General features: G+C 39.3%; 2 protein-coding genes across 2 annotated transcripts; one reads left to right on the forward strand and one right to left on the reverse strand.

The window, feature by feature from the left end:
- Positions 1-23746: 23746 nt before the first annotated feature.
- LOC150079364 (major facilitator superfamily domain-containing protein 12-like) lies at positions 23747-114329 on the forward strand. Its single transcript, XM_090383041.1, has 10 exons — positions 23747-23837; positions 97894-98177; positions 100185-100308; positions 100467-100649; positions 102873-102965; positions 104838-104930; positions 105095-105274; positions 112307-112395; positions 113945-114078; positions 114223-114329. Exons 1-10 carry the CDS (start codon positions 23817-23819, stop codon positions 114327-114329), a joined length of 1308 nt encoding a protein of 435 aa, XP_090239167.1. The 5' UTR covers positions 23747-23816.
- On the reverse strand, positions 26418-52896 carry LOC150079365 (uncharacterized). The gene is made up of 3 exons (XM_090384005.1): positions 52830-52896; positions 27240-27533; positions 26418-26791 (listed from the first exon to the last, which is right to left on the reverse strand). The coding sequence occupies exons 1-3, from the start codon at positions 52894-52896 to the stop codon at positions 26418-26420; spliced, it is 735 nt and encodes a 244-aa protein (XP_090240131.1).
- Positions 114330-119209: the final 4880 nt, after the last annotated feature.

Consider the following 119209-nt stretch of genomic DNA (forward strand, 5'->3'; position numbering starts at 1 on the left):
CCAGAATTCTTTATCTTTATTCTATAGGGTTAAAAGCGTTCTAGGACACAAGAACCGTTTTAATTTTAGTTCATTATGGACGGTTATTTTATTTTTATCGAGAATTTAAAACAAAATTCATTATTTTCGTTTTGAAATAAAATTCGGTACCCCTGACAGTGTGCGAGGGTGCCTTCGCCTTGTAAAATAAGAGTTTCGTAATAACAAATCAATCTGGAGTAACATTCAGTGCACGTGATGAAAACCTTCGAAACTGATTTTTTTACAAAAAAATTTCCAATCTGGTTAGTGGCGCCATCTATCGATCTTTTAAAGAACAATGATTAGTAGTACATGTATAGTATAAAATATCTAAATGCTTTTTATCTTTTTTTTATTTCTATGTAGCAACATGGAGCAACAGTGAAAGGAAATTTTAAATTAAAATTTAACAATCATTGAAGATTAAATTGGGAAAAATATTATTTTAATGATGAATTTACAATGATTATTTTATAATAATTAATTATAAAATTATCGCGACTAATAAAATCCTCATTCTTAGGAGATAATAGCACATAAAACAAATTCAACTAAGAAATATTTCTCTTCTAAATGTCCTTTTTTCATCATAAGTCAGGGATATTTTTATATCGATCTTGGAATATGTTTTAATTTTCTTCACCAGATGGCAGTAAGTGTGTTAATGAGTTCTTGTCCATTTAAATACTGTATATTGTATCTATTAATGAAGCTATATTTTTAAAATTTAAAGTCATATAATAGTAATATTAAGCAGTACAACGTTATTTATACAGTATAGGGTGAATACTGATCGTGTTCACTAGTAAAATCCAATGTTACGTAAATGCCAAGCTACGTTTTTAGCGAAATAGCATGTGCTGCCATCTAATGGAATTATAGAAATATAAATTTTCTGTTTTTTTTTTTTTTTTAATCTCTGCCATCTCTGTATTACAGTGTAAATAACTACACATCAATTAAAAAAAATAACTTGTTAGTATTAGCACGTGCACAATTTCTAAAAAGCCTGGTGGAAATATTTGCTGAAATAAAATGCTGAACACTTAAGCAAGTTATGTTGAAAAAAATAAATAAATAAAAATAAATCAAACTGTTACTTCGTTTTCTTTTGAATATGAATATAAAACTAAAAAAATATTTAGAATTAAACATCCTTAATAATTGATTAGAATAAGTTATTTGGTGCTTTTCAGTAATTAAAAAAAAATTATGAAGTACATTATGAATATTTCAAAATTTGCTTAAGGAAAATATTGACTAATAGATGGCGCCACAACTACAAGGAACAAAACTCGGATTTAGAAATAAAAGTTTTAGCCTTTGCAATAGATTTACGCAGAGGGATTGTTTCAAAATATTAGCACAGATATTGAGATAAATAAAATAAATATATTAAATACAACAAAGGAAATAAATAAACAGATAATAATAATTGGAGTGAAATTTATTTAGGGCCGCCGTAGCCTAGTGGTCAGGCGCGCGGGTGCATAAGTAGACGTGCCTTGAGTGACCAGGGTTCAAGCCCGTTACTGCTGAATACGGTGCTGTTTCTTGTATTCTGTCTATCTTGTGAACTCCTCTGACCGTTTGTTCGTCCCGGAGTATAAACAGAAAATTTATTTATTTATTTGGACTGTTGCATTGTATGTTTGTCTTTGGGTTGAAATTTATTCAAGGAGATTGTTTGATTTGTTTCTGAAAAATAACAACACCTCTTTTAGGAGAGGTACTGTTTATTTGTATGGTATAACACCGGTATCGCTTTCTTTAATGTGAAAGAAACCAAAGCGCGCTCGAACACATACGCCGTGCCCATACTTTAGTAACACTGATATCCTCGTTGGTAGCGCCAGGGCCGTGCCGAGCCATTTTAGCACCCGAGGCAAGAATGAAACATTGCGCCTTACTCTTAATGATGGCAACGTTGGCAATTATTTAATCTTTCTTTTGGCGCCCCTTTCAGCTTTTAACCTGAGGCAAGAGCCTCGTTCGCCTCGGCTTTGGGTAGCGCAGTTGGTAGAATCGCTGTCCACCCCACACCGGGTGGTAAAGAGCTGAATTCGAGTCGCGTTGATGACGTGAGGAATTCTTATGGACCTTTTTAACAACGTGGCTGAGTTAATTGGTTTCAGACGAGGATAGCATTGTGTTTTTCTCCCGGAAACTCGGGGTTTTTCGTCCAGCAAACAGAAAATGGACCACAGAACACAGGCAATACACAGGAAGCAATATGGCTTTAGTCGCTGATGCTCCTGAAACCATACTACAACAACAATAATAATAACATTGATTCGTAAACTAATCCTTTTCGCCGATACATTAAAGGCTCATAACATTTCATCTGCCAATATCTTGACAATTGGAGTCACAAAACTGCAATCCAAACCTTGGCTACAAGATTTGTGGCTGCAGTTTTGACAGTTGTTCTGCAATTGTAGGAATACAACTGAAGGAGCAATTTGTTAGTAGTGTTTCAAAGGATTCTGAATTATGTATGTTGAGTAATGTCGCTCAAGATTAAGTGGCAGAGGCTGTTGTATATTACAGTGTCAAGTGCAAAAGCAACTAAGGCTGTAAGGCATTAGCGTGTATTCTATCGTTTTTTTTTTTTTTTTGTTTGATGGACGAAAAACCGCAGATTCCTGAAGTTAAAACCATGCAGACTTCGCTTGAGATCGACTAATTCATCGAAAATTTCCCATAAATATTGCTGGCGTCAATGATGGGATTCGAACTCATGCCTCATGCGTCCTCCAACCGTTGTTTGGAGGACGGTTATTACAAAGGGTACTAGGAAAGTTTTGCAATACAGCTTTGTTTATTTATTTTTTTCAAAGTAATTTCCTCTACATTCAATACACCTCTCCATCCTCCGAAACCAATCTTTAAACCAGTTCTGCCAAGTTTCACTAGGGAGTAAAGCACACTCGTTGTCCCAAGCCCGTAGAAGGTCCTCATCACTGGAAAACCGCCTCCCTTTTAGCTTCATTTTCACATGCGGGAACAGTGCAAAGTCGCAGGGAGCAAGGTCTGGACTGTAGGGAGGGTGCTCGAGAAGTTTCAGTCCTGTCGTGGTCAAATATTCGGTGCAGGCTTTGGCGCAGTGAGCTGGAGCATTATCGTGATGGAGGTACCAGGTGTCCATTCTTGACTTTGGCCGCAGGTTCTTCATAGATCCAATGACTTTAGGCAGGCATTGTTCAGTATACCACTTAGCTGTGACTGTCTTCTGCGTGTCCAAAACGACACGTTCCACAATTCCACTCGATTTGAAAAATACAGCTATCATTTTCTTCTTTACAGATCGGGATTTTCTGACAATTACGGGTGTGTCGTCATGATCAAAGACCCAAACTTTGTTTTGAGCCTTGGTCGGCAGATCGTAATAGTACAGCCAAGTCTCGTCACCTGTCACGATGTTGTTCACATACCGAGATTGTCCCTTATCAAACTTTTTTAACATCTCCCGGCACCAAGTCACACGTCGTGTCATCTGCTCTTCAGTCAGTTGATGCGGCACCCAGAGAGAACAAAGTTTCTTCACGTGCAAATGATCTTGCAGAATCGAACGAATTGCTGGTGCATTTAGGCCCAAAGTATCCTCTATCTGTTGGTAAGTCACTCGCCTGTTTTCGTCAAGCATTTTCCTCACAGCAGTAACGTTTTCCTCCGTAACTGACGTTCGTGGCCTTCCCGGCCTCTCAGAATCCTCCAGAGTGAAATTTCCCCTTTGGAATTCTCTATACCACCTGAATATCGTTGTACGATGTGGACAATCATCATCTAGTGCAAGAGTCATTTCTTCTAAGCACTGGTCTATGGTTAAACCACGCACGAAATTATACCGCAAAACTGTCCTTATCTCATTTCGTGACCACGATGCCATCGCAAGCACTTTACACTCTCACTACTAATGAATAACTGAGCCCATCGACTTGGCGTGGCGGCTACTATGCACGTATGAACATGTCTCAACATGCAGCAACAAGCAGCTTCCTGTGATTCATTGTTGCGTCACATTGCAAAACTTTCCTAGTACCCTTTGTATATCCACTGTGCTACATTCGAGGGTATACTTCAGTGTATAATATAATAGTTAACTACATAACAATGGTAAAATAAACAAATTGAGATAAGTTGATTTGATTCGATCAGGAGAAAAGAAAACGTTAATTTTTTTTTTTTACACTCGTTACTTTAATGTTGTTCTGAAACGAATATTATTAACCTTTCTAACAGTAGCTCTCCTAAAAGCATTAAAGACCGATCCAGCCCAACCGCTTTGTTATAATTCTTACTATAATCAGAGGATCCAAAGGCGCTGAGGGTTATTTTATTATACAAATATGTATATTGGGCAGAACTGTGTTTATCTCATAAGCAGTTGAGGTTCACAAAATGTTTATTGCCCAACAAAGTTATTTATACAAGCTGTGAGTGACCACTTCATTAGGTACATGGCCCTTTCCATAAAATTTCTATTAGTAAGAGCATCACGTATTAGTGCTATGCGATACAAAGCAGGTTGGCAGAGACGTCGAAATGCTGTGTGCGCACAATTCAGTGCGAGAATGGACAGCACGAAAGATTTAATTTGACTTTGAAAGTGGCATAGCAAACGTGCCGGTATGAGTATCTTGGAAACTGCACCCGTGTTAGGGTTTCATGTCTTGTTATGTCCGCTCTTTGATATGAGAGGACATCGGAGGCTGACAGGACTTGTGCAGGACAACAGAAAGGATAAAATCAGTCCAATAGGAACCCATTTACAACAGCGGTGACTAAAGATGCATTTCAGAATGCACCCTTAGACGCTAATGCGCCATACAATTCTAAAACAACCAATCGGAATGCACAATTCCTCATATCTTGTCATTAATTGGGTATCACAGCTGGCAAGCGAACTTTCTGTCACTCCACTCTGTCAGCAAAAACAAGAAAGTACGGTCATATTGAGATCACAAACACTAACTCCCGATTGGAAAACCTTTGCCTGGTCTGACGAATGTTTCCGCTGTTTCACTCTGACGGGAAAACCAAAATATTAAATTAAATTTTTTGTTTATACTTCGGCACGACAACCAAGTCAGTTGAGTTTACAATAAATCGTCAATACAAATATTTATCGTATTTAGTAGTCACGGGTTTGAACCCCGGTCCACTCAAGGATCGCGTGCTATTCACTCTCGCTCCTGACCACTCGGCCAAATGTGAAAACAATATGTTTATTGACCATCTTGCCAGGTGTCAACAATGCAGGCTTGTGGTGGCATTGTAATAGCTTGGGGCGTTTTCGTGGTGCGCGTTGGGCTTTTTCATACCAGTGGAGAAATACTGGGATGTCACAAGTCATCTGGAAATTGTTTACGACTGGTTGGTGGCTTCATCACTGCAATGTATCCATCTGCGAATGGCCTTTTGCGAATGAGATTTTGTCACTGCCTTACACAGCCGGTGGCGTTTTGGCGATTAATTTTATAATTGTGTCTTGACTAATATTATTCTAATCTGCAAGATTTCCCATAAATTTAGTGAAGATGGACAGATTTGACGGTTAAACACATGCAAACAGAATGTGCCTACGTGCGGGCACCGTGCTCGTTAAGGACATATATTTAATGAATGTCCTCACAAGGAAGAACTACCCGTCTGCTCCAATTGCAAACGAAAAAATAAGGACCATAAGCTTTCTATTCGCGATACTTCTTGCCCAGAATACTTACGAGCTTTAGAAACTGTACGCACACGAACCATTCACTCCGAAATGTAAGAATCACAAAGTGATACGTTACCAGCACCACTTCTTTTGGTATCTAAAGTAGGTATACTACAGTTAAATGCTCATCGGGCAAGATCGGTTGCCGATGAGGTTCGCCGTTTAGTAGATGAATCGCCTTTTGATCTTATTTGCCTATAGGAGCCATTTCATTCCAGTGGTAAAGTTATGGGATACCCCATGACCTCAAGAATTATTCAACCCAATCATGAGGAACCGAAGTCTGCAATATATATCCTTGATATAGTCAGTTTCCAGTCTTTGTACACAATTTGCAACGTGCGTTAATGTTACTACAACAACACTTCCATTTTATATTATTTCCCTATATTGCCCGCCATCTACAGATATTGCTCCTCATCTTCATTACTTAGACTCGGCACTTCACGCTATTAACCCAGAGCCTCTGTTAGTTTTAATGGATGCAAATTCTAAATCTTCTCTTTGGCACCGCAAATCCACTGATACCAGAGGACACCTTTTAGAGGACCTAATTTTATCTCATCAACTGAATGTCATTAATCTTCCAGGCCAGCCTTATACCTTTTCCAACTCCTTAGGGCAATCAAATATAGACATTACATTAGTAAGTAATAACCTACTCTCTTTTATTCATAACTGGGAGGTAAGCACTGATCTGACTACATCTGATCAATAGGGTCATCTCTTTCCTATTAGAAAAAGCAGCTAAAGTTTCGAGGCAACCTCAAAGGGACCTTGTGAGATATTCGTTTCGTAATATTCGTTGGAGCAACTTTGAAAATTCAATAAAATCCAGGACTTTCCTTCAGATGATACTAAAGCTATTTCTGACTATAATCCTGAAGAATTAGCACTTCTCATTCAAAAGACAGTTCGGAAAGCCACTTCCAGATCAACGAGAAAGAAGTTCTTGACCACCAAAACCACTCCATGGTGGTCACAGGAACTCACAATACTAAGACGTAAAGTTAATCGAGCTAGAAAACCTTTCAAAAAGCTCGAAGAAACAACAATATCTTACAATCAGAACTCTCAAGACTACACCAAGAATTTAAAAATACTAAGAAACTGTATGTCAAAACCATTAAAAAATAATAAGTTGGAATCCCGGCAAAATTTGGTAAAAACTGCTGGTAATGAGGATCGATGGGGTTTGATCTACAAAATCTGCAGAAACAAAATAAATCCAGGAGATATCCTTAATAGTGTTATAACAAATACTGAAGACTCTTTAAACTGAACCAATACTGTCAATAAAATTCTAGATGGCTCTTCCCGCAGGGCGATCCAACCCTTGACTCCCCTGTGCAGGCTGAAATCAGAAATTTAAATGAATCGTATTTCACCCCCACTTCAACGTTTCCTTTCTCATTGGATGAATTAAAATATGCAGTTAATTCAATAAAAAGGACAAATATCCTAGACTAGATCTACTGGAATGTATTTTTCTTAAACGCTTCAATGAGCTACGACCAAATCACATGCTTTGCCTCTTTAACAAATGCTTAGAATTTAGTACTTTTGCTGTTATCTGGAAGTCAGCTTTATTGAAAATTTTACCAAAACTAGGAGAACCTCAGCACGACCCAAAATCTTACAGGCCAATTGCCTTGCTTTCCCACTTAGGAAAACTACTTGGACGGTTTAATCGGTCTTAGAATTAATTCACTGCTTGCGGAGGCCAACTTAAATTCATCCCTTCGATATGGCTTTACACCAGGCCGGGGCTGTGAAGATGAACTGTTTCAAATGAAAAAGCTCATAGATGAATCCACATTTAAATATACTCTAATTTTATTTATAGTCTTCGAAGGTGCTTTCGATACACTATGGTGGGGGAGTGTCCTTCGTTGTCTGAGTCGCAAATTGCCCTCAGTTATTATACCTTCTCATAAAGGGCTATTTCAGTAATCGCTCTGTCTTAATACAAACAAAACACCAGTCTATATCCAGACATATTACTCGCGGCTGCCCCCAAGGATCTATTCTTGGCCCCCTTGTGTGGAACTTAGTCCTAAATGATTGGTGTCTCCTCAGTGATGACCTGACTAATATAAATACAATAGCTTACGCCGATGACTTATCCATTCTTGTCCACTGAAATTCCAGAAGGGATCTAGAAACTTCTGATAATAATATTCTCTCCAGACTATTCGCCTGGGCCACTCAAAACAAGCTCACCGTTTCAGTGACAAAAACAAAAATGATGATCTTTAAGGGAAGACTAAATTATGGTAGGCCTCCAGTAATAAAATATCAAGGAAATTCACTTCCTCTAGTGTCCACCTTGGTGTTCTCCTAGATGACCGTCTGGCCTTCTCATCACACTTACAGCATCTCTCTAAAAAGATTAAGAACTTTACATTAATGGTCTTCAGAATTTCTAGGAAAGAATGGGGACTAAAAAACAATACTCTCCGTGTCTTGTATCGTACCGTCTTTATCCCAGTTCTATCATATGCCTCCTGTATTTGGTTTCAAAGTGCCACCCTTCTTACTGTAATATCTCAAATGGATACTATACAACGGTCTTTTCTCTTGGCGCTGCTTCGAACATGCCGTACAGTCTCCACACCGGCCCTACAAGCCATTGCAGGCACTTTGCCCGCTGACCTGCATGTTATTTATTAAGGTCTCCGCTATTATATTAGGAAAGGAATACCTATTACCCTCCTTAATATTACTGTCGATCCAACTGCTGACCCAAAGAAAGCAAAAGAGAAATGCTGAAATCTTCTAACCAACTGTTGGCAATCCAGGTGGTCCTTTGTCTACTAAAGGTATTGTAACCAAGTGGTTTATACCTGACCTCTCATTTACCTCTTCCAACACTGTACAGAAATGGTTCTTCCCCAGTCTCTGCACATCATACTTAATAACAGGTCATGGATCATTGAATGCGAAGCTCTTACAGTTTAATCTGACCACTACAGATTCTTGCTTATGCGGTGGTATTGAGGACTGGCAACACGTAATTTTTTTCTTCTTATTTTATTTTATTTATTTCTTTTTTTTTTTTTTTATCTGCTGGTACGACCGGGCTCCCCAGAGGTACGGGTTGGGCTCCCCAGCGGTACGGGATTTGCTGGCATCCACTGGAACTTATTTTTCCTACAGTGGATGCGGGATTCTTAGCTTGTCACTTTCGTTTGACAGTACGCGTATTTTTGGGACCCGCCTCCTCGTGGCATGGACGGGTACTAGGGAGCAGCCATCCTGGTGATCGCTGCTCCCTAATAGCTAAGTGGCCAGATACAACAGAACAAGACACACTTCGCAGACATAGTAAAGTGAAGTGTAAAGTGTAAAGTGTGTTCGTGTCAAACGGCACCAGGGGTTTCCCCCATCTCCGCGTGGTTTTCTTTGTAGGTGTAACAGATCACTGTTAAGGCCAGAGATTTAAAAGTGTATGGGATTTGGAAGTATTGTGTTGTGTATCGTTGTTCCTCTGGCCATTTAGCCGCTAGACCCCTGCTGGGGCCCAACGTTGCCCACACTCAGCCCCGTGGAGGCAGACCAGGTACACCCAGCATAATTATTTACTCTGGCAGGCCCTGCCACCTAATTTCCTGAGATTTCAGTGGCTAGGGCCTATAAAAAAAAAAAAAAAAAAAAAAAAAAAAGTAATAATAAATAAAATAAAATAAATAAAATAATAATAATAACGCGATTTTAAGGGGTGGTTCGCTAATGAGGTTAAGTTTTGGAATTGATGCACGATTTGGCTGTTATAATTTGGAAGTTTAATTTTTTTTTGTCGTGTGGGGCGTACACTGTGATGTATAGAGAGAGAGAGAGTGGGGAGAAAGACTGAAGACTGGAGGGGAAAGACAGAAGTATGAGGCCAATAGGGTAGACGACCCCAGATATCAGTGTGGCATGCCCATGCCGCACCAGGAGAAGTAAACGGGGAAGACGGGGGAGGGGACGGTCCTGGCCCCTCCCACCGCCAGGATATGGAGAGAAAGTGGGCCAGACTAGGTGTCCAACCCAGATCGCCAAAAGGCGAGGCAACAGCGTAGCTGCGGTCACAGTCATGGTTTTTGGATGTTCAGTTCAGTGTCACTTCAGGTAGGTCACAGTCTTGGTTCAGTCTCACTTGTCTCGTGTTCATCTTATGGGATCAGGAAGAGGAGTGATGACTCTGGTCAGTTTGTAGTACTGCTTTGATGTCAATTCAGGTAGTCATATTCGTTGAGAGCATCAGTCCTGGCCATTTGCACCAGGTCATGAATGGAGAGTTATCTTTGTTGGTAATTTCTTCTGATCGGTTGTAATCATGCGGTATGTTCATGCTGTAGTCTCCTCCTTGGTTAGTTTCAATGGAGTTCTTCTATTCAGATGTTTCCATATTGTTGCGGATAGCGATTTCTGTTCTCCTTCTGTTAAAGATGTCCTGGGCGTAGCGGCTAAACGCGGTGTACTCGTCTTCCGAATCCAGGAGGTGATGCTCATTGTCTTTTGGTACAAATTTTATACTGGTGATGAGTACTGATCTTTGTTCCTCATAGCATTCACATTTGTGCATGATATGTTGCCACGTCTCCATATTGCCACAGGTGCAAGTTGGGTCCTCGGTCAGTCCGAATGCATTCAGTTTTGCGTTAAAGGGCCCATGGCCCGTCAGGAGGAAGGTGGTGTTCAGTCCTGGGTAGAACCATTTGGGGGCTTTTGGATAGGTCTTGTCTACGTAGGGTATAAATTTCCGTGTGACTTCACCCTTGGTCGTCTCTTGCCATCTCCTCTGCCAAGTTTCTTTCAGGTGTTCCATGATTTTCTGTTTTTCCATTCGATGGTTGTTTGTAGGGTCCAGTGTAAAAGTGTCAAACGTGGTCGGTGTTCCCTTTGCCAGGTAGTACATCAACCCACATCTCGCCACCTCCAGGTCCAGAGGGAGAGTTCCCGCCAGGACCTGCAGCGCACAGGTACTCACCGTGTTACATGCCCTGGTGATGGTGAGGAGTATTTTTCGCTGTATTGTATCGAGGATTCTTTTATTTACTGCAGTTCTTGCTTTGACGTACCATATTGGGGCTCCATAAGTAATTGCTGGGACGAAAATTGCTTTATAGTAGAGGGATAATGTTCTTTTGTTTAGTCCCCAGTCTCTGCGTGTTACTCTGACTACTAGTGCTGCGTATTTTCTCAGCTTCTCCTTCAGATATAAGAGGTGTTGTTTAAAGGACAGGTTGGAATCTAGGATAATGCCTAGGTATTTCATCTGTTTTGCCAGTTTGATTGTGCTTCCCCTTACTTTTATCTGGGGCGGCCGTCTGATGTCGAGTGTTCCTCTCAGTAGAATTGAGTTCGTTTTGGTCGGGGAAATCTCCAGTGTATGCAGGTTTGCCCAGTCCTGGAGCACTTGCAGTGCATGGTTTGCACGGGCTTCTAACTGTGATCTAGAGCTCGCTGCCACCGTTAGGACGAGATCATCCGCGAAAGCTTGTGCGTTGACATCACCCAAGTCGAGTGCCAGGAATTCATCAAAAACAATGTTCCACAGGAGCGGCCCCAGGACAGATCCCTGCGGGCAGCCCCTGCGGACCGATCTTGTCAGGCTCCGGAACGGTGCCATTACCCTGATTTTTCTATCTGAGAGGTAGGATCTAATGCAATTATATAAATTCATGGGGATTTTTGCCTTGCGGAGTCTGCCCAGGACGCTCGGCCACCAGAGGGTGTCAAACGCCCCGGCGAAGTCGACCGCAATTACCAGGAAGTACTTTTCATTACATTGTGCTGCGCTTTCTAGGAGGTTCCGAATTGCTTCAATCGTGGAGAGTCCGGGTTTGAACCCATATTGTCTGGGTGACTCTAGGTTAGCTTCTTTGTAGTGGCTGAGTAGTCTTCGATGTAGTATTCTCTCCAGGAGTTTACTTAGTGTTGATAGCAGCGCTATGGGACGGTAAGAGTTTGGTTGTTCAGGTGGTTTAGTTGGGTTTTTCAGGATGAGCTTGAGATGTGCTGTTTTCCAGCTAGTTGGGAAATGGCCCACTCTGAGGCAGCAGTTGAAGAGGTGCAGCAGGGGTTCCGGTATGTGCTCCACCGCCCTCTTAACGAGTTCTGGGTCCAAGAGGTCAGGGCCAGGGCATTTCTTGTTGCGCATTTGTGTTGCAGCTTCCTGTAGCTCATCCATGGTAATTGGGGGCTCCATTTGTTGGGTGTTATACTTCGCAGACATAGCACCATACTTGTATCTGGCCATTTCATAGAGTTCTGTACTCATCACAGTGTACCATGGCAGAGTTGAACTAACGTTTAGGTGCCGCCGTACATAAGACACAACAAAGAAAAAGAAAGAAAAGGTCTAGTTGATCGTCTGCGTGGGTATCCCGTCGATGACGCGAGGAACTTTAGTGGGCTTTTTTTCACTCCATGGCTGAGTTAGTCGGTCTCAGACAAGGTTTTTTTTCCCAGAAACTGGGGTTTTTCGTCCAGTAAACAGACAAATCGACCAGAGACTACACACAATTAACAGACATAAGACACAGCACCGCAGATGAATTTAATTATTCGGGTGGCTTAAATATGATAGTTTGGTCTAGTTGATCTCCATAAAAGCTTTATTGGGTTTATCAATCAATCTGTCAGGTGACTTGGGTTGCCACACCATAATTTGCAATACCTGCTCCTGTCGTTTAGTTGCTAGAAACTCTTCACAGCTTCGAGCTGTGGGTCGCGTAATTGTCTCGTTGTAATATAAACTTTCTTCCACAAATTATTATGTCCAAGAATATTTTTATAGCATTCTTTTCTTAAAATTCCTCCAATTCTGACGATGTCACCCACTTGAGAAAAACAGAAGCAACTCTAAATGATGACGGTACCACCACCGGCACCAAACAATGTGTTACGATTTTTTTCTTCAGTTCATCATCTCACATAAACTCTACGATTGGATCCAAAAATTTCAAATTTGGATTCATCTGTCCACTGTACGTTTTTCCACTCTTCCATTGTCCAATTTTGATAGCTCATAGCCCAAGCCAGCCATTTCTTTCGATTTTCCGGTCTTAATAAGGGTCAGGACTGCAACACGACCAAAGAAGTCCTCGTTGTTTAAGACGAAGTTTTTCAGCGGGTGTGGACACGAGAGTTTCTCTGTTCCTATTGAACTCAGCTGTGATTTCAGGCAGTAGGTCATGGATTGCGTTTAGAAATCATTAGTTCTTAAGTACAAGACACACAGTTGTAATGGCACTTCTGTTTTCAAACATTCGGTTCCTTGTTTATCACGAAACACCAAACTTACACAGGACACTCTTTCTGGATGATGGGTGTTCGATTTTATAAGTTACTCTTCCTCCTCAATTTATATTATTGCAAAACATTCTATACTTATCTACAATCTTTTCTCCACTTTTATTTCCCATTCTATCATATTTTAACATTCATTAAAATTCTCTTAAATCAATACAATTAAAGCACCAGCCACTAGGTGGCTAAGAAGTTGCCGTTTATTTACGCACAGGCAATCGATCTAAGCCTCTAAAAGGGAAGGGGGCAAGTCTCAGCATACCAACGGAGGTGTAGAGTAGGCTGTTGCCCTTGCACACAAGTCACTGATTTCTCAGTTGCGTTACCATGGTTACTGGAGCGTCGATGGAGAGTCATCACTTATCCTGCAGGATTTTGGCACGGTAGGTGCGATTTTGTTAATTCTTCCAGGTGAGATGAAGTTGGGGAGAAAGCGTGGTTTCAAGTGGTGGTGGGTTAAGCAAAAATTGAAATAATTTCTTTTGTTTTAGCAAAATTCGATTAGCATTGTCAAGTTGTGGCGTCTTACGTACATGTTGTAGCGAACGCGACAAAGAAAAGTTGAAGGAGATTAGCTTTGTCTGAGAGGAAAGGGTGAAGAATGAAGTTTCTCTCTCTATTTAGACAAGTCTGGCAAGATGTTATCGTTGGAACATGCTCACTTTGTCATAATCGTTGCGTGTGTCTTTTAGTTTAACGCAGTAAGCACGTAACTGCACAAAACAAAACAAAAAAAAATAATAATAAATGAATAAATAAAATAAAGCGTGCGTACAAGGTACGCACGAAAGATGTTTTGTGTGAAGACATCTTTGGCTTCGAAGAGTGTTTAGCGAACTCCATTATGACGTCACAATCATATTTCCTGCAGTTACTAGCCAGAATCTATGATTGTGATATCTATTGCTGGAAGTATGATTGCAACAATACACGGTAGGTGCGATGAGTTGTTCCGGCTTTATGAGGTGGGAGTAGTCTGATTATACATAGTCAGAATTACTGTTTTGTTTGAAAACTATTTATTTTTGGAAACTAATATTTATTAATATCAATAAGGATCAGTAGAAAAGAATAGCGTACTGGTTTATTGTTCTGTATGTGTTTTTTTTTTTTTTTTTGGATAATCTAGCAGTTGATTAGTTTTCACTGCAAAGTAATTAGTTTGTGTTTACTGTTTGAAAATAACAAGAACTAACATATTGTTAGCTGTTTAGCTGGATAATTGAATTTAATAAGAATTATGGAAGGATCAAGTGGAACAGTTAGGAAGCATACAGTGGGATCTGATACAGGGGAAGACGGTTCCCCCCTACTGCCACCTAAAATGCCACAGTCGCGGGAAGAGTTTATAAAATATGGGGAGTTTGTATACTCTCGAGGACGTAGTCAGGATCAGTTTAGAGCTTATGGGAATACAGACATTCAGTTAGCGCATGAAGAGGAAGTTAGTGAACAAGTAGCTGTGAATAATACTGAGGTGCAACTTATACCAAGTCAGGATGTTGAAACTATGACAGATGAGCTATACAATGTACAAGATGTATCGTCAAGGTGTGAGGAGATCTCTAAAATGAGGAAAGATATTAGGAGCTTCCTCTTGGCAGACGTTAATAAGGTTACAAAGAAGGCAGGCGACATAATTATGGACAAGTGGGCTAAGTTAGAAACAGCGGCTACGGCTGTATTAATAGAAAATGAAAAACTTAGAGCTTTAAATGCTGAGATTAGTAAACGGGCGAATTTATTAGAACATTTAATTCAAACATTTTCGTCTGAGCCTTATAGTAAGACTGAGGCCCAAAAAGAAGTAGTGAGTGAAGAGGAGGGTGTAATAGGTAGTCAAGATCACGCGCAAGTGCGGGGGGTGGAAGTAAAGCGTACTTATGCGGAGATAGCGAGTGGTACTCGTCCTAAGGAAGGAATACCCAGGTCTGGGGAAAATCTTATGATTCTTCGAGCTTCTGATAGTAGTGAGCTCAAATCGAGTTCTGAAGTGAAAACTGCTGTGGCAAATGCTTTAAAAAATGAATTTAAGTCAGTGAAAGTCCGAGCTCTGCGGTTGGTGCGAAATAAAGGTGTGTTATTAGAAACAGCTATAAAGACGGATTTGGTGAATATAGCTGCATCGGATTCTTTGGCGTCTGTTGGAATAACAACGGGTGTTCCCAAAAAGGGCAACCCATCAGTGATTATATATGATATTCCTAAGGAGTTAAGTCAGGAAGATATCATTGAAGAATTATACTGTAAGAATCTGGAAGAACGCGGGATCACGTTCGAGGAAGTTAAGAAAGACATAAGTTTTAGGTTTACGACCAAGTCTAGAAGTACAGCTTTTGTACACTGGGTTATTACTCTCTCCCCAAGGTTATATAAGCTTATATCCACATTGGATCGTTTATACTTGGCAGTAAGTGCGCATAGGCATCGCCCCTTTACTATAGTTTCTAGATGCTTTTTATGTCTTGGATATGGACACGTTACGAAATATTGTACTCACAGCTCCCCTACTTGTGGTCATTGTGCAAAAGGGGGGCATGTATACGCTGAATGCCCAAACAAAGATCAGGAGCCAAGCTGTGCTAACTGCAAGCGCCGTAAGCGGGATTTTTGCCATTCAGTAAGGGACGTTAGATGCCCAGAATATCAAAGAGCACTGGAAATGGTACGAACTCGGACTGCTAATGAATAGTTGTAATGAACGAAGAGAAAGGGGGTTGGAAGAAGATCCTGAGTTAGCTGAAGTTTTTTATTCTACAGGAATTAAAATAATGCAGATTAATGGACAACGATCGAGATTGGTAGCGGACGAGATTAGGAAGATTAGTGAGGATTTTCAAATTGATTTGGTGACAATACAGGAACCTTATTGGGCTAGAGTTCCAGGTGAACAAACATCTAGAATAGTTGGTTATCCCTTAACGTCACGAATAATACAACCGGTGCAGGAAGAGCCTAAAACTGGAATTGTGGTCAATAATAGAGATCTAGACGTAGTGGTTGTTCATAGGTTATGCAACCAGTTCGCTACATGTGTTATGGTGGCCTCGGCAAATGTGCAATTCTATTTTATATCTCTGTATTGTGCTCCTTCAATGGACTTTAATAATTGCGTGGATTATTTAGAGTATGTGTTGCTCATTTTAAGACCTAAACAAGTGATTATTTCGACAGACGCTAACGCAAAGTCTCCGTTGTGGTATAGTGCAACATCTGACATGAGAGGTTTATTGCTGGAAGAGTTTTTATCGAGCCATAATTTATTTGTAATGAACAAGTCAAATGAACTGTCTACTTTCTGTGGACCAATGGGTGAATCTAATATTGATTTAACTATAACAACTTCTGGTATTAGACATTGTATCTGTAACTGGAAGGTAATGCCTGATTGGACATCAAGTGATCATCGAGCCATATTGTTTTATGTGAAGAATGTGCCGGATTTAACTGGTACTCAAGATCGGATACCGCACATTGTACGGTTTTCATTGAAATCGTTTGATTGGTCAATGTATGAAGCTTCTGTTCTTCGGGACTTTTCCTTGGATAAACAACAACAGATAGTTCGTGAATCTGCAATATATTTAGCTAATACTATAGAGGATTCAATAGTAAGAGCGGCATATAAGTCAGGTAGAAAGAAGGTAATAAAACTAAAATCCTGCCCATGGTGGACAAACGAACTGACTGTCTTACGACGGGCTGTATATCGAGCTAGGAGACAGTACCAGCGGCATCGGAACTGGGGTCATTCTGAGGTAGTTAGATTGCATGAAAATTACGTATTTCTTAAGAATAATTACAAGAGAACCATGGCAACTCGGAAGAGAGAAACCTGGCGACTGTTTGTGAAAGAATCGGGGAGAAATGATCCCTGGGGTTTGCTATATAAGTTGTCAAGAGATAAACTGAGAAGTTTGGAGGTATTTAATACAATTCAAGAGGATTCTACTGAGACTATTGGCTGGGAGGATTCAGTAGATGCAATATTAACTAGGCTGTTCCCGGTTGACGATCCCATCTTAGACTCACAGTGCCAATCCGAACTGCGCAGAAAAAATCAGTATTATGTAGCTAGAGGTAATACCATGGCGTTTACAATAGATGAACTGGCAGGGGTGTTAAAGAAACTTAATTTTGCAAAATATCCAGGAATAGATTTGATTGAGAATGCATTTATAGTGAGGTTTTTTAAGTTGATACCTAACATGTTACTTTTGTTATATAATAAGTGCTTAGAGGAAGGACTGTTTCCATTGAAATGGAAGATTGCTTTATTGAGGCTAATTAGGAAGCCTGGGAAACCTTTAATTGAGCCTAAGTCCTACCGTCCAATTGCTTTGTTGGCTAATCTGGGGAAAGTGTTAGAGAGGTTAATGGCAATACGTTTACAAGAATTGTTAGAACGCCATGACATGATTACACCTAATCAGTATGGTTTTACACCGGGGAAATCGTGCGAGGATGCTCTTCTGGACTTTCATACATACATTTCAAACTCTGATTCAAAATATGAACTCGCTATATATATAGATTTTGAAGGTGCGTTCGACTCAGTATGGTGGGAGGCAGCTCTTTCTCAACTGTGTCGTGCTGAGTGTTCTAAGCAGTTATACAGTCTGTTCAGGAGTTATTTTTCTGAGAGATATGTGACTGTAAGGTCTAAACATTTTCTCCTTCAAAGACAAATCACGCGAGGTTGCCCGCAGGGCTCTGTATTAGGTCCTTCCATTTGGAATTTGGTGCTACAGAACTGGCTGGTTCGACCACAAGTAAATTGTCACGTGATAGCTTTTGCTGATGATGTCACATTAATTGTGGCAGGTCGATCACGACACGATTTGGAGCAAAATGCAAACCGTGTAATAAATGATATTAATACCTGGGCACAAGGATTTAAGCTAACCATTAGCCCCCAAAAGACCAAAATGATGCTTTTTAAAACAAAACTTGATTTGGGACGACCGCCGCAAATAAAATTAAATGGGAGACAGCTGACTATGGTTTCTGAAACTAAATACTTGGGGCTCATTATTGATCACAAGTTGTCTTATTATGCGCATATAACACATCTACATAGCAAGATCAGGAAATTTGCCGGTTATATTATAAGAGTATCAAGAGGAGATTGGGGTGTGTCCAATAAAACTTTATTTCTCTATTATAAGGTGGTGTTTCTGCCTATGGTTACGTATGCAGCGGGAGTTTGGTCTCACAGAGTGGCTCTTGTTAGATTTCAGGCTAAATTAAACTCACTACAAAGAACAATGCTTCTCAGTATATTAAGGGTATGTAGAACTGTAGCTACGACTGCACTTCAAGTGATGGCTGGGGCAGTCCCCTTGGATTTGTTCGTGGCTTATCGAGGGCTGTGCTATGGCATTAAGAAGAAAATATCTACTAGACTTGTTGGCATAGAAGTTGACATAAATTCTGACATTAAGAGGGAGAAGAGAAGATGTTTAAACGAGATTGTTAACTTGTGGCAAACAAGATGGGACACTGTATCTTCTGGTCGAGTGACAAAGAAATTTATTCCTGATGTTACCTTTTTAAGTGACAGAACAGTTCGAAGCTGGTTTACACCAAGTTTACAAACATCATTTTTAATAACAGGTCACGGCTCGATGAAAGCGAAATTATTTCAGTTGGGACTTTCGGATACAGATCTCTGTTTTTGTGGTGAGGTTGAAAGTTGGCACCATATATTATATGTGTGTACAATTTATGATAATGTCAGGGAAATAATCAGGGAAATCATTGCTGAAAATGAGTTAGGTCGGGAAGAGGTGTTCTTATCTAATAGGAGTGTATTTCAATTATTCCAGGATTTTGCAAAGGGAGCCTTTGAACTGAGGAAACGCCTGTTAAACACTTGAACCAAAATAGTGTGTTGAAAACATTACCGAAGTGTGTCCAGAATGCCCAAGAGACTAATGGTGATGATGAGGATTTTTTTTTTTTTTTCGTTTTATATTATTATTATTATTATTATTTATTTATTTATTTATTTAATTTTTTTTTATTATTATTATTATTTATTTAATTTTTTTTTATTTTATTTATTTATTTTTTTATTTTATTTTATTTTATTTTTTTTTATTTTATTTTTTTATTTATTTATTATTATTTTTTTTATTTATTTTTTTATTATTATTTTTTATTTATTTTTTATTTATTTATTTTTTTTATTATTATTTATTTTATTTATTTATTTTTTATTTATTTATTTTTTTTATTATTATTTTATTTATTTATTTTCTATTTATTTATGTATATATATATATATATATATATTTTTTTTTTAAGCTCTGGATTGGGCCCCCAGAGTTTTTTTTTTTTTTTTTTTAAGTGTTGTTGTCTCATAACCTGAGACCTTATGCGTCCCATCTACTGGAACTGGCCCACCTTCCCGTGGTGTGGACGAGTATCTAGAAGCAGCCTTCCTGGTGATAGCTGCTTCTGGGTAGCCAAGAGGTCAGCATAACACAACAACATAACATGCATTAAATTACACGAACATTGCACTATATTACACGCTGGCCTGTTTTGCAGAGTCTGTTCAACGTACAAAGAAACGAGGTGGATTTGAACGGACGTTCTAGGAGCCACCCTACCTATACACACACATGTCCACATGCAACAATACAAATATTTGACCATAACCTTTGCATTGTTGCAAATATGTAACGGAAGGTACTTCCGTTACATTGTTAGGTGCCGCTATAGATGTTTTCGAGTCAAAAATAAATAAAAGTAAGCCTACGTACTTGGACAATGTAATTAACTGTCCGATTTGTAAAATATAGTCCCGTTTTTAAGAACGTTAACATATGCGCATGTTGCATTCACCACGCCCCCCTAGCATGTAACATGGACGGATTTCCATGAAATTTATATTTGGACCTTTTAGAAAGATTTGTTGAGCATTCCAAATATCATTAAAATCGAACTAATAGAAATGCTACAATCAAGCCGCCGTAGCCGAGTGGTCAAGCACGCGGGTGCATAAGTACGTGTGTCTTGAGTGAGTGGGGTTCAAGCCCGTGACTGCTGAATACGGTGCTGTTTCTTATACAGTATTCTGTCTATCTTGTGAACTCCTCTGACCGTTTTGTCGTCCCGGAGTATAAACAGAGAATTTATTTCTTTTATTATTTCTTTGTCTGTCCGTCTGTATGTAATAACTGTTACCGGTGGATGGATTTTAAGGAAATCTTATATTTTGTTTATATTTTGCTCTTTAAGAAAGATTTGTCGACCCTTCCTATGTTTCAATGGAATTCCAGCAATTATTTTTATTTAATTTTTGTTGACATGCGCAGACGCAAAATTTTCTACGTACACTCATAAATAGTGCTTTTTTGCTGTAAAACGTTGGCTAACGCGCCTGAAATGCTGTGCAAAAGCATCGATAATATTAATGCGCAAATTACTATTAGCAATGGCTACATGGTGCAAGGAAGCCTTTTATGCTGCACCAGCCAAAAAAAAAAAAAAAAAAAAATTAATAAATAAAATAAAACAAAAAAATAATATATATATATTTTTTTTTCATTCAGGTATTTAATAATCAAGACTAAGTGTTGATTATTAAATACCTGAGTGGTTAAACATGTTTCTATTATACTGTACTTAAGAAATTTTAACAAAACTTCTTGGTAGGGTAGTATATGTACTCGTACGAGAACTCGACATATATGAAAAAAATAATAATAATAAATCCGAATTTGTTTTGGTTTGATATTAATGGTATTCGAGATGGCTTGACAAATATTTCCAAAGGACCCACATATAAAATATCGTGAAAACCTGTCCACCACTAGGAGTTCGGTTATTACATGCGGACGGACCAGCAGATAGACTTCGGAGTGACTAGAAGTTTCGTTTTTCTAGGATTGCCTCGATTTCGGACGAAATGTACAGGTGTCTCCAAAACGTTTTGGGGAAACCTGTAAAGTATTTCAAGTACAACTATTTTCTAAAATTATCGATAAAAATAGAGCATCGAATATTTCATTTTCTAACCATTTAAAATTGCTGAGTGTATGTGTATTTATAAGGAAGAAAATTAAAAGGGAGAAAATATAGTCTTAAAGGCGAAAATAAATATACAGTGCCCATGAAAAAATATCCCTTCTCTTTTTTATTAATAAATGTAGAGGAAACAGTATTTGTGATGTGCTTTATGCCAAGGGATATTAAAGTCAGGGCAATTCCTAATCTTTATATGGATCGTGTCTAGATATGTGAGTTGAGTCTCGCTGAAGATAAGCAGAAGAATCCTTTTTTCGAAATATAAAACGGGACTGAGTTTTAGAAGGATTGAAATTAACTAAGTTATCTTTGCCCCACTGGAGATCAGCCTTTAAGGAATTGGTATTTCGATATTCGAGAAGATGAAATTGTTTGCCATGGGCAAGGTTTCTCAAACTGGAAAGTGGAATGCAATTTGCTGTAATCAGCAAAGCTATGGAAAGAATTTCTAGTCAGTGGAAGAAGGTCATTAATATACAAGAGGAAAAGAGTGGGGGGGAAAGAACTGAACAATGGGGAACAGCAGCATTAGTGGAGAAGTCAGAAGACAGACAGCCCTCTACCATCACCTGCAGTGAGCGGTCTAAGAATAAACTGGATACCCAATTACATTACAAAAAGCAGTTGGAAAACCATAAAATGGAAGCTTATTTAAAACTCCTTTGTGTCAAACACGATCAAAAGCCATTGAAATGTCAAGAGCAACATTTTGAATTTCTCCAAGTTTTTTTACCGTCGAATCTGTGCAGAGATATCATAAACCAAGATATAACCAATGAATCGACATTGGTAGGATTCATATTGTTGACCATTGGTCAAATGGAAGGTCTCGAGATAGTTTTTAAGAGTTAGCGGTTGGTGGATTTCTCCGTTACTCTGAAAAGAGTAGAGGTAAATGCAATGGGACAATAATCGATGGAGGGACTTGTCACCCTTTTTAGGAACTGACTGAATATTAATAAATTTCGGAGGAAAAGGGAAAAACATCAGCGCAATAAGAAAGCTTAAAAAGGCGACACAGTACAGGAGCAAGCTCGCGAACACAGGTTTTGAGAACAAGTGGAGAAATACCACTAGGCCCTGTAGGCTTTCTTGGCATCTATAAATATACCGGGTGTCCCAAAAAAGGTGTAACCAATTTTAAATGTTTGTAACAAATGTAATTTTAATGATAGAAAAACAAAACCTGCGCCAAATGTGAGAAAACAGTTGAAGTTTTTACTTCAATAATCCGTCCTTTTCTTTTGCAGATTGTGACTGTTGTTCTGAAGTTTAAGAGGTAACAAATGGATCCCGTGATCAAAGCACAGATAGTGGAGTGGTTTATTGAAACCCGGTCTGAAACGCAGGTTCAGCGTAATTTCAGGAGTAAATACGGGATAAACCACCAACCCTGCCAAATGGAGTTATTTTCCAACAGGATGGAGCGCCGCCACATTGGACTTGAGTGTGAGGAGGTCTCTTGATGACAAGTTTCCTGGCCGTTGGATTGGGCATGATGGTCCCATTGCGTGGCCACCACGTACACCAGATTTATTCCCTTGTGATTTCTTCTTATGGGGATTCATCAAAGACACAGTCTACAAGACTCCTGTTGCAGACATCGCAGGATTGCAAATGCAATTACCATGATTAAGCTTGACATCCTTGAAGAAACATGTGATAAGTGGTGCAGATGTTGAATGTCAGTAAAAACTTCAACTGTTTTTCTCACATTTAGTGCAGGTTTTGTGTTTCTACCATTAAAATTCATTTGTTACAAACATTTAAAATTGGTTACACCTTTTTGGGACACCCTGTATTTGAATCGGTGACGCACAGAGGCATTCTTCGAGAATGAAAAGCTGGATCGTCAACAAACTTTCAGGTGTTTTATTGTTCCCTGGAAAGGTTTTAGTACCAATTCATTATTCTCCCACTTCCCCGGTTTTTCCCTTTTGTTAATTTACTGCCATAAATTAGAACACCTGCTCTGATTGTTTTCAATATGTCAAGATTGTTTTGGCTGTCACGTATTGAATAACGAATGCCTTAGGCACTACGTGTGTGTTTAAGAAAAAAAAAAAAAGAAAAGTAGTCCATCAGGTTTTTCTAAAAAATATCTGGACGTTCTTTTGCAGATTATTGAAGATAAATTCTGGCGAAGTATTTGGATTTCCAGTGGCAAAACGACCTTTGCCTTGCCAATATAATCATTCGAATCATTGAAAACAATACATCTTGCTGGACCACACGTACCCCCCAGACAATGACTGGTGCTGTATGTGAAATATGTGATGGTGTTTAGGATGTGGATCTGCTGGAAAAGGTACAACAACGAGGTGAGTTAGCATTTCTATAGAGAGAGACTTCAGTTTGGGTTGAGAAATCTGATATCGGCGTGGTGACTTGCTTTGAGTTATTTAAAGCTTTGAAAACTCCAGTAACATAAGTCCGGATGTATTTGGCTAACTATGCGAGTTTAATTAAGAATTACTGTATTAAGAAATAACAAAAATGTCGTATTAACCTTCTGTAGAGAAGCTTGGATTTTCATTACTCATGTTCGTCAGTGTATACGGTCTTATTATTTAAAATTATATGTTTTTAACAACAAAATTAACCCTCATTATTTTTTTAACTGTGGTGATTAACACAATATTTTTTAAACATGCTGTATATTCCATTTACAGAACCTCAAGTTGTTTCTGCAGTCTGATGTCCCTTTGTTTCTTCGAACGCAGGATTGAAGCCCAATGACATGACGGTGGTGCCTCTGCAGGTATTCCAACCATAAAACTCGTTTTCTCTTGATATAACTTTATTTCTTAACTATTATTATTAATAATTTTTTAAATGTTCATCGGGTATTTTTAATATTAAATTCGATACATAGTACAAAAGATGAAATTATGCAAATTTTATATCAGTTCTTGGAAATTAAATAGGTTTTGACCGTATTTAATATGAAAAAATTTTGTACCAATTATTCAAAGATTGAAAACCGTTGTAGTAGTAGAGTTTTAGGAGCATCAGTGACTAAGGACATACTGCGCCGTGTATATTGTCTATAAATTGCGTGTATTTTGTAGTCGGTTTTCTGTTTTGTTATATTTAAAACACGAATTTCCGGGAAGAAAAGCCAATCTACCTGAAACCGACTAACTGGGCCATAATATGAAAAAGGCCCATAAAAATTTCGCATGTCATCGGCAGAAATCGAACTCGGGTTTTCTCCATCCGGTGTGGGGAGGACGGTGATTCTACCAACTGTGCTACCCAAGGGCTTAAAAACAGTAATCTAATCATAGCATTTCATACTAGCAAGATCTCGCGCTCTTCAAAGCTATACCTTAGGACAGAAACGCTCCAAGTATAGCAGTTTAATATGAGATTCAGATACTCTGTCTTTTGAATGTTTCACATACGGAGTACGTGAAACATTCTAAATATTGGACACTCCATAAATGTATTTCCATTGCTTTGTAGAACGTTTCGGACATAAAAAAAATGTAACGCAACATCTGGTCTATTATACATGTGCAGATCAATTGTTTAATATCTCAAAGCCAACATGGAGACTTTGGTCCTTCTTAGTTATGTTGATGGTTGATCCTGTGATACTGAACAAAGGTTATCCCATTAAATTCTATCTGGAGTGTGTATTCATGATTTAAGCACTCAAAGCATTTTTTCTTTAATTTGATGCAACAGCAATCAGTATTTATGCTTCAGTGATATAAATGATTTATGAACTCGTGAATCAAAAAAGGACTTAAAGCAGTATTCTTGATATATGTAATTATGAATATTTTCACGCGTTATTCAGAGGAAAAATAATAAAAAAAGGCAGTATGGAGCAACGAAATCAAGAGACATGAAATCACACAAAATATTTAATATTCATTTACAATGGGCGTGCTATTTTGGTTTTTGTACAATCATTAAATAAATGTAAACAATGAATTGACTTAAACACAATAACAACATACACAATATTCCCACAGGATATTGACGTCAAAACCCGTGGAGGAAATAAATAGTGGTTTTTAATATACAACTCTCTACCATTGTTCAGCTCAAGTCTTACCATGTGTAAAGAATATAACAGAGTACAGGATAAAAGGACTGCAAACTAGGAAGCACTTCATCTTAATTGTTACGCACTTATGTTTAAGAAAGACAGCTGTCTTCTTAACAGCTCTAAACTGGGCTATGAATTAAGGATGTGCTGATATCATTGGCATTTTAGGATAGCAGAGAGAGAAGAGCTCACGTTCTTTAAGTACTTCAACACAAAAGCCTTCGTGTACATCAGCGAATCAACTTCTTGGTCCATGGCGAACAATGCACAGATGTCTGAAACATTTAAGTACTGCACTGACTAACTCTGGTGCCAGGTGTTTGTACTAACCTAAAAAAAGGAACTTTTTTGAAGAGCAACTCTTCTATTGATTTTAACTCAATACCATCTACGTGGAAGACCATCTGAATTTAGAGCATTTCAATGAAAATGTGCATTATACAGTAGTTCCACTAAAAAAATAAGATTTTGACATTGTACGAAGATTGCTTGCTCATTTTTTCTTTTGGTTTCCCAATCTGTAAATTCCTGAGATGATAAATCAATGTCCGACAATGGAATGTTTCAGCAATACCTATTCTGATCATTTAGCATATCTGTCTCTGCAATTTGTTTAAAGCTATGACGTTTCTTACGATTTGAACCTAAGAGATACATACATACAATGGATGTGTTCTCAAAGAACCAGTGTCAGGATCCTCACTAAATGATCCCAAGCATCCAGGAAGACATATATTAAATTGATACGTACGTAGGACGGAGATATGTCTGCATATGTACATCATTGATAAATAAATACAAGGGTGGATCTGAACAAGAGTCACATCTCCAACTTTACACTTCAAAACTAATCCTGCTCTGGAACAACGTTTATAAGAGTTCCTATATAAAAACAGATATGGCGAAGGGATTACGAAATTTATATGTCCAGTTTAATAACAGTTTCATAATATTATGAATAAACTTTTAACAACTTTAGATTTTCTGGAAGACGGACTGAGACGATTGACCTGCAAATCGCAACAACAAAATTAGCCACAGATGAAACTGCAAGGGCATTAGTAATTCACTTTCAAAGGAGAGGGGGGGCTTCATAAACCAATTATTTCTATCTATGCACTTCGTGGTATTTATGACAATGTTTGTTTTTATCTTTGTTCAACGCTGCTTAATGTACACTTCTGAAAGACGATATCTCACTTTGTAGAATCAATCGGCCCCGTACGAAAGGACCCGGATGATTTTTCCACCCCAAAGAAAAAGGCCGTGTCCACACGATCACGTTTGGATATTTAACTTATTAACAAATTTGCCATTCTTTGGACTAGGTAAGGGACGTGGCAGGTCTGGATTTTCTCTAACGATCTGACGATGACCTTTTAGGTACCCATTACGTTCAATGGTGGAGTAGTCTGCGTCGTACAGGCGACTCTGCCTTCGCAGTACAAACATGGCCACAATTCCGATAATGATCAAGCTGCAAATTCCAATTACTAGAACTGCAATGTACACTGGACTGATGATGTGGAATTTATTGCTTGGACTGCTACTGTTGGAAAGACCAGAATCGAAGACATTAAACTGCCGTCCGTTGACATCTGTGGCTCCTGAAGGATCGTTAACCCCTGGTGTTGCCGAAGTTAGTACTTCACCTGTAGAAAAAGTAATTAAGATAATTTTACTAAACAAGAAAATATTTTAAAATAAAAGATTTAAACTACATTAAAAATGAAATAGTTCTTTACAATATTTAGAAGTTTACATAATGTGAGGGCTTTCAAAATAAGGCACATCCTGAAAGACCCATTCCCCCTTTTTTTTTTGGCGATATGAAGGTCTGTTTCAGTGTCGAATCCGAGTGGGTTTTTCGATGATAAAAACGATCAATAACTTGCTCAAAGAGCCGTCATTGGGATCCACCCTTGGAGATTTGATCTCCAGGGGTGGATCCCAATGACGAATCTTAACTGTAATGTGCCAGCATCAATAAACCACAACAGAACTTCCTTCCCAATTAAAAGAAATAAATAATTAAGTAGTATAATTAAACAATATTAATTTTATAATGATCAATCACATGCAGCCAATAGGATCTCTTACCTTCACTCCCCACGGCTTTCCCTGATGATCGCCAAGTAGGGGTGGTTGGCATAACATCTTGGTTACACATATTGCTGTTACAACACATTAAAACTGGCCAATTTCCATCCAGAATAGCTGGCCTCCGGTTTTCACACAACAGAGGAGTTTTGCTTGTAATACACCCTCGCACCAAAGGATTGGAGCCATCTTTTCTGTCCAGATACTGAGTATAGCACATACTAGTGGTGTTGCATTGAGTTGTCTTTTGTTCTTGACACAAGGTCGTAGTGCAATAACACGTAATGCCATTTTCTGTAATAAAAGGAAAAAAAACAAACTATTATTAGATAGGAGTCTCAAGTCGCACGTGATGATAATTACAGTCATTACACTATTATAATTATACTAAATAACAAATATCGCGAACACAGCCCATAGGGTGACATTACTCCCTTAACTCAACGGATGTACAAGAACTCTTTCCATTATTTTAACTGAAAATTCTAGTTTTTTTTGTGAAGAACCATTAATATATAAGAAGAGGTTGAAATATATATTTTAATGCGACGAATTAAACATTTGGGAAGGTCACCGAAAAATGAAGATGTCTTCATTACAGCACACGAAGGAGAGGTTTGGATGAGTGCCAGTTATCCATACCAGAGTGACTACCTACTCGTGAGCGCTAGTTATTTAGGCGATGTGACTTTTGAACCCTCGACTACTCAGTTTCTCCTTTTCGGAGTGCATCTACCCTAATGCTAACAGTCCTCGGTGCTTCCACCTCCCATGGGTAGGCTGTGACCCATGGAACGCGATGCATTTAATAGAATACCAGCCACGGGCATGGATTCTTTTGTACTTAGACGACTCGCTGGTATGGTGCTAAATATTTCTCCTCGCTTGTGGCTGGAATTATTAATTAACCGTTGCCAAGTTCCTCCTGTCCGTAAGTGAATGACCCCGGGGTTGTATACAACTCTGTGTCTGTTCAAAATGTTTCGTAACAAAAACAACCGTTGGCCATCTTGAAACTTCCAATTGATATACTGTTACCTACCTAATTATAAAGTAATATTATCTGTCTTTAATTAAGATGAATATGCTAATTAACATGCGCATTTTTGCCGACGAGTCCAAAGTAGTGTCAATGGATTTTTCTTTTACTCGCGAATATTCCAAAAAAACACTGAGTAACTTAGTGAGTCTTGAAAAGTTAATTGCTGGATGACAACTGCGAACATACGTATTTGAAAGACCGATGACTTTAAAATTAAAGTCATTGGAATAGTAAAGTATCACCTTCCAAAGTTACAGTTAGCAGAGACAAAGAAGGATCTGCGATAGAGGTGTACAGCTATGTTTTGGGTTTCAAAATTATTAACCAAAATGACAAAAAAAAAAAGACGGAAATATCCTCCAGGGACATGTTTCCGTTTCATGGTACTCTCCGGTTCTTAATTATTAAGTCCAGACTTGTATTAAATAGCATGCAGAGATGTTTTTTTCTTTTTTTTAAAGCCGTCTCTGATGTGTGAACCCTTTACCTAAGGCAATATCCGACCAGGTTGCATTAATTTTGTTTTTATTTCCCCAAACAATTTCCTCTGCGAGAGAGAGAAAGAAGAAAGAAATCCAAAGAGGTGTAGCGGGTAAATTTAATGAATATAATGATGAAACGTCACTTTTATCCTTTGGCTGTCAGGTAAATAAGATTGATCGTTTTTCATCTCACCTGGACCATCTTCGCTGTCAAGTTTTTGTTTTGGTTTTAGTGTTCTAGTGAACCTGTGACACCAGGTGGCACTTGGAAAGTAATCCTACAGAAATGGATCGAAATGTTTGTCAATGCGGTTCCTTTGTAATGCAAACTGATATTTCACAACGAGATAGCGAGTATCAGTTGGATTTGAATTCGACTGAAATGGGTACTTTGTACAGAGGAATAAAGTGAAACACTTATAAAGTTAGGAAGTTTTAACGATAGCCCGATTTACCCTCATTCTGAGTGCTAGCTAAGAGTCAGATTCCTTAAAGTAATCGTAGATACAAATACTGGTATATCGTGTGTGTTCTGTAGCGATTTGCTGGATGAAAAACCATTTTTCTGGGAAAAAATTATGGTTTTTCATCCAGTTATCGATGGGAATTAAACTTATACTTTTACCAACAGGATAGAGGTGAATGAGGAAGCCTGCAACTCCTTTAAAATGACAATTTCGCCAATGAAAAACTTTCTTAAAACATTGGTAACGTCTAATGAGTGGTTTGATAACTTTCTTTCCCACACGCTCCTTTACAAAGTCAAGTTACTGGTCACTCATCATCGTGGAGTCAGGCTTCTTTAATTTTTACGTGGTATGTGAAATCAGTGCCATCTTTTTTAGTGTTTAATGATCCGTTCATTTAAAGCTCATTACAAAGTAGGTGTATACTTAAGTTTTTCTTTAGACCAGCGTATTTATTGCAAAGGCTGCGCATGCTTTTACTTCTCAACTACGTACTGACGTGAATTCACAAGAAATTCTTTGGAAGAATGCTCTGCTTCTTTCTAAAATAGAAACTAATTTTACTGATATAAGTGACTTCAATTTCAATTCTGTTAGTGCAATAGGAAGCTCATATTCCACGTATAGTTGGTCTTTTCCTGGAGGTATTCTTGGAAGGTTTTTCAATGAAGAACGTCTCTAAATAAGCTATACACGTATAGATTTAATACGTAGACTTGCATCACCAGCATATCAAGATATAAAACACTTTGTCTTTTGATAGCAGGCTAACAATAAGGGTCTGCGTTTCATCACCACTAAGCCTGTCTTTGATGGATTGCTGTTGACTCTCTGATATTGTTCTACTTGTCAAGCTGTCACGGCTGTGTCCTTTTCCCTTTACAAAGTGATGGACGGGAGCTGTGGCGACTCATCAATTCATCTGCCAACTTGTCGTCAGATGAGGATATTTCTAAGACACCCAAGAAAAATGAAGAAGGGGGTTATTTCAGGGAGGTCCCACCGCGATTCTTTACTTGACAACAGCATCTAGGGTATGATTTGACGATAATGATTTAATTATGGAGAAACTGACAAGACAGGTCAATAAGGGCGCAATCAAATTGACGAGGTTCCGAACGCCCGTCACCACTCTCTCAGTCGAATTTTTAAAAAAAAATTCCTTTGACCCACAACTTGAGCCGAAGAGGTCAGATTGTTATGGCAAGGTGGTTACAGAAGTTCCACTGTTACGAGGCGTAGTATGTGAACGACGTCTATTCATTGAGCTTCAGAAAGCCATGTGTCTACTTGAAGCTCCAGCGATAGTCATCGCATCTCTATTTGTGATTAAAATTTTCTCAATAGGTTCAAAAACCAACTACTTAATGTTATGGCGCAGAAATTTACGATGTGAGATAAAATTCGAACCCTTTCTTGAGATGCCGCTCAAGTAGTTACAGCGAATCTGCATCAGTTACAGTACAAGTGAACTGTTGAGTGATCCTGTCAATGATTCTATTCAGCTAGAGCTCTGTTTCATTTATATAAAATATTTATAAAGAAAGGCCAATTGTAGTTGGCGGCAGAAAACAGCTAAGTGTAACTGAAACTCTTAAGAAGGCACTTTGGTACAAAAACACACGAGCCTACACAATCATCCCTTGTGTCCCAGCAACAGCCATGACACACAGACGACATTTTATTCATATCTCATCCAGCAGCTAATGACCACTGTTTGACAGTAGGAAAATTTGATGAGCGCTTCCTTTATACCACAGTTGTTGTCAGATAAATAAAAAAACAGTTTTTCCATTGAACTTGAGCCTAAACAAAGAACTGATTAAACTCATGAAAGAATTAGTATTTCGCGTGCGTAGGAATGGAATCTGTTTTGAAATCTGTTATAGTTGAGCCAAAGAGCTTATACACGAAAAAAATTGAGTTAAAATCCTCAACTGCTGCATTTGAACAATAATGGCTGCTTGGGCACTGAATACGTAGTGACATCTATCGACAGGACTTCTTTTTCACAGTTAATTGTTATTGTTTGGCATTTTTATCGATCTGCAGATTGACTTCTTTAATGTATTCCGCATTACTGACATTGAAGACCAAAGAAAGTTCCGTTGCATGAAGGTACAAGCTAAATTCTGCTACTTAATCTATAAATAACAATGTGGTTTGTAAATGTTGTCTTTGTTTCTTGCCGACTACGACTTAATAATAATCACTCGCTTTTTTTTAGCTCGGTTTTAACATAATTAATTTCGTGACATGCATGGCTAGACAAAGACCTTCTGCAGGGTTTGACAAGAAGTGGGGGGAAGGAGGAGAAGCGAGGTGAAGAAGACAAAAACGTACAGTCGGGAGCTGGTCATTGTACAATTACAAAGCTGCTCTAATTACCTTTTTATGTCTCGTTCGTGGCTGTTTCGTCAGGCTTAAACCTCCAAAAACCTTTGCAACACCTTAATGCTCGTTCTAACCTTGAGTACGCCTGTGGTCGCGGCTAATCTGCCATTAGGGCCAATCTTTTTTATTTCTTCTTCTTCCTTCTTTTTTTATTTGCTTTTTGAAGGGGGAGTTTTCGCAGCTAAATCACAGAACTCACGGCAGGCATGACGGCAGAGTGTATCATTAGGTCCGGTCGAAACTTATACTTTGAACGCTACTAACTCTGCTACGCTTCGCCAGTCCGTCTATGGTGGCATTTCGCAAATGACGATAAAGAAAGGAAACGAATACCAGGTGGGCTGACGAGAAAAAGGGGGACATCCGTCCGACCTATTTCGTGCTCGAGACGCAAGGACACGAGAATAATGAAAGAAAAAAAACCTCATTTCAAACGCCTCCGCAAAAAGGCATTCACACACAAAAAAAGCCAAGTGGAGGTACTCTGGAACCAGACCACATATTCTGGACCCAACATCGCCACCGTGTCTCGACTTCCCTTGTCTGTACCACAAGTTTTATCTGTAATTTCGGTAGCTTCTTCTCCCGGAGGTTGAAGAAAGACAGACGGCACGCTGTTGACCGTGATATCCATCCCTCTCCCCCCCCCAATCCCTTAATGGTTTCTGGGGGGAAAGGCGACAGCAAACATCGAAGGCAGCTGTTCCGTGTGACAGCTCACACAAACAGATCCAAAGTGCAAGTGTCGAGATGGCAGATTCATTGATTAATTACTGCGTCCATTAGTGATCACTGATTTGCACTAAGAGTTAATTTTGACTCGCTCCTGAGGACATCACTATTTAACACTCTTGTTTGCTTCTAGGGCATTTATTCACGGCCTCAGTATCGTATTTCACATTTTACGGATCACGTACCGTAGAGTGCTGAAGGACCTTGAAGTTATCCAAGTCTAAGCTGTGAGTTCTGTACTGGAGTCTGAATCGTATACGTTTTTGTGCTTGCCATATGTAATCTAATATTTTTTGGAACCAGTGCGAAAACTTGACACTTCAGTATATAAATTTTTCTGTATTATCAGTTAGTAACATTTTTATTTTAGAAATTAGGATAGCACATGCTTCAGGTTACAATTTTTCCCAAGAAGACGGTGATAATAATTAAAGTATTATGTATTTAGGTGTAGTTGTTGCGAACCCCAGGGCTCCCTCCCCATTAGCCGCTTTTATACTTCTTGTGGTGAGGCGTACGTGAAGTGTTTTGTGTGTAAATTTTGTGCTCAACAGCGCGCCTGGCATCTAACCAAATATCCCATCCTGGTATCAGGATCAGCAAGCAAAGAAAGCTCGTCAGGAACATTCCTGTCATCTTTGAGGAAAGAGTCCAAAGATCATGGACCAAATTTCGTCCCTTCACAATCCATTAATATGGCAAGGTTCAGTGTTAACAAATATATACACTATGTACAATCAATAACAAGTTCAAGTTGACTTCAACAGTTTACCAAACAAAACAAATCCAAAAGGAAAATCTGGAGTAGTTTTCCCAAGGATCAAAAAGAAGAATCTTCAGATATAGTAGAAATCAAAAAGTAGTTCTAATATATAACAAAACATTGTTACCATCCAACAGAAGCAGTCACCGTGAGAAGTAACTTTTCAGTACCTTGAGGTTCAAAAGAGTCACAAGAACAACAGTCTATCTTGAGTTAACTGATCGAAGTTCATCTCTCCATCTGAAGACACGTGTAGCAAATATATTAAGAGCATTAAATGTAACCTGAGATTGAAAAAGTAAAGATTTATTTTCACTAGTGAAGAGTCCTGCAATAAGTTGAAGTTCTTGTCTATAGACCAAATAGCGGTGACGATCAAGTAAGATATGGTCCACGTTCTCTTCAGTCTCACACAGACTGTATGTGGCTGAAGTGATAAGAATGTAGGGCTGTGTGATAATAAATAAAGTGGGAGTGCAGTTATTGAAGCTGACGGATCATCTGCGCAGGAGATTGAGAGAAGACCGGGTGAAGGTAGAAAGGTCATAGGAATGCTCAATTCTGTGCTATGGAATAAAAATATTATTAACAAAAATAAACATTAAATATAAATGCAATACTACGAGGTGTTTTATTATATGGATGCATGACTTGGACATTAAATGAAAGACAAAAAAATAAACTATTGGCTGTTGAGATGGATGTCTGGCGAAGATCGGCAAGAAGTCTAGGACTGAAAACGTTAAGAATGACGTGATAAGGAATACAATGAACATCCAAAAAACCATCGTTGATAAAACAGAGGAAAAAGATTGGAGTGGTTTGGCCATGGGAAGAGAGTGGAGAACGACAGATTGCCCGGGGGAACCATGGAGAAGAAGAAAGAGAGGAAGACCGAGAAGGACGTGGATAGAGGGTTGTGAGAGCAGCTATGAATAGAAGAGGACTGCTGGACAGAGATTGGGAAGCTAGAAGAAAATGGAATAAAGGAATGACTTTTTGATGTTAGGTTGAGGAGAACCATTGTAATAATGGAATAAATCCTAAGAAGAATGATAGAAGCTGAAGGAGAGGACGGGAAGGGATGGAGACGCTATTGAGTTGTCATGGACATGCTGTGTGACAGAGAATATATGATGACCTCTCTCCTCTTAAACTCGTAAGACCACCTTAACTCAGTTAAAAAGTGAATGGGAGGAAACCGAGCTATCAGCGAGCTCTAGAACCGTTTGCCGAAGACTGCATAGCGATCAACCGTGAGACAAAAGTTTATCATTCTAGAAATGGGATTTAGAGCCTACCAAAGCCACGTTGAAAGAACCGAAAGAGGTCCAACACGCAATGGGACACGGTTATTTTCTCGAAAGTCAAAGTTTAACGTCCCTAGCTGTAATATCATGTTGGGGGGAAAAGTTGAAACTGTTGATATTCCAATTCATAAACGTAGTTTTACAATTGCAAGAAGACAGTTCAGTACATCGTTCAAATGTGGACAATTTGCGATGATTGCAATTTTTGTATAATATTTCAAAGCATACGCTTCCGAAATGATATTTTATGGAATGAAGGAAATGTTATGACAAAAATTGATTGTAATAAAAAGGGGTTGCACGATTTCGAACACAGTAATTTTGGATTTGAGATCTCCCTGATACCAGACACTTATCTTCAGGTTAGCCACCTATCAAAAAAAAAAAAAAATCTTTGTATTCCGTGAAGCTTTCTTCTATTATTTTGTCGGAGGGAGTCAAAGAAGTCTTTAATACAAGGTAATGAAAGGGGATAGGTTATAATTTTCGTTTCTTCTTTTAAATTATTTAGCAGCCATACTAACTAGGTGGAGCCATCGATATCCACTTTTATAATTCTGCGTTTTTCTTTTTGGTTCGTGTTTTTTTTTTTTTTTTGTTGCGGACAGCGTTCTAGTTTTCGTGAGACACTTCGGTAAAAGGTCGACATCGGGACACAATGGGGTATTTAATTGTCTCGTGCTCTAAACAGAATGTGTCCGATTTATATCGTGCTTCGTGAAGATATTCCATTTCTAAATGACATATCCATCTTACAAAGATAGTAATGGGATTAAAAATAAAAAAAAAAACGTGGTTATCTGAGGTAGGAAATAGGAGGGGACTATCACGGACTGCGGAAAGAAAATGCGCTAAACCTTAAGTAGTAGGGTTGTCGTAAACGAAAAAAAAATCGGTGATGAAATGACCTTTGATCTTCCGACTTTTTTTTATCTAATTTTTTTCTTTCTGGCCCGAGTTTCGGTAACAGTGTTTGCGCATGCGTATATGTGTGACGACAGATGTTAAAAAAAGAAGGGGGGAAAAAAGGGGTTTCTTTTTATTTCTCAGTAAAAAAAACTAGTTAATGTCGCTCTGAGCGCACTCTGGTGGCTCGGTAATTAGTCGTCCGTGTTTTTTTTTCCCCTTTTAGGACACAACGAGCTGCCGAGGGGGGAGGGGGGAGGCGGATGTTAAAACAGCACCGACTAAGGGCAAAACCAGACTCACCTCGATGCACTAAAGCCAACCAGCAACGATCCAAAATAACGAGATTTTAATAACAGCTTCCAACTCCCTCTCCCACCCACATCCTCGAACCCATGCAAGCAAAAACAGGAAAAATCGCACTCTCAAACCGTAAGTTCAGGTCTGCAGCTCCCGTCTGGCGTCGCTAGGTCGTTTCCAGGACGCTGACAGCCGTACCGACCCAGACAATACTAATGACAGACCTCTGCGCTGAGGGAACTTTTATCTCTCTCCTCTGCGAGTTTCGTGCTCCCTTCCACGAGAGGTGGATCGGGTCCTTGGAACCGCCATTGACACATCGGCTTCGGACAATTGCTAGCTTGCGCCAAATTACAGGCTCTGGTGCTCGTGACCGTCACGCACACCGAACCGCCACGTTTCTCATGCTTCTTATAGGCGGTGCCGATAGCCAACTGTTGCTGCAATTGGGACATCGGGGTTGCTCGCGAGGATTCATTAGCGCCAGCTCAAAAAGTGACTGTCCTCAGACCAGGTGCTCATTCTTTTCTCGTGAGCTTCGGAGTCGCATAGTAAAGCGACAAAGAGGGGGGGAAGGGAGTGGAATGAGAGAAATCCGAAGCGAGTAATTTCACACTCTGTGAACGAGGGAATAAAAATAAATAAAATGTTGGGAGCGCAATCCGGTGATGAAACCCAAAAAAAAACTCCTCATCAGAGATTTCTTTTCATCTGTGATTGATTTTCAAGATGATGGCGATGGTATCGAATTTTTTTGGGAAACAAAGGCGTAAATACTTGACGAAGTTTCCCATGTTTACTATCGATAATATCAGAATGCATTCTTTTATTAATAACAACGAAATACCTAAATGTGTAATTTTAAAAACCAGGATTGATATAGTTATGGCGATGTTCACACTTCATCACGTGACCAAACATTAAATCTGGACGGGCGAAGAAGAAACACGTTATATATATAATCTTAATTTAATCTTATATTATATCTGTTATAAGTTTTCGAGAGTAAACAACCAAAACCCTCTAGTCAGTCTTTTAAAGAATTCCTCGAAAGAGTAAAGAATGCGGTAAGCGACTGAAGCACGGATTATCGCATCACGTGGATAGCCAGCAGATAATTTAGTGGTTAATGACAGATTCAGTCAGAAAAAACATCAACAAAAAAAAAGCCAACTTGTATCGAAATTAAAAATCTAACATTAACACCTCAACCGCGGTTACTGCATACTAAACACCACACATTAAAATTCCTTTCTCCCTTCCCCCTTCGACACCCCCTTCCCAACTATTCGTGTACACGCGCTTTAAAATATTATCGAACAAGAAGTTACAAATCGATGATAAACGTTCTTTGCTTGGACCAGCTTCTAATCTTTGGGGGGTGGGGTGGGGGGAAGTTACTTTTCATGTCGGATAATTAAAGAGAAAGTGGGGAGGATAAACCCCTTTAAGCTAGGAGGCCTTTTCATTCTTCCCTCTCCTCTTGTACTTATCACGGACATCGCGCGTGATATATTTAACTGTTCAACCATGTGCAGACAAAGGGACGGATACAGTTTTTATGTCACGACAGATCAATCATAGTTCAGACAGCAAATTATTGACAACGGTGCGTTTCGTACGCTTTTCTTAACGTATGACACAGTTCAGAAGGATGCGATACATAATTGATTACATGGGAGGACCCAGAGAGACAATTACCAACGATTGGTACACGTCGGGTAATATCACAGGATGGTTTGGAGAACAAAAACTGCATTTAAAAAAAAAAAAAAAAGCGTTAAACAAAAAACAACGTAGAACGAAACCAAAAGCTTTTAGCACATGTAAGAACAAAGTAAGCACTTATTAATCACAAAGGAGATCTCCTTTAACGAGCTAATTGGCAGCGCTCAAAAAAAAAAGTGTTTTTTAATTCACTTTTAGACTTCTCTGAAGTTGAGCATCTGTTGCCGTGGTAACTAAATTATCCAATGAGATTACGCCTCTAAAGAACTTATTAATGTCTCATATTTCGTGGTATCTCCAGTCACGAGCACCCTTTTGCTGATTGTGGCGTTTACACGAGTTATAATTTCGTGGCACGTTCCCAGTGAGCTGCTACTGATCAATTTGTCCAGTTGAGAGCCGCGCATGCCCACTTTTATTTCATATATCAGTGTTCGGGGTGTTTATATTTATGTTTAAACGAAGGCACATAACTCAGAAAGATAAGGGGGACGTTCTTTGCCTTGGAGCACAGTTGCCTATCGCTGTAGGCTGCAGTTCATCATCCAAATATTTATAGTTGGAGAACGCTCTCATTTCGCGATGCCTTACATAGAGTCGGATTCCATTCCCTGGAGCTGTTGACCTTTCTTCATCTTTAGATTTATGTATTTTGTACCTATCGTATATCTTGCACTCCGCGTGCTATTTTTATGTGATATTTTAGTAGAGTTCACTAATCTTTCGCTCTCTTACGATTACACTCGATTTCTCTCTCTCTCTTTTCTGTATGTCTTTTTTTCAAATCTTTTAAAAGTACCTTGAAAACTCAAAAAAAAAAATTGGTTAATTTCGTTTTATAGAAAATAAGCTAATTCCACTCACTCTGGGATTGTTAATTATTAATTACCTCAATTGGTCTATTGCTGTGTCTTGAATTAACTTGCTTAAACTTCACAATTAAAAACTCTCCACAGCTTAATGCAAGAGCACACTAGATAGAGCTAGGCGAAAATAGCGTCTAGCATCAGAAACGTAGCCATTCGGGATTATTTGCTTCTAAAATTGTATTAATTTGTCAATTTTATACTAATTGACTAATTAAATACTTCACGTGGTAAAATATTTATTAAATTTTCTTACTATAGTATTTTCAGATACTAAACATACTATTTCTCTCAAAATTTAAAATACGATATAAAGTATGTTATAAAATATGTACCAGACACGACAGAGGTGTAAGAAGACTGTCTAAAATTGCCTGTAATGATTGATATCCATCCACCCGGCCCGAATTGGTAACACTTTCAGATTGTGTCACTTAAAATTCGATTTCAGAGGATGCTTTGACTGTACCAGAATTAATTTACTTCCTGGTGACTCCAACTGCTTCAAAATCTCCTTCTCAATGATCGCATTCCCAACATGCACTCCGAGCTGAAGGCTGAGTGAAACAAAGCCAGGTCAAGAGGACTCCAAGGACAGCTGAAACGAGCGTACCCTCATCCCCTTCCAGTTTTCGATTCGAATACCCCGCAGTCACAAAGGAGAGACTGTAATTTACATTCTCGTTCTCTCCATGAGTACTGTGAGGTCTACGCCTGTAACCTGTTTGTGATGGCGTGGAAACTTAACCACTGCAACAGATCTACAGTCTTGACCCGACAACACCTATTCTTTCAGCTTTTGAATGTCTTTTCGGCCTTTTTTTGAGATTTACCGTCCAGTTTCTTAGTAAAAACAAATCGAGGAACTCAGGGAAAAATTTGGCCATACTATTCAGGAGGAGGATACTAAGAAACGGTCCCCTTAGTGCTATTATAGCAGACTCGTTTACAATTAGGAGTATCGACTCCCTTCGATGCTAACAGATCGGGTATATAGCGATATCTCTGACTTCCTCTGTGTGATTCAACATGGCTTTGAACAGGAAGATTCTGGAATATGGACCAAACTTGTGATTGACAACTGCTTGGGGAATATCCAATTAATAGTGTGATCAGGGAAGAAGATACCAGAATGGGATAGTTGAATGACAAGGCACTGAGGATAAGAGGAGTCAGTATATCGTGTTTGTAATTATTTGTATGTATTGTAAGGATGGTTGCCCTTTTCGGGATGAAAATTCCACTTTTCCCAGAAAAAAAGCTGTTTAGTCATGGCCCGAGAGTTTGATTAATTTGGCAGCTACGTGGAAAAATCCCATAAGTCTCTTTCTATCCTAATGTGAATTGAACCGAGACCCGGCACTATTGGTGATTGATTATCACAAATTCTTGTAGGGTACATCGTTGAATGCCACAGAATTCGTGTTAAGAATGTCAATAATGAGGTTGGAATGTCACATCTTGAGGAAATGATCAAACTTGCAGTTTGTTGAGGTTTTATGCATGTTTTAATGCCTTTTTTTAAAGAAATAATCACCTACAAACAATACGTAGGATTCGTCCATTCCAACCTTCTAAGAAGACTCTTTGGACAGTCAAGCACAACGCCCTCAGCTTAATACCAATTTATCCCCCCATCATCTCTCTCTCCCCCCCACCGTTCTTGTATGTCTACTGCATATAGCTGTGAGGTAGGGATGGCAATCACAAAGATACGAATGACTGTCCTTCTATTCCTTGAAGTCTGCGCAGAGATCATTAATCACCACGCAGCCCGATTATATCTGAGGAAGCTATGGACAGGCTATATTTTAATACCGTATGTAAAACCAGGGTACTTGTCCTGTTTCGCCATTAGATGTCGCTCCAGACATTCCAAAGATAGCATCTGACACACGCTGGAGTAACGAGAAGTACCCGAAAAATTATTAAAGCAGCGAACAAATTCTCTTCTTTTTTTCTTGAAAATAATGAAGACATGACTTCGATCATATCACGTGGTTATGTATTACCCTCCACCCGCTGGTACACGATCTGTCACCATATATACGCTGTTTATTGGGTCGTTTTCCTTGCATGCAGCGCACATTTACGTCGACTGGATGAGATAAGAATAAAGATTTGAGTGGTACGCGCGTTACCATAGTAACCTGAGGATGGAATAAGTAGTACAATCTGTCAGTGTGCAGTAATAGTAACTGACATGATGACGAAATTGTACACGTATATATGAAGACACGAACATCATTTTAGTTATTTAGGGGCTCTTATTTCAGTTAAAATTGAATTAAACGTATATTTACGTTTAATTCAATCTACGTCCAACTTTTTTAATATGCATTTATTTCGATTAAGGCAGCGTTGTTTTAATTTTATTTTGGTTGCTTCCAGAATTAAAATAATTATTAATTAAACTTGTTCGTGGTTTAAAAATGACAGGGCAAACAAAATTTGTTGTCTGCAGTTTGCATTTCAAAGACGATGAATGAGAACGGGCAACAACACCTCCCTAAAAATATCTGAGGGAGGTGGGAAGCAGGTAGAACAGAGAACACAAAATTGGGAGGAGCGGGTGTTGCCTCGACGTGTTTCGTCCGACAGACACTCTCCCCTCGGTCGTCTGTAGTTGTTTTGCCACACTTTTAGGGCAAAGAGGAATGCTAAAAGTACCATTGGGGCTTATCACTCAGCTAAGATAACGGCACTTAACGCTGGATGTCCAGAATGGGCACGAGGGTGACAGAATGGGGAGAAAAGGGACGGGTGGTGATAAGAAAGCGGAAAATGGAATAGACTGTTTGGTTCGTGCATTGGCCTCCTGTAAGGTCAAATATTTAGTGGCAGAAGCAGGTGCCATAATCCCACAATGACATTGCAAGCTTGGCTTCGCAATGATATACAAAGTCGAGGAATATTTAAGCGAAATAATTCGATTGATGATTCTGTTTTGTATTCAAGTAAATTATTGATTATCCCTCGATGAATTTTTAGAATTATTTTTCTTGTTTCAGTTGGGTTACTTAACGAATTTATTGCAGATTTACGACTCTGTAAACTCCCCAGAGTCTAAGTAGCCATTCCTAAGCACAAATAAAATATTTGTTTGTTTGTAATGGAAGGAAGAAACAATCGTCCATCAATTGGAGGATAACAATCTTAAAAATTCCATTTAGTGGAGGTACAGCGCAATATTAATTTTTCTGCTGACTCCAAACATAAGATTTAAATCTTATAACACTTCAGCACCGCGTATGGGTTGAAGATACTTGCAGATGTAGGATTTGAATCTCTGTTCACTGTGATTGGACCTTGACTAGTTGCAGACAATGTTCAGACCTAGTTTTGAAGAAAGAGGAATTGCACACATTAATTAAGAAGAACAGTGCCCATGAAAATGTATATAGGAAAGGCATGCTGAGGAACTGAGCGTCTGTATGATAGGGATTGGAGTGATTTATAAGTGAGGAATCATTAATCAACTTGACTGCCCTCTTTCTGAGAGTTTAGGAGCATGAGAGAGAGAGTTCAGGGACACCAACCCAGGTGGGGGGAACAATAATCCAAAGTAGGGCAGATTAATGGCTACTGACTTAAACAGATTCAGTAGCTATTAAAAGAAAATAATTAATCCGACAACGAAAGAGGAAATCTAGTTTTTTTAGATGCAGAGGAACCAATATTTGTGAAAAATAAATAATCTGTTTATATCCCTAGACGACCACATAAGGTAAGTGTCTGCTGTGACATTACAAGGATGGTTTTGTGGTAGTTGGGTTTCTTTAGGAGCATCTGCGACTAATGCCATATTGTTCCGTGTATATTGTCTGTAAATTGCGCGTGTTCTGAGGTCGATTTTCTGTTTGATGGACCAAAACCCGCGTTTCCGGGAGAAAAAACCACGCTACCCTCGCCTGAGACCAACTCAGCAACGTTGCAAAAAAGGCCCATAAAAATTTCTCACGTCATCGACGGGACTCGAACTCAGATCTTTTCCACCCGGTATGGGGAGGACAGTGATTCTATCAACTGTTCTACCAACGAGGGCGTGGTAGTCGTAGTGAATACGCGAGAGTTTAAGAAGTCTGCAGATTGAAAATTTCTAATGTATCCCAACATACCATCCTCTATTGCTGTAGTGTCACGCACGAAGTCCTGCTAATTCCCAATATACATTCCAGCGAAGGGTGTCAGAACTGGATAATAAATCTGGTGAATAGCATAATTGAAATTACACGTCAGAAGCCTCATCCCAGGCTTCAGAGGTGTAATCCGAATTAATTCTGAGGAATACTTTCACCTCTGTCAAATCGATCAGGAATTAACAAAAGTACAACAGTGCCCATGTAAATGGGCACTCCCATACCTCTGGTAATTTGGATAATAAATTAGTTTCTTGCTGATATTCTTCTCCATTTGGGCAAAAAGCTAGTTTCCTGCTGTTAGTTTTCAAAATAGAATTTTTGTTATGAAATCCAAACACAAAAGAAAGGTATTAGAACGTACAGTATTTACAACCGAAATTGAGTTGAAGGCTGAGAAGACAGAAGATTTCTGCTGACATTAGCCTTGGATTTCTGTGGATTGCAATTTTCGGGATATATATATGGGGGAAGAAAGGTTGTTGTTCCAGAAAAACAGAGCAGAAGGGATATATGAAAAAGAAAGGTCGGCAGTTTGGAGTTGAACAGTGAATTGACTTTGACTGGCTAAGGCACGTGTTTGGACCAGTTTGGAAGGGAGTGGGGGAATCACAGATGCCAATTCAGAAGAATAGTGCCCGTGGATACATCTGTAGAAAAGGCAGTCAGCAGAAACAGAACGTCTAGGAGACAGAGTGGGAAAATTTTGTAAGAGGCGAGTGATTAATTAACCTGACTGTTCACTTTTGAATAGAGTACATATTTGAGAGGACCCCTTCCCCCAGCTGTATTAACAACATTCCATTGTAGGGCACATTTGAGATTTGTGCTTATGTACAAGAGAGATTAGAAGTTAGGGTAATCCCTAATAGAGATAAATGAACTTGTTTAGAAATCTGAGCGTCATCGAAGATAAGCATAAAAGCAGAGGCATCCTTTTTGAAAGATAAGACAAGACTGAGTTTTAGAAGGATTGAAATTAATTAAGTTAACTTTGTCCCACTGGGGAATTACTTGGAGATAAGCATTTGAGGAATTAGTAGTGGATATTCGACAAGTTGAAGGTCAAGGTTTCTCGAACTGGAAGATGGAATGCTATTGCTATCATCAGAAAAACTATGGATGGGAGATGGTTACAAGCGGAAAAGAGTGGGAGAAAGAACTGAACCTTGGGACACTAGCATTGATGTAGCAGACAGGGAGCCATCTGTCATTACCAGTAGTGAGTACTCAGAGAGAAAACTGGCTACCCAACTGCTGCAAAACACAGCAATCTACAAAATAGGCACTTGCTTAGAAGACCAAAGATGAGTGCCATAATTCAATTAGATATTCCCAGAGAGAATCCATATTAGTGATCATTAATCAAATGGAAGTCTTCGAGATAGTTTACGAGTTAGAAGGGTGATGGATGTTTTCATTACTTTGGACAGAATATCTACTCTTTTAGTATTATAAGTCTATAACTAGATGGGAGAAATTTGTGATCCTTTTTAGTAACTGGCAGATATTAGCAAATTTCCATGGAGAACAAAAAACACCTCTAGAAGAAGAACGCGTAGAAAGACAACAGAAAAACAGGTGCAAACTGAGCAGCACATTTGAGAACAAATGGAGAAATCAGGCTCTGAAGCTTTTTATTGGCTTCAAGATTGTTCGTAATTTTTTTAACATCCTTCTACAGAAGACCATGAAAGGCATTGAGTAGAGTGTTGGGTACGATAGGGATTATCAGACCCAACACACTATACCATACTCCAAGGTTATCTCTCATACCGAAGATTATTAATACAAAATTTAGAAGAGAAGTGCGTAAATTAACTTTATCTTTAGCTGAGGATAGAGCAGAATCATCAAGGTTGTAACAGACGTGGAAATATACGAGTAGATGGACAGAAGTTGCGGTCAGAAGCTCTGGCAAGAAACTAGAAGGCTCGATTACCATTTTGACAAGAAGAAAATATGCTATTCTTAGAGATTTGAGCTTATGTACAAGAAAGATTAGAAGTTAGGGTAATCCCTAATAGAGATATATGAACTTGTTTAGAAATCTAAGCGTCATCGAAGATAAACATAAAGAGCAGAGGAATCCTTTTTGAAAGATATAAGACAAGACTGAGTTTTAGAAGGAAAGCTTTAAAAGGAAGGTTTTAGCCTGTTGGAAATTGAGTTTTAATAATTCTTTTACAGATGTTGCTGCCTTCATTGTGAGCAGAAATGAAGCTGGAGATTTGGATGAAATCCAATTGCGATACATTACATTTGTCTTGAACAGCTTTAGCACATTTATTGAAAAATCAAGATTTAGACAGACAAAAAATCTAACCAAGGAAAAGAGGAAAGGAAGTCGCGTAGATCATCTCATTTTGCATTCTTGTAATGCCAAACAACACCAGGCTGAGAATGACTACGGAAAACAGACTCCATTGATGTCATTGTCACCAAGTTGCCATCCGAGATGACTAGAGATGAGCTAATATTAAAATTGTATTTTGAAGGGGTGTTGGGGTGTGGATAGGATTATCTGCTATTAGTTAAACAGTTCCGTAAGGTAATTGCAAAAGCCTAGATACGTTTGGCAGCTACGTCTGCCCAATTGTAAAATTGACCCGAGCTGGAGTGGAACGTTAAAATCACCAAATAAAATTACTTCACTCTTAGGAAAGTTGAATTTCAAAGAAAGGAAATCAAAAAGTACAGTTGAGAGCACATACAAGCACGGAAAGGTAAAGAGATTTTAGTCTAGAAGGGAGATGAAGAGAAGGAGATTCCAGATTAGGGAGGCTCTTACAAGAAATATCAGAAATATGGAGTATGCACAAGCACAATTATCAAAACAGAAATAATTATAGAGCGAATGATTAGGACACTGAGATGAACAGTCGTTGGGGCAACCGATCATTGGGATTCTGTGAAAAAGAAGTAAGGATTTGGTAGATTTTAGGTGAAATGGAGATCGTTAAGATTATAATTGAAGCCACGTATGTTTCTGAATTGAATTAGGAAGTATTTTTGAAGAGGTTTGGATCATTTCGCAGATAAGTTTGTCCCATTCGTCTGACTATTCATGATGCATGCTTTATGAACAAAACACGACAGAACTTGTATGATTTAGAATAGAATTTGTAATTTACAAATTTTATCTATTATATATTTTACGGATGTTATAGATGGACATAAGTGTATGAAGGTTGCTGATAATATGCTATTATGTTTTTATCAAAACTAAAAAAAAAAACAAAAACAAAAAAAGCTTATTTGATTAAAAAATAAAATAACCTCGGATCATCCGCGCTTCTTTTCACAATTAGCCGGAATAATTAGGAGTTTACAAAGGAAAACGAAAAATACAGTTGACATAGGTAAGTCTGGCAACTTGATTGTAAAGACAACCACCCAGAAATAAAAGAAAAGAAAAAATTAAAAAAAAACAGCACACAATCATTAGCATCTTTGTTTTTCTTGACCAAACAATACACTAATTTTCATTCTCGCACTGTAGGTTCTTGGCGCGAGCCGCAGAAGCACGCAGCTTCCGCACGTGCCATTAAAAAAACACGAGCCCGCCTCCCTGTCAATGAAGTAGCCGGTGACGGGCACCCCGGTGTGTTTCAGGTGATGCAGACTGGACCTTGCGGGTAGAAATGTTTGTAGTAGACTGCGCGCGCGCGAGGGCATGCGATCTCGTGCAGCTGGAATGCGAATTCCGTACTCCCAAAATTCCTTTGTAAGGAAGCTTTGGTGCGCGCATCTTCGTTATGCTCTTGCCAAAGAGCCTGCGATAATACGACAGTCCGATAATCAATTCCAGGTTGCCCTTTTGCACTTTATACCCAAAATATCAGAAAGCGCATATTTCCTGAACCTTTGTGTTTTTCTCAATGTGCACTTTGCATTCACATTGAGAAAGAAGACTCGTCCGGGCATCTAAACCCATTATGTTTATCAACTTACACTGCAATTGATGAATTCTGCTCCTTGAGATTTTTGGCAAAATGCAGTTATTCCAACTCATTTTGGAGTATCCATCCCACCCATTGGACGACTCAATATCAAGGGTCTATTCACCCACCATCCGGGAAATCCACGCAATTTTTGGTTTCTGTGACCTCTGACATCATTTTTAGCATTCTCCCCCGAAGTTTCCCGGATGTAAGCGAACCTTTTCTGCCATCTAAAAGAATATACGCCGTATTGCACTGTGACCTGAACGATGTATCTTTGTCGGAATGCGCTTTTTTTTTTTTAACATGGCCCCCAAAGCCCGAATAAAAAAAAGAAACCTATCCTAGCGTTGGACGTCCTTAAAACTCGAGGATCTTCGGTGTTCGTTGTCATGGAAACGCGATATAATTGCTGTTCGTGGACGGGGAAGGTTTCCGAATCATTATAACACTCACCGAAGAATCCAAATTTCTCTTGACAGCAGAAGGACGTTCGTCACGACCAGGAGAGACGTCGTCGCCAATGACGGCGCTTTATGGCGTCTCCTTGCGAGGGAGAGACTGATGCCGGCCCCTGCCGCTCGGCAGGGAATCTTTCGCGGCACGTGCCGACAGTCAACGAGTCTATTCATACTCATACGACTCTACTCGAAAAGGGTCCAGCTATTTACTTTTGTGCGAAAGTGACAACTGGGGGTAATGATGACAAGGTGCGAGGGTGGCTGGTTAAAATTCCGGGCAACAAAAGCGGACGACAGATGACGTACGAGTCGACTTACGTTTATGGTGAAATGTGAAAATGATCGCTTAGTAATATCGAAGATTCTATTGAAGATTCCAAATAGAAAAATGTAAATGATACAGATTGACCAGTTGAAAACGAGGGTTCTGGAGAGGAAATAACGTATAGCCTTCGTCTGGGGACAGACCAACAACGTCCCTGGGTGAAAAATGTCCCCCTAAAAGTTCTTTACAAACGGACAATAATAGAACCCACACCTTTTGCGTATTGTCTGGAGGAACACCTTCATAGCCACTGTGCTACTTCGAGGACAACAATCAACTTCTGAATAAATATTGAGAATTATTCAAATTCTGCCGATGCGTGAACTTAAACATCCTAATATGGTGAATTTTATGCTAACAACTGGCTGGACATGCAAAAAGTTTACTCATCCGATAGTCTCTTGTCCTTGTAGTAGGGTTTTAGACGCATCTGCGACCTAGACCACATTGCGCTGTATATATATATTAGTCTATAAATGAGGAAGGTTGCTGGATGTAAAACCTGAGCTCCCGAGAATAAAAAGCCAAGAAATCCTCACCTGAGACCAACAAACTCAGCCACATTGGCAAAACTCAGATTGGTGGTATTCGAACCACCAAATTGGTGGTATTGGAACTCAATTCTTTTCCACCCGGTCTGGGAGGACAGTGATTATATCAAATGTGCTACAGGCCGGAACTGGTATTCTGGACTACAAACACAAGGGGTTTTAGAATGCGCAGTACTTTATTCCTGTGCACAAGTTGAAGGCTAGGAAGACGAGAAGGTACTCGGGGACATTCGAAGTGGATTTTTAAACGTTCTAATATTTAAGAACTACATATGGAGGAAGGGTTGTTCCAGAGAACAGAAAGGGAAAAAGTCAGGTCTGTAAGTTTGGAGTCGGACAGTGAATGGATGCTGGCTAATCGAGCCATGTGCTCAGACCGGTTTGGAAGATAGTGGGGGAAATTACAGATACCTGTTCAGAAGTGTTCATTGAAACACTTATAGAGCAACAGATACTGAACGTCTGTTGATAGAGTGTGAAGTGAGTCCATGGGAATTCGTTAATTAACCCGACTGCCCTCTTTTAAACGTTTGTGAGTTTAGAAGGGGGTAGCGGATTTATGATTTGCACAATGAGTAGCAGTTGAGAAGAAAAATAAAGCCTAGAGTGAAAGAGAATCTTTCGCTTCGGAAGAAGTAATAAGTTTGAGATACTTATGCCAAGGTCATCAGGTCACGATCATCAACAGTAAAGATACTCTATGTGACCTTGTCTAAAAATCTTAATGTTATTACATGGGAGCAAAAAAAAAATCTTTTGCTGGAAATAAGACAGGACGGAGTTTCAAAAGGATTGAGTTAACCTCAATTTCTCCAATGGCGATCTCTAAAATTAACTAGAAATCGACATTTAAGGAATTGGTGGTGGATATTGGAGAAGTTGGGGCTGTTTGTACAGACCAATGTTTCTAAAAAGTGGAAGGTATAAAGTGGTGTGATCTCATCAGCAAAACAATGGATAGGATTCGATTTCCAGTTAGTAGAAGGTCATTAATATACAAGAGTGGGAGAAAGAACTGAATCTTGAGGAACACCAGAATTAATGGAGAAGTTAGAAGACAGAGAGCCATCTACCATCACCCCCAGAGCAGCACAATTGGTAGCATCACCATCCTCCCCACACCGGTTGGAAAAGACCCGAGTTCGAATCCTGTCAAAGATGCGAGGAATTTTTATGGATGTTTTTTTTCACATCATGGCCGAGTTAATCGGTCTCAGGTGAGGAAAAATGGTCTTTCTCCCTGAAACTCGGGTTTTTCATCCAGCAAACAGAACACGCACTTTACAGACAATATACATATTTTCTATCAATGCTAAAGTACATTACAGCCACATTTAATAAAATATGTACACGCGTTTAACCGACAATACTTCCTTTAAAACACCAACCACACATACTCGCACTTATCAGAACAGATTAACTTAAAGCAGAAGTGTTTAAAGAAAAATAAAATAAGCGGATCCAATCTGCCACCATATCTACAATCGTAAATCTCCCACGTGTCACGCAACAGCTCTGAACTAGCTACAACTACATTCACTCCTTCCATACGCTTAAAAACGCTTCTCAATTTTAATTTTTAAAAAAATAATAATAATTAACGCTTCCAATTAGTGTGATGTCACACGTCTGAAACCTTGATTAAAATGCATGGGAAAAACAGCTGACTAAACAACTGCGACATTTCTTTTCTTTTCTTTCTTTTTTCCACCTTTTATATCGGACCAGGTGTGTTAATGACCTTGCCCCTTGGCGACGGCTGACTTTACTGTTGGCGCCGCAGAGCCGGCCAATAGTTAGCACGTGCCTGTAAATCTCACCGGGGAACAACACAATGGAAGCAGCAGGCAGCTTCCAACTGCTCATATTATATGCTTGTTTAAGGCAGTTAGTGCTACCTAAGGAGGCAGTCGAAGGAAACCACGACGTGGATACTTCTACGCTCCATGGGACGTCCCTTTAAAAAACTGCGCACACGACACAGCAAGAAAAAGCGGTTGTCAGTCACATGGAAAAGAAACCCCGGTGGTCTTTGGGTGTGCTGCGAATGATCCACTCAGTAGCCAGTTCTTCGCTATTGAAACTGGATATATACAACCGCTAGAAGCTCCCCAATATACAATAGGTTGCTATGGTAATAACCGCAACCACGTGCCATCGTTATTACCGTAAAAATTAAGTATATTCTAAATTTTTGTTCATTTGACCTATGGGGTCGGGCGTTTGAGAAGGGGCACCCTCGGTATGTAGCCTTACCCACTGACTTATCTTACTGCAAATTCTGAAGCAGGCGTTCTCGCTCCTAGAGGACAGTTCCCTTCTCTGTTAATGTTAGATTTTAAAAGGAAAATGCTTTCCAGAATGTCACGTGATGCCTGGACAAATTTCTGTTTCCTGCTGTCTTTTGCATTGTACACTGAGACTTCTGGTTGTTTATTGTGCGCATGGTGAAACCGGCTTCAAGAAGTTAAATAGTGTAGCTGCCACATCGTGAAAAGAGGACATTACGTTCAGCTTTCAATAAAACCTTTTATTGGTAAGGTGACAAGTGGTGCAGAACAAGTTGCGAAGCTACTTGTACTTCACCAAGGCCAACGATCTCAAATAAGAGAAAAATAAAATAAAATCTGCGTATATTGCTTATCTACAAAGTGCTTCCGCTGATTCCCCCCCCCATAGGTCTGTTTATTTAAAATGCACGATGTCCAAGCGGACGTGCTTCGTCAGATGAAGTTCCAAATTAACACATCCGTGCATACGTTCGGAAATTTAGAGCGAAAAAGAAAGAAAGAAAGCGTTAAGTGATGAACCAACTCAGTTTCCATTCACGTCTGATCATCCTATCACAATCCTTATCGCAACCATTCATTACTAGACATGGAATTAAACATCAAAATGAATTTAAAACATTGTCACATTGTCAGTTTTTGCTTTTCTTTTTCCCCTAGCGGTGAACAACATCCTGTTTGCTTACAGCAGACGTGAAGTTTTTTTTTTTTTTTTTTAAATGAACCCCGAGTTATTGTTGCGTCATCGCATTGTTCACTAAATAATCGTTACAATAAACTTCTTCTGTTGCAAAGACTGCAGATTTCTTTACTCGAACGTTTAGTGTTCTGCGCATGCGCACTTCAAGAACGCCTTTGAATTATCCATTATTCAATGTTACAGTGTGGATGACACACACACAAATTGTTTACAAGATGCTCTCTCAAGCTATGGTACAAGCAAGTGTGTGATTTTACGCTATCCTGATTACGTGTTGTATCCCTTCAATGACGTCACAGACAGGAAACGGGCGGAACCAATAACCTTCATAAAACGCGTAAGGTCTTCGTGTATTCAAAGCACCATCCCCCTTAAATGTTTACATACTATTAACAGCTTGTTAGTGCTTTTTTAATTAGTCTTCTCTTATACTAAAAAATCGAAATACGTTAGTGTAACTATAAACTTCTATGCGCATGCGTAATAAGCAATAATTATTTGGAAAGGCAATATATTCATTGGTAAACAAGAGTTAACGTTCAATTGATATCCCACTGTAATGGCGCTAAATTAATTTTTAAAAAATCCGGTATTAAAAATAAATATAAATTGATAATTATTGTAAAATAAGTAATTTAATTAAATTTTGCGTTGAACCAAACAACTGACGCAAATTTCCAGTACGTTGACCTTAACTCGGGTAAATTGACCTTGAAATTTACCCAATTGTTATTCGCAATAATGTCCAATTGAATGCGCGCAGTTGTTAAGCCAAAAGATGTAATTTTTACACGTCACGTATACGCATGTATATTTCAGCTATGTGAGCACGCGGAAAATAGCGCATTCTTGTACTGCGCATGATCAGTGCGTGGTCACAGAGTGTACGTGCTCTGCGTTGTTAACAATGGAAGTACCACGTGCTCGATTTGGCTCACGATGTCTATAAAAATGGCTATTTACATTTGAAGTTTATTTAATGGAACTTTTATGAAGAAACAGTGCGCCATTTTTTTATGCGCGTTTCATTAAAAATGAAACACGCATAAAAATTGTGGCAAACTTTATCAGATTGTGGAGTAATGATGCGCCTTATGATTATGGTTCTGTTTCCGGATGTAGATAAAGGAGAAGTTCGTGTCCAAATGTTAAAGGAAGTCTTTTGAATGAGTAAGGTAACGCATTTCTTTGGTATTGTAATGGATTTCTGAAGAATGAAAATGTCCAATAGGATAAAGATGCTATTATTAGAAAAAAAAAAAAAAATGACTATTTGGAGTTGGAAAGAAAAAGTTTTATGAAAGATCTATTAGGACATATCTATTGAGGGGAAAGTGGAATGTTCTTTGGGTTTTCTTATCAAAGTACCATTTAATTTCTCTTTTCTTTTTTTTAAAGCTAATGCTTATTGTTAATGAAAGAGGATTTATATGCAGCCTTCGAAAGCTTTGGTTTAATACCATTAAATCATTCTAACCAAAATTAAATATGAAATAACCAAAATATAACCAAAATTTGTGTATAAACGTAATATTTCCTAACACCAATTATTTCATAACTATGTATATTCATCCTAAATCACAATACAGAAAAAGCAATTTTTCCTGATAATCTTAATTGGTCCAAGCTCTAATCTCAGAGTGGCATGTGGACTTCAATCGGGTTGTTTTGGTTTGGTTCCAAGGCAGATCAGGCCATCATGCGTCAGTTGGTAAACTACTTCCATTCTAAGTAAATGAAGGAATCGTATATTAAGCTAATGGACGTCCACGATAGCATCTTGGAGGTCCTGATTACCACTTAAATATTACAATATAGACATTGGTAAATCTAAATCGTTCTTCTGGTTGGAAAACCATTTCGGTTTCGAACTAGCTTTACTGTTGACAGATTTCAAAAGATATGAAAACGTCTCCTGGATCCTTTAAAACACCATCTTCGAAATCAAACCGGATGCGCTGAAAATGCGTTAAACTGGCGCCGACTGTCCGACCAGCAGTGCACGGCAGGTGATTCGCAAACAGGACTTTACAATACGAGTGGAGCTTATCGGTGTCAGCGAACTCGCACTGCCGGTGGTGTGCGAGTGTGTGTGTGCGCGCGCGTACAGGACTGGCATCACTATTTCTGTACCGCTTTAAAGTGAAAAAAAAAAAAAAACAACAACGACAGAAGCCATCTATCTCACTTACCGTTAGCTCGGACGCAGCATAGAAACCCCAGCGCAAAGGCAAGACTCGGCGTCAGTTGTAGGTACATAGTTTGGTTCCAGTCAGCCCGTCAAAAACGCTGACATTCACTCCGATACGGACGCGAAAAACCCCCGTGAGTCGCTCTCCGTGGGAGACCCTCGCTTCGCGTTGCTCGTTCACTCACTCTTTCCCCGTAGCTGTGTACTAGTGAGGAAATATAGGCACCCCACATTCCCGCACTGGAGTGTACTGTGCTGTAGGGAACATCTGTGATTGGCCAGCCGATTAGTGTGTTGACATACGGCAGCGGGCTAGTTACAGTCCACCGACTCTCAAATAGGTTTCCATTGGCTCCATCCAGGCAATTAGAGGACCAATTTTTGCGATATTAGCTGCAGCCACAGCAGTTCGGATTCCCTGGCTCCAGGCGTGCAAACATCCATTAAAGTCTGTGTGTGAGAGGCCCACACGAGAAAAGTTTTTTTTTTTTTTTTTGGTCCATTATTACGTCACAATGTCTCCACGCGTCTGAATGTGCTGCTGTTCAAGAGAGGAAGTTATTAAAATCAGAACACTGCTGAATGTTAAAAGTGGTATAATGAAGTTGAATCCGTTGTTTAACAGGACATTGTTTGGTAGATTTACAGGGGCCCCCGGTTGTTAATTGAATTGTGTGTACCGTTGCTATGGTAATGATTCGGATACCGTTCTCTAAACGCGGTTTTTTCTGCTTCGGGCTTATTTGTGGATTTAGTAGGCCTACTGTAATACAATAGTGCGTATCTTAATCTGAATCTTGAATCAAGGATGCACGCATCGGAGATCATTAATAATTTATTTTAATTATACTTTTTATTAATTAATGTTCAGCTTCATTTTTATTTTATTTTATTAAAACAGAACGTATACTACAGCGCTCTCGATAGTAATGCGTGTTTATGATAGAAATTAGAATTATATCGGGTTTGAAGGTCAGCTCCAAGATTTATCTTGTTTGCGCAATGTACCGATGAATCTGCTCAGTGGATCAGGTCTGTCCAAGTCACTGTAAGTATATCTTGCGTGAAAAAAACATGATAAATTTAAATTCAACAATAAAATCCTCGCACGAAAAAAAGAGATTCAAAAATAAATTTTTGAATTGCTTTTTCAAAAGCAATTTACCAACCAGAATGGCAGATGATCCTAACCACACACTCAACACTCTTTGATCTTTTTTCCCCAAGTAATCCTTCAAAGTACACAGGCAATGTTAATGGTCCCTGTCAAGGGCTGAGAGATGGACTCCGGGCCACTTATAAATGTGGGGCTCCATCCCACTCCGAATCCATACATAAATATGAAAAAAAATCGATAAAACAAATAAGATTTTTCACCACTTATGAAAAGAAATTTTTTATTCAATTGAAAGTATTTATCATACCGAGTATGATAAATAACCTTCATGATTTTCATAAATTTGCATTTATTTGAAACATAATTTGACGACCTGAATTCTTTATCCGAATTGAAATTTGAAAGGAATTAAAATTATTTTAAAAATGCTTTTCGAGATCGAGATCTAACTCTGCTAGTTGTTGAATTCTTAAAGCGATTAAGCTGATTAAAACTGATTAAACCTTAAAAGAAACAAGGTTGAAATCCCCCTATTCCACACCCCCAGCTTTAGTTTAAAAAATACTCTCAGAAACCACCTCCGATTTTTAAATGTCTCTTAATACATTCTCATTCCTCGCCTTCGATCCCCAGCCATCTCCCACTCCTTTGAGCGGTCCAAAACCATCTAAAGTTAAAGCGGACTTATTAGCATCCTACACGTCCTCTTATTTGTACTGATTATCTTGGTAAATCTCCAAATCGCATTCCACTAAAAGCCTCCCTTGGTTTTTTCAACAGAGAGCATTGCAAGAATACTAAAATTTTTGATGCTAAGAAGTGTCCAAGTCCTGATGGAATTCCTCAACTTGTCCTTGATCCTGTACTCCAGAGTTAACTCTGTTTTATGTTACCTCTCCAGTATTATTCTATCGGTTTTCGTTCCGCATCGGAATTTATTCGTATTGAGCCAGCTCTTAAAAAAAAAAAAAAATAGGTGGAAGATCCATCCTTTACAATGATCATCCTATTTCACTTACTTGTGGATTGGTTTTTAAACACCCGGGGAGTTAAGACCATGACTATCTTCAAATCTCCCATCTGGACAGTGATCGCTAGTATAGATTTTGAGGTTTGATCCTGTTTGGCATATTGTCCTTCTAAACAAACTTCCATATATTTGTGGTATGTTCTGTTTTTTTGCAACTGAGTAGCCAGTTTTCTCTCCGATGTGGGTGATGGTAGATGGGTTTCTGTTTTTTTTTTAAGTTATCCACTAATGCTGGTGTTACCCAAAGTTCTGTTCTTTCTTCCATCCTTTTCCTCTTGTTTATTAATGATTTTCTACAGCTGACCGAAATTCCTGTCAGTGGTAGAAGGTTTGTTGACGACACTTACAGTGCACTAAAATCCACCTTCCAGTTCTACAAACTTTGATCTGCAAAAGCAACTCTATACCTTCGCGAATATTCATCACTAGTCCCTTGAATGCTGATGTCCAGGTAATTCATCCACTGGTGTGAAGGAAATTGGAGTAGTTAATTTCAGTTCTCCTAAAACTCAGTTGTATCTTATTTTTTTTTTCAAAAAAGAAGAGTCTGCTGCTGCCATGCTCATCTTCAACAATTCCTATTTATATAGAAGATTATATATAAGACCTTATTGGGAATAACCCAGAGTTCTAACCTTTCTTGGCATAAGCTTATCTCAAATATTGCTTCCTTCGCATTGGCTAAACTTGGTTTTGTATTTCGTTCTCGACGAGTTCCAATTAATCACTCTACAATTATCAAATACTTCCAGCCATGAAATATTTTCCCACGTGGAGCGGTGTCCCTAAACCATTCTCAAGCTTCTAATATACTGTATATGTGAAAAAGAGATTAGTTAGGTTAATTAATGACCCGTTTCTTAGAAAATCTCTCCACTCTGTCATATGGACATTCTTCTGCATCAGCAGCTCTGATTCCAAGTTCGAAGTGAGTCTGACCAGATGTCTCAGACCAGGCAGTTTGGACCAAAGTCCATTCACTTTCATTTTTTAAATTCATCCTTCGTGATGGATTTAAAAAATGAAATGACAAAGTTTTGCCATCAATTATTTCAAAGAATGTAAATTTAAATTATTCAAAGGAATCTAACGTCTGCTGCAAAGACAATTGCAAGAAACGAGCTCCAAAAATGTTTTGAGCAATGGTGGGATCGTTGAAATAGCTTCCCATATTGACCACACTTTACAGAAGAAACACTTTTGGATGTAGATAAATTCGGGTATACGTTTATTTAAAAAAACAAAGTGACCACTCTCATAGTCACATCTAGTAAACGCACAATGTGAGCCAAAAGTTGTGTACAAAGGGTTATCTAATAAAAATTAATTTTTTCAGGTTTTACTGTTCCCTTTGATTTTGTAACTTTCAGTGTGGATGACCAGAGACGTCTGTGGAGTAGGATTTTTGGGACTACCCTGTATATGTTCATTATCCTTTCAAAACTATTTGGACACCAGTATCGTTCAGCAAAATTGATCATTATTATTATTAAAAAAACTAATAATCTTGGGACATTAATTCCAACAGAGATCTTGGCTGAAGCCCTTCGACAAGTTTAAGTTAGCAACCATCTAGAATTTAGCTCGATTGCAGCAATCGAAGTTGACCAATACTGTCCAACTGACGTTAATTGTTCGTTGGGGGTCTTGTGATCTGCAATTCTTCCTTGGAAACCAACCTCGTGAAACAGCCTATGAACATACACGAACTTACAAACAGTCCTGTCGACCTCGGAAGACTCATGCGGTCTGCTATTATAAATTGGGTTGTTCAATTAAAACGTGTTAGGCTCGTGACATTCCCAGCAGGGTGGGATAAATGGACTCGAGCAAGGTTAAACCTACAAGGTGACATGCTAATTCATAACCAGACCTGTTTCATTTCGTTTAATCTTTGTTACAGTTGCGCACGGCATTTCGAATAGACTGCATCCAGAAAGGATCAGCGTGCAGCAATCCATATTCACTTTTTAACAGCCGTAGGGCTAGAACTAGCCCTACAGAAGTTCATAATAGAAAGTTGGCTGTTTGGTCAGAGTTGCTACTCTACAGCTGAAGACTAAATCCCCCCGGATGCAGTGGACGCATCTAGTTTAGAGCAAAGATATATCGAACCCAGAATTTTCCATGGAAAGTTATCGTAACTGTGTTCTTCAACCACCATGGTCTTTTGCTGTTACAATTTGAAGAACCGGATGTCAAAGTTAACTTGTAACCATAAGCTGACCCTCTGACAGCCTGCGCTTACAGAAATACCATCCGGCTTCGTGGTAGTGCAAGCCGAAACGATGCCAACCTGATTCATTCCTTACTTCAAAACGTGATAGCAGGCTTTCGAATATCCTGCGTGTCATATACTCCAGATTCGAATGTGACTTCCACGTATTTGATCCATTGAAGAAAGCTTTAGAAGGACGTCATAGACTGGCTCCGTCAACAGCCAAAAGATTTTTTTTTGAAGAAGAAATGTATAAATTAGAGATATGTGTAAATGCTAATGATCACTTCGAAATATACATTTTAAAATTTTTAAATATTCAAATATAATTCAAATTGAAATATAAATATTTGAAAGACAGAAAGGTGTTTTAATTAAACAAATTAAATTGTGAATATACATGGATGTACGCAGGACAGTGCACTGGCATACATAAATCCCAGGGCATGGTTAGTTTTGGATAACAGGACCCATTTCATTTGTAATAACTACTTTATAACCATTTAAGAAATGTTTTTGGGGCTGTTCTGTGTCGGGGTCCTGGTGCTTCGCACTCAGTGCACCCTTCTTTTGCACAGCCTGAGTATATTACATATATAACATACTCAGGGCAATATTCAGTGTCTGTAAGTTGCACGCTTTTTTCTTTTTGGAGTAGGGGACGTACAACTTTTACTCCAATCCTCCATGACAGTATAGTGGTGCCCCCACTTATCACCACTCGTTTCCAGACGTCTGGATTCAAATCCTTTTCAGCTGGGGCTGTGGTAAGCTGATATCAGATGAAAAGAATAGGGTTTAAGCAACCAACAATCATATTTTGAAAGCTGTTAGCGTCTTACCGTGACTCATATTCGCTGTCAGTGCCATCTTTGTGGCACTGACAGCGAATATGAGTCAAATCTTGATACCGATACACACTTTTATGTGTTCAATATTTGAATGTATGCAGCTGGCATCGATTACTACATTCAGAAGGATGTACCAATAATTTTTGAAGGAAACACATGCAAGAGGATGAACCAATTTATTCGATTATTGAGAATTTATAGATTTGGGTGGTCTGAAGATCGTCTAGTGTCAAGATAGACATCTGCTATTCGCAGTTACAGCAACTTTATTGTCCAACTTCAAGCTTCGATGCTGGCAGATTTAGAGATTTTTGAAATACGTAACAGGTGAACATAAGCAAATCGCTAGCGTTAACCAATCGTGTGCAACGTAAACTAGAAACCAGACAGTGTAGCTGGACTGAGTAATGGAGTAACAAAGACATCGTGGTGCCACACGTTTAAATGCGAAACGGAAGGAGACAATTAGAACATGAAGAGTTGTGCATGGAAGTAGTGGTTGAGTAACTTAAAAATAAATACGGCTCCGTGAAAAGACCGGCTCCCGTCTAATGGGCAAAACCCAAAACAAGTACAGAACGAAACAAACGTGCAGACATGAAAAACTAAAATTATTTCCGAAAATTAAAATAAAAATAACTATTTATTTGTTTGCTCTCTCGTTGCAGATTCCCCACAACAAAGAGCATTAGCAGGATGACGAAATTGAGGTACGTTTTTGGATGAAAAACCCAAGAAAAATCATTGAATGCTAAAGTACACATTACTAATCTGTCCTTCCACTCAATGATTAACCATTGAGTGGAAGGACCTCTAGTTATGGAATGATCCATTCTCTAGATACCGATGCGATAGCCAGGTGAAAGTTATGGACATTGTTTTCTGCCCTCAGAATTTCAAACAAACTGGATAAAAAATAAATGCAACCATTCATAGCACGATTTAGAATTACCAATTCGTATTTTAAATCCTCCTCTACAAGGAAAACTAAAAACTGTCTGTTCGCGAACAAAATCATGACCCAAGGAAATAACAAAAAAGGAAAATGCCCGACGTATCGGCACGTTGAACATGCACGCAATTGTCTACAAAGAAACCTCTTATAAATTCTGTTTCCTTGTAAAGTTCATTCCCTTCTTTGAGACATTAATTGAGAGGATGGCTATCCTTGTAGCATCTGTAAAATGATCTCTTGAGGAAATCTTCAAATTCCTTCTCTGTGATAATTGAGATCTTTTGACTCGATACCGATAGACAGTAGAATTTAGGATACTTCATCTCTTGTATTTTTTTTATTTCTGAGGAAATACAAGTTGGGTTATCATTTATTTATACAAAACTGGAAATATAACTCCCCGCTGATAACAACGGAGAACTCTTCGCACTGAGCAACATTGAAAAGGTCTTTCTTCCTCAAATAAAGAAAATATCCTCTCTGTGGGTGGTGCGATTCAATAATTAGCATCCTGTCCCATCACTCTGTGGCAAGTGTCAGTTCTTCATCAACACGACGTTGCTCTCTGATCAAGATAACACGAACTACGAGATGCCCAAGTGCGACCATTATAGTGGATGGGGCGGAGCCTGGTGACCACAAAGGTTCCGCACCTTAATCAAGACGTGCGAACACCGCTGTAGGGAAAATGTGCGCTGCAGAACAGCATCTTATTAAATGTATGTAATACAAAAGAGGAAGTCGTAAGACGAAATCCAATTGAAAGTAAGGCTACGTTCAGTGGATATTGCAGTAAGCTCATAGTTCTCCTCAAATAGAGATCTGCTGAGTTTATTTATTACGTGTGTGTACAATTCTTTCCACCAGAGAGCAGGCAGACTTCAGTACCGACCCTTAAATCTATTAGTTCCAGTGCTGGTTCAACTTATCTTAACACCCGAGGTGCTGAAATCTTGTAAAGTCTCCTTTTATATATAAATACCAAATGAATCTTCTGTTTCTACTCCGGGGATAGCTACATAGGGCCAGAGGAGTTTATAGAATCGGAATAATCGAGAACAACACTGTATTTAGCAGTCGCAGGAGATATTACCAGTAGTCAACTCAAATGCTTGTACTATTGTACCCTTGAATTGACCACTCGGCTATGATGGCCTGTTAATCTAGCTAAAAATAGATAATTGTATTAGCATTGGTAGTAACGAATGTACCTGTCCATCCCCTTTAATAATTTGGCTAATTGGGAAGGGTCTTCCTTAATAGTTCCTGATAGTCGAAAGGAGTCTTTGAAATTTTGGCTTTTAGGTCTGTAATCTGGTTCGTTGGTATTTGGGACGACCCTAATTGTAATTTAAAACAAAGCAGACTGATGGAAGCACATCTGCATCAAATCTGTCGCTGTTCAGATGAGCTATCTAAAATTTGTAGAGAAACAAAAAGGCCGTGAGGAGTCAGTACACCGGATAATTTCAAGGTTCACAATTTCTTTTAAAAGACAGTTCAGTCGGTGGACGAACTAACTTTAAAATAAACGCTGAAAAATGGTTTAACTATCCAAAAAATAGAAAATCATAGCATAATTACAGATGGCAAAAACCACAGGAGAGACAGAGAGGGTGAAGATAAATTTCAATCTTATTTAGAGATCATTGAATGACTGTAGATTCCAAATTATCCGAGAATAGCTGCCACTCGATGTAAAATAGGTCACTATAGAGGGAGTCCAAAGATGAGTCTTGTAGGGCGTCTTTGATAGAGTGGAAGATTCAAGAAAGGGGAACATATATCTTAAGTTGAAAGTTTACGTAGAACAATATCGATCGACAACAGAATAGAAGAGTAAAACATCCCTTATAACACACAAGGTCACAGAATATAAAATTTTAGCAGCGGGTCACAATTAAATTCCCGAGATCTGATACAAAATATAGGTAACTTGAAGAACTTCACGAGGGATCAAAACGCTCCAGAGAGATTAGAAGTCACGGTAATCCCGTATTGAGTTATGTGAGCTTGTCTAGAATATCTGAGTGTCATGGAAGATGAGCAGAGGAGAAATAGACCGGGGGGGGGGAGCGGAATTATATAAGACAGGACTGAGTTTTGGGAGTGAAATTAACTAAGTCATCTTTGCCAATTGTATAATTACCTGAAGATCAACATTTAAGGAATTGGCAGTGGATATTCGAAAAATTTGCGCTGTTTGTGCAGGGAAAGCTTTCTTAAACTGGAAGGCGGAATGCGAATGCAATGTGCTGTCATTAGTAAAACTATGGATAGGATTTTCTAGTCAATGGAAGAAGATCATTAATATAAAAGAGGAAAGGAGAACGTACTGAACCTTGTGGAACACCAGTATTAGTGGATCATCTGGAAACAGAGAAAATTGGGTACCCGAGTACAAAAAAAAAAAAAAAACAGTTGGCAAACCATAAGATGGAAGCTTATATAGACTTTCATGCCAAACACGATTCAAAGCCTTTGAAATGTCAAGAGCAACTGCTTCAGTTTCACCGAACTTTCCTATTAAATTTTTCCACAGATAAAGAGAATCAGGCATTCTAAAGGCTACCGTTATAATGCACAAGGCTGGGATGAGTGGTCCTTTAGCGAACAGGACAGATATCTGAATAACCCTGTTGTACAAAGCGGTGCAAACTACAAAAACGTGAATATTAAAGAAAGTTTATGATAAAAAAAAACAGATAATTATCGTAATAAATAGTAGAAATAGGTCTTAAATAATAATAATAATAATATAATAGAACTTAAAGAAATAATAGGTCGTCCAAACTCATGAGGCAGCACCCCATCCGTGTAGGCGACCAAGTCAAAACTCGTTCAGAAGAATTGATTAGTGACCCGTTGACGTTGCACATCAAAAATCTTTGAAGAACGATGTTTTCTTACCATACACAACACCATCATACTGTTTATTATTCAAATATCAACGATGAACATCCTGGTGGCTACCCTCCTTAGAGTGTACCAAGCCACTTATGGCTTGGTACTTTTTCTAGATATCGAACCTGCTTATGATGACGTGCACCTTGTTTTCTTTATACCGAAAGCTACTGGCCCACATTTGAATCGCTGTTGCGTTCAAGGCAGTTAATAATCACCTAAGGAGATCAAACAATTTAAGTAGGGGCATAACGTTGGAATGTTGTATTACGAGATGGATGAACAGGGCAAGAGTGGCAACTCAATCTCCGAGTATATATTACAGGATAACATTGAAAAGGCTTTGTGGAGACAAATTATTTTGAACAAGAAACCTACTAACGCTGCTGAAACAACTGGTAGGATTGATGTGCCCTATGTAGATGTCAGCATTGCTGCAACTGGCGAAACCAGGCACATCACTATCGTTGGACAGAACCAAACGAAAGGAACTGTCGCTCTAAGCAAGATCAAATCGAAATCATGAAAATAAACCAGTAATCTACAATTTGCATGCTTGAAAAGAAACCTGGATTGGCTACTTGGTGAAATGTAAGTTGGAACTGGGGTGGAAAAAAAACGTATACTACACCATGGTATAGCAAACGCCCTGTCAAATCTCGCTGTTAATCATCCTATGTAATAAAAAATACCAAAATTTTATGAGAGGGATACTTATTAGAAAGATTTGACAGAGTATCTCGGATGAGAATTTTAATTCGGCTTTATCTCTCCCATTTCCTGTTTCATTAAAAACTTTGGACGTGTTTGAAGTTCATATCCGGAACGAACATGACATTAATGCAAAGTTTGGAGATGCTAATCTTTCCGGAGACTTTTTTTTCCTTTGGACCTCGTGTTCTTTTAAAACTCAAGATGAAGGATCTGCAGGCCAATGGCCTAATTTGAATAGTCAAGGCTTTCCACAGATTGTTCAGCTATTAACGTTCAAATGAATCAAATTAATTGAGATGGTTCTCTCAACTGTTTTTATAATCACGTTGGAATCGAATGTCATAAGAATGGCCCACATCGATAACGAATTCATTTATAAGTTCGTGTTGCTTTTGCCCTTTCTTGAGGCAAAGAACTTTACTGTATAATTCTGTTCTAATCCCACAGAGGCCGCCTTTAACAGAGAGAGGTTATGCTCCTTTGTCTTTTCGTTTAAGAAGTTAAGAAATAAATCTTAAAATTATGTCAGTATCTCAACTTCACGTGGAAGTGGTAACATTCCAGATAATTCATTCAGGCAAGTTTTTATACTTGCATAAAAACTTGCGTCCGATAATGTTTATTTGTGTCACACCTGTTTTTACCCACAATACACAATAAATGAAAGCCTAGATTTTATTAAAATTGCCCAAATTTACAAAACTGATGACCCAAAAATTGAATGGGCCCGAAGGAGTGATCACTCATAATAATACAAAAGCCTCTAATGGGCATTGCGCAGTTAAGCGCTAGAGAGCCAATCCAGTTTGAGAGTATCCCCTCCACCTAACGCTTTCCTTTATTTCTCATAAAGGTTTTTAGACCAGAAACATAAATACTGGCTAAATGCGGAGAGTTCACCGAATTAAGGTTACCACAGTTGCAAAGATCTAAGCTTTAAAGCTGTCCCAAATCTGGTCCACTTAGGAGGCTAGCTTTTGGCCGATGGCATATTATTTTTGTACTTAAAAAGATCTTAGAACAAAGGCAGAAAATCTGGGCACACTCTTTCCTGGAAGAGTTGGAGTTCTTTTCGGGTTTCTCAACTACTTATTTGTTAATCTGTTAAGAGTACAGTGCTAATTTCAAAACGAAAAAAAAATCCAGATTTTTCTTTCAATCTACCCCAATTCAAATTCTTTTATTTGGCCTGATTATCATAAAAATGTCAGTAGCTTTTCATGCCATTCTGTACGAAAAATGTTACATATTTTTTAAACAAAATACAAAAACCATTAAGGCAGCTGTGGAGGACGCAACTATAAAATCTTACAGAAGACCAGTAGACGTAGACTCCACAAATTTACCTTCGGGCAGCGTGTTAACCAAGAATTGGGGGATAATATAAGGGAATTTTTCTTTCTGTTAGATGGAGAATAACTTTTCTTCCTTCTATCATTATACCATTTGAATATGAACTTGTCCACAATAATAATTCGGCGCCTCTTGCGACCCAATTAAAAGTTTCGTTGCTGAATACCAAGATGTATACAAGAACATGCAAAGAAGATATCATTTGAGATCGAATTAACAATAATAAAGCCACCATTTCAAAATTGGCGAAATCTCCACGCTTTTTTGGGGACGAGGAAGTGACAAACTTTGCGAATCATTTACAGGGACAACGCAACCGACTGTCTCCAAAGTTCTCACGCTGCTGAACCATCCCGGATGCAAAGCTTTTAAAGGACAGACGTACGACCTGTCACTGCCGCCAACAGAAATACTTACCACAGAGAAAGAGAAAGTTATCTGGCTTTACTGTAACCTCTTACCTCAAGTGAAGAGATTGATCACAATGTCCTAATCGGGCCAATTAACCGGTTACCCCCATTTCCATAACAGGGATCTTCCCCGTTACTTATTCACCTCAATAAAAACACCACTCAGACGCAAACCAACAGTCTGCCGTTATCGGAGTTAGTCGGCGCCTCTTGCAACCCAAGACGGAGAAGTGCTTCCAGTACATCCGCATCCCGTCACTTCTTGTCATAGCAACAGGCCAGGTGCGGGGCTTCGTAAATCAAATGTCCTCTTAGTCCATATCTGAGCTAATCTGATTAGTTTATGCTAATCGGGGCACAGTGCGATCAATAACGGCAAAGAAGGTCGAGGGTATTACCCTCTGTGTTGATTTCATCGCCGTGAAGGCAACCAATTATATTTCTACGCAACCCCCTTATTTAAAACGCGTGTCACTTATGAGTAACGTAATTGCGAAGGTGTAAAATTTTGTTTCATAATGGGCCACTGCGTCTAGAATGACAATAAGGACAGGCCTACAAACAATGGTTTATGTTGTCTAACCAGTTGAATCACCAGAAGAGAGCCGAATACTCTTCAAATATCTTAATGGTACCCATAAAACAATCCTCGCATTCACACAGACAGGTACACACAGGAACCGAGGCTATTCTAATACAAAGAAATCAAATATCCCTGACCAGTAAGCGTAGCGGTTGATCACGCTGCCCTTTGACCTACGCGGTCCTGACGGAAGCTTCGCCGTGTCTCTAATTGACCCTCAGGTATCTCACAGGTCACTTAGCATCGGCATAAGGGTCTGTAATATTTAGCTAAAGCATCATTTCCTGTCGCCTGACAATGACAATGAAGGTGCATGGCGCCTGCTTTCAAACCCTAATTGTCCGAATGTCTGGCTCTCACACTAAAAACTTTTGAGGGAGGTGGGGAGGAGTGGCGTGGGGTACTCAGGTTCGTTAAGCTAGAGGGGTGGTACTGCAGGTGATAGTTACAGAGACGCAAGGCTGAAATTTTTCAAACAAACAGTTACCAAAGGTAGTATTTTTTTTTTTTCCCTTCTTCTTCGCACGGTCTGGCACACCATATTTCCCAGAGCGGGGGCGACATCTGCCGAGCTAAATTACAGGCCAGATGGTTCGCGGTAGCTATTTCTTTTGGAAGTGTAGGCGGAGGATCATGGTACCACGGTCCTACCTGGATGAAAACTCACAAATGTGGAATTTTTAGAATTCTTCTCTGTTATTAAGACTGAAGTCCCTTCCCCAAGGGGGGGGGGGACAACGCGTCCAGAAACAGGCTTAGGAGAATAACACTATAAAACAATCATAATGGACATTTTGTATTCACGAATACATTCATTGAATTTCGGAAGCGACGTCTGCTGGAGACATTATGCAAAGTGGAGGAAAAAAATTCCATTATCTTTCAGAACGACTATTCGAAGTTCTAAAGTGTTGCGCTAAGTTTGTTTCTTTTCGTTCAAGTGCGAGCGAATGCCATCACGCTTAAGGGATCTGTGTCCATGTGTCCTTTTGTTATCACGCGCAGCATACTTATGAGTTTCTCAACGAGTTATGTTTTCCGTTCTCCCGTGGGAAATTTTTCATCCAGACATTGTTTCCATCCTGTTTTTGTCCCCGAATATTTTTTTTTTCTTTCCCCTTTTACAAATGGGCCGTTTTGTCGTAAATGCCACCAACATCTTTATTCTTTAAGGAAAACAATGGATGATAAGACCACTGTCGTATTTCTCCCTAGTATCTGCGCAAGACACTAAATTATAAGCAAAAAGAAAGGGTAAAAGGTGAATGAAGAGACGTTTCATTTGAATGAGTTTCACCGACATTGGGAGACTTAACTTTTTTTTTAAATAAAAAAAAAAAGACAAATGTTTTTCCGCTCATTTTTTATATCTCTTTGTCACGTTCTATCTGTATATCGAAACAGACCCCTTTATGGCCTGTTACCCACAAGAGAAATAGCTCTTGGCGTATCACTTAAGTATCTAACAGAAGCCATCGGAACGTGACTTCTTGGATTCGGTGTGGTTGTTTTAAATTACATCATTCAGGTGTTCGTTTGACTCAAACTAACCAGCAGGAAACTGGTTGTAAATTAGACTCCTTTTTTTTGTTTTGTCGATACCTTGGCGAGTGTAGCGAAAAGACGAACGATAATTGCGTGTTTTTTTGGTCGCTGTTGACTTAGTAAATTATTTGTCTCGAGTCCAGTCGCATTCATTTGAAAAGTGTGACTTCCATTCTCTCCTGGCGTCCAATAAATGAAACAGGCGAATCACGTAGCGTGAATTATTTAGTAACCCTTTTAAGTAACATTAACATCCCGGTCCTGTATAAAAAGCTTAATTAAAGCAAAAACGGAAAAAGAAGGGGGAAAAAATAAAAAAGTGGATGATGATGCTGTTGAAGGACCGTGACCGTGGAGAGGTTGGATGAACATGGATCGCCGCCAGCGAAGAGGTGTGAAGACAATGAGAACGCATCTGGGGGTAATGTGACAGGCACGGAGAGAAAGGACATGGCAGGGGTCCAAGAAGCGACAGTAATTAACGGTGGTCTGATTATAATTGAAGTCACGTGACTGCGCATGATCTGATGTTTAGAATCGGTTATACGCTTTCTTACGAGGGCATGCAGAATGCGCCAGCTATCTAAATCAGAGCACGCGTTTTGAAACTAAAGAACCGCGTATAATTTATGAGCCGCCTTCTCATCATTTTCTGACCCTCCCCTTCTTCCCCACACCGCGTTAGGCAGGATATTTTGGGAATATCACCAAGTCCAACCCTTAAGCATTTCGTGTTTGGTTTTTGAAGGAAGCATAGAATAATGTAAAATTAATTGCATTTAAGAGATCGAGTCCCATTACAAAACCTCCTGTTCCAACTCTAGTTGATGAAGATTTTAACTAACCATAACCCCCAGGTATCATGAATCCAAAGAAAGTCTCTACAAAACCCTTGCAATCTTTGGGCTTTCTCCAAGAGCGTATCCCACCATTACGGAGAACTCAAGCTCTTGATCTCTTATACCGTAATATTCGTGGTCTCGAGTCCTCTTACAGAACCTCTTACCTCTTAAGTTTATTAAGCCTGATGTAATGATCAGCTGTCAATTGTCAGAAATCCAGGTTAAATCCATCAGGGTGGCGACTACCACCCTCTCCAACGCACTATCTGTAGTTGCATTATTTTGTACCTCGAAAGGAGCGAGGATCTCTTCGAGAATGCCCACCCAGATCGACAAAGACTTAAAAGTTGCCTTCGCAAGAAAACAACACCCACACATGATATACAGTCGTCTAAAACAACTAAAACGAATCTCTTCTATACGCTCCAAAGGAGGATAGATGGAGGAAGCAATGTTTGATGAGCGGTTTGAGCATGCATTAGACAAACAACTCAGCAGTTCTGCCTCATCATCATCCTCCTCCACCTCACCCCCTCCTGCCAAATCCTTATTAAACGGACTTTTCCTCTCAACAATAATAATGTCACGTGAATCACTAATTAAAGTCAAACAAAATCCGAACAAGGTAAAAATCTGTCTAGAAGGATTCCCCTTGTTTATTTTAAAGACATCCGGCAGCTTCATTGTAGACAAGCTCCTTCATACCTTTCAGGAGATTGTTAGGGCTACCCAAATACCCAGCCTCTTGAACATATACATCGTCGGACGTATTCTCCAAACCAGAAATCCAATGACTCCGAAGAAATTTACGCCTATTCCAAGAGGATGATTTACTTTTATTAAAATATTCGAGGAGGTGATTCACGCAACATTGAGCAATGAATGTTTTGGTCATAGACCGTTTTATTGGCATTCTGTGTTAAATGAAACGTCACCAATCTGTTGGACACCCTTCTCCGACTTCAATAATCTTTTAGTAACAAATCACAACTAGATCCTGCTGCACTCCATATTCTGCGGCTGTACTTCAGAATAACTGGAAGGGTTCTGAATGTTCTTACTGCAATCCTTCCATGCAGACACCTCACAGTTATAACTGGGATCTTTCAAAGTGTAATTAGCCATTAGGCGTTATGTATGAATCTGTGAATAGTAATGTAATGTGGTAAGACCCACACTAGCATTTCGCTCTCCTGCTGTGAAACCTCGTGTTTAATTCAATAAAATAAATTTAAAAACCTGATTATATTCCATTTGAAAATACTTCTTTATTAATAGAATTCACAAACCATAATTAAGGAAATACAATTTCCAAAGGAATGGAGAATTACCCGCATGTCTTTTTCGTTATCAACTAGAGTTTTGCACTACCCAAATGGGAAGTTATTCTAGAGTTACTGCTACCGAAATACAATGCCTTGGATTTATCGATTTAAATCAGAATGGATAATTTTCAGTTTATCTGCCTAGAGCTTCTTGAAGTACCATACCCTGCTTAATTTCATTAACCACCCTACCCACCTTTGTATCACCACCAGACAGATATTAAATTTCAAATACAGCCATTAATATAATAAATATTAAAACCAGAGGGCCCAACATCGAAACCTATGGTATCCACTGATAACATTAGCATTAATAACCGCTTTATGTGACATTCTACTCAACAAATATCTTTATCCAAAGAAGAATCATATTTTATTAAAGCCTTTGATTTCAGAGACATGAATACTGCTAGACATATTGAAGCTGTTTGGCATTAGCCACAATTTCCTTTAAGTAGCTAATAGTAGTAGTTAATCAGTGGTCCAGCATCACTTCTATTAAGATGACTTTGCATTCCTTCTTTAATTATTGGCTCCGTTGATTCTCCTGAATCTAAGGATACTCTTATTAATATATAACTTCTTTTGCTGCTTCTTTCTGTATAATTGGAAAGGTTCTATCAGCTCGAGGTCCTTGTTAAGGTTTTAGCATCAACAATTTCTCTTCCAGCTTCCATTCCGTTACCATGAACTCGTTTATATCCCTTGCTCTAAAAACTGCATGTATAAATGTAGATGCGAAATATTATTCAGTGTATTAGCAATCTGTACAGGATCATCAAAGGTTATACCATTCATATCCAGTTGACCAATATGATTCATCCCTTTACTTCTACCTTAACACAAGCAAAGAATTCTTTGTATTCTTAGACTTCTTATAATCCGCCTTAGACAAGCTAAGACCCTACAACAACCAACTAATCAGAAGGAAGGACTGCACTGGTACCATCCAAATACTTCTAATTATTCCACTTTTTTGGGATTGGTAAAAATGACCCGTATTTTCTTTCTCATTCGTCAGTTGCTGATTGTAGGTTATAGTGAACAGTGCCAACCATAACTAAAGAACCAAATAACGTGTGAATAATAGCTGTTTTCACCCACATTTGAATTGGATATTGCATCCTGAAAATCGTCAGGACAAAGAAGAATCGCTTGCATCAAAGGGAAACTTTCTGCCTGACATCTGATGATGAAATGAGGCAGCTTCAGTTGCCCTCATCAAGTAATAGACCATAAGCTTAAAAGAATCCTTCTCTACCTGTTTCTAGCACTTTGCAAATTGAAATTCAGGTTACCTGCTTCATCAGCCCACATAGTATTTCCCCAGAACGGGGGAGAATACATATTGTGTTATGGATTAGATGCTTTTTAACAATGTATTGGCTAGAAATTAGAGCTCTAGATCTTCAGAAAATGCATAAGATTTAGAAGGCTGCTTAATTCTGACCCAGAGACTGGAACGTTTTCCTTTTATTCTCCTCTACAATCTTGAGAATGCGTTCAGCGAATTTAATACTCCTTCTTTTGAAGGAACCCGACAAAATATTTTATCAAACAGTAAATTGTGAAGGCAGTGTTTCTTCTTCTTCTAAGAAACTTTTAGGGTATTTATTTATTTTTTTCAATGAGTACCTTCAGGCATGATTGAACGACAGAAAGGATAGAATATTTCGTCACACAGTGTAGTGTTAAACAAGCAGTAAACAGCATCATTATTTAAAAACAATCTGTCCCTCTAGCTGATGAAGTGTGTGGGGAATCAATCTTCTCCTTTCTAAGGAGACGATTGATTTTTAACTCGGCATTTTTCAAAGTTTGAAAAAGATGCTGAGTCACCCACTTTGTTCAAATTATGCTTTATCTGAAAAATCTGTGTATTCACGTGACCCGGCATTCCTGAGCTTTGCTTACAAAGCATTTATCGTTGAAGTTATCGATATCATTTCGAATTTCTGTGGATTTGTTGATGGCCCAACTGTATGCGTATTTTGACATTGAAACAGTCTGAATCAGGGCTCAAAATGGACCGGAGAGCACCAGAAAGCTGTTCCGGTCCAACACACAGGAGCCAACAGAATATATTTTGAAAATTTGGTAGCAATGGGCTTTTTTCTTGTCGATTAATACGAAAACATGCTTTAATTTATGCCGATTTTTTCAAGAGGGGGGGAACGAGAGCTTGAAATCGTAAATGGACCTGAAATTTTCCCAAGGATCAAGAGAACATAGGTTGAAAATTTAACTTCGATCCAACCTTTCGTTCTAAAGTAATACGCAAAATATACTTTCATTTATACGAATAGATTTCTGTGATCGTTTGTGGACAGGGGCGGCTATGATTCATCTTAAAAACATTCCAGGGACCAACGAAACATACGCTGATTGTGACATCGACTGAAGTTTTTCTCGTTAAGTAATGTCCAAATATACGATAATATACTTCCATTACAAGTAATGTATGCAGCGCGTTACATTTCTGGTGCATTCTATGTTTTTCTGAAAATGAATTGAAATTTTTTCCCTTTGATGTGAGTAACTGAAGTAAATATGAATCTTCTTATGAATTAACTACTCAAATCGCTTAATAAAACTAATTTTACCTTATCAAAACTTAGCCGTTCAGTTTGATTACCACTATATAATATTTATTACTCTTCTCTCGTATACTTTTTTCTTTGAGTCTCTTTAAATGGAAAGAAAGAGAACAAAGGATAAAAAAAGGGAGAGAATAATAAAGCGAAATGATGAAAAGTTTTTTTTTTTTTTTTTTTTTTTACTTTTATAGAAGAAAGAAAGAAAAAGCTCAAAAAATAAACGAAAATGGTAAAGAAAGGTCAGATTTTTTAATGGTGTATTTCTGATTTTGTTATTAAAATTTTTCCGATTTATTTTTGAACAAAAGTTCAATTCGGCTTATGACACTTTGAAGAATATGTGGCAATGGTCAAACAGCTCTTGTTGTCGTTAGCAGAGACCAGAATAACAGCAAGGATCAAATATAAAGAATCAACCTCCCGCTCAAAACAGTTTCTTCGTATTAAATACAACTTCGTGCATTTTGTATTGAATCCAATGTCATCAATACAAAAGATTTGGTGAACACCGGTTAGCACAGCATCCATACGGGAGTCGGTGCGTCCACTTCATTCGCCCCCTCCTCAAACATCCTTGCTTTAGGCTCATTCTCTCAGGTGCATCGACAGAACGAACCCCCCCCCCTCCCTCCTTTTTCCATAATGGATCCACGTAATGATGTCCGCAGCTTAAAGAAATTTCTTTTCGGGAATTTGTCTAATTCTGTTTGTTTTTAACACGTTTCTCCTCCTCCGCGCGGTAACCTTTCCTTATCTTGTCACGCTCTCCCGACGACTGACACCGATTTAATAGCGCTTGGCACTGCGCCTTAGCGTTAATCTATTAGCAGGGACCATCCCTTGAAAGAAATGGAAGAACCAAAGACAATGGAAGCAGTCTTAAGTGTTGACGTATGAGTAGCTGATTTGTTTATGGAAAAACACAGCGCGGGGTGTACAGTTCGCATGGACAACTGCTTTAAAAATGCATCTAGAATTTATTTGTATTTTCAGATTCAAGGCACCACTATCCAGTTATAATCTCGAAATCTGGTGACACCATTCCATTTAAGAATCATCTGTTAATTCGCCAATTTTTCCTGATATTTCTTAAACAACATTGTCAGCTTTTGACAAATAATTCGTTTAAATTGGAAATCTCCATTCGAATCCAGTCTGAGACCAATGGAATTCTTAAAGACCTCTTCAATGCGAAACTTTCCACTTGTACTAATGCGACTTTGCAAACTATGACAAGTGTGAAGAAGTACATTATTAATCACTACTGCATTGAGTCATCTTCCCGAGAACTTCATATGGATAGAAGCGAAAGATGTTGACCCCTCTAATCCAAAAAGCATTGTTAAAATACTCCGGATGGATCGCTTTAAATTAGAGTCGAAAAAACCCAAGTCGTGATGCTCAATCTATTTCCCTGTTGTTTTTTCAGTCATAGAAATCCTGCTACATTCACCTCAAACCGATTAATCAGCACCTGGTGAGAAGACTCCCCGGAATACGAGCCACGAGGGTTTCATCTCCAATAAAACGACATTGCATCGATTGTGCGTTTGCCTACATAAAATTACAAACGTCCCAATCTGTGAACTTCGCGTGAAGAATTTCATCCAACGTCCATTAAAAGCATTCCAAAGGAAATTTTAGAACTCTTCCAATTTGGTTAATTTTTTCTTTTACATCCGATGCTGACCCACATCGCATTTCATTTCTATTTTTTTCCTTTCCCTTAATGTGTGTGGCTTCATCAAAACTGTCCAACTCCGATCTGCGTGCCTGTCACTATTGAGACAGAGGCCACCTCGTGACAAACCCCATAACACGGAAACTATGGCAAACCACGCACATTCCAATTATAAGAGCTTTCTCGTGTTGCAAAATTATACCATTTGTGGCCTCGGGCAATCCAAGCATAGCCACACACACACACACACACACGCGTATAAATCGACGCGAGAAAGAGAGGGATGTTGATGGACAATGAGGGAAACACGAGCAGAAACTGCATGCACAGAATACTTAGTAAAATGTGCGCTTCCAGACACAGCTACTGCATTATTGAGAAACAACTAAGGGAGATCTACGATCCCATCGCTATCGTAAATCCCTCTAAGACAAAAAATCTGCCATTTACAAGAAGGGATTTAAACATTGGTAGTGTCTTCAACGATAAGGGTCGAGCGACCTGATAACTCCATCATCAATCACAAGTTAAAATGTCCGATGTGTTTTGTGTCTGTCAGTACCTAGAGATTGACCTCGTATAAACGAAATGACCTACATGTGGTATCATCCAAAAGGACCTAGTATGTTCTAAACGTCGGTTTGGTCCCAATTAAATATCTCGAGTGGCTACTGAGGGTGCGGTTGACTCCTCCGACAGATGGAGCCGCGTTTAAGGTTATTCGCTTTTTATCTTCAAGCGGGCCAAAGCACAAGGCACTGATCTCAGTGAAAGGAACTCTCTGGATGCGATACCTTTAGATAAGAATTTATGTATGACACGTGATTCGATTAAGATTAGATTGGTGTAAAACAAATACTAGAGCTAAGGAGACAAAAACTAGGGACGTCCGCTTTAAAACAAACGATGTCATTTCTATAAACAACTCATTAATGATGTCCCTATTGCAAAACGATAACCCCAGTAAGTGAAACAAAAAAAAAAAAAAGCAAAGGGAAAAAAGTGGAAAAAAACATTTGGGTGGTAACAGGGAAGAAATGTGGTCAAGATACCATCTTGCTGACAAACCAGTTTTTCCAGCATTTTCGCTCGCGCAGAATAATAAATGCAATGGAAACACGTTGCTAAGTCACCAGGTGTACTAATAGGGTTAAAGATAGCCCTCGAGTGAATTAAAAAGTCTACAACAATTTGGAACACGGTCAGGTACGAAGTGAAAGTAAGAAGCTAAGAAAAGAGCGAGACAATTAACTTGGAATTAATATACCAACCCGAACAACAATCTCTACCAGCGAGTGACTGTGAATAAGTTATAACAGATTGCATGGGTAGGACCATGCCATCCTGTCTAGACCACCCGGATTTTGACACATCGAAAATTCTCCCCCATTCCTTCCCCCTATTAATAAACAACGCTGTCTTCGTTTTAAAGGCACAATGTAGGGTAGTTCCGGTGACTTTGTAGTAATTTATGAGGTCATTACAAGGTCTCTCTCTCTACAAGGTTTTATGCTGATATTTTAAAAATTGATGGTGATCGAGTCCTCATAAAATTGCCTCGATCCAAAGATAAATTGAAACGCTGCGAAGTACTTTAGTTCTGACTGGAGCAGGTCACAAACGCGAATTGATATTGCAAATCACGTGGCATCTCGCGATGTTCCCTTAACCTAAAGTTAGGTTTGAAGTCCTAAGCTCGAAGTATCTAAACTATTGATACCAAGGAATGTTGATCTTACCCCACGCTTTTCCAGTTTGAAACATAATACGATATGAAATTCAATAGCTGTGGTGAAAGCTTAGCTATTTAGTTCAATATTCATCCTTATATTTCAAGGAAATGACAAGCGGTGTTTGATAATGTAGAAGGAATGTGACTCAAGTTTCCTCCAGTGACGGAATCAACTTATTGTAAAGATTAAACTCTGCTTTTCGGTTGCTGAAACAGATGAGAAATAACACAAATTTAACATAGTCTTTGGGAAGCGTTTCTTTTTTCTGGGGGCAAGGAGTTAGAGATTAGGGAAATTTTAGTTTTAGACTAGGAAGCATTGGCTATGCTTTCGCCTGGAAGCGTATACCCAATCTCTACTGTTATCCTAGGAGATTAAGACGGATTTCATGGAACGTTGACCTTCTATCAAAATTAAATTCATCGAGAGAATCAATAAAATAACCGAATTCACCATATTTTAGAAAAGTTAACATAAAATAGATTTGCATTTCGGTTATTCTAGTAGGGACCCGTAAAAGAAATATTTTAAATTAATTCTTGGCTACTGGGATTTATTTCTTCGTGTTTGCATTTTAAATCGAATTCTTCCCTTCTGATTTCCTGTAGCTTTATATAATATTTGAGGTATGAATACGAGGAATTCCATCCATACTTAAAAAGTATTTTAATATACGATCTGAATTTTTTTCGAGTTTATTACAAGCGCGGAATCCAAACTGTGTAACCGAATTCGAGGTAGGATAAATCCCAAAATTTAACGACCCGTTGAAAATAACTATTCAATGGTCTATCAATATCTAAGAAATGTCCTCAGAACACCAACTGAATCCATGGGGTCCAGATGCGTAGTTATTTGAAAGTTGCTTCAATGCCAGAATTATATCCTTATGGTATAATTCTCAAAAAATATCAGCAAAGGATTGATGTCCAATTTTGCGCTTTACCCAAAAGAAACTGGTTAGAAAATCAAAGACGAATTCTCAGTAATGAGGTTTCATTCTTGAAATTTAAAAAATGTTGGGTTTAGGTTAAACGTAATGCAAATTATATTTATGTCGTAAATTTATTAAACGGGTAAGTTGAAATAGGAATTCCGAACAGTCAGATTAATTACTGATGATTTAGGTCACTGAATGGGAAGAAGGTGATTGAAAATTCGGAGGCTGGAAATTCATTTGTAGATATATAGGTAAAATGATATGAACTGACTTATTAATTTCAGAAATCTTTTGAATGGGATTGATCACAAGCGAATTGGGATTATTTCATTCTTCCACAGTTTTAGATATTAATTTGGCGATGCAATTTCGTAAAAAAGACTCGAATAATGCTGGAACATCAAATATAACATTATTCGACTCCACCCTTCACTGATAGACTCAATCGATTATTTCCAGATAGTGTTCCATTAGGCTCATGCCACTACACATATCTTGGCCCAATTTCTGTTCGTTTATAATTCGTACCAGCTCTAGATTTGGTTAAGGTTGATAGCATTTCATCGCTCTGTTGAACTATAGGTCTTTAAAAAGACTCGCTCACATATACGTTGTACCATTTTTAATGTCATCTTCTTGTACTTGGAATTTCGTCTATAGATCTTCAACTTTCTTTGTTCAAAGTTTTCCACGAGCGGCTTCCTTTGCGAACAATAAAAATCCAGTTACTTCTCTCTCTCCCTTTTTTCTTCTGTCGTCACCGCATGGGGAAGAGAGATGCACGCGGCACCAGCTTCCCTTCTAGATCAGAGGTCTCCTCAGCACCGTCTACAGTTAATGAGAGTTTTATGTTCCCAAAATATACCCCGTACTTGCTTAATTGTACGCCTGTGTGGATATGCTGGGTACTGTCAGGCAGACCGAGCAGTCCAGTTGTAACCGTGGTTGACGCTAAACGGAAGTATTATCTATCACCTGGCCTGCACAAGTCACAAGGCTGCCTTTCCTTTCTTCTTTGAAAATTCAAAGAAAAAACGCAGGTTGCTCGCTGTTGTCAGTGGTTGGTATTTTTCTGGTAAACACGTGTGCATTTCTTTTGGACTGGTGAATTATTTTTTGCGCGTCTATGTTTCTAAACCACATTCTTTCCTTCAACAATTCAGATTCACTCAGTCAAGATCCAGTACATATTTCTAGACTCCCTTCATTCGATTTGTAGTAATAAATGCAATAAGTTATCTCATGATTTGACTGTATGGACGAGTCTGATCTCCTAGATACGAATGCTTGTCCTCGCGAACTAGCACAGCGGTTATGATTGCTATTGTTCCACACCATCTGAAGAAGGCTCGAGTTCCAATCCCTTCAGGACTAAAGGAATTTTTGTGCGAAAAAACACATTGGTCGAATGAGTCGATTTCGGGCGAAAGTCAGATGTTTTTCATCCATCGAAAACAGGAAAAATCAACGAATGGAATACAGCAGTGTACGGACATCTCATGGCTTCAGTTGCCTTAGCTAAAATACTAAACAAACATATGCTGAGTAATCAAACGAAAAAATTTTCTCTCTTCTTTTAAGAGAAATCGGTTTGGTGTCTGTTTAGCCAAAGCAACCAAGGTTTATGAAGCATAAATATGTTGAGCCTGTAATTGCATATATTCTAATTTGCTGGAAGAGTTCTTTCTGGCGGAACCTTGGATTTCCGGGAGGAAGAAGCATGCAACCATAGTCTGACACGAAGTAACTCAGCCATGTTTTGTAAAAAGCCCATTAAAATTCCTGGCGTCATTGATGGAATTCGAACTCCAGCCACTTCCACCCGATATCAGAGGACGGTGATTATAACAAATCTGCTACACGCCATGGCAAAAGAGAGAAATATTGATGATTTGAATGCGCTTAATTCAAATCGGAGCCTAAATATTGCATCACCCAACACTTGGAAAAGAAAATAAAAACATTGATATGCGAATAAAATTTATTGTAATTAATAAATAAATAAAAAAATACACTAAAATATTTAAAATTTTTTTTTACAAAATTCAAAAAAGGATAATAACTGATTATTGTGACCCGGAAGCGGCCACAAGAAATTGAATCATCGCTGGAGTTTGTTGTCGCTTGTAAGTTTATGTGGAACCCAATTGCACAGCTTGTACCTTTCCCAGTCGATGCAAATCCAAACTGTGGCTTCAGTGCTCAGATTGACTCTTTCTGCAACCACCTAACACTTTTGACTCTTGAATCTGACTCAGTGGGGCCTTTAGTTCGTTGTTATCCATGGCTGTCAGTGGTCCCTCGCTAGATGCGTCGTCAAGTAACTCATCACCCGATTTACATTTTTGTACCAATTTTTGGGCTGTGCTGTATCTTCTCCGAATGCACAGCGCTTTCTTAATTAATGGAACACTTGGTTTTGGGGATTCAGTCAATTCCCCACTAACGCAACAAAATAAAACCCAAAGATCCAAACAAAAAGTAAAGAAAGCCGACGGATATGACATTTGGCGTTATATTAACCGATAGTGTCCTCTCGACTTTGTAGTTTTCCAAACCCTTTCCACATATATACTAAAATTCTCAATCAGTGTCAGCATCTTCCATCACGTGATCATGAATTTACCACCGATGCCGGGTATGATCTATTAGAGATGAACCGGAACTACTTGTGCAGGTGTGCCAAAGTCTTAGATAACCCATCAAATGTTGCGGGTAAATTGAATAGGTACCTTGCATCTGTCTTTATTGACGAAAGACCCTTCATGCTGAGAAGAATCTGTGCGAGTGAGGCCGAGTCATATGAAATTAGTGATTTCAAAATTACAGATGACTGTTTATTAGAAAAACTTTTTGGCATAAAGGCAAGTAAGGCTCCTGGAACTGATGGCATATAACCAATAATTTTGAGGGAGGTCGCCAGAGAGTGCATTGAACAATTGAGGTTAATTATCTTTGGACTTGGGAGAGATTCCTTTGGATTGGAGAAGTGCTAACATAATTCCAATACATAAAAGCAGTTCTAAGAGTGAAGTTGGTAACTACAGACCTGTAGGAAAAATCTTCGAGGCAATGATTAAGAGTGCAATCCAGGGACAAAGATAGATATGGTCTGAAGGACACAACATGGTTTTGTTAAGGGAAAATCATGTTTAACTAACTTAGTAGACTATTTTTACACAGTTACTCATGAGCTGTTTCTAGGGGACAAATTTGACATCGTTTATTTGGATTTTAGTAAAGCATTTGACTCCGTCCCTCGTGAGAGGTTACTGTATAAGCTAGAAGATGTGGGGATTAGTGGAAAGATCTTGGACCACTGTTGTTTCTGATTTTCATAAACGACATCGACCAAGGGATAGAAGCAGGACTATAGTGGAGGGTATACGCAGGTATATCCTCTGGATTTTTTTTTAGGTGAGTAGTGTATACCTTCTGGTTTTTGAAAGACTTGAAAAAACAAATATTATTAAAAATTAATAACATTCATAGAGTATACTTTCTGCTAATTTTACGACTACAGCACTGGATAGAAGACAATGTCAAAATTTGCGGACGATGTAAAGTTTGGTAGAGTTGCTAATGATCAGTGCCAAGCACTGATCATTAGAAGTCTGTTCAAGTTGTCCTGAAGGACAACTTGAACAGACTTCAAAAATGGTTAGAAAAGTGGCAGTTGTGTTTTAATGCGATAAAATTCAAGGTCTTACTTGAAGAAAACAAACAAGCAACCACGAAATAAATTATACTCGTGGTGGGGTTGAATTAAAAACAGCAGAGGGATCTGGGAGTTACAATGCATCGATAGGACACCCATGGGTATCCTATCGATGATTTATCGAACATTATCCTATACAGATAGGGAGGTCGTAGTCTCACTGTATAAGGCAATTATAAAACTGCGTTCAGGTGTGGAGACCTCATCTGAAAAAGACATTGAGCTTCTTGAAAGGGTTCAAAGAAGGGCAACTCGCATGGGGAGATCGGCAGGATGACCGTACGAGGAAAGACTACTATTGTGTGTGGGCTACAGAGCTTGCCAGGCACCTCAGAGGTTACTTGCTTGAGGTTTATAAGGTTCTTAGAGGGGTGCGTAAAACGAATGAAGGTCTAATTCTCACTGTTATAAAGAATTCCAGAACATAAATTCAAATTACAGTTGAGGAGGTTTAGACTAGACGGTAGGAAGGTTTCTTTTAGCCAGCGAGTCGTTGATTGCTGGAACAAATTATCTATTATAAATTTCAACCTTTTGCAATTTGGCTGTCTGTTTAATAAATTCGACGAGGACATTTTCCACCTAGATCCAACAATTTTTTATGCATAATAATCCAATTAAATGTGGTTAATCATCTTCTTAGAGCTTCCAACCTGAAGTTCAGCAGGACATTCTGGGATTTAAAAAAAAAGAAAAACGTAACGACCTTGATAACCTTATCTCAGTAAAGAAACGTTTGTGCAAACAACCGGACTTTTATCAAGTTTCCTACACTGCATAATGGACTGTCATTTGCTGTGTGTGTCATTAAAACCAGTTTGGATACGCGAACAATTCTTCTGTGGTACCACAATGAAACAGGGTCATTAACGAGACCTGATTGCGTTGTATAATGAGTGGCAAGCGAAACACAGCAGCAGCAGACTACTGTCCGAATTTATGACGCAACCGGTAAGACACGACATATTTGACAGGTGTAGCGGAAGTGATGAGCAACTGCCAAGATGCATTCTGGAGTCATTCAAATGAATATAATCGTCCATTATTTCCCTTTCTTTAGCCATTAACATAACTCCTCACCTAGAGAACACCCGGTTAACAAAATAATTACTACATGCCCGTCACAATGAAGATGGCTTTTATGGCGAAGTCAAAGTGCACCGGAGGAAAGAAAGAAGCGAACGGCTGCGGCTATAAAATGGCAATTAAATAAATGCCCTTCGGCTCAGCTGGCGACACGTAATTACCCTGTCACTAATGAACATGGCTAACGTTTATCAGCCAGCCGTGACGTCTGCTGAGATATGACAATAGCGCTACCTATCGTTATGTCCACTCTCTGTTTCCATCTAATTGGTTGACCAAATGTTTCTCCCAATTAAGACTCGCTATCCCCGACTGGAAGCAGAGGCATTGAGCGAATGATTGTTTTCACGTTTCTCAGGATTGTTCGTAAACTTAACGGGGTTTTCGCATGTTTCTTAGAGGGTTTTCAACGCTTTGTGGTGGATGGATTAAGTTGTAATGATCCTTGTCACGTGCTAATTGAAATAACGTTAAAGGGGAGTACAAGGTGTCCCAAGTTTTGTATAACTTTTAAATCGGATTACTTAGGGTTTTTAAAATTATGATCTTGACTGAAGATTACAGATCTATGAGTGGTTTCTTGCTTGGGAATTGGAAAAGTCTTTTATGAAGTGATGAGATAACACCTAAAACAATTGGAAAGGCAAGGTGGTCTCTTACCAGTTCACCAATCGTCATGTTGGTGTGTAGATAAAGATCTAACAAGTACCTGGTTTTACTCTTCTGCCCCCAGGGATTCTAAGTGTATATGGGTTTTAGGGGCATCAGCACCTTGGGCCATATTGCGCCGTGTATGACATGTCTGTAAATTGCGTGTGCTCTGTGGTCAGTTTTCTGGAAGAAAAATCTAAGTTTCCGGGATAAAAAGCCACGCTACCCTTGCCTGAGACCGACTAACTCAGTCAGATTTTGAAAAAGGTTCATAAAAGTTCCTCGCGTCATTGATTTGATGGAATTGGAACTCGGGTCCTTTTCACTTGCTGTGGAAAGGACGGCGATTCTATCACCAACTGTCTGCTCATGAGGGCAACACTGTTACGAACTTACTGGACACTTATTGGAAGCAGGAGAGGAATTTGATGTATACCGAAGCACAGTACGACGTCGATTATCCGAATTAAAGATTGTCCAGTTGGGATAACCGATTTAGGCAAATAGGGAGGAAGTCTCAGTTTTACAATGAGTGCGTTCTTTTATTAAAATATTTACAATTCATGTAAAATAAATAGAGTATATGGGAGTGACCTCATTTTGTTGAATGGTTAACTGAAGTTTCGGATAATCGAATTCATATAATTGACGTTCGGATGATCGATGTAAATGCAACTTAGAGTGCGAATTGATTTGCTTTAATACATTACAATGGTTCTGAAAATGCTTAAAACTTTCGATAAAGTAACTTTTTTTTTTGCGACACGCTGTATTTTAAGTTCGGTTTTTACAAAGAACTCAATTAAGCCATTCAAATTAAACTGTCCAATGACTGTAGTAACCCCCTCTCCTTCCAAAAGTTAATCCCCAGAAGCACGCAATAATAAATTAAACAAAAAGAAGGACATTTGAAATAACATTCGACTTAATAATAAATGAAACGGGTTTCACAGACAGCATCAGGAAGCCATACATCTGATTACCACCGATTAGCGGTAAGCCAAAAACTTCTTTCCAAGCATGAAGACCACTTCATTTTCAAGGTGAATGTCGCGTCCCCTTGAGCGTTATGGACCAGGACATTTTTATGATAAAAGCAACTCCAGAAAAGGAAAGTCAAAAAGAAAAACGAGCGGAATTTTATTGTGAAAGAGCATTTCGGGAGGTTCTTTGCCACAAAGGAAGCCGTCACGAGCTTCCACTGCAACAACGAGAACCAATCCCTGTAACTCTCGCTATAGAGTTTCTTGTCATTGTGAACAGGCCGTGTTCATTTCCCCCTTCTTAAACTAACAAATTATCTCCCGTTCTGCATGAATCTGTCCAATTATATTCGCCACGAACTGAAGCCGGGCTCTTTTCAATCGCGTGGCTGCCTCCGTGTCTGCAGTCCGAGCTACCTAACAATAAACGGTTATCGTAGTATGTCATCTATGGAGACATGGTGTCTGTAATAAATTAACTAAACAAAGGATTCTATCAGATCCGACGTGGTTGCTGTGTCCTTCTCCAAATCCACTAAAAACTACTTCGCTATTCACGCGCCACGGTAAACGTCATTAAAACGCGAGACAACCTTGTTAGTCTCACTTCATGCATCGAACCCATACGCAACCACTTTTGTTTTTCTCTTGAAACAACGAACCAGACAATTAGACCGACTTACCCACATCCACCAATCTCGTGCCACTTCATTAGCATAACTTGCCTTCGTGGTCACCCTTTTCTTCTTCTTTACGTTCGATGGAACGCTTTCAGAGTGACCCATTGAGTTCATATTGGTCTTTTCCTCCTACTGTCAGTTAATTCCCATGGATCTGCTAATGATGATTAGAAATCTGACTTTCAAGACAGGATGTTCCTCCAATATAAAATGCGATAATAATGTCATGACATTCAAATTGAGGAAAGTCATAGGTTCCAATTGTGAACTTTTCTCAAGGGATTTATATAATAAAAGGAAAATTCAGAAACGAATTTGAATTTTCCATTATGATGGAATTACGCATTCTGTTCTCTGTTGCGCTCTTTGTTCTAGCTTATGAAACCAAGGGAACTAGGGGAAAGTATACGCTGGAATTCAAAAAAATGAATCCTCGTCTTAATCTTACAGCCTAATTTTTGAAATTTATTGATGTGAAAACATCTATAGAGCCACCTAACGATAGAATGTAACGGAAGTTTAGTAATCACGTGACGCTACCCACGCGACTCGTGAGAAATGTGATACGAAATACTGAAATTAAAGCGAGAGCATACGGGGCCACAGTGGTCTTGTGGCAACGTTGGTGGCTTGCTGAATAGCTGGTCGAGGTTCGATTCCAGCTGATACCCTTATAGGGATTTTCTCAGGGCATTGAGTTTGGCGGTCTCAAACCGTGGTCGTGAGGTTTTTCACCGGGATTGACTCCGGTTTTCCCCTCACAACAGACAAACCGCTCTTCACGACGAGGGGTACACGAAAATTTGATAGGGCTAGGGACGCGAGTAGACTAAACTTTGCAGCGTTTTCGCTGCGGACTTTACTCTTGAGGGAAGGGGGTTAGTGGGGCAGCCGCGCCACCACCATCATGCACTAAAGCAGTAGATTTGAGCTTTCTTACTAAAATCCATCCACTGGAAAGAGTTATTACATGCAGACGGACGGACAAAGAAATAATAATTGCAACACTTCTATTAGTCCGATTTTAATGATATTTAGGACGCTCAACAAATCTTCCTAAAAGGTCCAAATAAAATTTATGAAATCCGTCCTGAGATTTCAGTTTTTTTACATGCTAGCGGGGGAGGTGAAGGCAATTGGCGCATTATGCTAACGTTCTTAAAAACGGGCAGTTAAATACAATAATCGGACAATTAATCTGTGGTCCGAAGGCTTTCGTAACAGATAACATTGGAAATTGATGGTCAAGATACTTAAATCATTTGCCATCATCCTTGTCTGAAGCCTTTATCAACTGCTTCAGTAACCTTAATTTGATATGAAGTGGAGTTAATTGACCGTCCGTTGCGTCCGCTAGACGTTGACTCTTCGAGTCTCCCAAAAATTAACCAGTTATGTTCTCCCTCTTTAATTTTATTGCAAACTCTGGAATTTAAATACGTCTAAAATACTAAAGCGCATCTAGCATTCTAAATTCTCAACACTCACGTTGCATTCTCAAAAATCGTAGCATTCCTTTTGCGAATTTTATTCAAAAATATGAAACATTAAATTGTTTTCCCAAAAAAAAAAAAAAACACTTGGAGAAAGATGGCTGTCATTTTTGAACTGAGCGTGCACGAATTACTAAAGGGCAGATCCCAGAACCTGTTGACGTGTGCCAGCAAATGTTTTCAACTATTGGGTGCGCAGGAAAAATAGGTTAACTTATCAACGTGAGATTTTAAAAAGGATCGGTCTAATGTTCCAAATCTATATCAGTGTTTCTTTATCGGACTTCGGGAGGGAGGAGGAAGGAATCGAAGTGGGGCTTAAACCTTCCCAGGGGCTAAGAGAACGCAGGCTGAAAATTTGGTGTCGATCGGACTTTACTTTTCGAGTAATGCCCGAACATCCGTAAAAAGAAGGCAATATTCATAATTACAGTGGCCAATAAAGTAAAATACTGGAGTCATTTGGGCATGGTGAACCACAGATTACTTCAACAACTAAAAATTCTAGGTACTTTGCTTAGAGATTTTCGAAAAGGCTCTTGAATATACTAAATTATTCTACACTTAATTGTCAGGTCCCTTGGTTCTTCGGTGGAAAAAAAGCCTTCACATTGTGGCCGAGTTAGCCGGTCTTGAGCAACGATTGCTTGTTTTCCTCATTTTATGGAAAATATTAACAAATACATCTCATGGCCTCGGCTGCTTTGGCACAGAATCAAACAAAAACAAACAAGCCTTTGATCTGATTAACGATCTGTCCCAGTTGTGATCACAGAGGATATGATAGCCAATGTCCTTCATCTGTGGATAGAAAAGCTGGAGCAACTCAAGCAGTTACCTTTAAAATGTTTTTGATCGGGTCGTCTTCTTTCTGCTTTTGCATGTGTTTCGCTCTATCCCCTGACTACAGGATTCTACATAACGTAAAAGATTTTACCCTCAGACTTCGAAACTAATGGTAGAGGACTTCAAGGCTCTGTTCTTTCACATACTCTTTCTTAACCTGACTACTGAATGTTAATGATCTTTTTCAAGCTCAGTCCATTCCTATCAAACAAACATCTGGTTTCTGCTGAATGCCTTTTATAGAGATATATCCATGAGCACTGTTCGTTCTACTGAACTAGCATTAATTCCATCTTTCTTCCAAAGTGGTAATGTCCATCAGAAACTGTTATATACGAAAAAAAAAAAAGTTCTCTTCAATTTGTGGTGGCCTGTGGCCATTTATTCAACACGTGGTAACCCGAAGGTATCAGAAAAAGAAATCCTTTCAATGATTCCCCACTCCTTACTTGTCCAGATAGAGAGGTAAACTTCCCATCAGTCGTTTCCTGACAAAGATGTGCCTGGCGTTCAGCAGTCCGTGAGTGCCGTGAGAAAGCGACCGAAAACCACGTACGGCAGCTTCTAACCCCATAAACCAGAAGGTGATTTATGGGGAGTCGCTTTCCACTGGTCTGAACAAAGCTGCGTGATACTCGGCAATGGCGAAGTTAGGCGGACGCCAGGTAAGTTACATGGAAAGGGGAAACAGGTAAAATGGTCACAGGTGGGTGGTTTCGGATGTCGATGTTTACTGCGGTAATTATCTAAGAACTTCCAAATATAGGAGGTTATTGTACAGAGGGGGGGATGGTTTGGGAGGGGATAGGTACAGCTGGAAGAAGCAGCCTTCCCACTTGTTGCACTGTTGAAACACGCTGCTGCTGCTCTGTTGATTGCTCGCCATAGTTTGTTCTTAATAATGGAGGAAGAGGAAATCCGCTACGTCATATCCGTTTTCGTTGATGGTGGTTACTTGTGGAGGCTTCTACGCGTTCGGCCCTTCGGTTTTAGTTTCTATGACAACCGTATTTCAATTTTGGATGGAAGTTACGTTTCAGATTCGTGAATGATGATAATCTTCAGAGGTGAACACCAGAGGGATGTCCAAATTGCGGTTTCAGAGTTTTAGAGCAAAAATTAAAATAAATAAATAATAACAGTCAATGCCCTCTTCCCCTAACCTTAAACAATATTGCCGTTTTTCTTTTTATTAATTATTTTTATCCGTCTGACTGCAGACACAACTCGGGCCAGTTCGGCTTATCACGCGCGCACAACATTCCTTCCTGCGAGCAGCTGATTACACAGACGATCCTTCCATCAGAGAAATAGTGCCCCGTCATCCTTCCACTCCGAGGCTTTCACATCTCTGTTACCGTTCGTGACAGGCTTTCTTTCTGCGGCACGCGCCTGGCCGGACGGACGGAAGCGGGGAAGGGGGTGGGGCGGGGAAAGAGACGACTGTTTACTTTACTCACCGCTGACCACACTGGGGTCTGGTCGTACCGGCGCCGTGGACGATAGAAGAGACGCCAACTTCTGCAAGAGCCCACTTCACCGGAGAGGAAAGGGACCGGAGCACGTGCTGGGCGAATAAAGGTCGGTTAAAACGACGTAAGGAGCGCGTGGTATTGGCAGTATCGATCTGTGGCGACCTTTCGGGGGCGAGGAGAGTTGCGGAAGTGGCAAGAGGGAAAGCGTTAAAAGCGTCGCCAACAAATCTGCGCACACCGCTTGTTCAATATCAACGGGGAGGGGTCATGGGTTGGGGGATGACCGCAAAACTGTACAGAGCCCGTTTCTTTTACACTTATCTTCGTTGCGCTTCTATCTTTGAAGTGTGTGGGGCGGTTTTGGGGGATTGAACCAAAGTGGGTTTCAGTTTAATCAGGGTACGTAAAAGCTTACTGCTGTCTTGGGGGGGGGGATTCCATTAACGCGAAATGACCTTATCCGAACGCTTTATCGTGGGTGTATCGTTGGTAAACAGCCAGATTCCGAAAAGAATCGAAAGAAAGTAGTTATGCACGACTGTTGAAGCTTGTTTCGTCCTCGGAGAGTCAACATCCTCTTTGGGACCTCCCCGATGTCAACTGCGACTCGACACGATGCCCGAAGGCGGTCGTTAAATGCGGAAAGATATTACATTCGGATGTAGATCGAGAATCGTGTGTGGCACGAAGTTGAAATTTCCACTGTGACATCACACAGACTGGAATGTCTTCGAGGCCTGTGGATTATCTTTTCGGTTGCATCCGAAAAGATAATCCAGTGAAGGGCACTCGCATCGTTCTTTTTTATTAAGAAAACAGAAACCAAGATTAAGTTTCTTCAGTGGTATTGAAATATTTTGCAAACCAACTGAAATCGATATGGCTACACCCTCTGCAGAACTGATTTTGTGAATTAGCTTTTATACTGTCCAATTCTGTCTGAGTAATCCATTACCATCCAGTTGTTTATCCGAGTTATTCTCCCACCAAAGTTCACTAACACCAAACATTCCAGATCGCACCCTCGGTGGCAGAATTGCATTATTGGCTAACCGATACTAAACCAAGAATGTTTGATTCGCTTCTGAAGTGTTCCGCAACACAGCACTCCTGTAGATGTAGTTAATAATTACCTATATAGCACCGGAAGTGACCAACCAGTCAGTATTTATTGACAATTCAACTCCAAACTACATAGGGATTTAGACATTAGTTTTCACTTCTGAAGAGAGAAAAGTCATTTTAAATTCAGAACATACACGTTGCTTTTATGGGGGACAGCAATTTAAAACGGGAGGACAACTCTGTATTGTTGAAGATGGTTATGAGGACTGCAGGTTCCTTCTTGAGGGAAATTAGGAGTGGATTTTAGAAGGATTGAAGTCAAAAGATGTTTTTGCTCACGAGAGGAGAATTATCTGGATATCAGCATTTAAGGAATAGTGGATACTTAAGAATTTGTAGCCGTTTTTGCAAAGCAAGGTGCTGTCATCAAAACTGTGGATAGGGCTTCTAGTCAGTGGAAGAAAGTCATTAATGTACATGAAGAAAAGAGCGAGTGAAAGAACAGAACCTTGGGGAACTCTAGAAGTAGTTGAGAAAACAGCCATCGACATTCACTCGCAGAGAGTAATTAGAGAGGAAACTGGACACCTAATTGCCAAAAATCAGAAGGCAAACGGTAGTTGGAAATTCGTTTAGGAGGCTATTGTGCCAAACACGATCAAAAGCCTTGGATATATTAAAAGCAACTGCTCGTGTTTCACCGAATTTGTCCATAGATGGTAACATAAACCAAGATATTACCCTGGTGTGTATCGAAACTGACGAAATCCATATTGGCGATCATTGATCAGATGGAAGGTTTCGAAAAAGTTTAGGAGTTGGCGGTTGATGGATTTCTCCATTACTTTGGATAGAGCAGAGGTAAGTGCAATAGGGCGATAACTGGATGGGAGGGATTTGTTGTCCTCTTTAGGGACTGGCTTGATATGAGAAAATTCCCAACAGAAGTAAAAACACGAGAGGAATAAGAGAATGTGAAAACCGACACAAAACAGAAGTTGACTCTGAACGCACGTTATAAAAACGTCATCTCTAGGCGTCTTGGCATCAAAATTGGTTTTAGAATGCACCTAATGTCTTTCTGATGGAAAACTAAGGAGATCATTGAGCGGGATGTGTTAGGTATTGTAGGAGGATACCAACATCATCAATGCAAGGGTTAGAGGAAGAGCAGGATGCCAATAACTTAGCTGTATCTTTAGATGAGAAAGCAAAAGACATCATGAGGTTGTAACAGAGGTGAAAGGATGGATGGACAATTTATATATTCCACATAAAGAACGGATTACGTAGTATTTAATATGTGTTGAAATATTAATTCATATAAGCTGCATAAAAGAGTGGTTTTACTCTAGGCATTATAACGATTGATCCATTCGTGAAAATTGACAACAGTTGAGAAGTGAGAAATTGAGAATTCTATCACAGATCCCTGTGGACACCTCTGTACGTCCTAATCCATTTCGAGAACACTTCCAAAGTCTTGTACGATCTCTTCCAGAGAGATATAACGTAAAATCCAGTGTATTATTCACAGGAATGGTGTCAAAGATCATTGCGTGAATGTAGCATTCTTTGGAACATTGTCAACTCCATATTTTCTTCGTCGTCATGAGATGGAAGCTGTAGAAGTTGAAGCATAGTTTCTCGAAGGCTCTCTGGTTATATTTTTGTGATATTCGATTGCTGCTACATCCAAGTCTTTGATCATTTCGAAAAGAGAGATATTGTGAAAGAGCCATCAATGGTCAGAAGAATTCGGCTTGTAGGTTTATTACAATGAGGGTTGTTGAAAAAGTAGTGACAACAGGGCCGTGTACACGTGCTCGTGAGAGGGACATTAGTAACATTCCCTCAAAAGTAACTCCAAGAGTACGGATATTTCGTTCTAGTTAATAACCCGATGGACAAAATGACTGATATACAGCTTCTGCAACTTTTTTTTTTTTTTAAATTATATCTCCAGGTGCCATATGGCCTTTATTCAGAACAGTAACTTCGATATGTTTTTCCTGTTGTCTCAATCCATGTCTACTGTTCAAAGCACAAAGTTCAACTGACGAGCTCCTGCACGCATTCAAAAGCAGGGCTTCCAAATCCCACGATCGTTATATGGGATTCGGAAGCGTGTTTATATTCAGCGAGCATCCGCCTTCGTGAGTAGCACAGTTGGTACAACCACCGTCTTCCCCAAACCGGGTGCAAAAGACCTGAGTTCGAATCATGTCAATGACGCGAGGAACTTCTATGGGTCTTTTTCACAAGTGAGCGTGGAATTTTTTCCACCCTAAAAACTTGAATTTTTCTTCCAGCAAAGAGCCAATCAACCGCCGAATACACGCGATTTACAGATACAGTATATGGCCTTAGCTGCTGATGCACCAAAAACCTCACAACAACAACAAAAGCGAGCATTCGGTTGTGTAACAGTTTAAGGCACGACCAGTTGTTGCTTATCTACTGAGTGTGTAATTAAAATAAGACCAGGGGAGGAAGAAGACCAAAGTCAATGGCACGATGCCCTGTGCTGCATAATAATAGTATCGTAACAGGATCTGCACCCAGAAGACCAAACACACGAGATGCCCGTGATTTCGGTCCAGTACTGGCAAAAGGTTACAAGGATGTACACACGTTAGCTGTAACCCGTGTCTCAATTATCTGCTTAATATGACTATTTATTCCACTGGACGCTCCAATTCGCTCAAGTTTGAAACCTTCACGTGTGAAGAAAGAAACTTTTCTTATCAGCCACCTATTTAAGGTCGTCAAAAACGTTACCTCTGTTAACCTGTAGTGGGCCAAGATGGACCAGCCCTTTCATTCTTAGAAGTCACGTTTTTTTTTGTTCTCTTGCCAAAGCCGTTTTTTGGTTGCCTTAGCAACGCCTAATTCCTCGAATAACTAACGCCTAATTCCTCGAATAACTTTATTACAAACTGATATATACTTATTGTAGTGATCGCGATAAATGCTTTACGACTTAATGCATATAAACAGCAATTGTTGGTGGCTGTTCCCGGGACTCGAACCTAGATCTCTCTTAAGAAGTCTGGGTTCAATTTTAGATCATATAAACAGCGGACTAGTTGCTAATTTACGAGGTTTCTCTTACCCATTTGGGAAGGCAATTCTTGCAGTTGTGGCGCCATCTTGCGAGTAGGTGGCAGAACATTAAACTCGGCCAAGAACGCATTTTAATAAACGAATTTCCAGGTTAAATAATCCAGATGGATATAATGCTGAAAAAAAAATATTTTCCAACTTTTATGGTGCTATTTCTAAGAGATGGTTATTCTGAATACTCCAAATATTTCATGGTAAGGGGCAGAATATCGAAATTCCCCCGTTATTGTCAAATATTTATCTTTAACTGCTTATTTAAAATTCCCTCAGGCCGAGCTCGATCCGTTATAATCGAAATCAGGTTCCAACCTAAAAGATTTTGGCTTTAGAGGAACACAGTGTGTATCAAGCGTAGGTGGTAAATTAATTGCATCCAGTTGGACCGACTTCCGTTCGGAAGTAGTTATAGTCAACAAGGATATCGACATTGTATGTTGGTGAAATGATATGACCTTGTTGATCACTAGATGTCTGGAATGTCTGCCACTCTTAAATATTACCACTCAGAGCGGTGTAGGACAATCAAAGACTCAAGTACCCGGTGGCTTGCCACGAGGAAGTAGTTCTTTTTAAAATAAACAAAAGGAAATTTATTGCAAACTAATAATTATTCAATTAAAGTGGCAGCAAGTGTAGCGCAAGGTTCCACGAGAATCTGGATCTAGGAATCTTCGTGGAAATAATTCTCTTATTTCGGAGTTTGACAATACATTAAAGAAATATCGAATGCATCAAAGAATAAACAATTAAGAATAACGCCATCACTGCCAAAAACTGCTGCTAACCATGTAATTGAAGTTTAATTAAGAAAAATATTGCCAAAGAAATTAGCGATCCAAAATCCCTCCCTGATCCGCCCCCGCATACGTACAAATACAAGCATCACTCTCATTTACGATCCCTCTTTCGTGATGGTGCCTTGAATTTTCGTTAAAGTATTACGTAATTATTAAATATTATAATAAGTAATATTACGTTTAATAAAATATTAATTAAACAATTATATTACAAGGTAAATAGATTAAATTATAATAATGAACTGAATATTAGACTCATCATTAGCAATGGCAAAAAAAACCAACACCTCCCCTTTTTACCTATTCATTTCTTACAATAGTTTCTCTGGTAATTCTCTGAATTTATTTAAGCCATCAACTTCCACAACGACAGATGGAAATTTGTTCCAACAATCAACTATTGTTGCCTAAAGGCAAACTTCCCCACATCTGTTCTGCAACCGTCCTTCCTCAATTTGAATTTGTTCCCCCCTCATGTGTGTGGTCTGTGCGAGGGGAAGAATTCCATCAGCATTGAGCTTGCTCAGTCCATTCAAAGCCTTATACACTTCGCAGGTGCTGCAACTTGCACAACTTAAGCCTTTCTTCGTAAGACGAACCCTTTGTTCCTCTCACCAGTCTTGTTGCCCTTCTCTGTACTCGTTCCAGGAGTTCTCCATCCTTCTTAAGATGAGGCCTGACCTTTGCCTTATACAAGGGAATAATCACCTCATTATCCCTGCTAACAAAATTCCTGTATATCATTGACAAGATCTCATGAGCTACTCTTGCAGCCTGTCTGCACTGCTCAGAAAACTTTATATCTGACTGCATAATTACCTCAAGGTCTCTTTCATTCTCCACTACCCTGAGTGTACTACCACACAGTTCGTACTTTTCTCTTGGGTTACTTCTGCCCATATGCACTACTTTGCATTTGTCAAAGTTAAAGACTTCAGTTTCCACCTCTCAGCCCATCAACCTAACTTTTCTAGATCCTGTTGCAGTAGCATTTTGTCTTTACTGCCATTAACAACTGCCAATCTTTGTATCATCTGCAAACTTGGACATTAAGCCTGATATGTCTTCATCAATATCATTGATAAATACAGAAAACAATAATGGGCTCAACACTGAACCCTGGGGGACTCCACTAATAATCTAGATATTAGATGAACAAGTTCTGTCTGATTCTGACTTTTTTGATCTGGTACATTATCCTTTTGGAAGAACCAATTCAAAGACACTGCAGAAACGAAGGAATGCTTTTCCACGAAGAGCAGGGTCCACTGATTACCACTCTGTGTCGTCTCCCACTCAACCATCCCTTTATCCATTGTAGCAACTTACCCTTAATACCATTCTGCTCCAATTTGTACAGTAGTCTTCCATGCGCAACAGTGTCAAAAGCTTTCCTCAAATCCAAGTATATGAAAAAAATTACAGATTAACTAACATTTAATTATGTGTTAATTTACGTTTCTCTATTAAGTTTTTAAATTAGTAAATCACAACTGCTCTTTTGGAAAAGCAGCTGAATGAATTGCGAATTACAATACTCACACTGGAAATCATCAGCCAATCAAAGAAGCGTTGTACGGTGGTGCCATCTACCATCGAAATTGATCCCAACTCGGCTCAGACAAAATACAGTATTTGATTTTCATTTCCCGTTATGGCATTTAAATGATGGAAGAATGGTGAAATCTGGAGCTAGACTCCCCCAGGAACCTAGTGGAATCCATTCCACAACGTATCTGGGCTGTAATTCGGGCAAAAGATTACTACTTGATACTCAATAAAAGTTTAAACTTTTTTCCCATCATGGAATGAACATCGGGGATGTTCATTCTATGATTGTAGGGGGGGGGGATCTTTATACTCTGAGAGGCTGCTTTATTAGGTACACTTACCTATTAGAATGGCCCCTTTTTAGTCCTCAGAATTGTAACATGGAGTCACTGAGTTGCTGGTCCATGGGTAACCCAATTGCTTCTATTGGCTGCTGTGTGGATCTGTACTCCGAAGAGCCCATTCCACCTCACTTCAGAGTTGCTCTGTTGGATTTAGATACAATGCCTGGAGACCACTACAGGAGGCTGAATTCGCTCATATTCTTAGAACAAGTTCTGTCTGATTCTGACTTTTTGATCTGGTACATTATCCTTTTGGAAGAACCAATTCAAAAGGCAGGGACGCTTCTGGTCTGAAACAATTTTCAGATAACCTGTAGGATCCAAATGTTGCTCCGATGGAATCAAGGTACCTAATACGCATCACGAAAACTCTCACCACACCATTACATCACTACCTGACTGCACCTTGTTGACACCTCTCAGGCTGGATCCATGGACTTGTGTTGTTTCTACCATATTCTGGTCCTCTCATACCGTGGGTCTGGCGCCGACTATCGTGTCTCTGTCGAAGTCACTTAAATCTCTTTAAATCGTCTTGCCCAATTTAATTAATCGTTATTTTGTGAAAAAGTTAGGTACCTAATAATATGGCAACTCAATGTATAAACTTTCATTTTTCCCTTTACCTATTCACATCTAAACTTATTAAGCGATCCTCTAAGTTCTCAAAAGACCTCAATGTTTTATTTACAGTCGCAGCACCCCCCTGTAACACGGAGGAGGTTCATTAGCTCCTTTTTTTGCTTTCTTCTGTGAACTTTGACAGCGAACAACTTTCGAAATGGTAACCTTGACAACGGTGTCTAGCAGTATCTTTCGTTATCATCAAAGACCTCAGAGAAGAGTACAAAAGGCCACTGCTCCGATCTGGAAGTCACAGTTAGTAGTGCCAGTGTGTTCCAGGCATGGTCTACATCGGCATCGTGGCGAGAAAAGATTAAGTGTCCATTTTTAGTGCTACTCTGGTGAATTGCTCTGTTCCCAAGAGTGGGCAAGTGTCGCTAATTGGAAAACTATGCGTGTCATGTTCCATGTGCTAAGAAGAGTTTTTGTGGTGAAAAGTGATGTTTATAAACCAAGAACTATAACTATATCCTGTCCTTTAGCGCCGAATCTTCAATGACAAAGAGAGAAAGAAAGAAGTAAGTGAGTAATGAGGGTTTGAAAGTAAGTGTCGTGGGGGTTAATATTAATACATCTTCACACAATATAGGACAAACACAAAATTAATTTGTACAATAATAGCATTGGTGTGAGGGCTTTTAAATAATCTGAGGAGGCTTACTTAATAATACACTGCCATTCCAAAATATTAAAATGTAGAGGCCCTTCTTAGAAGGCCACCATGGCGGCTGGAAAATTGGTTATAATCGCTCTGTTTGACACATCGTGTAGAAAAGGCATCGTTCGAATCCTGACAGAGGAATTCTTAAAGTCCTCTTCAACTGCGACTGTTGTTATTTTGGGATTTTAAGCCCACACAACTTGTAAATTGGACTGCGAGTCCGCTCAAACACGCACTTGTGTGTGAGTGGAGTCTAAAATACCAAGTGCATGTTTCACCAGTGCACCATTCGCTCTCAGAGTGTAATGCTGGTCGATATGGGTCCCACCCAACTATTAGTGTCCACAATTTTACGCATTGTTGCTCTTGAATGTTTTTTCTAACGCCAAAAGGAAAGAATCTAGCAATTGTGGAGTATCTTTGTTTTAAAGATGTATCTAGGTGTCTCTGAGGATTCTTCCAGTCGATAGCCATCGATTTTAGACCTCCCACACAGTCTGCATCGACCATCTGTCAACTCCACTTGCAGACAAACTTATTTTCATACGTCACCAGGTAACATCTAACCCATAGATGTTACACTCTATAAAATGAACGGGGGTTGTGGAGAAATGCGAATAAGAGGAAGCGGAAGAAGGTAATAACTCTGAGCACGAGGAAATGTGGTTTCGTAAGATGCGACTTGAGTGATGAACGCACACAGAAAACGGAACGGGTCTTGCGAGGGGGGGAAGGGGTACGGAAAGGTGTCATTGGCCTTTCGATCTAATGTTACAGGTTAGTTCCACTTCACTACATTCAGTCCTGTTTCTGCCGTTGTTCAGGTACGCAGAGGTCAACGGTGATGACGGGGACAGGTGAGAGTTGCGTTCACCTCAACACTTTCACGCTGAGTATGAAAGGCTTCCTTGAAATGCCCTTGGTGGGCAGGTTCGGTGTTGGTAAAATGATCCTCTCTCTGAGCTTTTTCGTCGTATTTTATGACAGGAGATCACGTGGCCCTTCGTGGTTACCTGGACAACGTAGCATTGTGGGTTGGTGTCAGAATGGCCGCCTCTCTTGTCCACTGTTATTAGGTAAGGAAAATGCCACTGGTGGGGTAAGTTGAGGGTTTTTACAAATAGCAGATTAAGGGACACTTATTAGCTTTGATTCTTACATTATTCATTGCATTAGTTTGAGAGAGTTGTGATTTTATTGTGAATGTTTTCTTAAAGTAACACGAGTATCTTGGGATGCCCTTTTTCATGCAACGAAGAGAGCTTTAGGAGGAGGTCATGAATTTTATATAAATCAGCGTACATGGTAAGACTCCACAACAAGTGGTGCGTTAATAGGTGGACCCTTTCCTCCCAGAATTCGCTTTTTATCCCACAAACTATAAAATCGACCACAGATTGCATACCAGGTGTGAAATCTGATCCACACTGTCATCCCCTCTCCCTCAAAGATTACAGTGCACCGGAAACTTGATAGAGCTCTTTCAAGCAGCATTGTTTGACCTGTTTTCTCTCCTATACTGCCATTCTTTAGGGGAATCTTTGTAATGTTATGTACTTCCATCAATTGTGTGCTAAAATTTAGTTTTGATAACAAAAAATCGCAGGAAGCCAGATCTAGAAAATACGAAGAGTGAGAGAAGAGTGAGTAGAGCAAAAATTGTCATGGATTCAGGTCAGCAGGGTAATCAATATCCAGCGCGTCATTTTTCATAACCTACCCTTTCAGAGCATTTTTAAACGGAATAAAGAATTAAATAGACAAAGATCCCAGCTGTAGGCTGGATGTTTCAGCGCTCCCTAACGAAAACAAAGTCTGCATTGCATCCTACGTTGCACTTATTACCCTCAATCATCACTGAATTATCACCAGCCCATCCGTAATGGACTAGGTTGAATAACTCGCAGTGTAAAAACCCTAACAGCTTCGTACGCCAGAGCAGTCGTAATTTGAATGTGACCAAGCAGGTCAAAGTGATAAAGTAGTAGTTATGGGACGTACATGGAGTTTCGAAAGAGCATGATTGTGGGAGCAGGTGCGTTGGGTGCTTCCACATCGGAAACTGCATGTCCTATCGGTTGCTCACAGCCTACTGTGGTTAAGATTAAGATATACAAGGAATGGTGTCGAACGAGTCAAACCACCTCCCGCCGACAGAACTGTAAAGGATTACGCAAGGTGGATGTTCGTGGTGAGCAAAGATTGCAGCGCATTGTATGGGCTCAACAGCAGGTCACTGTGCGACAGTTGACATCGCCATACAGTATGGGGAATGCAAGAACAATATCCCAAAAGGCGATGCATCACACAGACGTATCGGAGGCCCACAGCAGACCACCCAGGAGACACCCTCTCCTCATCGTCGATGGACAATGCTCAATTAATACGGTGCATCGAGAAAATTATCGCACTGTGACAGAAAATCCTCCAGCTTCTGCAACCAGCCTTTTCAAAGTTCAAATTAATTTTTCATGTTCTCGATTTCTAATTAGAATCAAAAATAAGTCACAAAATCTCACTTTCTCCTCCTAAGAAAGATATAGATGGGAATAATCAACTTTGGCTACAGATGGAAACTTCGCATGTGTGATAAGAGCGATAGGGACCTACTTTTCTCTGGCGGGGTTCCTTTTAATCACATATCTTAAAACGGAACTGACAAGCCATCAAATTCGCTCGCCTTTTGCTCTATGGTGATACAATACGAAGATTTCAGAGCATCCCTAATTGCTATCGAAACATGATTATTGTAACTGTTCTGTAGACAAAGATGATTCACGTGTTTAGGTACCAAATGCTGAAAATATTTCTAAAAACATAGGTAATAGAAGCTCAATCCAATATAATCTAAAGAAAATTTTCTGGATTTCTTCAATGAATACTTAGTAAGCTGATTTGTGGTCTTGGACCCGAAGTAAAACCACCGGATACTCAGATTTCCTCCTATCAGACAAAAGAATCGAGCCACACACCACAAAACATTTATACGCAACAGTTTATGGGATAAAAACACCTCCCCGATGCCTTTAGAATGCAAACAGAACATCATCGGCTTTAATTTAGAGTGCGTAGGATGGCCCATTGGTGAACGTCTTTTACGAATAATCCTCAGAATTGAGGGTCAATTTTTAAATTGCATTTTCAATCCGCATTGTTTCATTTTTTAGCTTTGTGGTAATGGAAGAAAAAGGGAAATTGCCATGGAAGGAACGCCTAAGCTACGGCGTTGGTCACGTGCTCAACGACCTCACTGCCGCCATGTGGTTCAGTTATCTGATCTTGTACCTGCAGTTCGTCCTCGGGTTCGACACCAACTTAGCCGGACTGGTGGTTCTCATCGGTCAGGTGGCCGATGCCATCTGCACCCCCCTGTTGGGATACGAGTCGGACAACATGACCCCGGGACGCATGTGCAGAAAGTACGGAAGAAGGAAATCGCTCCACTTGATTGGTAAGTAGCAAACGGCCACGTGAATTCAGTATCTTTGAAATTTGTTTGTTGTTGGTCGCCCAGATGTGCTCTGATCTATCCTGGGGTCGTGTAAATAAGGGGAAAGGGCAAATCCCCCGTGAATAATCGAACTATCAGCAAGGCTTACGCAACCCACAGCCTCTGGTAGTGCAGAGTTTACCCAAACAACCGTGTTTGGAGGTCACGTGAAAACTTAAAGGTTAAATGATTCCAATGAATAGCAATATTCCTATTTGTTTATATGTAATACCCCTAATTAACACTTGATGGCGCTAGCTATCGAGACAACTTTGATTTTTAAATTAGTAGCACATTTGTTCTTATTTTACTCTCATTAGTTTTGCATCCGGTGTTCATTGTAGAAAATACGAACAAAACAAGCTTCAAATATGAAAAAAATGGCAATATATTATAAGACCCGAGTATTATCCTAAACTGTATTATCCTAAACATTCGAGTAAGAAATTATTAAGAAATTTTAAACGGAATAAAGAATTAGAGAAAGATCCGAGCTGTAGGCTGGATGTTTGAGCACTTCCTAACAAAAATTGATTTCACGTAGGCGGTAGATTATACACAGAATATAACAATTTCAATGAAGGAAAGATTCTGAACTGAATCCGTTTTAATCCATTTCAGGTACTCTCTGCGTAATCTGCAGCTTCCCGTTCATTTTTATCCAGTGTCCCGGATGTGAGTACGCCAGTCAGTGGAGTATCTTCGCATTTCTAGTACCTCTCATTGTAATCTTCCAGTTCGGATGGGCTGCAACTCAAGTAGCACATTTATCTCTGATCCCCGTCCTGACAACGCTGGAATGCGAACGCGATCTGCTCAACGTACTTAGGTAAGAAGGACACACCATCTATGCCTTCGAAACGTTTTATTCGCAAGCTGCGTAGTTTCTCATAGGAAGAACACGTGAAATGAACGTCTGTAATGATAACACGATCGAAGCTTATCGAAAAATATTCCCTCACTTAAAGGGGGGAGGGGATGATAAGAGAGGTTACTTTATGCAAATATGTGACCCCATGACGATATCGATGTTTTAAGTTCCGATTTATCAATAGTGGAGTATTTCGATAAATACAAGGTCCGGTAGAAGTTAAAAATTGCAAAGTCTATGAGGACAACCCCCCACATAAAAATATTATTCAATATTTTGTTTCTTCTCCTGTATTTATTTAACCAATTAGTACAGATAATAAACATCATTTATCAGTTGATGAAATTAGCTATATTTAGAACAAAGATGGTCACTGGATTTTGGGTTAAGTTGTTTATGAACTTCTCCTCGTGCACACAGCGCAGGGTTTGTTTACAGCGATTCAGCAAGACTTCCATGTGTGGGAGACCTTAATGATTATGAAACAGTCCATCTTATCGTGTTTGGAAAACCTTGAGTTGTGTTGCGAGACAATTTTGAATACATGCGTTCACGTGCAGATATCGATTGAAGGATAAAATTATCTCGAATAACAACTCTGGTTTTGGAAATGTTTATGATGGTTGGTAGATTGATGCCCTCTGATGGGTGATTAGTCGCAACTGTGACCAATCCCCTGCACGGATGTTGTGGCAGATGGAGCAGAGATATGCCAACAGTGATTGAACATCTTCGAAGATGTCGGTGCTTCAGAGAAAGTTGATCAAGGGCGAGATCGTTAAAAGGTCACAGACCTCGTATCCGATGAACTTCTGAATGAAAGCTTATAATGCAGTTTTGAATTCGGTTATAATTTACTTTGCTATAAACACAGACGTGGTTATGTCTCCAAGATCATTATGGGGAAAAAAATTACACGAAATAAATTGAGCAAATTAATACTAGAATTAGGAAAGATTCAATTCTTCTGCTTCAATACCAAAATAAGGTCCAAAATAAAATAAGCTTCCACGTATGTTATTTTGAATATTATAATTGTTTGTTTTTGTGTTTTTTCCATTTATTGTTAAGCAGAATCCGATTTCAATTTTTGCCAGGTACATTTCTGACGTCATAACTGACGTATTTCTCTACGTAGTGGCCTGGATAGTCTTTGAGGTATCCTTGTCGGCCTCGAGTGAAGTGAAAGTCATCACACCAAAGGATGCTAATGAATTTATGGTGAGTAAATACTGCAGTTAGTTACTAAGATTCTGGGAGTCAGTTTATGATTCATTTTTGGGAAAATTTCAATGTTTAATTTGCAATAAAAGAATTCATACGCTTATATCATTTCAATATTACCATGTCCTTTATGAAATTTCTCATCACTGTGTTAGGTGATCAGCCTCGCAGTCACAGCATTTGGAGGCGTGTTTTCCATCGTATTTCACGTAGGGGTTAAGGAAGTGAAACCTGCCAGGGAAGTGTCTTTATCTAAAACTGCATGCAGCACGAATCCAGGAGCTCTAAGAGACCATGTCCACTGGACGCGGTGGTTGCAAAATGTTCAATTCTACCAGGTAAGCTCAAGAGATTCTTTGAATGTTAACAAAAAATAACCATTTAAGAGTCCGTTGGTACCACAGTTTGGAACGAATTCTCCAGAGTTCAGATGGAAGCGTCAAAGACAAACAATCTACTTAAATGCATTTTGACCTCAGAATAAGGAAATGAAGCATTTGTAAGAACTATTCTTACACTTATTTTTAGAATTTATAGATTATCAAATTTTAATAAATAACTAAGTTAAAAACAGTGAAGCACTCAGCAGAATTGTTTGTGCTGTTTACTCTTCGAAAGTGAGAGATTAGTGTAGCAGCAGGAGGGACGCTGACCAGATTATGATACAATGGGTAGGCCAGTTTGACGCAGTTCGTGCCTACAGAAAAAAATAGGGCTGTGGCTGCTGACGGTAACGGGGGACAAAAGAACGCCCACACCCCTAAAGTGGTTCCATCTCCATTCAAAAGGAAGACCCAGATCAGTAAACAAACCCAGATCAGTAAACAGACTCGAGATGTAAACAAAGTACAAACAGGCCGACATGGGAAGCACTCAATGATTTCACAGGCGATGTCTTGTAAGGAAGCGTGACAGAAGAGGCAAGTGAAATGGTCATCCCAGGATAATTTCTAGAGATTGGTTAGAGCCCGGATGTTGTGAATACAAAGAAAGGAGCTGTACCTATCAGACGCGGGTCCAGGCGAGGAGAAAAGAAAATTAAGCGAATGAAATTCAAGATGAAGAGAGAGAGAAAAATATGATTGGATGGAAAATAAGCGAGAGTTGGAAACAAAACTCGGATGCGAGAGGGAGACAGGAGGAAAAAAAAAAAAAAAAAAAAAAGGAGAGCCCGAAGGTCAGAGTCCCGAAGCGGAGGAGAATCCCGGGAAGGTGCTTGAGAGTGGCTGAAGGAAATTCTGGGAGTGTGGGAAATGCATATAGAAAGTTCCGGAAAGATGATAGTATAGTGGGAAAAGAAAATAGCAAAGGCGGAAAGATCTGAGTAAGGAAGGTCGTTCGAGTTATCCACTGTGGAAAAAAAAGCAACAGTCCTGGAGGAAGATCCTGTGGCAATAGGAACGTCTGAGGTCGAGCCGGGAGCACATCTAGCGAGTTTGCGGTGGCCAGGTCCAGCGAGGAAATAGCTGAAGAAGCAAAGCTGGAAAACTCATGCAGGTGGTAGAAAAGGAATGCAAGTAAGTTTATATAGAATTATTATTAGCGGAAACGGTGTTAGAAATAAATAAACGAAAGAAAAAGTAATGGACAGGACATTTAGTAAAGAACTGAAACCAGGGGAACAGAATATATTGTAAGTGATAGGAAGTAGAGTCAATAACTTGGGAGAAAGAGAGAAAGAAAGTGTGTGTTACTCATCTGTGATTAGAAGTGTCTGAGAACAAGGAAAGTTGTTAAGCCTGAAAAGGCTCAAATGATTGTGTTGGTTAGTTATTAGCATTCTGTATAGCAGATGAGGAAGTTACAATTATGGTTAGAAGAACAAAGATGAGTGTAGACATTATAACATGTATAGTAATAGTGGATTGTTGTAGAATTTCGATATTATGAATTATAAAGTGTCTGTAAATATCTTGTGAAAAATAAATCTAGTTTGTTGTTTTATCTTGAGCTTATGTTGTGATATTGACACCAACTATTAACAATTAGTGGTACGAACTATCCAAACTAGGGAAGCTAGAGTAAAGAGAAAAATAATAAAATAAAGTCCTTAGAACTTGGATCTTCTGATAAAATTAATGGATAATATATATTATGCAGCAGGTAGCATGTGGGCCTTGGAAGGAAATTGAGGACCCCCCTTGCTTCAAGAAAAGAAAATCAAATAAATTTCTTAAGCATCGGCCTAATGAAGGTTCCAAGGAGGGATATGAAAATATATATTGTGTGTAAATAATTACATATACAAATAGGAAAATAATTAAAATATTCTCATCCCCCCCCCACACATTAATGGATCGTTGGCCAAGACTGAATATTTCAACGATATGCCTCCTTTTCTTCAGTTTTTGGAAGACTTTTCCATTTTATACTTCTCTGGATTTAATATGATTTCATTCTACAGATTAGTTTGGACCTGCAACAGTTGGTCTTTCAGACTGAAGGCGTATGTAGTACCAAACGGACCCTAAAAATGGTATTTGTTTAATAATTTTAAATTTGCTGATGAATTTTTATTAGTTTCAAAGCAAACTAAATATGCGTTGTAATTATCTCTACAGGTGGCGTTGCTGTATGCCGGAACTCGTCTTTTTCAAAATTTCACGTCCGTCTTCATCCCTTTATATCTTCAGGAGTTTCTTAAAACCAGGCAGGTGAGTACTTGGGATTAAAACATCGTCATAATGGAACATCAGATTTATAATTGATTCATCAAAAGAGGGATGAAGTTACTGACTCTTTTTCTATTTAAAAACATTTGTAAATACGCTTTAAATAAATGTCTTTGTGGTTGTCGCTTTAGGTATTGAGGACCACCGTGAAATTTTCACTCATTGATGATAATTTAACTAATGCAGCCTTTCAGCAATCAAACTGGGGAATATACTCGATTATAGTTGAAATTTGTATATGCTGCAACTCCTTGTGCGGTTGGATATGTCGATTTTCCATAACTCCATGGCTATGAGTTCAGTATCTCGTTTCTTTAGATTGTATGTAGTCTACAATCGGTTTTCTGGGATGAAAATTCACTCACGCAAACTTTTTATCTGGAGTTTCAGGGAAAAAGGAAGCAGTACACACTCACCCAAGAAATTCGGCTGCTATATAAGTAGCTCTTATTAGAGGTTCCTACTGTGAAGATGGGACGCACACTTCTTCGATCTGCCCACTGGAATCGAACCTTGACCTCAATCATCTGGGACTTATAGCGTCCAGAATGAAAGAAAAGAACTATAACAAACCAAGGTGGTGTAGTATGAAAACAATATAGGGATAATTGTAAAATCCGACATGAAATTCTGAGCTGTGCAAACAGGCTGCTAGAAAATATTATGGGGTTCTGTGAATGATACTTTGCCAGCAGAAAAAAAGAGGTGATCATTTGTAATACTGCATACAGGTCTGTAAACCTCATTTTAGGAAGGATATGGATTTGTTGTAAAGGATGCAGAGAGGAGAAACATGATCATTTGGGGACACAAAAGGATATTCTTGCCAAAAAAGATTGGATTTATGTAAATTGCAAACTCTGGAAACTCTGCATTAGTGGGTCGATCTAATTGAAGTGTATAAGGCTTTTAGAGGGCTCAGTAAACCGAATGCTAATCTTTTTGAGATGAAAAAATGTGCAGAAATTTGCATGCACCCAAGACGTAATCAATTATTGGAATAGACTTTCACGTAGTATTGTGAAGGTGGATATTTTGAATAAATTTAAGGAAGGGTTGAACAAAATTATTGGAAGGAATGGGCAAATGAAGTATCTTTTTTAGTTAATGCAGTATACGTATTCATGCAACCCTGACTGTATTTTAACCTTCATCTCTCTAGATGGGAAGTGGACATGTACTGTAGATGTAAAGCAAACTTTGCTTTACTGAGCATAATTATTGATTTCTTTTTGCATTCAATTTTGAGAGATGTTGCAACTCCTTTACATTCTCTTTTCATCACCACTTTACCTTAGATCAAGTAGCCAAGCGTTTCTGAGGATCGATGCTACTCACTGTTTGTAGTGAGGAAGGAAGGGAAGGAGAATACGAACTAACTCGCCATCGTAGTGCTCTTATAAGGGTGGAATCGACTTTTGCCCTTTGAAATCCTGCGAAATTCAATATGGAATTTCTTTTTGAAGTTTTAAACCCAACTTTCACAGCGTGAACTTCATATCGGAATTATAAAGAAATTTTTTTAAACAATAGAAAATCCTTTTGAGCTTCTAACAAAATATTATTAACACCCGAATATTAATCTCTTAAAAATACATTTGCCTAGTTTAGCACACTGAGTCTTTGTTAGCCGAATTCTGTTTTATATTTTGCGAAAGGACGCATAAAAAAAAAATATTGTTTTTCCTAACCCTAGATAGTTCTAGATATTATATTTATATTATAAATAACACTATATGTATCTTTTAATTATCAACTAATTTAAGAACGTTTTTTTGTATTTGCTTAACTATTTTTGATACGAAATATAACTGCATATGCAGAAAGTGATCTTTCTTTTTTGTATCCTTACAGGATTTCATGGCTAAAATTCCACTGGTTATTAATTTAAGTGGTTTTGGAGCGTCCTGTATCCTTCCTCAATTGTACAAAGTTCCAGGGAAGAAGGTATGGGATTTTTATTTCAACATAACCATTCCATCTTCCTGTAATATTTCTTAATAACTGTAAAAGAGAAAATAAAATGTTGAATAACTTAAAATAACGTGACCGTGTAATGACCACCCCTTATTCTCTTCGTGAATTGCCATCTCAACTTCCTTATTTAACAGGTGACCACCATTTCGGGAGCCATTATTGGTGTAGGGGCCTGTGCTTGGATATACGTTGGTAAAGGACCAACCTACAGTTCCCGTAACATCTATGGCATGGCTGTGTTAATGGGAGTGTCCGTGTCCATCCTTCTTGTAGGCTCGATGTCCTTCATTTCAGACCTCATTGGAAGCAGCAGTGTAAGTACACGGTAAATTTAATGTCCGCCATATTTTAAAATTTAAATAACTATCCGTTAACAACAAAGCAAAACATCGATGCTCAGTGTATCCAATATACTGTACATCGATACTCAATTGAGTTCGATACTCAATCAATAAGTAGATGTTGGACAGTGAGCTGAGTGTTGAAATTTGTGCACTGTGGTGGATCAGTGCCTGCAAGAAGATAAAGATGTGTCAGGTGTGTATGACCTTTTCGCAGGCGAGCTAATACTGCCTCTTCGTGTCTGTCCTCACGTGTACTCGACTTCCAAGGTTTGAGATCTTTCTTTAAGCGGAGTGGTTTGTTACCAACTTGGTTTTGCCTGATATGTTGCCATTGCTCAATACTTCGCTTCTTTATAATTAATTTGAAATCAGAGTGGTATGCTAAAGATTGACATACAGGATCTGTGGCAGCTAGTTCAGCACGTTCATTTCCAACAATTCCAACGTGACCAGGGATCCAACAAAAGAAAATTTGTTGTTTGTTCTTATTTAACTTGTTCATGGTGTTCCAAATGTGTACGAGTAAGGGTTATGATGGTTTTTATTCTGCTGTATAACTTGGGTAGAACTAACCGAGTCTGTGTAGTTAACGCTGTGCAAAATATTTGTTGAGAAGGTGAAATTTAATGCTATGTAGATAGCACAGAGTTCGGCGGTGTAGCTACTGCATTCAATGGGGAGTTTCTTGGCTATGGTAAGATTGGAAAAAAACTGCTGCTGCACCAACATGGGTGTCAGTTTTTGATCTGTCCGTGTAGATTGGCATGTACTCTGAGTGCTGGTTTCTCAATGCGGCATGAATTTGCAGTATGTTCTGTTGGGGTAGAGTGGTATTCCCCAACTATGTGAGTGATACATCCAAGGTGGGACTGTAAGAGAAGTAGTGGGTTGTATCATGCTAAGGTTTGCCAGTCACTGAGCAGGGTACGCAGGCGTATCCTTGTTGAGAGGTTTTTAGATGGGTAGGCTCTGCAAAGGTTTTCCCATTTTGGCGAAAAAAGTCTATTCTGAGTTGGGTTGTCCAGTTGCCCTTTGACTTTTGCTGCGGAATTTAACAAAAGCGTTTGTCTGCGTAGATGTAAAGAGGTTTCAGTTGCTTCAGCATATAAGCTCTGGATTGGCGACGTTCGGAATGCCCCTAGTGCGATGGGAAGAGAACTGTGGTGTACGGTATCAAGCCAACGTGGTCTAGCAGAGCTGCAGACCACAGATTCGGTATGGTGGGGAAGTGCCCTTCGATCTCTTGTGCTTGCACAGTGTAATAGTTACATATTTAACACTATAAGGTCATACTTTCAGGACAGATTTATTACTGTGCGTGCACGTCATCTGTCATATAGTGCCAGTGTCTCGAGAGGCTGTCCTCAAGGTTCGGTTTTGGGACCTCTCTTTTGGAATGCAGTTTTAGGTCAGTGCTTGTTAAGGAGAGTACAGAGTTTAAGATAGCCTATACTGATGACCTTGTGATTGGAGTTTCTGGGCGCTCCAGACTTATATTGGAAGAAAAAATAGTCAGTTTTAGATTATTTAATGCAGTGGGCCGAATTGAACAAATTGAAGATCTCTGCAAGCAAGACTTGTCTGTTTTATGGTTTTTAAGAAACAATTTGATTACGGCAGACCTCCAGGAGTTCTTTTGGGTGGAGTTCACATTCCTTATGTTGCTAAAACTAAGTATTTGGGATTAATCGTAGATGACAAACTTTCCTTTTTGCCACATGTTTCACATCTGAATGTAAAAGTAAGACACTTTACAGGCTCCATTGCTAGGATTTCTCGTAAGGAGTGGGGATTGAATAAGAGGGTGTTGTCATTGTATTATAAGACTATTTTTCTCCAGATAGTGGCATATGCGGCTGTTGCTTGGTTTTCTGTGGTAACTGAAACTAGGATTCGATCGAAACTTTTATCGCTTCAGCGTTCTATGTTATTAACTTTACTGAAAGTACCTAGAACAGCGTCTACAAAAGCCCTACAGGTAATTGCTGTATTGCCTTTATTTATTTATTGTCTACAGAGGTTTTCTGTACAAATTGAAAAGGGTACGTTGTTAACGTTTTTGGATATCACAATCGATTTGGAGAATAATATTAAAGAAGAAAAACAACGAATATGGAATAAGTTAATGGATTTGTGGCAGGCCAGATGGGAAAGTGGTGATGTTGGAGCTGTGACGAGGAAATATATTCCCTAGGTGAACTATGCATTGGCAAAAACCATGGCATCTTGGTTTGCGCCTTCTATGTATACTTCTTTTTTGTTAACAGGACAGGCTCACTTAGGGCCAAATTATATGAGAGAGGGTTGGAAACAGATCCTTTCTGTACATGTGGCGAACAGGAGACTTGGATGCATGTAATTTTTTTTTAAGTCGGGAATATAAAGACCAAAGGCAGACTTTGATGACACATATTCCTGGCTTATCGTAACTGCCATCAAATCTATTCAGCTGCATAAGAAGCTACCTAACAAACAGACGGATCCTGGTACAGGCCCCTTACTGCAAGGTAGATCGACAGATACACCGAGGATGCCCCCAGGGCTCAGTATTAGGCCCCCTACTGTGGAACTATGTACTGGACGAGTTCCTCTCCCTCGACTTAGGGGGTGTACAGGCATTGGCCTATGCAGACGACCTATCCCTAGCCCTTACTGCAGATTCAAGAGCCCAACTAGAAACTCTCGCGAATGCAGCAGTAACCACACTGCAAGAATGGACGGAAAGGCATCGGCTCACCATTTCGGCCACCAAGACTAAATCCATCTTACTTAAGGGCTACCTAACCCCAACTAGACCGCCGCAAATAAGAATCAACAATAGGACAATTAAGCTAGTCACAGAACTAAAGTACCTGGGAGTTATCCTGGACCGTAATCGGTCTTTCACCCCACACCTAAAATATATACAGGCTAAGATGAAAAAATACGCTGGCATGCTTGCCAGAGTCACACGCTGCGAATGGGGCCTGAAAAGGCGCACACTTACGATCCTTTATAAAGCAGCCATTATCCCGGCAATCGCATACGCCTCCGGTGTCTGGTTCCACAAAGCCTCAACAGCGGTAAACCGCAGACGACTGGATATCATACATAGACCCATCCTATTGACCCTCACCCGAGCATGCAAGACAGTCTCTACTCATGCACTACAAGTGATCACGGGCGCTCTCCCTCTTGATCTTGAGGTGATTCGCAATGGCATGCTTCAGCAACTCAGACGTGGCAAAGTCACAACCTTCCAGGACCACACTACGGACCCGGCTAATAACTGTAAAGTTGAGAAATACAGGCTGCAAACGTACTTGACATCGATATGGCAACAACGCTGGACGATTTCTGACAAAGGAGACATCACGCGAAGGTTCTTTCCGAACTTGCAAAAGGTGTACCCAAAATATCCGACATGGCTCTGCCCTGGTCTCCACGTCACCTACCTTCTCACAGGACATGGAGCTATCCGCCACAAGCTAAACCTCTTTGGACTGACAGATAACCCAGCCTGCGCATGTGGTTCCCTCGAGACCTGGGACCACCTGCTACACGAGTGTGAACTGTACGAAGATCTGCGTGGACACCTTATCACACGAGTCCAGTTCAACCCCAAAAATCAGGAGCACTACCTACTGGAGGACGAAGGAACCTACAATGCCCTAACCAACTTTGCTCAGTGCCTCTTTGAAAGACGCCAGACTCTTCCTTTGCCGGAAAATCTAGGACAACTAGGATAAATACAACAACAATCACAACAAATGATGAACCAAGATAAAACTGGACTGTGCCTGAACTGCACTCTCCCAAATACTGACCGATGGAGGACACCGATTCCATTGAGAACTGTTAACCAAATGCATTGACTACAATCGGACCTTCGGGAGTCCACCCTGACTGTGACTGAAGCCTATCCTACTGAATATCCACCAGTGGATGGACCTGGATCCCACGAGTAACTACTTAATAAAAGACCAAGCATGATCTGCACAAATGTCAGACAGACCTGGACTGAAAACCTGGACAGAGATATCTTCACTCCACTCCTGGGAATATCAAATGGGGCAGCCCTGACGCCTTGGCGCCCGACTGAAGCCACCCCACATGTATGCCCTGTTGGCGAATAGGCCAGCTCCCTTGCCTGGCCTACTTTCTACCCTTCCCTGGCGGGGGATGAGGGGACAGCCCTGCTGTCACCTCCCCTTCTCGCCACCCCTTCTTTTCCTTCTGGTGGGGCATGGGCATGCCCCACTGTAAACTGGAGTTGTCTTCCCTATCGGCTCCATACTTCTATCTATCTCCCCCCCAGTCTTCAGTCTCCCTCCCCACTCTACCTGCACGCTAGTGAACGCCCCACACAATCTAAATTCCACAAGTGAAAATAAATTTCGCCCACCATTTCTTTTGACCTCCTAGCACTTCCTCCTCAACGTGATCACATATTTATTTATTTATTTTATTTTATTTTATTTCATTTATTTATTTATTTTTATTTATTTTTTTTTAGGTCCTAGCCACTGAAATCTCAGGAAATTAGGTGGCAGGACCTGCCAGAGTGAACTATATTCAAGTGGATACCTGGTCTGCCTCCACGGGGCGAAAGTGGGGCAACGTCGGGCCTCAGTAGAGGTCTGGCGGCTAAATGACCAGATGAACAACGGTACAAGGCATCACACATATACAAAGTCCATACACTTTTAAATCTCTGGCTTTTCCAGTAAACTGGTTCACATACAATGTAACCTACGCGGAGATGGGGGAAACCCCTGGTGCCGCTTGACCCTAAACACACTTTACACTTATCGTTTGATACAGTACATTTACTTATTGCAAATCTTGACTGTTTTAATTCATTTCAGTAGTTTTCAGCTGCTGTTTTTGCAAGAAGAACTATTCTCAGAGCCTTTCTTTGAGAGGCAAACCTGGTGACTGGATTGTCTTCATGGAGTTTCACTATTGGTTTCTACCTCTGGCTACTAGCTGGAGTGCTGGACCTGAATACTCCCTTCTGGATTCTGGAGTGCTGGACCTGATTCATTGCGTCGAGTCTGGTGCTCTAATGGTTCTATTATCCATGGCGTATAGTTGGAGATTTGCTGGACAGTACCTTTATTGGTTTTGGAGGTTCCAGTGCATGTAGAACAGCAAATGAGGAAATATTCAGTTGAACTGTGATTTTTGAAGTTTATAGTTGTGCCATCCAGACTATTGAATATTATTATTGTTTATTATATGTATATATATTTTTTTTTTCCCTGCTGGCTCCCTGGTATGGGCAACCTGGGGAGCGGGATTGCTGGCCTCACTGGTATTGCACTACCTCCAGTGGGTGCGGGATTTCATGCACGAATTGCGCTACAGTAAAATCAGACCCAGGTAATTCAACATACTTTTCCAGGATTACTTTGTAAAGACTAAATATTCTCAAGGTAGAGTTGGGCTTATGCCTGGGAGCTACCCTGATTAAAGAACACACACACGAGTGTTTAATGATGTGTACAAAGCATATAATTATATGTAAATATATCTTGTATATAAATCATGTATACTTTGATGTACATAATCTTGAGACTAGATTATTGGTCAAGCACCACACCAAGAAAGCGGACACTATTAATCACTGGGATGATTTGATTTTTTAGGTGAAGATCTGGTCTGAATGTAGATTACACTTCCTACAGAAGTGTATCCCGACAGTCTTTTGTCACGAGAGGCGGAAACCATTGTTTTGGGACTATTTCACAACTTTGTTGATGGCACACTTCAACTGTCTTTCTACAATTCGCATATTAGGCGAATGGCAGGAGATACTGAAGTCAGCGGCATACAGGGTAGTGGACACTGTTTGTGGTAGATCCTCTGTTATGGAATTCATTATTATGTTAAATAGGGTGGCACTTAGTACTGAACCTGGTGGAACCCCTTCTTTCTGGATAAAATTGGACGATAATTGGTCGTTGACTCTAACTTGAAAAGAGCGATGATGGAGGAAGTTTCTGATAAACTCTACCAGGCATCATCTCATAGCCACGAAGTCAGGGATGTCCAAGCCGAAAGGACAGAATGCTCTAGCTTCTGTTGCTTGCAAATAGGCTCTTAGTGAATGTATAAAAAACACTATCCAGTTGTAATATCATCAAAGAAATGCATGGCAAGACGCTTGGGAGGATGGCTGTGTTACTTGTATCCCGTTAGAAGAGATTCGAATCCAATCGATGACGTCAATAACTTATCGAAACATTAAGAGGGGGTCGACGCACAAACCAGCTTTAGAATACGCACTCACTAACGGCTCTGGGTTGAAGTTATTTTGGCACTAATCCAAAGCAACACCAACCCGAAACGCATATTTAATTAAAGAGCGCATTCCCCACAATATCACAAAGTATATTGTGTCATTATATTCTAAGAGTTCTCTGCATCTAGAGTGTAGAGGCTTAAGTGGTCGTTGTCACGTTTCTTGGCTCCTTCATGCCAAACCAATAAAATCAAATTTCACACGTCTATAGGCTCAAACATATGTATCATATTAAATAAATCACCACATCTTCACCATCTCTAATTACCTTAAATAATTCAGAAAGATGGCGATATTAGCCGTTAATTCGACAGCACTCACTCTTATGCTCTACTACGCACACCCAGAACATACTTTAATTTATTGGGAACACCACTCCCTGCAACGAAATTGAATATTCTGATGTCATTTCTGTACATCTACAGGCTGGCAAAAATTAAACATCCATCCGGACAATCCTTACTGAGATGATACTGTTTGAAGTCATATACTGGAGCTTTCCAAAGCGGGTGTCTCCAAATTTTGGCATCAATCCATCACAGTTTTCACTTTGACTGAAACGTTGCCCTAATACATTAACCACTGAGTATATAATGCAGCATTTAATACGTGTTTCAATTATGAATTGAAACTGTGGGAATACTTGATAGAGATTTCTATTTTCCTTAAAAATCAGTGAGCATTAACGCTAATATTTATTTTAATTTTATTTTTAGGAAAGTGGAGCTTTTGTGTACGGCTTTATGAGTTTCTTCGATAAACTCTCTAATGGTGTTGGTATCTTGCTTGTGCAGCATCTTCATTCGTACGTATATATACGGTTTTTTGGTTTTTTTTTCAGTACAAATTAGCATAATGATGAGTTTGACCTCTGTCTATAATAATATGTATTTAATAAATTTTAAGTTTCTCAAACATTCAACGTTTCCCCCAAGTAACATAAGAGGCGGGGGGAGTTGTGTAATAACTCGCCAATCTAGTATTTTAACTATAGTTTTAATAAAAACGTATTCAGCGAAGATGTTTATGAACTATTAACAGTTTAAATCCAATTAGTTTAAAGCACGAGTCGACAACCGTTTCCACTATAAAAATCATTTTTAAGAAGTGTATCTATATCTTAAATAAAGTACGTTGATTGGAGAATTATTTTTTATTATTAAAAAGCACATTGGATAGATAAATTAGGCATTAGGTAAATTATTAGTGTTTTCCACAAAATTATATTTTTCTTCCTGTGCACGCGATTGTTTAAAGTATTTATAATGGAGCCCTACTTGTCTCGTAGCCGAGTGGTCAGTAGCAAACGCTCTTTGAGTAGACCTGGTTCAAGCTCCAGACTGGTAAATACACGGTCGATCTGCCAACCCGCCCTGGACCAACGTGGCAGATTGTGGTCCATAATCCCCTCAGCATGAATCGTTGAGGAGGCTTCCATCCTGCAGTGGATTGATAATGGCTGCAGTTTTTCCTGTAATGCTCTGGAACTTTTTGGAATTCATGTGTGCGCAAGTCCATACTTGGGCAGAGCTAAGTCGAATAATGGTTGGATGATGTCTACAAGTTCACATAGCAAGAAGACAACGTAAATCAGCCTTATCTGGCGAAGTCTTCCACTGTGTTTTATCATGAATGTCTGTCCATTGCCATGTTTTTTTTTGTCCCATTTCCGTTTGTTTCTAATGATTGTTCGAAAGGGAATGGTGTCAGCAAAACTCGCTGTTTTACTCAATCACGAATTTCATTCGGCTTTCAGAAAATAATGCATGACGAGAAGGATTCTCACAAACCCACTCTTGTTCATTAAAAGCGAGTGCTTTTAGTGCAAGCTTCATTGGCTTATTGATTTGAAATTGATCTTAAAGAGCGCTTGGCTTATTAATTTGAAGTTGATATTAAAAAATAAGCAAGCAGCAACAGTTTCAAACAGAAAGATCGAAACATGCTAGCACACACTGAACAATACTTCAAGTATTGATCTCCACAGCCTGATGTATATAGAATATCAAATGGAATGTTGATTTTAAGTTTCGAGGCTATTGCCATAGGATACGCTTGTACGGGTAATAGCTTTGGATGTTTCCTCTTAAACCTGACGACGCTTCATTATAACAAAAAAAAAATCATGAAAATGCGAAGAAACTAATTTGGTTTCTGAATTTATCAGTTTTCTAGAAACTCAAATAAAACGAACCCCGCAATTTTATTTTAAAAACGAAAAGTACGATCACGTTTAAAAAAAGAAATGCGACCCTCAGTTTGAGAACCCTTGGTCTTACCATTAAAGTGTTTTATTTATTTATTTTGTAATTTCTTTCTGGGTCTGCCACCGACAATCTTTTTTCTTCTTTCAGGGGGAGTTGCGTCGACTGTAATTGGTTCTATCGCGACGTCATAGCCTTTGGTGCTGGTGGCATTGCAACCTTCTGTGGGATTTGGCTGCTAACCTTCTTTCCCAAGTCCTTCTACAGTCAGGAGCCTTCAACGTGTAAGAACATATCTTTATTTAAAAAGTAAAATACAGCTGTATTTCATAGGTAGTGTATGACAGGTTCTCAACTCAACTTGAGTTGAGAACTTCATCTTCTTTGAAATAACAAAATCTTAAGCAGCTTTTCATTTTATTTTATAGCATCTTCGGCGTCTTCCTCGCTTTCATCCACCGATAAGATTGAAACTGTTGTGTTCCTCGATGACCACACTCCACTTCTGAAGTTAGAAGAGGGCCAGGTGAAATGAAACAACTGCAAAAGGATTCCACTTTCCTCCGAGTGGAGAAAAGGAATTTTTCAGCTCACCGGATCTCGAGTTAGAATTTACATGTGGTGTGCATGAAACCACGCGGCTAAGAGCGAGAAGGAAGGAAGTACAGATTATTTTTATACTTGATAATACTTTTATATTCATTGTAATCGATCACTTTTTCATTATTAAATATATAAACGATGCAAATCTTTTTGGGATACGAAAGTTTATCTTTTTATGATATTTCTTGGAGCATCAGGAACATAGAAAATTGGAAGCCACGTACACAGCAGATTGCCCATCATCCGGGCTTATTAGAAAACGAATTTGTCCGGATAATCGAAACTCCGGATAATCGAGGATATTAAAGAAAATAGGACAAACAGTTATTCTGTTTCATCAAAGCATAAAGAGACCCTCTAGTTGATACAGTAGATATATCACCTTCAATTCTTTGTATAATCGAAGTAGTCTTTTTTTTTTTTTTTTTTTCTGGAGTTCTCTTGACAGAATACGTACTTGAATATCTGGCACAAAACAGATCACCCAAGGCAAATCTCATACGTGGATCGCATTATTTTCAAATATTATTTTCGACAGAACTTTCATTGCCAGGCAACAGAAAACAACTTTGATATTTCTTCTCATCGTAAACAGTTGCCATTCATCATCGTGGTCATTATTATTATGGCAACGTGTAATTTGGAGAAACTTTGCGAACAAGCCCACAAATAAAAGGGAAAATATCAACTTGCATATCAGGAACACAACAGCAACTCAATCGATGGAGCATTACAAGTGTATGTACGTTGTGGTAGAGAATGGGTGGGGGAGTGATAAATTATTAAGGCTGTAATTTGAAAACACCGTATAATGAAGATATATACTAGGAGTAATAATAGTAAAGGCCCGGGGAGTGTAAAAAGCAAAATTTGTTTATTAAAAACAGAGTAAAACTGATGTATTTACGAAGAAAATATGCCATTTTATTGTTCATAAGTTGCGTGTGTACTCTGGTAGTTTTGCAAATTTTCTTGAACGAAGAACCAGAGTTTGCGGTGGGCGGCAAACTTTTCTGTCCTCACCTGAAACTGACTAACTCAGCCACAATGTAAAAGACCCATAAAAGTTCCTCGCGTCATTGATGGGAACCTAAATTTCTTACCATTTGGGAGAGGACGGTGATTATAACCACTGTGCTACACACGAGGACTCGCGCTATATATAAACGTACACTGGGATATATTAATGAATAAGTATTGTACTAAACGACCTTTATATTCTTTGTTTCTTGCTGGCCTACGTTGTCCATGGACATTTGGCCAAAACCGAAATAAATATTTAACAACTTGAGTTCTGTTCAGACAACTTCTTTTCTCTGCGATGTGAGGATCTTCCTTCAGTGAGGAGTCTTGTTATTAATGGCACGTGGTAGATCAACTTTGGAGATTCGTGTACTTTTGTGTGTTGATTTTCGTCTCTTCGCACAATGCCCTTAACAACCTTCTGTCCAGCTTGAAACAACGACATTATCTTTAGGAAAGGAACAGTTACAAGTGAAGTAATGAAGAGTCTAATTGTGTTCACCAAAATGAAGAAATAAGTTCTGTTGCGTTTTTAATTAAATTAAATACATTTTTACATTATCACGAGCGGGTATACATATTTCTACTGCACTAATGAAATCTATTTTATGCATCAAATACAGTTTTTTAGACATTCATTCAAGATTCTCTTCTTTCATTAAGGTGCACGCAATTGGACTCGACAGTTTCTTCCAAATAAGTCAGCTGAACATCTAGACGTAGACGAGATGGACTAATTAATGTGGGGAGATCATTTTGAACATTATTTCGAGAAAATAATGCTACCAACGGTCCACCATTCACTTGCATTCAGGAAAGATTTGCAGTTAATAGTGATAGATGGATGCGTAATCTGACACAATAACAGAAAATCACTGCAATAAATGGAGACATATCGGGGTTATTTCTGTTTGTAAGTGTTTGGAGACTAACTCAGGATGCCACATTAGTGGCTACGATACAGTCACTTCAGATGACTAACGATTGAAGAGTATAGTAATCAGAAATGGGTCTATATCCTTATATATACAAGTACGGAACACTGAACAGCTCTTTATGGTTGAGATCAGGCGCAATTTAGCGATATATTTTCAGTGATTGTATTGACTTGAAAGGCAAATTCGTATGTGTGCTTTCGTTTTTGTATTCTATTTTGCTGTTGTCTATCTTGACTATTCTACCTTGAATTTTTTTTTTCGTTTATTTAAGAAGTAGGAGTTAAAAGCGAACCCAAATACTCAACCACAACTTTAAGTTATACCCATTAGGAGAAGAAAGGAAATAATAAAATATGATGCAGGCTAGAACACAAGATCATCAAGGCCCACCCCGACTGAGAAATGTCATCAGACCAAGGAGCCTGCTAAAATCAAAACCCAATAGCGGGAATGGTCACAGCCATAAACACCTATACAGTTCCAGTACTAACGTGTTCCTTTGGGATCATAGATTGGACCAACATCGAGCTGAAGGAGATTGAGATCGACCAGGATAATGATGACCAAGAGTCGCCAACACCACTCGGTCGGCCATCGAAAGACTGACCATAGACCGGAAAAAAGGAGAGCGGGGTTTGACTGATCTCGCTGAACAAGAGAAGAAGACGGTTAAGAACCTGCGCGATTACTTCCAGGAAAACACAGCGCCAATCCACCAAGCCATAAGGAAGATAGACAAACGGCACACACCACTCAACCTCAACAAGAAGACCCCATTCACACAGACAGAAGAAACAAAGACAGAAAGATGGGCGCGAAAAAGGCACTCCATGGCAGACATTACAATGACCTCCATCAAGATTACATAGATAAGATGGCTTCCAACTCATGGCACACGAATGGGAGGCTCTTCCCCGAGACCGCAGAGACTTATGCTCGCCATTCAAGACCAGGTAATCAACACCAGGAACTATATTGCCAAGGAGCCCGGAGGAACAGATGATGCACCATGTCGACGATGCCACCTGACTCCAGAAACAATCCAGCACATCACAGTAGGATGGTCATCCAGATGCAGTACACTTATAGACATGATCAGGTCGCCAAGATATTGCATCAGAAGCTAGTGCAAAAATACCAGCTAATTAAAGAAAGTGCACCGTATTACAAGTAATAAGACCAGGCTGTACTAGAGATCCCTACTCACAAACTATACAGGAACCATGCCATAAGAACAGACCACGTATAACCCTTCTCGACAAGCAGAAATGGCTACCTACCTGATCGACATAGCAGTGCCCAACACCAGCAACTTCCAGAAAACCTAAGAATAAAAGATCAGTAAGTACACAGAAATGTTGCAATAGGTAATGACCATCCCGATCGCCGTGTCAACCACCGGAATGGTGCCAGAGAGCCTCCATAAGAACCTAGCAGTAATAGGCCTGCAAGAGAATACCTGTGGGATAGTAAAAGAGTTTCTCGACAATAGTAATTGGACAAGACCAACCAGCCACCCCATTCATTTGGTACCAGTACTCCTAAAGTAAATGAACAGATTATGATCAAAAGTAAATCTCTCTTCTCCTTCTGAAATAAATTCTGAATTCTAAGGAGGTGAGGTCTTGTCTTAAAAACTCAAAAATTAGCTATTTTAACTACCTTTAGTTAAAGAAAAAAAAAAGGATAAAACCGCGAGTCTCATGAACTGTGCTGATGACCGTATTTTAAATAAAATTCCTTCATTTTCTTACAATCTAAGTTAGGAACCGTTAAATGAAGAATTTTATATTTAGCAACACAGCTAAACAGAAGGTTAGAAACTAAGTATTTAAATGTATAAAAATAATTTAAAACAGCTGATAATAATACGAGGGGTGTTTCAAAAGTAAGGAACAGTAGCATTTAAAATAAAATAGACAACCTGTTAATAAAAATTATAGTTAAAATGAAATGCGTGAAATGTTTTAGCTGGATGAAAACCTTTAGTTTTCATCCAGCTAAAATCCAGCTAAGACCTATCGGGACTCACTGATTTTGATATTTTCAGGCATCAGAAAAATATCTTAGTATGTCACTTTAAAGATCAGAAAATTTATGCCTTTCTTCTCATGCTAAGAGCCCTTAATTTCATGGGGCTAACACATTTCCTTTCCAATACATTTGACAGATTTCAAAACAATTTTGGTTTTAGGACTAACGAGTTGCCGATCGTTCCTTTTCATCTACTCGCTCTCTTCGTTTTATTCTTAATGCAACAAATGTTACTCTTCAGTTCGCTCATTTTTCGAGTTACCCTATTTATCGCCAACAGCGTTCTGTTTTTCTTCCTCAGTTCATTTTTACACGTCTTCCACACAATTTTTCTCGCACTTCTGTTTCCTGAAGCACTAAATCAGAAAGAGCGAACAGTTTTCTGTTCTGTAAAAGCAGGAATGGTTTTGTTAAAACTTCAAGTCAAAGAGAGAGAGAAAATGTGATTCTCGTAATGCCACCAAAGTTTTTGTTTGTTTTTTTTTGTTTTGTTTGTTTTTTGGTTTTTAGGAGCATTAGCAACTAAGGCCATATTGCTCCGGGATATGCGGTGGTCATTCCCTGACCTTTCCGCATCCTTCATATTTGGTGGCGACGGGCTCGAACCCCGGTCTAATCAAGAAGCGTGTGCTATGCACTGCTGCTCCTTCCCACCTGGCTACGGAGGCGCCAATGCCACCAAAAGTATTGAGTCGCAAGGGTGTTCAACAAATTCTTCACTCCATTTCTTTGTGCTGAAATGGCAAAAAAATTCCATCCTCAAGGACAGCGGGTGTAACCTTTGATAGACAAAAAGTGTAAGCTCTACTTGGCACCG

This window comes from Mastigoproctus giganteus, chromosome 10 (genome assembly GCF_048544385.1).
Source record: "Mastigoproctus giganteus isolate SK-2022 chromosome 10, ASM4854438v1, whole genome shotgun sequence".
Lineage (NCBI taxonomy): Eukaryota > Metazoa > Arthropoda > Arachnida > Uropygi > Thelyphonidae > Mastigoproctus > Mastigoproctus giganteus.

Coding starts and splice junctions, on each gene's coding strand:
- LOC150079364 (XM_090383041.1), top strand. CDS start 23,817: ATGACGGTGGTGCCTCTGCAG. Junction 100,309..100,466: donor AGGATGCTAATGAATTTATG/GTGAGTAAATAC, acceptor TCACTGTGTTAG/GTGATCAGCCTCGCAGTCAC. Junction 105,275..112,306: donor ACCTCATTGGAAGCAGCAGT/GTAAGTACACGG, acceptor TTTTATTTTTAG/GAAAGTGGAGCTTTTGTGTA.
- LOC150079365 (XM_090384005.1), bottom strand. CDS start 52,896: ATGTACCTACAACTGACGCCGAGTCTTGCCTTTGCGCTGGGGTTTCTA. Junction 27,534..52,829: donor ATGCTGCGTCCGAGCTAACG/GTAAGTGAGATA, acceptor CTTTTATTACAG/AAAATGGCATTACGTGTTAT. Junction 26,792..27,239: donor GAAAGCCGTGGGGAGTGAAG/GTAAGAGATCCT, acceptor CTTTTTCTACAG/GTGAAGTACTAACTTCGGCA.